Below are 144,179 nucleotides of genomic sequence, written 5' to 3'. Positions count from 1 at the left end.
CCACCAACATGTAGGGAGGAGACACCAAGTCATCGCCTTGTTTTGTTACAGTTCTGCTGACTCCACGTTATCATCCAGTTACACAGCAGAAGCTTGAAGTTCACACTGAAGGACCGTTAGACACCTGCTCATGCTCACAACACAAAGTGGATTTATTTATTTTTATTTACTAAACAACCTATAAATACCAAACAAAGCCAGAGGCAGCAGCTGGGTCCATGCAGGTCTTGACCTCAATGAGCTCCTGAAGTCAACACCTACATAAATGACTTCATGGTGTATTTCTAACATGACTAAGCATGAAAACAACGAGCTGCTGCCTTGTTACACCTCCGCAGCAACATGACATGATGCAGCCAACCTACAACAGGCTTCACATGAAACAGTCGTGGAGAAACTGGACATGTAAATCCACACAGATGAAAGTTCAGAGTTGTGTGAGTCTGAGAACCAGCGGAGACCAGAACCGGAGGACCGTCAGGAGAAACATCGTCTGGCTAGTGATTAACATCATCGTATCACAGAACCAGAGACTAGAAGGCTGCTATCAGCTGTCTCCTGACCATGACTCAGCATTCTGCTGAATTCAGCTTAAATTTGGATTAAAATCTCTCTCTGGAATAAATTCATTTTAATTTATTGACTTTAACCTGATCTGGAGCCAAATCTCCAGATAAACGCGTCAGCAGATGTTACAGGTGAAGTCTCGTCCCTTCTGCATGATGGAGACTGAAACTTTGCAGCGCTGGTGAAAACATTGATGAGCTTCAGCTTATGTGACTGTCGGTATGGAGTACTGGTTTCACTGGTTCCGCTGGGTTCTCCTCACCCCAAAGATTAATCTCTGTTGGATGTTTCTGTTGATCCCAGTTCTTCCCTGCTCCATTAAAAGATACACCACCTCCATGGCTGCGGTAATTCAGCGTTTGTGTATTTCGACCAGATAATAAATGATGTATTGTTACATGAATACTTGTATGTGTGTACCTGTAAGTGTAAAAGTAAAACAAGAAGTTGTCTTTGTACAGCTGAGGACAGAAACGAGATGAAACGTCTACAACTGCAGCTCTGGAAGTGTTGTGATATTCGTTGGTTCAGAGCTGAGGCTGTGTTCTCAGACCTTTCTGATCACTTATATCTGATGAAGATTTTCATCCTTATTTTACATGTATGTGTTATACTTGTTATGAATGATCTCAACATTTTATTGCTCTGTTGTACATTAAATGAGCTTCAAAAGTTTATTCAGTTAAAAACTCATCAGTCTGCTATTTATGGTTTGTTTCCTGTTCGTAAAAACAACATGAACATTAAAGATCTTGGAAACTGGCAAGACACACACCCAATAAAGGAGTGGTTCTGCAGGTGGAGACCACAGACCACTTCTCAGTTCCGATGCTTTCTGCCTGATGTTTTGGTCTGAACGCTGGCGGTGCTTTCACTCTAGTGGTAGCATGAGACGGAGTCTACAACCCACACAAGTGGCTCAGGTAGTGCAGCTCATCCAGGATGGCACATCAATGCCAGCTGTGGCAAGAAGGTCTGCTGTGTCTGTCAGCGTAGTGTCCAGAGCATGGAGGCGCTACCAGGAGACAGGCCAGTACATCAGGAGACATGGAGGAGGCCGTGGGAGGGCAACAACCCAGCAGCAGGACCGCTACCTCCTTCTTTGTGCAAGGAGGAACAGGAGGAGCACTGCCAGAGCCCTGCAGAATGAGCTCCAGCAGGACACAAATGTGCATGTGTCTGCTCCAACAGTCAGAAACAGACTCCATGAGGGTGGTATGAGGGCCCGACGTCCACAGGTGGGGGTTGTGCTTCCAGCCCAACACCGTGCAGGACGTTTGGCGTTTGCCAGAGAACACCAAGATTGGTAAATTCTCCACTGGCGCCCTGAGCTCTTCACAGATGGAAGCAGGTTCACACTGAGCACATGTGGCAGACGTGACAGAGTCTGGAGACGCCGTGGAGAACGTTCTGCTGCCTGCAACATCCTCCAGCAGGACCGGTTTGGCAGTGGGTCAGTAATGGTGTGGGGGGGCATTTCTTTGGAGGGCCGCACAGCCCTCCATGTGCTCGCCAGAGGTAGCCTGACTGCCATTAGGTACCGAGATGAGATCCTCAGACCCCTTGTGGGACCATATGCTGGTGCGGTTGGCCCTGGGTTCCTCCTAATGCAAGACAATGCTAGACCTCATGTGGCTGGAGTGTGTCAGCAGTTCCTGCAACACGATGACATTGATGTTATGGACCGGCCCGCCCGTTCCCCAGACCTGGATCCAGCTGAGAACATCTGGGACATCATGTCTCGCTCCATCCACCAGCGCCAAGTTGCACCACAGACTGTCCAGGAGTTGGCGGATGCTTTAGTCCAGGTCTGGGAGGAGATCCCTCAGGAGAACATCCACCGCCTCATCAGGAGCATGCCCAGGTGTTGTAGGGAGGTCATACAGGCACGCGGAGGCCACACACACTACTGAGCCTCATTCTGACTTGTTTAAAGGACATTACATCAGAGTTGGATCAGCCTGTAGTGTGTTTTTCCACTTTCATTTGGAGTAGAACTCCAAATCCAGACCTCCATGGGTTGATATGTTTGATTTCATTGATCATTTTTGTGGCGCAGTGGTTAGCACTGTGGCCTAACAGCAAAAAGGTCACTGGTTCAATCCTTGGCAGGGGTGAGGTTCAGTCAGTGGCCTTTCTGTGTGGAGTTTGTATGTTCTCCCCGTGTATGCATGGTTTCTCTCCAGGTACTCCGGCTTCCTCCCACCATCCAAAGACATCCATGTTAGGTTCAATCTATCTATCTGAGCCTCTTGCTCCATTTCCTTCAAAATTTAAATCATGGATCTGGTCAGCTGGTCTCTCAATGCAACTCATTAAATCTCTTTTCCCCAATTAATGGTCGAAGGGGAGCCTGCAGGTCCCGACGGATTGCATGCTGCTGGATACATGATGGAGGTCATGTGCCTGTTGCTTCTTTCTGTGGAGGATTTCTGTACAACTGGATTTATGATAACTAGGTTTCTGCTGTTTGGTGTGTGTGGTTTCCTGTGAGTGTGAGTGGCTGTTTGTCTCTGTGTGGCCCTGCGATGGACTGGCGAGCTGTCCAGGGTGTACCCTGCCTGTCGCCCAAAGCCTGCTGGGATAGGCTCCAGCTTCCCCGCGACCCTTCATTGGACTAAGCAGTTGGGAAAATGAACGAATGATCATTTTTGTTATTTTGTTTTCAGTACATTCAACTATGGAAAGAACAAAGAAAAGAAGAAAAAAGTATTGAATCAAAATATTTCATTCATTCAGATCTACAATTTATTTTATTGTTCCCTTTATTTTATTTTTTAAGCAGTGTGCATATATACATATTATATATGTATATTTTATATATATATCTATATATATATATATATATATATATATATATATATATATATATATATATATATATATATATATATATATATATATACATATATGAACTCCTCCCTCACCCACCCCTCCCACTTCCCCAGGGTAGGGTGCGTGGCTGTTCATCTCTCAAGATTCTCGACCAGAGTCCTGGGAGCTTGAGCTTACTCACCCTCCCATCCTATATATACATAGATCTTTATTTGTGGTTGTCCTGCTGATTTCCTCTCATCTCCTCCTGTTGTTTGTTCCATTTGTAAAACAGCAGATAAAGGTGATTTCCAGTCGTCTCTTCCTACCTGGATAGACTGATGAACAAGAAGTGAGACTCTGATTTACATACAAAGGATTTATTATTTATGTTATCGAGCAGCAAAGACTGAGTTGTGGTTGATAATTCTGTCAGTAACAGCTTTCAGACACAAGATGGAACCATTTGGTCAGGTTAGACAGTGAAGATGAGGATGATGATGATCCTCATGTTTACTTTTCTAAACTTTACTCTTTAAATATGGTTTTGTCCAATTTTCATAAAAAGTCATTCAGATCCTGTAAGTCAGCTTTTCTGATCAACACCTCTGCACTCGTTCTGATATCATCTTTCCTTTATCATGTTGCGATGACGAGTTTAATCTTCATCTTCTTACCGCTGTGACATCACCAGTCACTGTGTTTTAGTTTCCACCTTCATTCCTGATTCTCTGACATCAGGAGGACAAAACAGATGAAAAGCAGCTCTATGGAGACAATCTGTCCCAGATTCCTGCTGCAGGTTCAGTCTGGAGGTGAACAAGTTTCACTTCCGTCCTCTGAGACTGAAGAAACGTTTGTGGTTTGTTATCAGATGTCACCACTCAGCATCATCATCCTGTCAACCAGGAAGTGAAGACACTTCCTCCATGGTCTCTCAGCAGAGCTGAACTGCTTCCAGACGACTCCTTCAGTCTTTCATGCTGAACCTGATCATGGATCTCATGATGATGATGATGATGATGATGATGGTGGTTCTGGTCTGTGCAGAGACTGAAGACGTGACGGAGGTCAGAGGAGAGCTGGGAACAGATGTGACTTTAACCTGCAGCTTCAGAGAGTCCGACGTCTACTGGTTCATGTTGATCCACAGTCAGCTTAAAGTCCAGATTGGAGAGAGTTTATCTCCAACATCATCCAGTTACAGCTCTCCTGACTTTAAAACCAAATATTTAATCCAGGATAATGGACTCATGATTAGAAACATCACAGCAGAGGACTGCAGGCTTTACTTCTGCAGCAGGAGGATAAAAGACATTATTGTCTCTGTGGACACTTTCCGTCTCATCTCAGGTAAGAAGCACAACATGCAGAAAGTGTAAAAGCTGTTGACAGCTGACGTCTCTTCACAGAAGCTCTGAATCATTTAGTCTTGTTCTCACAACATTTACTCCGGTTCTACATGTAGTTTGTGACGATCAGACTCTTTAAAGGTCTGACGGAGCAACATGAAGGAGTCAGGGTCCTGATCCAGACATGATGCAGGATGGATCTGAAATCCTTTTCTCTGCTCTGAGGAGCAAAACGGGTCAAAGTCTAAATGTGACACAATTTGTCATAAAATACAGTTTTATGTTTTTAAACCGTCTCTGTGGCGACACACATAAAGCTGCCGTCACTAGTTTATCATTAAAAGATGGAAACCGTGGAGCCTCAGAAACACAAGCTGCTGTTACAACATGATGAAGATGCTTTTCATCTTCACAGGAAAAGGAAAGATGTTTGTTTCTGCTGCAGACAGTCAGTCAGGTTTTATAAGTTCAGGACGTTTGATGCTTTTAATCTTCAGACTGATTTAATGTTAATGGAGAGAAAATAAACTCAACAATAGTTTAAATGTTTAAATCATTTTAAACAGAACTGGGTTCTTCCAGAAATATAGAAGATCAATAAAAAGTCATTTGAAAGCATGAAACAAGTTTGGATTTTACACTGATTTACCTTCAACCTCGACGTTCTGATCATGTTTTAACTAAAACTGTTCCTTGTGCAGAGAAATGCTGAAATCTGAACCTGCAGATACAGATAGAAAGTAGCTTCCTCTGAATTAAACTCTGCGATGATAAAAACATCTGAACATATCTGACAGGATCTTTCAGTAAAAACATGAGTAAAGAGAAGATGCAGATAAAACACACATGGCAACAACAGAGAACGTTGTTCTGAGTTCTGCTTTGGGAGTTCTAGCAGCTTGTTCTTCACTTCATCCCAGCAGAACCTTTTCCTCGTGTAGCGTCTCTGAACCAGTTTGTAACTGGTCAGAATCACCAGTTGGTGAGTTTAATGTGGAAAAGCGTGAAGTGGAAACTTATTTCCAAAGATTCAGGCTGGATGACGGTTTTATGAACAGCTGACTGAAGTGTTGAGAAAGGATGAAAACATCCAACGTGTGTTAAATCATGTAAAAGCCTTCCTGCTACATGTTTGTTGTAATGTAGAAAAACCAAGTTAACTGTGTGACACATGAAGACAAGTTTGTCTTCGTTCCTCTGATGCTGAACTCCTCGACAACAAGTACAAAGTTTTCTGTTCATGTAGAGAATCTGACAAATTTTAGGCGGAAGTTTTGTTTCTGGATCTTTCTGCTTCTTCAGTGTTTTCTAGTTAAATACAATCGCTTGTCTCCATCGTCTTCGTCCTGCATATGTGTCTCCATCGTCTTCGTCCTGCATATGTGTCTCCATCGTCTTCGTCCTGCATATGTGTCTCCATCGTCTTCGTCCTGCATATGTGTCTCCATCGTCTTCGTCCTGCATATGTGTCTCCATCGTCTTCGTCCTGCATATGTGTCTCCATCGTCTTCGTCCTGCATATGTGTCTCCATCGTCTTTCTCCTGCATATGTGTCTCCATCGTCTTCGTCCTGCATATGTGTGTCCATCGTCTTCGTCCTGCACATGTGTCTCCATCGTCTTCGTCCTGCATATGTGTCTCCATCGTCTTCGTCCTGCATATGTGTCTCCATCGTCTTCGTCCTGCATATGTGTGTCCATCGTCTTCGTCCTGCATATGTGTCTCCATCGTTTTCGTCCTGCATATGTGTCTCCATCGTTTTCGTCCTGCATATGTGTCTCCATCGTCTTCGTCCTGCATATGTGTCTCCATCGTCTTCGTCCTGCATATGTGTCTCCATCATCTTCGTCCTGCATATGTGTCTCCATCGTCTTCGTCCTGCATATGTGTCTCCATCGTCTTTCTCCTGCATATGTGTCTCCATCGTCTTCGTCCTGCATATGTGTCTCCATCGTCTTCGTCCTGCATATGTGTGTCCATCGTCTTCGTCCTGCACATGTGTGTCCATCGTCTTCGTCCTGCACATGTGTGTCCATCGTTTTCGTCCTGCATATGTGTCTCCATCATCTTCGTCCTGCATATGTGTCTCCATCGTCTTCGTCCTGCATATGTGTCTCCATCGTCTTCGTCCTGCATATGTGTCTCCATCGTCTTCGTCCTGCATATGTGTCTCCATTGTCTTCGTCCTGCATATGTGTCTCCATCGTCTTTCTCCTGCATATGTGTCTCCATCGTCTTCGTCCTGCATATGTGTCTCCATCGTCTTCGTCCTGCATATGTGTCTCCATTGTCTTCGTCCTGCATATGTGTCTCCATCGTCTTTCTCCTGCATATGTGTGTCCATCGTCTTCGTCCTGCATATGTGTCTCCATCGTCTTCGTCCTGCATATGTGTCTCCATCGTCTTCGTCCTGCATATGTGTCTCCATTGTCTTCGTCCTGCATATGTGTCTCCATCGTCTTTCTCCTGCATATGTGTCCATCGTCTTCGTCCTGCTTATGTGTCTCCATCGTCTTCGTCCTGCATATTGTGTCTCCATCGTCTTCATCCTGCATACGTGTCTCCATCGTCTTCGTCCTGCACATGTGTCTCCATCGTCTTCATCCTGCATACGTGTCTCCATCGTCTTCGTCCTGCACATGTGTCTCCATCGTCTTCATCCTGCATACGTGTCTCCATCGTCTTCGTCCTGCATATGTGTCTCCATCGTCTTCGTCCTGCATATGTGTCTCCATCGTCTTCGTCCTGCATATGTGTCTCCATCGTCTTCGTCCTGCATATGTGTCTCCATCGTCTTCGTCCTGCATATGTGTCTCCATCGTCTTCGTCCTGCATATGTGTCTCCATCGTCTTCGTACTGCATATGTGTCTCCATCGTCTTCGTCCTGCATATGTGTCTCCATCGTCTTCGTCCTGCATATGTGTCTCCATCGTCTTCGTCCTGCATATGTGTCTCCATCGTCTTCGTCCTGCATATGTGTCTCCATCGTCTTCGTCCTGCATATGTGTCTCCATCGTCTTTGTCCTGCATATGTGTCTCCATCGTCTTCGTCCTGCATATGTGTGTCCATCGTCTTCGTCCTGCATATGTGTCTCCATCGTCTTCGTCCTGCATATGTGTGTCCATCGTCTTCGTCCTGCATATGTGTCTCCATCGTCTTCGTCCTGCATATGTGTCTCCATCGTCTTCGTCCTGCATATGTGTCTCCATCGTCTTCGTCCTGCATATGTGTCTCCATCGTCTTTGTCCTGCATATGTGTCTCCATCGTCTTCGTCCTGCATATGTGTCTCCATCGTCTTCGTCCTGCATATGTGTCTCCATCGTCTTCGTCCTGCACGTGTGTCCATCGTCTTCGTCCTGCATATGTGTCTCCATCGTCTTCGTCCTGCATATGTGTCTCCATCGTCTTCGTCCTGCATATGTGTCTCCATCGTCTTTGTCCTGCATATGTGTCTCCATCGTCTTCGTCCTGCATATGTGTCTCCATCGTCTTTGTCCTGCATATGTGTCTCCATCGTCTTCGTCCTGCATATGTGTCTCCATCGTCTTCGTCCTGCATATGTGTCTCCATCGTCTTCGTCCTGCACGTGTGTCCATCGTCTTCGTCCTGCATATGTGTCTCCATCGTCTTCGTCCTGCATATGTGTCTCCATCGTCTTTCTCCTGCATATGTGTCTCCATCGTCTTCGTCCTGCATATGTGTGTCCATCGTCTTCGTCCTGCACATGTGTGTCCATCGTTTTCGTCCTGCATATGTGTCTCCATCGTCTTCGTCCTGCATATGTGTCTCCATCGTCTTCGTCCTGCATATGTGTCTCCATCGTCTTCGTCCTGCATATGTGTCTCCATTGTCTTCGTCCTGCATATGTGTCTCCATCGTCTTTCTCCTGCATATGTGTCTCCATCGTCTTCGTCCTGCATATGTGTCTCCATCGTCTTCGTCCTGCTTATGTGTCTCCATCGTCTTCGTCCTGCATATTGTGTCTCCATCGTCTTCATCCTGCATACGTGTCTCCATCGTCTTCGTCCTGCACATGTGTCTCCATCGTCTTCATCCTGCATACGTGTCTCCATCGTCTTCGTCCTGCACATGTGTCTCCATCGTCTTCATCCTGCATACGTGTCTCCATCGTCTTCGTCCTGCACATGTGTCTCCATCGTCTTCATCCTGCATACATGTCTCCATCGTCTTCGTCCTGCATATGTGTCTCCATCGTCTTCGTCCTGCATATGTGTCTCCATCGTCTTCGTCCTGCATATGTGTCTCCATCGTCTTCGTCCTGCATATGTGTCTCCATCGTCTTCGTCCTGCATATGTGTCTCCATCGTCTTCGTCCTGCATATGTGTCTCCATCGTCTTCGTCCTGCATATGTGTCTCCATCGTCTTCGTACTGCATATGTGTCTCCATCGTCTTCGTCCTGCATATGTGTCTCCATCGTCTTCGTCCTGCATATGTGTCTCCATCGTCTTCGTCCTGCATATGTGTCTCCATCGTCTTCGTCCTGCATATGTGTCTCCATCGTCTTCGTCCTGCATATGTGTCTCCATCGTCTTTGTCCTGCATATGTGTCTCCATCGTCTTCGTCCTGCATATGTGTGTCCATCGTCTTCGTCCTGCATATGTGTCTCCATCGTCTTCGTCCTGCATATGTGTGTCCATCGTCTTCGTCCTGCATATGTGTCTCCATCGTCTTCGTCCTGCATATGTGTCTCCATCGTCTTCGTCCTGCATATGTGTCTCCATCGTCTTCGTCCTGCATATGTGTCTCCATCGTCTTTGTCCTGCATATGTGTCTCCATCGTCTTCGTCCTGCATATGTGTCTCCATCGTCTTCGTCCTGCATATGTGTCTCCATCGTCTTCGTCCTGCACGTGTGTCCATCGTCTTCGTCCTGCATATGTGTGTCCATCGTCTTTGTCCTGCATATGTGTCTCCATCGTCTTCGTCCTGCATATGTGTCTCCATCGTCTTCATCCTGCATATGTGTCTCCATCGTCTTCGTCCTGCATATGTGTCTCCATCGTCTTCGTCCTGCATATGTGTGTCCATCGTCTTCGTCCTGCATATGTGTCTCCATCGTCTTCGTCCTGCATATGTGTCTCCATCGTCTTTCTCCTGCATATGTGTCTCCATCGTCTTCGTCCTGCATATGTGTGTCCATCGTCTTCGTCCTGCACATGTGTGTCCGTCGTTTTCGTCCTGCATATGTGTCTCCATCGTCTTCATCCTGCATATGTGTCTCCATCGTCTTCGTCCTGCATATGTGTCTCCATTGTCTTCGTCCTGCATATGTGTCTCCATCGTCTTTGTCCTGCATATGTGTCTCCATCGTCTTCGTCCTGCATATGTGTCTCCATCGTCTTCGTCCTGCTTATGTGTCTCCATCGTCTTCGTCCTGCATATGTGTCTCCATCGTCTTCGTCCTGCATATGTGTCTCCATCGTCTTCGTCCTGCACATGTGTCTCCATCGTCTTCGTCCTGCATATGTGTCTCCATCGTCTTCGTCCTGCATATGTGTCTCCATCGTCTTCGTCCTGCATATGTGTGTCCATCGTCTTCATCCTGCATATGTGTCTCCATCGTCTTCGTCCTGCATATGTGTCCATCGTCTTCATCCTGCATACGTGTCTCCATCGTCTTCGTCCTGCATATGTGTCTCCATCGTCTTCGTCCTGCATATGTGTCTCCATCGTCTTCGTCCTGCATATGTGTCTCCATCGTCTTCGTCCTGCATATGTGCGTCCATCGTCTTCGTCCTGCATATGTGTGTCCATCGTCTTTGTGGATTGCGACAGAATGAACAGATTCATCTTGGACTGGTGAGAAGAACAAACCGTTTTACGTTTGTTTCATCTCTTATTGGTGCTCCTGATGGTTATCAGCTTTGTTTCCCAGTAAAGGATGTTCTCTTTAAGATGCGCCGCCATCTTGTTTCTAACAAGTTTTAATGTAAACTGTGCGTGATGCGTTTACCTCTTTATGCAGGAGATAACCTGTGTGAACCAGTTCACCTGGTGCACAACGAGGTAAACTGGTTTCTAGTTTACCTCCTGCTGGTTACCGTGGAAACCAGTTCATCAAAGCTTTTTCTGTGTGTGTGTGTGTGTGTGTGTGTGTGTGTGTGTGTGTGTGGTGGGGCTTTTAAAAACAACCTGATGACATCGGTGTTCATGTGGTTCGTATGGTGAATGATGTTGATAGATAACGGTGACATGTTGCAGAAATGTTCAGCTGGTCGTCCGTCTGGCCAGGATGGTTCCTTACGGAAGTGCTGAGGTCATGGCGTCGGCTTCCTGACGTGTGAGAGGAGGAACAACTGCAGAAGTTCCTGAATATGTTGCATTTTGTGCATTTTGAGGAACATTTCTACAGATCTGAAGACTGATAGAAGGTTAATCTCTGCAACATGTTGATGTTGCTGCTTCCATCATGTTGAAGCTCAGCTCTGATCTCCTTTCATAAAAGACTCACACCGTACACATCATCCTAATATGAGCAGAAAACACTTCAGACTACAATGCAGTCAGATAAATTGCAGAATTTCTTTAAATATGAATAAATATTCAGTCTTTAGAAACATCTTAAAAAAACTCCTTTTATTTCCTTATTTTTAAAAAAGTATAGTGACTCTTTTTCACTTTGAGAAAAAAAACTTAAAACTAGATGATTCTTATTAATTTTAGAATTTATTTTAAAGCTCTGAACATGTTTACATGTTACAATAATAATTCACATGTTTTCAACTATTATGTTTTTTCTATTCATATTCAGCCTGAACAACATTAAGACCTAAAGTTAGTAAGTTAGCTAGTTAATTTGTTTATTTCAAACAAAAGTAAATATGTGTACACACAAAAAGGAAAAAAAAACATAACACAATAATAATAATAATAATAATAATAATAATAATAATAATAATAATAATAATAATAATAATAATAATAATAATAAGGCATCATGACATCATTACTGAAAGAAGTTGGAAACTGGGAAGAAGTTTAAACTTCTTTCTTTCCTTTCCTGGTACATCTATCTGTGTACCACATGTACCTTATACTACATACTTATCCAAATCAATCTTTTATGTACTTTATGTACTTTGTCAGAAACATTTTTACTTTTTTTTATACTGTTTTTTTTTTTATACTTTTTGGTCATTTTGAATATATTTATGTATGTGTGCTTTGCTAGAACTCTTCGTCCAGACGTCACCCTACATGGCTCAGGTTTTCGGCAGATGTTCTGGTCCAGAATCATACCCAGATATTGTATTTCATTTACTATTTCTAATAATGTTTCATCAGTTCTATGTGTGTTTCTGGTTTTTCCTTCCAAACAACAAAATATCAAATTTAATGATAATTAAAACCACAGTTTTAGTTTTATTTCTGCTTTAATCGTCTCCAAAATCTGCAAATTCTCCCCTGAGCAGAAAATGTTTGTCTTCTGCAATAAAACTAATTCCAGTAATACTGGTACTCTGCATATGTCATTGATACATATTATAAATCACCATGGACCCAACTCTGACCCCGGTGGCACTCCACAGGAGATTTCCACTCATTCATCTGTTTGTCTGCCAGTTTAACATCACTCCCCCATCCCATTCCTTCCAGTTTAGTTAATCAAAGCCATTTTTCTGCTGTTTATACAGTCTGTTATTTCTTCCATTAGTTTGATAAGTGCCAGAGATATTGATCCATCTGATCTGAATCCATACTGACTTTCTGTAAGTAAGTTGTGTTTTTCACTAAACTCTTTATTTTACGACAATACATATATAAAAACAAAGATTCAATTTAAACAGAGTCATTGAAATTCAGACAATTCAAACAGACATGTTAAAGTCGATGTTAAAATCTCCACAGATGTCCAAAACCTTATGAACATATTTTCCATCCGGTCTGTAAAAACGTCAATGTTTGACCCTGTAGATCTTTGAATACAACTAAATATAATGATCGGCATCATTTCTAAACAAATCTCTGATGTAATGCTAGTAAGTCATCCAAGGTGTCATTTTTTCAATGGTTTTATATTTTAAACCATTTTTATCCTCTGGTTTGTTTTCCTGTTTATTTAGTTAAATTAAAAACCAAATTTACTTCCTTCTGATTGTTGATCCAAGTTTCTGACACGGTTCTTATGTGGACGACTGAACTGTTCAGCGTGTCTCCGACGGTGAAGCAAACCTCCATTAAACCTGCTGAACTTATAATTTACTGTCTGCAGCAGAAACAAGCATCATGAAGCCTCGAAGGAAACATTTTCAGCTAGTTTTTCTGATGAAGGAAGATTTTCTGACACAAACATCAGAAACGTTTAAATAATTATAATCGTTGTTCGTCTTTTGTCACGTTTCTGTCTCCAGATGTTCCAGTGACTCCGACTACAGAGTCAATCCATCCCGGTCCGTGCAACCAAACAGAAACATGGCTGACTGAAACGGTTGCATTGAGCTCGCTCTGTGTGAACGCCGTCCTGGTTTGTGTCATCATCATCATCATCCTCGGTGAGTTTTCAGCTCATCTTCAGCGCTGCAGCCTTTGTGGTCAGCAGCTTTATAAAAAGCAGCAACCGAGTGAGTCTGACGTGTTAAACTACACAACATGTTGCTAAAAACATGAAAAACAGGAGATAAAATCATCGACTGGATGGAGTGTATCGGCATCAGTCCAGCTCACAACTTCTTCATCATGATGCTTTTATCTGTTTCATCTAAAAACATCCAAACTTTTACACAAAGCCTCATATTCCCAGTCTGCAGTTGCATTAGTCACCACACAGGATCAGCATGATGAAGAGGCTGATGAAGAGTTTATGCTCTGATCTGAGAGAATAAAACCTGCTTGTACTGTTTCATGTTAAAACTGACTTCATGCTGGAAAAGCTGAAGAAATGTGATGCATGAATGTGGTCAGCAACGACAAACCAGCGTCGAGATGAGGACCGATGGCCGCGTTAGTTTCAGAAACACACACACACACACACACACACACACCTCCAGCCCAACAGACCACACACCCTCCACCACCTGTCACACCTCCACATATGGTACGGTGAGTTATGCACGACATGTCTGGTGTTGGATGGAAACATGAGGCAAATGCACCAACTGTTGTGCATAACTCACCGTGCGACATGTAGGAACACGTAAAGCGAAGTCGGGTCAGATGTTTGGCCCGACGGCGTTCAGGAGCAGCGCTGTGAACACTTTGCTGTGTGTTTGGGTGTGTGTTGTTTGCAGAGTATCAGAGTCTAAAGGTATAAATTAGCTGTAAATGTCCAGTTGTGTTAGTTTTCAGTAACATGGATGTCTGTCGGCAGGTGTGTGTTGGCGGAGGAAAGGCGCCAGCTGCAGGAAGGACAGTCCTCCAGGTTTCACCCCTGAAGCTCCACAGATGCTGGAGAATCCACAGGTAAAGCAACGCGTCCTTCATCCTGCCCTGTTATGTCACTGAATGCACTGAAAGCAAAGCTGGAAGTTCCTCGTGTTATTTTCACAACGGAATCACACCTTGTTGAGTTAAAAACACTTCCTGTTGCGCCGTTTCACTGAACAGCCAATCAGAGAGCTGCATTTCAGCAGCATCATGTCACCCTTCCTGAGACAAACACAGTGAAAGAAACAACCAGTTCTTTACCTGATCTGCTCTCTGACTGATGAGACGAAGAAGTTTCTTCATTAAAACAGGACGTTTTCACAGCCGCATGTTTGATTCCAGTCTCAGGCCACATCCACACGTAGCCGTTATATAAAACTGAACATCTTCCCCCTCCGGCCGTAAAAATGAGTCCACACAACCTAGTTTTCCAAATCCATCCACACCTATCTACATAACAGCGTTGTTAAACACATTTATCAGCATATCAACCCTTCAGGCGGCGGTAGCGCCTGTAATCCTGTCCAATCAGAATAACCTTCCATCTCACCACGTCCCTTCCACAACACACCAAACACGCCTCCAACGTGATCCGGTTAGATGGTAGAAAATAACTGTCCTTAATGTCGTCCTTCGCCTTCGGTCGTCTACGTGGAGCGGTACTGACAGCAGTGTGAAAACCAAGCAGCAACCTCTGGCGGTTAAAAAAAAAAACAGCAATAAACAAGTTTACAGCAGGAATAAACATTTAGGGCTGTGTCCTTTTGATTGACAGGTACCCAATCTCCCGCTTCAAGGAAGACAATGTAAAACAACCGTGGTTTTTATCCGCTTTACAACGTGACCTAGGGTTAGCCCGCTTACCTACTTTAGCTGGTGAGCTCCTGTAAGCTCCTGTTAGCTCAGTTAGCTCTTATATACAGGTGTAGATTAACCTGTTTTCTTCTTCGCTTGTCCTTTCGTCCTGCTTAAGTAGTCCATGATGCTGTGCTTACTCTGGTGAAGACAGGAAGCCGTTATACCAGATCTGATTTGTCTGAGGAGCGTAGTGGGAATGCTAGCTCCACAGAGCTGAGCAGACTATTCTCAGTCCTACAAGGACCGAAGTCCTGCAGGTTTTCATCACCTCATTTCCACCAACAGAAGCAGGGCGAGTGGGACACGTTACTTTGTATTTCTACACATAAAAACTGAGAAGGATACCACAATATCCTACATTTGTTGGATTATTCTGTTGGCGTACCAGTCTAACCAGTTTCACCCAATGGAGCTTGACACACTGCAATCCTCTGATTGGTTGAAGTAAAGTCACTTCCTGTGTGACCCGACATAAAAACAAAGCAGGAACGGTTCCTTGTTTGGAACAACAGATGGTGTTACAAAGCACCGTTTTGTGGGCGTCCGAAGAGGTCCATACTTTCCTCTGGATCACCGAGGAGGAAGAGGTCCAGAGAAAACTTGATGAAGGAAGGCGTTGCGCTGTGAAGGCGTCATGTTTTTATGTTGCTGGGCCGTTTATTACGATCCAGCTGCTACTCGGCCTTGTGGCTGTTACGGTTGGCTGTAGGAACCATTAACCTGACGTGCACCAGTCAGTGGAAACGAGGCCAATGTGTCCCTGCTACCTGACTATAATTAAATGAATCCATCAGCTAAAGAAGTTCTGCACATGACTCATTCATGTTAGTCAAGTATGTTGGAGCAGGGGAACACTGAAAATCTGCAGGACTTTGGTCTTCATAGACCCGAGCTGAACAGCCTTGTTTCAGACGGTGTTTGTCTGTAAAAGTTGTCAGAATTCAATCAGAAGCATCAAACCTGATTACAGACACGTCTGAAGGATGTCAGCGTTGCTTGAACAGAAGTGAACTGAAAGGGATCTAATCCGAGCTCCTGATGAGCACTAATGGTCCTGTCAGCGTTATTCTACTAACCTCTGTATGGGCAGATAAACCAGTTAAACCAGATAAAGTAACAGGTTGATGTATAGACATGTAAATTATTCAGCTTCCAGCCGACAGGCCGTGACGTTGGGTTAGTGAGAGCAGAGCAGCAGCTAAAGCAGATGTAAGTCTGAGATAAAAGAGGATCATAGACCTGTAAGTACTTCTGCTAGTACCAGCTGGTGGTTTTACTGCTGGTTTTTCCTCCGCCACGTGTTGCTGCTGCTGCTACCATGCTATGCAACTCCAACCACCAGTTTGCAAACACCGGCAGCAGAAAAACTCCCTGAGTCACTTCTAGCCAGACTCCTGACCGTCTGTCAGCGCTGAGCGAGTAAAACTTTAGGTCTATGCAGCTGCACATTTCCAGACATAAAACCACAAAGTCCTTCAGACAACAGCGCATGCTAGCACGTTAGCGCATTAGCATGCTAGCACAAGAACTGAATAAAAAGCAGGTATTCAACTGGCTGAGACTTGCCAGGTAGATCTGGGTGACAAAGCCCTCTGATAAAACCTGTGTCTGTGAGTATCTGTCAGTAGTGTCTGTGGGTGTCTGTCAGTAAAGTCTGTGAAATGATCTTTAACTGGACTCTGAAGTGCAACCAGTGCTGTTGCATGAGGACTGGAGTCTCATGTGATAACCTGGAGGATTTAGTCAGAACGTTGGACAACCAGCAGCTGTTCAGACATTCTGAGTGTTGCAATAATCCCATCATGATGACAGGCAGACATGAATAAATATAGTCAGTTCAGACGTGACGTAGTGGAACTGAGTTGGGAAATGTTTAGGTAATAAAAGAGGAACGAAGCAGATAAATGCTGACATCACAGCAGGTCGTACTTCTACTGTCTTCTTACTAGCTGTACAACCAGTAGTACTACACCTAAACTGAATTTTCCTGCTGTCTTTCAGTATGAGGAGATCCACCTTCCTGCACCTTTCCCAGTGGACTGTATTTACTCCAAAGTCCAGCACCCTTTGCCTCGGCGCTGACGCACACCTGGACAGGTACCAAGACAGGAACCCGGACAGGAACCCAGTCAGGTACCTGGAAAGGAACCCGGTCAGGTACCTGGAAAGGAACCCAGTCAGGTACCCGGACAGGAACCCGGACAGGAACCCAGTCAGGTACCTGGAAAGGAACCCGGTCAGGTACCTGGAAAGGAACCCAGTCAGGTACCCGGACAGGAACCCAGTCAGGAACCCGGACAGGAACCCAGTCAGGAACCCGGACAGGTACCCAGTCAGGAACCCGGAAAGGAACCCAGTCAGGTACCTGGACAGGAACCCGGTCAGGTACCTGGACAGTTACCTGAGGAACGTTCTGGAAAGAAGACACCTTGGTGAAGGATCCGGTTCCACCATCTGTCAGAACTTCTGCTCTAGCTCTTAAAGACTGATGAAAGCCTGAAAAGCCAGAAACTTCATGGGAATGTCTTGTTTTCTATTGAAACTTTTAGCCTAACCTCCTGGGAGACCAGTTTGAACTGGTTTGTCTGTAAGAAGCTGAGAACTGGTTTTACTGCAGTAAAGAGTGTTTATTGTGTTTTACTTGAATTATTTTTTGTTTTTGTGTTTCCAACATCAGCTATTGTTGTTTACTGTTTGTATTAAAATATATAAAACATGTCAGAGCAGCTCCTTACATAACCAAATATCATCAGAAACTAAAGAGTGTCAGTCGTTTCACTTTCTGCACCGTTTACTTCCTGTTCTTCTTCTTCTCTGGTTTGTTCCTTTCTCTGACTGCATGTCAGCTGTAAACTCAACACTCCGCATCACTCCGTTCTCTAGATCAATTGATGGATAGTTAGACCCCTTGAAAACAGACCAAAATACGCAGATGACCAACTCTGGAGATGGATGAAACGGGCTGCGTGTGTCCGTCTTCTGCGTCCTGCGTAAACGAGCCTTAAAACAGAAAACAGAAGCATCAGATGTTCACCGACCTGCCTGGCAGCATACGAGCCCTCGGTGTGAACACTCGCTCAGCCAGGGACCCCCAACCTGTCAGAGCCACAAGATAACACGTTGATGTTCACACCCACACTAGTTTCTGGCCCGCTATAAGCAGGTCTGAAACCTAAAATTGAACCCTTAAGAAACGTGTGCTTGATGTTGGATAAAGGTGCTTGTGTTCAACTGAACCTGCTCTGCTTGTAAATGGCAGCGTTCCCGTTGATTGTTCCATCTTTTGTCCAACATCATTCCGGTTTTCAGCAGGTCCACCTGGGTGCCAGAAGTCCAACAGCAATGTTTCAGCCAGAGTTCAGCCCATCCCTTCATTTTAGTCCTTCTAGAAGTGTCTCTAGAGACTCTACAGGCCATTGCTGTGTCTGAACCTTTACATCAGGGTTAGACAACTCCGGTCCTCGAGGGCCACAGTCCTGCAAATGTTAGGAGTTTCCCTGCTGCAACACACCTGATTCAAATCAATGGCAAATTAGCAAACTTGCGCAGAGTTTGATGTCAAGCCCTGCACAAGTCTGCTAATTAGGTCTGATGTGTGCCAGGTGTGTTGCAGCAGAGCTTTCAGTTCTTCAGGTCATAAAAAGAAAAATCTCAGTGGAGCAAGTAGGCGAGGTGATGGGATTTTCTCATGTTTGGACTTCGTACACAGGATGACACACATGCTGGAAAACCTACAGATATTTTGCATCAGACACGACTTTTTCAGGGATTTTCAGATTCTTCTCTTCTGCTCTGGTCACAATCAGCCTTTTCATGGATGAAACAAGTCTCTCTTCTTCATGTTTTTGTAGCGGAAGGTACAGAAAGATTTTGTACATTACCTCCACTAACTGGTAAAGAGTGTGGACCAGACGAGATGCAAGGACTGAAGGGTTGCTTCATCCTGCAGCATCCTCTAAATCAGGGGTGTCCAAAGTCGGTCCTCGAGGGCCGCTGTCCTGCAGGTTTCCCATGTATTCCTGTTCGAACACATCTAGCTTCCACTAAATGGATCAAACAGCCAATGACGTGCACAACTGATTAAGCTCTACTACTATCAGGTGTGTCTGAGCAGGGATACATAGAAAACCTGCAGGATTCTGGCCCTCGAGGACCGGAGCTGGACACCTCTGCTCTAAATATCCGGCTGGAAACCTGAGAATAAAGTGGGTTTTAGTGGCTTCGGTTCTGTGACAGGTGCCTACATGTCCATAATCCACTTTTCTCACTGCGTTAACGCAACATTCATGTTATTAACATGACACGAGCTCCAGGCTTGCTTTAAAAACACGTCTTTGTAATGATTTCTACCAAATCACTGAACAAACATGAAAATTATCTCTGCGAAGGCTGAAACTGAGAGAGGCAGAACATTAGAGAGGTTTTATCACAGAAAATCCAGACAAAACTGGTTTTAAACTGGTTTAAAGACATCTGTTTCAGTAGAAGTTCCATAAAAACACATCAGAATATGTTTTTATTTTATCCTTAAAAGTCCATTAAAACAGCTACAGTGAAAACCTTATTAAAACAGATATGTTTCTGTCCAGTTAAGACAAATAAGAACCCTTAAATCTTATTTTTACTGTGATCTGTTGAAGTTGTAAAAGTTAATTTAAGTGCAGAGGTGTTCTGTGATTATTTCTCTGGAAAAGAACTCCTACATCTCACCATCCTACCACAGTGTGTTGACACTCCCCTCACAGTGCAGGTGAAAGCCAAACTGTGAAACCTTCTGCTGTGACAAACATGTCCCGCTCCATCTCTGCAACTCTGAGGTTTTGAACCGTGTTCTGTAATGCAGAACCACACGCAGAGCTTTTATTCACAAGTTTCTCAGAAAAAGTGAGATTAAATGGAGGCTGCTGTTTGTATTTAACGTTAAGACAAGGATGCTTGTTTTTCTTCCATCAGAGGATTGTTTCATTCTAAGTGAACTTGCTTGCGTTCTTCTTCATGTCTTGTTGGATTCTTGAGGTTTTAGCTTTATGTGTGATGCAGCTCAGTGTTGGTTTGCAGAAGTGTTTCCACAGCTAGCATGAACTCAAACCAGCGGAAAGTTTTCAGACAGCTGAAAGTGACATGATTAATAAATCACTCTGCTGTCAGTAAACAAAGTTCCGTCGTATTTCTGGTGCAAACAGCTGACTTTAATTTGTTTTGTCTGAAAGCAGCCACAGACATTTCAACCGCAGTGAATTCATGCTAATCACAGGTTTTCTGAGCATTCACAAACCACTTCCCCTTTTCACAGAGCACTGTGAGAGAAGCGATGAGTGATGACCACAAACACAGCTCTGTTAAACTGCTTAATTATCACCTAATTCACTTCACGTACATTCATACTGCAGCTAGTCTAAATCCTCGTTATCTGTCGTTTCACTGGCATGAAGCTGAAGGAAAAGTGTTCGTTAAAGTGCTGAGTTGGCAGATCGGTCATCATGCGTCAGCAGGTCTGGCCTCTGCCTCAAAGGTCAGAAGTCAGACGTGTCCCGCTGGGCTAAAATTAAACTAATTCCTGTAAAGTCTGGAGTCACTGAATGAAGTCTGTGCCTGCGCCACATGTAAGCTGAGGGGTGAAATTATCGATGTCTCGTTAGCTTCTGCAGAGCTGAATGACATGCAGGTGAGGGACTTCATGTCATTCTGGTGTGTTACAGAAGGGACAACTACCTCTCCAATCACCAAACACACAATTCACTGAATAAAATGTTTTCTTTTCACCAAAAGCTAGAATGATGAGGGAGTAGAACCACCAACCTTCCCGCCACCTGAGCCACTGCCACCATTTTTCCTTCAGTCCAGTTAAATAAACGTATTTACAGCAGAAATGGCCTTTAAAAAGACAACTTTAGAGAATTATCTCATGTAGTTCTATAACTTATCAAGAGCCACCATTTTGTTTCTGTTTTAGGTTATAAAACAAATAGAAACAAAACTTTAACAACAAAAGTAAAGATGCAGTTTCTTTTATCAGATACAAATACTTTAGCTGAATTATATACAAACATATATATATGATATAACACCTCTTGGTGGAGGTTATAGACCCCTGAAGTGGACCATGTGAACTGTTTGGTACCAGCTGCTGGTGTCAGCATCAACAGTCCATGTCAACGTTGTTTTTATGTAAGAAAATACCTAAAATTAATATTTCACAACATGTTTTTTAATATTTCTCAATTGTAAGACGTCCAGATATATTTTTTCTCTTCTTTCAGGAGAAGATTTTACTTCATCGTTAGTTCAACTCTCATCAGGTAAGAATGACATCATAAGACAGTTGACTGACACCCACAGAGGCATTACAGAGACATGGCCGCCTCATGACTATATTTACATACATCAGCTCATAACCACCAGAGTGAGGGCTGAGCTGAAGGAGCGCTGGGCCTCTGGGGAGGAGGCTCACCGTGACATTTAGCTGAAACTGATTTACACTCAAGGCAACAAGCGGCAACTCCTACAAACTCAACACAAAGGTGAATCAAAGGCTGAAGTTCAAAGAAGCTTCGCTTTGTGTGGAAACTCAGCTTTCAACTTAGTTTTACCTCAACAAGGCTGTTTGATCTTCTTCCAGAAATGGTACAAAACAAAAACAACTGATTAGTTTGATGAAGCTTGGTGCCAAACTGCCACGTTAGAAGCATTTTGCTCACAGCGTGCGATTTTACAAGTCACCTGCCCAGCAGGTGAAATCCAACTTCAGCTGAACGGCACATGACGAATCACACTGTTTCGTTGTTTATGGAACAGAAACTAAAGGTCAGAATCCAGTAGAGGCTCCTTCAGCAGCAGAAGTTGAGCTAAAGGTTTACTTCCAACCACATGAGAAACACGTCAGTCTCCCTCATGATGGAGGCGGTTTTACTCCTCTCCTCTTTAAGGCAAAGCACATTTACACTAAATAATGTTTCAGGCCTTTCAACACGCTTTATAAAAGGAAAAAACATACAAAAAAATGCATTTATGTGAAAATAAATGTCAGAAAATGAACAAAAGGATTCTGCAAAAGTCTGTTTTATAATCATTTATGAAATGTTCAATAACCGTTTTGTTGAAATAAGTCCTGCTCAGACATGGCAGCCCAACCCCAAAACCCTAACTACATTTTTATAACTTCTCTTCCCTTGCAGTGACCTGCGGTATCGAACGTTTTGCTGCAGCATGTTCGTGTTGTTTGCAGCAAGTATCTAAGCAGACGTAGCTGAACGTTGCCGTGTACTTGAGGAAACACAGCAAGTAAATCCCAGTTGTAACAGAAGCTGTAAAAACAGATAAAACTTTCAGGTTTATTTCATTAAATTTTCCATCAGGTTTGTTAACTAGAAGACCTGCATTAAGTTGCCAGCGTTGTGCTCTGTTGGTTTCACACCACAGAGGCAGCACTGCTGGTTGTTTGTTAGCATGACCGCAAAAGCGGCACCTCTCTGTTTGCTGCTTTCTGTGGTTAACTGGGATGGAACTTTCCATCCCAGTTTGAGACGTGTCTAAATGAATCAGTTGCACATAATAGCACAATGCGTTCCCCAGTAACCACATTTGCCACCATATTGCACCGTAATTATTTATAAATGTGCACGAGACTGATGTTGTCAGGTTTGCATCGTGATAATCCACCTGAAAACAAGAAATGCAGACATCGGTCATGGTGATAGGAAGTCCTCCGCCACAAAACACCAGCAGAACCGAAACAGAGACGTTGAGTTAAAGGCAAATATAACCATCATCTCTTAAATACACTACAAAGACCATTTAATGTTCAAACTGATAAACCTTTATTGTTTTTTTTGCAGATTTTTACTCATTTCTGCAACATAAAAATCAAATAGAATCAACACATTCAGCTCTGGAGCCAGAATTTCCATTTATAAGTAAGGATTAAACAAGAAGGAGCCGTGCATTACTTGGTTATAATGGATGACGCAGAGTCTTGAACCCCACGCCGCTGCACGTAAACATCACCTTCGAGCTTTACTGGAAAATTGTAAAACTGGTCAAACAAACAGCTGCGGGTAGTGTTTTATGTGTCGTCAGCCTACATAGCTCTGACGTTTACGTGTTGTACAGGTGTGCAGAAGGCATCAGTAGCACATCTGAGATGAAACATTGGAGCAGCTGTTCAGACCTTGCTGTAAACAATACGTGCAGGTGCAGATGCAGACGCGGCACATTAGTCCGTTCAGGATCATGTTGTTGCTCTCGCTCTGAAAAGGAAATCTAACTTCTCATGGCAGATTGTGTTCACCCACAAGTCAGCACATCAGCTTCATCAGTTTCCAGCTGGAAAAGTCCTGTTGAGTAAAACATCTGTCAGGGGTGGGCAACTCCAGTCCTGCAAGTGTTTCCCTGCTGCAACAGAGCTGACCCAGGCTTGTACAAAGTTAGTTGTGAGGCTCTGCTAATTAAGTCTGATGTGAGTCAGGTGTGTTGCAGCAGGGAAACATTTGCATGACTGCGGGCCTGGAGGACCGGAGTTGAACACCCTGGGTCCACAATGAGCCGATGCAAGTTGTCATTTTTATGCTGATGACATGATTGTCTATCCTTTTGCAACTACGCTCACTGAAGCGGTAAACAAATTACAAAGTGAATTTACGACTGTTTGTCATCGTTTTTCTGAGTCTTTCACTAAATGCAAGAAAACTGAAGTTATTTTCCAACAGTAAGAACAAATGGAACAATATTACACCTATTGTTGCAGCTGGTGGTTCAGCTGCTGAAGTCAAGATGTTTTTAAATATTTAGGCATATTAATTGATGGCTCGTCTTTTAAGTCTCATGTATAGTTTCTTGTAAAAAGCTGTGCCTAATGTTGGGTTTCTACTTCAGAAACAAGCTGTGTTTTCCTTTCCATGCAAGGAAGAGACTCTTTGCTGCAACATTTCTTCCTGTAATGGATCATGGGGATATTTTATGTTCACATCCCACACTTCATGCTCTGAACATGTTGGACTCAGTGTTTCATGCCTCCCTGCGCTTCTGTTGCAGTGCATGGAGGTGTGGACCCAAAATGCAGAGATGCCAAGGATGCAGAAAAAAGACATTTTAATCCTAAAGAAAAAACTAAACTGAAGGCAAATTAACACGGAGACCCAAGAGCATGAAGCTAAAAAAAAAATTAACCAGTAACTGGGAACAGAAACCAAGGGCTATAGATACTGTGAAACAGACCAAGACTTAGGTGAAATGGATTAACTAATCAAGTCCAGGTGTACTGAATGAACAGAAAAGCAAAACAGGAAACAAGACAGGAGGGAACTAAAGGAAAACTACAAAATAAAACAGGAAACCAAAACTAAGAAAACACATAAAATGTCACATCATGACAGCTTCATAACAAACCGTGATCCACAGACACATCGCCATGACCAGCAGGTTGGTTGGTTTGTCGGCTCACACACAGGTATACATTTATATACAAACGACTCATGGGACTGCTCCCAGTGTACTTGAGTGTTTATCTTTGAGCAAGTCGAATGGACCTCATGCTTCCCATGACGTCTACTTGCCGTCAGGACAGAGAAAGGAAAGGTGGCTTTCAGTATCGAGCACCTACAGACTGGAACTCTCTGCAAAGGACAATTGAAGTTCAACATCTCATAACGTTATCCTAGTTTGATGCTATTCTGAAGGACCTGGAAATGAAGTCTTTAACCTGTTGTTTATAACCTTTTAAACTGCGTTTTACTGTTCACTGCCTCTTGGTCAGGACTCCCTTGGAAAAGAGATCTTCGGATTTCAATGGGATTTCCTGATTAAAAATTGGTTAAATAAAATACACAAATACATAAAATATCTGCTCTAATATTTCTACATTTGCACCATTTTTTATCTCAGCCAAGGCAGAGGTGATGTGTTAACCACATAATGACTGTTTCCATCAGAGAAAATGTGAATTTCTCCAGAACTTTCAGGTTATTCAACCAATAAGTTTCATCATGGTGTCCAAGTTTCCAGAGATGAAGATAAAAACAATCTGACCTGCTGATGGAAATAGATGGTGATATTAGCTTGTAATGAGCAGCTAATGCTAAATAAACGGTTGATAAGTGGGTGGGCTGTTGGGGTTTGGGGGGGTTTTCTCAGGTTGATGACTTGTGAGTCAGTGTAGACCTGCGCTCTGACTGCTTTTAGTTTTTCTTGCTTCAAATTTAGGGAAGTCAACAAAAACTGATCTTCTGTTGCAGTGAAACATATTTTTGTCCTTTGACCGCACTTCTGTTCCTCTTGCTTTCATGGAATTTCTGGTCAAGTTTAACCACTTCTATTGCACAACAAGACATTATTTACAAATCCAGTCTTTCATTCTCACTTCCAGAAATTTACATCAGCTGAACATTTGTCATATTGTTCTAAATTAAGATATTTAACTCAGAACATGAACTATGAACTATAGCTCATGGAAAACAAGAAGGATCATCCTCAAAATTTCTGACCCGACTCATCGTTAGCGTGTCTGTTATCATCCTGCTATCTGAATAACAGTCATAATTCAGCTGCCACAAAGTTTTTATCCAGTTTTCCTCAGTGGTGTAGTGGTCCCTTGAGAAGTGGGTATACTCTCAATTTTTAACCCTTTTTTTTTTTTTTTTACAAATAAAACCAAAACAAAACAGAAAAGTAGCCCAAAAAAACACTACTGCAGAAAAAAAAAAAAAGGACACGTAAGACTACTCCATTTAGTTCACCCCAAAATTGATCTGTATATTTGTCACATTATTTCTGCTCTTTGGTTTTAGGGAGGAAGAGTTATGAAAGGATTGGCATAAGACTGGTACATAGACTAGTGAGAGACAGGCTCATAGACATGTATACATATATATTTATAATGTCTATGTTCAGGCTAAAGTTAAAGCAGCTGATGGTAATCTGCACCAGTGTAGCATAGGTAACCTTCGCTGAACAGCTGAGCAATGTAGGTAAATGTATAGAAACCTTTTAAATAATAAAAGCAGCATCTCAGGGGGTTAAGAAGTTAAGAAGTTTACTCAATCCCGACTGAAAAAGAAGTGGGTATACTCCGTATACCTGTGTATACCCTGGACTACACCACTGGTTTTCCTGCAGCTGTTCATTACTTCATGAAGACCTGGATCATTTTCTGAAGATGATCATTCAAACTTAGGAAAACATCAGTTTGACTGATAAGTTTGACTTAAATAAAAACCCCAGAAGAAAATCTGCCTCTTCAATTACAGCTCAGCCTTTACTTTCATTAAATTAGCAGGAAGCTAACAGAAACAGCTGGGACACAGTGAGTGTCTAAGACATCGTTGGAACGTCTACGACACGGTGAGACCTGTCGTTCGTTGGAACGTCTACGACACGGTGAGACCTGTCGTTCGTTGGAACGTCTACGACACGGTGAGACCTGTCGTTCGTTGGAATGTCTACGACACGGTGAGACCTGTCGTTCGTTGGAACGTCTACGACACGGTGAGACCTGTCGTTCGTTGTAACGTCTACGACACGGTGAGACCGGTCGTTTGTTGTAATTTCTACGACACGGTGAGACCTGTCGTTCGTTGGAACGTCTACGACACGGTGAGACCGGTCGTTTGTTGTAATTTCTACGACACGGTGAGACCTGTCGTTCGTTGGAACGTCTACGACACGGTGAGACCTGTCGTTCGTTGGAACGTCTACGACACGGTGAGACCTGTCGTTTGTTGTAATTTCTACGACACGGTGAGACCTGTCGTTCGTTGGAACGTCTGCGACACGGTGAGACCTGTCGTTTGTTGGAACGTCTGCGACACGGTGAGACCTGTCGTTCGTTGGAACGTCTACGACACGGTGAGACCTGTCGTTCGTTGGAACGTCTACGACACGGTGAGACCTGTCGTTTGTTGTAATTTCTACGACACGGTGAGACCTGTCGTTCGTTGGAACGTCTGCGACACGGTGAGACCTGTCGTTTGTTGGAACGTCTGCGACACGGTGAGACCTGTCGTTTGTTGGAACGTCTACGACACGGTGAGACCTGTCGTTCGTTGGAACGTCTACGACACGGTGAGACCTGTCGTTCCTTGGAACGTCTACGACACGGTGAGACCTGTCGTTCGTTGGAACGTCTACGACACGGTGAGACCTGTCGTTCGTTGGAACGTCTACGACACGGTGAGACCTGTCGTTCGTTGGAACGTCTACGACACGGTGAGACCTGTCGTTCGTTGGAACGTCTACGACACGGTGAGACCTGTCGTTCGTTGGAACGTCTGCGACAAAGTGAGACCTGTCGTTCGTTGGAACGTCTACGACACGGTGAGACCTGTCGTTCGTTGTAACGTCTACGACACGGTGAGACCTGTCGTTCATTGGAACGTCTACAACACGGTGAGACCTGTCGTTCGTTGGAACGTCTACGACACGGTGAGACCTGTCGTTCGTTGGAACGTCTACGACACGGTGAGACCTGTCGTTCGTTGGAACGTCTACGACACGGTGAGACCGGTCGTTTGTTGTAATTTCTACGACACGGTGAGACCTGTCGTTCGTTGGAACGTCTGCGACACGGTGAGACCTGTCGTTTGTTGGAACGTCTGCGACACGGTGAGACCTGTCGTTTGTTGGAACGTCTACGACACGGTGAGACCTGTCGTTCGTTGGAACGTCTACGACACGGTGAGACCTGTCGTTCGTTGGAACGTCTACGACACGGTAGGACCTGTCGTCCGTTGGAACGTCTACGACACGGTGAGACCTGTCGTTCGTTGGAACGTCTACGACACGGTGAGACCTGTCGTTCGTTGGAACGTCTACGACACGGTGAGACCTGTCGTTCGTTGGAACGTCTACGACACGGTGAGACCTGTCGTTTGTTGGAACGTCTGCGACAAAGTGAGGCATGTCGTTCGTTGGAACATCTACGACACGGTGAGATCTGTCGTTCGTTGTAACGTCTACGACACAGTGAGACCTGTCGTTCGTTGGAACGTCTACGACACGGTGAGACCTGTCGTTCGTTGTAACATCTACGACATGGTGAGACCTGTCGTTTGTTGGAACGTCTACGACACGGTGAGACCTGTCTTTCGTTGGAATGTCTGCGACAAAGTGAGGCATGTCGTTTGTTGGAACGTCTACGACACGGTGAGACCTGTCGTTCGTTGGAACGTCTACGACACGGTGAGACCTGTCGTTCGTTTGAACGTCTACGACACGGTCAGACCTGTCGTTCGTTGGAACGTCTACGACACGGTGAGACCTGTCATTTGTTGGAACGTCTACGACACGGTGAGACCTGTCGTTCGTTGTAACGTCCACGACACAGTGAGACCTGTCGTTCGTTGGAACGTCTACGACACGGTGAGACCTGTCGTTCGTTGGAACGTCTACGACACGGTGAGACCTGTCGTTCGTTTGAACGTCTACGACACGGTGAGACCTGTCGTTCGTTTGAACGTCTACGACACGGTGAGACCGGTCGTTTGTTGGAACGTCTACGACACGGTGAGACCTGTCGTTCGTTGGAATGTCTGCGACAAAGTGAGGCATGTCGTTTGTTGGAACGTGTACGACATGGTGAGGCCTGTCATTCGTATAAAACATGTAGCTGGCTATAGTGTTTCTGTGTTGCCATAATAATGCCGTTAGGGTCGTTACTATGGCTTTTACAGCCATGTATAAGTTCTATTGATTTTGTACATAATAATGGAGCCATTTTTGTCTTTATAAGTAATGTATTATTTATCCTGCTATGAAGAATTTTGATGTTACAGTTTTAAAATATTTGTGTCCTTATGTTTTGTAGTTAAATTTGCTCCTTGTAGTGTCCTGCATTCAGGACTGTGAAGACACAGTACACTTAGGACCGCAGTTTGGTGTTTTTGTAAATGGAGCAGGACGAGGAGCTACATTTTTCCTTACCGTAAATAGGACATATTTTGTTTATATTTTGTTTGTTAAAGTAGTCGCTGTATTTTTGTGGATGCAACATGTTAGTTTTGTTTATTGAACTTGTTTAACAAATGGAGATCATTTTTTGTATCCGTTTGTTTTTCGTCATGAGTCAGAAACTTCGCGTCCTGCACAAGGACAGGTTCCATTACGTTTAAGCTACGTTGCCACAACAATGGCAACACAACCCTGTTGCCATGACCTAAAACACAACCCTCATGTGCTGCAGGGTTGTGTTTTAAGTTGCCTTTCAATCATTATTTATACAAACAGTGTAATAGTCTTAATATATTAGATGCTGATTTGCACCTTTATGCTGATGACGCACTTATTTACTGTTTTGGATTATTGCTCGTACAGGCTACTGAAGTCCTACAGAAAGGACTCCTTACTTCACCGCAGACTTGTTCTAAATGCAGATAAAACAAAGGAAGGAAGATGCCACAAACAATCCCCTCAGTTTCCTCCATGAGAAAATGAATAAGAGCTGGTGCATATGTACAAGTACGCGGTTTTTAGCGTGATGACTCCTTAAATTCATGCCATATGTGGAACATCTTGTCAAGCAGCTTTGCTTAAAAATGGGTTTTATTTTATAAATAAGTTGTGTTTTTCTTCCCAGCTTGTTGCTGCAACTATCTTGTCTGTGTCAGATTACAGAGATTTGCTGTGTATGAATGAACCTGCTCAGTTTCTTCAAATGTTTGACAACGTTGAAGCTTTTACGTCAAAACCGAGACTCTTTGAGACCAACCCCACGACTTGCACGTTGCATGTAAAGGTCATTTTTTTGGCTTTTTTTTTCGTTTAAATGGTAAACTTGTGTTACTGTGTGTTGTGTTCTTGTATTTGCTGCTGCCTTTTTGGAGCAGGACTTTGTTGTAAAAGTGGTTTTTAATTTCAATGAGATATTTTTCCTGGTTAAATAAAGGTGAGATATTTTTTTCTTTATTTTAATCTTGTTTTTCATGATTTGTTATTTTATTATTGATTGCCATGTATTTTATTGGTGTAGTTTTAAAAGTTGTTAAAAATATAATCTTCACCTACAGTGTGTAAGAGTTACTGACATCTAGTGGTGAAGATGGGGATAGTGAACCAAAACCATTTCAGCTGTAAAGCTGTCAGGAGGATCCAGAATGGCCTTTTATATGATCATTTAATTTGTGATCAAAGTCATAATTTGTCAGAGTGAAATATTAATTTGAGCGTCTCGAAATGTTGTACAGAAACATATCCAGAAATGTTGTACAGTAAAAATGGAGCATCACAGCTTTTACATGAAAGAAGAATAAAGACGTAAACATGAACATTTCCTTTAACATCAGATGAGTCAAAATGATCACTTATAGATCCTCGTTTCTGATTGATTACAGCTTTAATGACAAAGTTTATCACTGCGTTTGTATTTCTGTTCACCCTCATATTTTCCTTCAGTGTTTCATTAAGTTTGCCATGATGATGATGATGATGATGATGATGATGATCACCTGAGTTTGAACTGCTTCTTGTCTCTGCCATACTGATGTGAAACAGATATTTTTAACTAATAAATGACAGAAATCATTGAGTGAAACAGTAAAACTGTACTCACTTCAACCAAAAACCAAACATTTTTGTCCCTTAAGTGGAAGATTTCACATCATCATCATCATCAGTTCATTTATAAAATGCTTTAACAGGTGAACAAAGTGATGAAGATCTAATGCAGGTTAAAGAGAAAAAAAAGCAGAATTATAAAAGTTTTTCTCCAGAAGTTTCTCCACTCAGTTACAAGATAAAACAAATAATCCAACCTGATGTCGAGAGAAAAGACAAACAGCTCCCCCTACTGGAGGCTCGAGCTAGGACCAGTGAAACCAGTGAAGGCAGGGGTGTACAAAATCAGTCCTGCAGGTTTTCCATGTATCCCTGCTCCAACACACCTGGCCGACGGTTAAGGGGTTAAACTACGCACATTTATTACAATGTCATTCAAAAGGGGGGGGCGAGAGGTAGTCCCCCAAATACAGTTATTAACTTTTCTTGGGAGCGATCTGCCATTCAACACACAGGGCACTTGCAGGTAAAATATATAAAGTTTATTTATAAAAGGATAAAAGAGAGGTTGTAGCTGTAATTTTTTTTTTATTTATTACGGTTTTTCATAAAAGTCGTATTTCTCATCAAAACCTTTACATGAATAACTGAACCAAACAAATAAAGTCCACATTTCTCCTCTTTTCCTGGTGCATTTGTGCTGAAATGTGTTCCGACTGCGCTCATATTGTGTATCTGTTTTCTTCTTGTTTGTTTTTTCTGGTGTGCGCCGGTAAGGACCGATGCGCCGCCCGACACCAGCGTTGGACCGCCTGAGGAGGTCGGGTCGGGTCGGGACGGGACGGGTCGGGTCGGGACGGGTCGGGTGGGGACGGGTCGGGACTGGACGGGTCGGAGGGACAACAGTCTGGTTGGAGGGTTCAGAGGGACGAAGCGGGCTACCATCCTTCACGTCGCGTTGTGTCAGGCTGGCAGAGAGAGATAAAGTCTGAAGTTTGTGAACTGTTTTCAGGGACATTAGTTAAAAGCTGCGAGCAGCCCATTGGGTTTGAGTTTTCTCCTGTTTTTGTTAGACAGGGAGGTAGGAACCTGTTGTGTTTTTTGTTGTCACCTTTATTTTGGATAGGTAAGTTCAAACCCAGAGCATAGATTCTGATTTGTTTGTTATTTTGGCATTTGCTCACTTTGAGATAGTTTTTCTCCATCATTAACTCTGACTTGTTTTTCAGATCAGACGTCTTCTGTTAGTTTATTGGTGATTATTTTTGTTGTAAAAATAAAAGCATCTTTTCTTTGGAACCTCCCCGTGTCTGACATAACTGAAGGATGGTATTTTCCTGTTGCCTTCTGAAACCCCTAGACTGGGCGTAACAAATGACTGCGGTATATTTCTCTCTGGAAGTTCTGGCAGAGTTCTGACCCGGTGGCCTTCCTGGACCAGCTGGAGCTTTCAGATGGAAAAGTGTCCAGAAACCATGTAGCCAGCTGTCAACAGGCACTGGAAGCAGCGGTTCTCTGACATCATCTGGATAAAGGTCTGCTGAAGATCACACCGACGTGCTTTTATTTTAATGAAGTAAAAAAGAAATAAAAGCAGAAATCACGTCCGCGTGAGTTCGGTAAATATAGAAAAATATTCACAGATTCGGCTTTTCCGATTTAATAACTCATCAACAGAACATTACTTCTAGAAAACAAACACAACACCGTAATCAGAGCAACATAGAGTGTGAGCTACAACCGCATTTTCCTCTAAAAGAGCCGTCCTACGACCCACGAGACCTAAATGGGACTCAATGCGTTGGGACTGCTTAGGGACCGTTTGCAAAGTGCAGAACCGAAAAAATATGAAAAGGAAATATTCCATAACTACAATATGACTCGTTGTAGTGTCACCAAACTTACAATACTAATAAAGCATCTCATCTGGATCACATTACAACTCTTACTTTGGGAAAATATTCTTAAATGTATTTACTTTTTTTTATTTTATTTATGTTAATTATTAATAACTACAATATGATTTCTTGTAGTATCATAATGTATTTAAAAAATATATTTAAATTTGTAATTATTTCCCTATCTGATTACAGTATTTCATAATGTAAATATATGTACATTCAAAATTATTGTTTCATAAAAGTTGTTTTCCATTTCAGTAAAGATGTGTGTTTTCTTTACCATATATGTCAAAAACAGTTATCCAAAAGCATGCAGTATGGCCTACATTTTCTATATGATTTTTCAGTAACTCTAGAGTCCACAATTGTGCCTTTTTCTATTATATCCATGTTCAAGAACTAAATTCCTAAAAATAAGTAAAATTATTTCCAATATAAGTGTCTTGGTTTGCCTGCATAAGACTCCTAAGCTGAAACTGTGAAATGAGCCAGACCTCAAAGGCCAAGTGATGTAATGTACAAGACACAATGTGGAGTAAATGTGATGTTTACGTCATGATGATAATTACAAAACAAAACGAAACAAACAAAAAAAAAAGCTTGAAGTTTTATGGAAGCAAAGTAAAATATTTAGTCATATTTTCCCAAAGTAAGAGTTTTAGTATAATCCAGATGAGATGTTTTATTAGTATTGTGAGTTTGGTGACACTACAACGAGTCATATTGTAGTTATGGAATATTTCCTTTTCATATTTTTTCGGTTCTGCACTTTGCAAACGGTCCCTAAGCAGTCCCAGCGCATTGACTCCCATTTAAGTCTCGTGGGTCGTAGGACGGCTCTTTTAGAGGAAAATGCAACGGTAGCGCGCAGTCTACCGTGCTCTGATTACGGTGTTGTGTAGGTTCTGTAGAAGTAATGCTCCGTTGATGAGTTATTAATTCGGAAAAGCTGAATCTGGGAATATTTTCGATCTTTACGTGTTTTAGTGCTGTGTTGCATGTTAAGGCAGATGTGTGGTGGGGAACATCCAGAGGGGAGGAAGAGGAAGAAGAGAGGAGAGCTGGATGTGCTGACTCAGGGCGGCGGTGGTGAGAATGGAGTTAGTCTTGGTGGTTTAACTGGTTATCCGCGTGGTTACAGTAACTATAACTAGTTAACAAAGCCGTTGTCTCAGAAACGAGCCTCCATCGCCTCCTGCTGGACGCTGCGATGAGTATTAAAAAGAAGAAAGAAAGAAATTAATTCCCAGTTTTTATCTGCGACAGCCTTCTGACCTGCTTCCTTCTCACACCTTATCGTGCTTTTAGAAACATCCTGGTCCTGGTTCTGGTCCTAATACTGGTCCAACATGATCAACAGGACCAGGACTCCAGGTCCTGTTGGTCCTGGTTCAGGTTCCAGTTCCTTAAACATCAACAGTTTGGAGATTTGTTTTCCTTGAAGTCTCAGCGTCTAGTTAGTCCACCTCTGCTGGTCTGTGGTCATCCTGCCGTCTTCCTCTGAGGAAGATCAGCCTCGTTTATCAAGCTGTTTTATCTGAAACCCGGTGTTTCACACCGAGGTAAAGTTAGTTTGATATTCAACAGATATTCGGACAGCGAGTCTCTCCCGACCAGAAGCTGCTTCGTCGTGGGGTTCAGGATGCATGATGTCTTCCCAACTTTATACCTTACATCTATAAACTTTAAAATATATTTTAAAACATATATAAAATACCACAAGATGAAAATAGAGAAAATAAAGGCTGTGCAATGTGTGGCAGGACTGGATGAGTAATCAAGTGATTTGAGGCGTGTATGTCATGTGACTAAAAAGCTATTGAACTTTGGATTATTTAAAATTGAATATAAAATAGCACGCAATGAAAATAAAGAAAATAAAAGGCAGTGTTGCACGTGCATACAAATGTTGAATAGTTTAAATTTGTTTTTACATTCATAGTCCATGTGGTTGTGGAGATAGTTATTTTAAAATTCTGCTAGCTTTAATTTGCTGACGGTCCCTAACTATCCGTGAAGACTACTGCGGGGAAACTGGGTGTCAGTACCTCACAAAGCAGCGTGGTGTCGGCAATTTATAACGAGGAGACTGGGTTTTCGATTATCTGTTGAATATCAAACCTCAAACTAACTTTACCTCAGTGGCGTACACCAGTTGGGATTATTAAAAACACGACTTGTCACTTCACGGCCACTCTGACACGCAGAACATCTGGAGAAAGTCAAACTGCAGCAAAAGACAAATGTGTGAAATTTTAACCCTTTGGACAAAATCTAATATAAACTTTCACGTTGTAAATTAAAACTCTGTGCTAAAATGAAGAAATGCTTTTCTGATACTAATCCTCCACCGCGAGAAATAATCTGGATTCACAACAGAAATGTTCTTTAGAAAAAAAATCAACCACTAAATGTTCTGTCGCTGTGAAACAATCCAGATCATCAATCACTCGTTTGCTGCAGATAAAAGTTCTCAATTAATTACAATTCAAATCTACAGAAACGTAGAGCTGTCATCCTAATAAAGAAAAAGGTTGGGGCTTTATAACATGATAAGTTTTATTGTAAAAACGTATAACCACTAAAGCTGGAGGGATTATATCTCTCGGCTGGCCTGGGAACGCCTCGGGATCCCCCCGCAGAGTTGGCAAATGTGTCTGGGGAGAGGGAAGTCTGGGCTTCCCTGCTTAGGCTGCTGCCCCCGCGACCCGACCCCGGATAAGCAGCAGAAGATGGATGGATGGATGACACTTGAATGCAGCTAAGATGATGTAGTTTGTATTCATAGTGATTCTCGTGCCGCTCAAGTTTCAATCAGAAATGATGCCACGCCATGGGGACCGAACTCATTCTTCCTTCTATACAGACCCATGCCTTTTACAACGGTCCTTAAACTACGCACATTTATTACAATGTCATTCAAAGAGTTCCAAAGCACCAACATTTCACAATGTCTCAAGCCGAGTATGAAGAAAAACTATCAAGTCCTGTAAATGAGCCATTTGTGATCTCCTATCCACCCCGCACACAATTTCCTCATCTAAAGTCGAAAATGACCAAGTTTACGTTTTCAGCGTGATACGTTTCACGTTTTTACAATCAAACAATCACGTTCATGATAAGGCCCAAACTCTTTTCTATCAGGATGACAGCTCTACGCTTCCGTAAAAATCACATGTTGCTGTGGAAAATGATGTAACGGGGGGCGAGAGGTAGTCCCCCAAATACAGTTATTAACTTTTCTTAGGAGCGATCTGCCATTCAACACACAGGGCACTTGCAGGTAAAATGTATACAGTTTATTTATAAAAGGATAAAAGAGAGTCCCAGTTCTTTGGGCCACACGAGCGGAAGGATTCCCCACTGGGAAAAAGGTCCCGACACTTCTAGGGCCGTTGCGACCTCCGCTCCACCCGCCCGGCGTCGGATCCACTGCAATCCAAAACAAACAAGTCTGACTGCACACTAAAACCATGCGTGGGGATGGGGTGTTGCGACATGGTCTCACCCTCCGAGTGGCTCGAATGAGAGAGAGAGGGGGTACTTAGCTCGACGGAGGGGTGTAGCGTACGTCACCCCTCCCGTGCTTCTCGGGGCGTCCTCTCTCGTCTTTTCCCGTCCTGGGAAGCCGACTGCTCCGTTGCCCTCCAGCTGTCGTTGCTCCAATCACAACCTGCCGTCTCTGTTTCACCGCGTCCTTTTTCTCTCTTCGGCTTTCTCGTTATTGCCGACCGAGTCGGCCTTCCGGCCTCCGCTTTTGGCCTCAGCCTCTCCCAGTCACTCTGTCGGGCTCCAGCCTTGTCTGTCTGTTCACCTGGCAAACACAAGAAAAAGGCCTCAGCCAATCCCCGCTTGGCTGGCCCAGTCTCCAGGTGGCAGCAATCAGGTGCCAATAAACTCCTGTTCGGGTGTAAAGCACGCGCACACACACACCTGTGACAATCACCCATTATAGGCAGATCACGCCGAGCCAGGAGGAACCGGGCCGAGCCAGTCCCTTAGCGAGTGTTCAATACCGACACTTTCCAAATGGAAGTGACTGACATGAAACCGCGTTATGGATTCCATTTGGGGCTGGAGGTCGGATCTCCCACTGGGATGGTGTATGTGAACGTGCTTTGTTTTGCTACTAATTTAGGTTTGTGTCATTTAATTTAATGTCTTTTGGGTCGCAGTTAACTTGATTTAGGTCTGTCTGCTTTATGCTTTTAATAACTGAGTACTAATTTTTAAAAGAACTGTTTATATTAAAGTCATTTTAAATGTGGTTTGTTGAATAAAATATTTTTTCTACATTTTTTCCCGCCATTTTAATGTGACCACTTTATTTTTCCTTTCTGGATAAGTCCGGTGGTCTGAGACCCCTGCTGGCGCTGCTCTGCCTTCCTGGTGGTGCCAAAGACTTTGTTCACTTTATTAAACCACCAACCAGCCTTTGCTCGTCATTAATGTCACCGTTCATGAAGAAGAACCAGTCCTTTTAGGTTCCTGGTCAGAACCGACTGCTGGTCTGAAGTTGCTGGCTGGTTTAACTGGTTTTGGAACCAGAAAGTAGCTCTTAGTGGTGCAATCCTGGCATGTGATTGGCTGCATGGCGTGCCCATCAAAACGTCGTCCCACCCCCTTGATCCAGTTCTCCACCAATCAGCTCATCTTGTTCTCCAGAAAGAATCGGTTCTCCGCTCTGGCTCGCTGGTGAACAGCACACCCCCTTCACACATCAGCCTCTGGAAGCTGGTGAAGGCGGATGGTGGGTAGAAGTCTGGAAAACTCATCAAAGTACCGAACATGTCATGTTGGAGGTGTGTCTGCAGCTGTCAGAGAGACGGACTCGTGACGTGAAAAGGTTTGGTTTTACATTTCGTCTTGTTTCCTTCATCCACCCACGTGGGCTTGTTGGACCTCCTCACAGCTGCACCGCCAGACACGCGGGTCTGTGGACCAGTCACGGGACCCCCAGCTGTTACCAGCTGCAGCTGAACCGAACCCCGTCCGCGTGCTGCAGTTCTCAGCAGCTCCACGTGGGGGCGCTGTGGTTCTGCCAACTGAAGCTTGGTGTCCGTGAGGAGAAAAAGGTTTTCCATTCAGCACAAGTAAAGCAGAAAAGTTCCACCTGCCAGTTCAGCACCTGGACCAGCGGAACTGGAAGTATCGGGTTACGACTGGCCGCAGAGACTCCGGCTGATGGAGACCAGTTCGGGCTGATGGAGACCAGTTCCGGCTGATGGAGACCAGTTTGGCTCAGAGCGGAACAATCCCAGGTCCACCACGTGGGGTCTGCGTGACGTGGAAATGAAAACAGAATGTCGTCATGTATGAATCCCAGCAGAAGATAAACAACATCTGAAACTTTTCCAGCCTTTTCTTGCTCATGTTTCCAGATGTTTCTGCAGCAGCTTCACATTTTCCATCACATGATAAAAATGATGTTTGTCTTCTGCTGGGAAGAAAATAAAACCTGATTGCTTTTATAAATCCTTACATCCGGGTTAGTTACCTTTAATAAAGCCAACAACCAGGAACCAACAGAAAGGAACTTTTTAGGAAGATTTTTATCAACATTTCTCCAAAAAAAATGAAATAAATGTGTTAAAGTAAAGATTTCCGAGCGTCTCTTTTCTTTTGTCAACCAACATAATTTCACGACAGTTTGCTGGTAGTACTTCCTGTAGACTTTCACAATAAAACAAGTTTTTAAAACGCGATATAGTCTTATTCAAGCGGAAAGTGTGTGGGGAAAAAAAAACACAATTACACACAAAAAGCGCAAAGCAGCATCAGAGTTTAATGAGTTTGTGCATCACATGAGTTTTTTTTTTAACCCAGAAAACAGCAGCAGGTGTTTCGTACAGTTTACGATCAAAATACGTCTAGATGAGCTGCTGAACTTATTTAATTTACAAGTTCATAAAACTTAATAAATCTCTCAAGAACAATTACATATTTACAGAATAAATGAACATAAGTGAATCGATTTGATGATAAAACAGCAGCAGAGAGAAGGCATCCTCGGAGATCAGCATGAATAGTTGGAGTGTTGTTTCAGCCAATGATGTCACAGTGTGACATGAACGCCAGCTGCAGAATGACCTTAAACACAGACAGATTGTCTCTGTGGACAACAAGGAAGGAAACCCATAGAAACAACCATGATCACACCATCTGGTGTTAACGGGCACTGCAAGGTCTCCAGCAATACCGCACGATGTGCTATCCATCCGATACCAAGTCAGTAAAGAGCCGGTATTGTTGATACCGATGTTATGCATGGATGCTAGTTACAACCATGCAGTTATTAATCTTTAAAAATGAGAACATTATTTTTATCTAAATGATAAAACAAAGTTATTTAGCATAAAACCCTGGACGTGGCTGATTTTTTTGGCTGATTTTGGGCCAGTAAGAGTCGTGTTATCGAGGTGAGTCCACCATGAAGAACACATCATCTTCATTTATAAACTTTATGAAAGTTTTTATAACATTACATTGAGAACTTTATAATCTGATGTCCAGAAACAAAATTATTTATCTGAATTTTCTCGTGAAGAGAGCTCCATGTTGGCGTCTAGTCACAGCAATGAACTGAATTCACCAAAAACAATCCTTCATTCTCCATTTTTATCAAGATTCTCACAGTTTTCAAATCTTGCCTTAAAGTATGGATGTCATCACACTATTCATAGTTATCCATATTGTTATTGGTATTAATATTGTAATAAAGCTTTAGCAGGTTCGCCACAGGCAATGTTGGAGCCTTTTAATATTCACACCAAACAATACCCAGAAAGGCAGAAAGCTTCTCCAAGGTCAGAAGGTCATTAAACTGGTAACCATGAAGCCGTCCACAGCTCAGGCCAGTTCATGCTTCCAGTATGGTCTCTGACACCCAGTAACACCAGTAAACCAGGGTTTCTCCTGGTTCCTCCTGAGTCAGATTGTAGAACATCCTCACCAACTCCTTTGCAGCCTGTCAACGAGTCCTCCGTGTCATTCAGGTGTTTTCAGGCAGGTTACCTATAAAACATGTGGGGCAGGAAGTCCTGAGGACCAGAAAGAAGAAACCCTGACTGAAACCACATAAAACTGCTCCAACCCTCCCATCCACACCTCCCTCCACACGCGAGTTCAAATCCAACAAATCAAGAGTTCCCTTAACTCGACAGAACTGCAGGCTTCACTGTTTCCCTGCTACAACACACTTGATTCAGATGGAAAAGTTCTACAGTATCTTATTGCCATCTTCTGCAGCTGCCTGTTAATGAGCCACTGATTTGGGTCAGGTGTGTTGCAGCAGGGAAACACTAAAACCTGCAGGATGGTAGCTCACAACTCATCTTGACACACAGCTTAAGCTTGGAGCCAACTTTGAGCTCTCCAGAAGCCTTTACTAGTGGACCACCGTCAGTCCACATGTCAGCAGATTGGAGGTAATCACGACTCGGTAATGGCGGCTTTGCAAGTTGCGACAGTGCTGGATTCGTTCTGGGAGTGTTTCTCCTGGCGCTTCCTCGTGTCTTCCAGTTTCTGGATTTATGGTGTCATTTCCCTTGTGACCAAAAAAGTTCCAAAAAGCCAACACGCCGTTCTTCTGCAGCCACGTTTCAATCACTTCTCTTGTACCAATCTACCACCATGCTGCTCACCACTGCTGCCACCGTTAGCATCCACACAGAGCATCCAGGACAGCAAGAGTCTGTTTGATTTGTCATTTCCACACCGCCCAGCAGCCTTCGGAAACGCATCACATCTCTTCCTAAAATTTCTCAACAGAGGCCATGATTTATGGCAGTTCAGCTTCAGTCAATGGTAGAGCTAGCCTGACTGTGAAACGCAGCTTTAGCCGCTTTAGCCACTTTAGTAGCTTTAGCTGCTGGAGCTAACTGGACTCTTCTTTGTTCCTTGAATGGCCAAACCCTGGCATGTCGGATACTCAATGGACAATAAATAAAAAGCTGCTCTGCTTCTGGAAACCAGCAGAAAAGCTTCCTGCAACATTTACACTGCATCCGCTCGAAAAGCCAAATGGTTCTGCATCACTTGTTGCAGCACCAAGCAGGATGTTAGCGGACGTGCAAACCTGGTTTCTGTTGACAATCTTTGCTGCAGTTGCCTCCAGTATTGCTGCGACTTGACTGGACTCAGCTGGTTGCGCTTGTAGGAATACTGGGCTTACTGGTTGTCATCTTGAGCCATCATGCTGAGATTTTGGAGGTAAATTTGTACGTATTTAAAATGTTTCTCGTCAAAGTAAACATCCAGGACAAACCTGACTCTACGTCTCTGAGCATGTGCAGTACGTTTGGTCAGACTTTGCCATTAATCCCACCAGAGTTCTGGTAGTTTCTATCCCCGAAGCATTGGGATTCAAGAATATGTGCACGTGCAGCAACAGCTGATCTGGTGAGATCATGTTTGCAAAGAATATCTGAATAAATACAATTTCCTCCCATAAAAAGTCCAATTATTGTGTAATTAATGAAAAATAACTGTAGAAATGCTTAACTTGTACACTGACATTTATTAAATGTGATGTTTTAAAGACGGAAGGAATCCTGCTTTTGTCAGAGAGGGTCGCACCGGAAACGCGATCAGTAAATATGTCTGATGTGACGGCGGAGCGCGAGCGGCTGCGAGCGGAGAGAGGCAGACCGTGTCGGCGTGGAGGAGAAGAGGAAGAGGAGGAGGAGGAGGATAAGCCCAGCAGACAGACAGACAGACAGACGACGGGAGAAGAAAGGAAGGAACGTGGAATAATCCGCGAGCTGCGCCCGCGCGCGACACCCTGAGGAATGTTCCCGCGCGCGGAGGAAATGTTGTGTTTTGTGTTTTTCTGCTGAATTTGTTTGGATGTGATTCGCTGCTGCAGACCGGACTCCACGGAGGAAACCAGCGCGCGCGCACCCACACACAGGAGAGTTCAGCCCGGGGCTGGACGGCACGTGCACGCGCGCGAGCGTGTCCAGGTGTGAGCTTTCCTTCCGGGCTGTTTATTTCTCAAATCAGCTGTTTTTTTTATTTTGTTTTTCTGTTTTTCATTTTTTTCCGCGCGCAGCGCACGTGCTCGGTGCGGCGCGGCGGTTGCGTTCAGGAGTTTCTGCATCATTTTGGGGGAAAGCAGCTCGGTGTGCGTGGAGTGTGTGCGCACGTGCGCGTCCGCGCCTTCCCCCGTCCTGCGCTGCACGCGGCGGATCGATGAGGATGGATTTATGGATTTCTTTCCGCTGATGCGTTCTGCCGGATGGACGGTGGACCCGCGGAGCGCTAGAAGCTGGATCTGAGTCCGCAGAGAAGACGGAGGAGGTCAGTGCGACACTTTCACGTCCAGATGAAGTTTCTCACTTTGTTGACACCAGTTTTTATTCCTGAATTTACTGATCACGTGATTAAAATGAAGGCGGAAAGTTGTCCAAGTGTTGGTCGTTTTCTGTCCGGAGCAAAAACCTGGAAATGTCTTCATGCTTTCAGCTGCGGTGACTTAATGAAACATGGTGGAGCAGAAATAAACATGTTAAAGCTGAAATATTTCAGTTTAAGCTTCAACATGCCAGTTGAAGCGGCATGCTGTGGTTCGTCTGGACACTGGTCGAGTCAGAAACAACGTTTTTATGCTTCATCAGACTGAAACCTCTCCGAGAAGCTGCAGGACTTCCAGTCGTCTTCAGGAACAGTTCTCCAGGAGGCTTGAAGGACTTTCCAAGGTTCTTCTTTGGATCTTTTTGCCTTTTGTCCCGTTCTCTGTCCAGATGTTCCCACGCTGCTTCTGTAATGTTGAGGTCCTGGTTCTGGAGAGGATCCGTCCCTCCATCAAACCCGTTGAGGTCCTGGTTCTTGGGATGATCCGTCCCTCCACCAGACCCGTTGAGGTCCTGGTTCTGGAGAGGATCCGTCCCTCCATCAAACCCGTTGAGGTCCTGGTTCTGGAGAGGATCCGTCCCTCCACCAGACCCGTTGAGGTCCTGGTTCTTGGGATGATCCGTCCCTCCACCAGACCCGTTGAGGTCCTGGTTCTGGAGAGGATCCGTCCCTCCACCAGACCTGTTGAGGTCCTGGTTCTGGAGAGGATCCGTCCCTCCACCAGACCCGTTGAGGTCCTGGTTCTTGGGATGATCCGTCCCTCCACCAGACCTGTTGAGGTCCTGGTTCTGGAGAGGATCCTTCCCTCCACCAAACCCGTTGAGGTCCTGATTCTTGGGATGATCCGTCCCTCCACCAGACCTGTTGAGGTCCTGGTTCTGGAGAGGATCCGTCCCACCACCAGACCTGTTGAGGTCCTGGTTCTGGAGAAGATCCGTCCCTCCACCAGACCTGTTGAGGTCCTGGTTCTGGAGAGGATCCGTCCCACCACCAGACCTGTTGAGGTCCTGGTTCTGGAGAAGATCCGTCCCACCACCGGACCCGTTGAGGTCCTGGTTCTGGAGAGGATCCGTCCCACCACCAGACCTGTTGATGTTGATACCTCAACCTTTTCTCCATGTTTCCATGGAGACTGTTTCTAATGAGGTTTCAGCCAGCGGTAGATGGATCAGTCGAAGGTCCAGATGCATCTCTCAGGTCCTGGTTCAGGTCTTTGCTGGATTTCTGATCCCGTAGATGGTTTTTAGTCCCGACTCGTCTTCTTCTGTCCAGTTTCTGCCGCCGTGCTGTGCTCAGCAGCGTGTCCCGCTCCCGGCTGCCGACATCCTGCTTTCTGTCAGACCGTCGGATCTTTGCAGCTTTACGGATGAAACTAAAGAAACGGGAACAAACGATCCGTTTGTAACAAAGAGCCTGAAGATCCGGTTTAAACTGCTTCTGTTATGTGTCGACACGACTCCGCTTCATCCTCCCGTTAGGAGCCTTTCTTCTGCCTGAAGGACCCACAGAGTCCAGACCAGTTCCTCTGAAACTGGCCCGGGACCTGGACTGGATGGAAATGAGGCGAAAACAGAAAACTTGGAAAGACCTTCAGAAAGTTGGAGAACTATTCAGACCATTTCACAACTTTGCAAGTCAGAGAGGAATTCTTGTTCAAACAGTAATTTAATGTTTCAGAGTTTACAGATTATTAATTACCAGTTTAAGTAAAAATAATCCAACATTATTTTGTTTCTTTGGCGTCTGGAACATGAAGATGGACGTTTTCTGCTGAGTAAGACGATATGACCACATTTAGGACGTTCACACATTGTGACGGCGCTGAGCCACCTCTGGTTCCTGTTGTCTGCAGGGACATTCGAGTTTAGCTTCGGTTACATTATTCAGAATGAAATAATAACGAATTACAGTATTCTCCTTTGGGTTTACACTGAAATAGTTATTCCGAATTGAGATTTACATGGAAAACACATTAATTTGCCTTAAACGCGTTAGAACTGGGGGTTGGGCAGGGTTCTGATTGGACGTGACGTACTTTGGCTGCAACATGGAAAACCACATGATAAGAACCATCTTGCTGGTTCTTATCATGTGTCTCTGGTTCTGATGGGGGCAGTTCTAGGAACCTTTACTCGTGCAGACATGCTTTTTACCAGACCTGGTTAAGCAGTAGGGGTGGGAAAATCACATTGAAAAATTGAAAATTGGGATTTTTTGCTTCACAATTTTAAAATAATTTTTTTTTGGTTGAAAATTGAATTTTTTTTTCAATTAAATAAAAATAATCCATTATTCACATTTTTTTTGTCATCTTTAATTATTGATCTTTTCACTTGTCTTCTTGGGCATTATTGCAGCAGAATGATTGTTTAACTACTGTGTTGTTTTTCCTTTTTGAAATCGAGAAAAATGACGAGCTAAAAAAAGTTTTATACATGTTTTTGTTTTTAATCTACAAAAATCACCAATATCAAGGAATTGTAAGGAATCGCAATTTAAATTGAATCAGCGCCTAAAAAAATAGTAATTGAATCGAATTCGGACAAAAGTATTTTGTCACAACCCTATTAAGCTGCCAGATTCTTGTGAAATTACCAATATAGTAAAATAATCCCTGATCAAAGTCTATCAATAGTGTTTTGTTTTTTTTTATCAATCGGCTTCATGTGCTGGGAGCGGTGGGTGTCTTCTGTGGGGTAAACATGGATGCTGGAGCATCATCGAGGTCTGTCTCCACCCTCACCAAATGGTTTCCACCAATTATTTCCATGTTCAGGTTAATATGTCCACCCACAGAAAGTTGCTCTGACCTCATGGCTTGGTTGTGTCTCTGATGTACCGACATCATACAAATTGAATTTGTCCAAACTGGACTTTAGTGAGGTAGTAGGGTCACGTCAGATGTAGGCCATAGAAGTGGATTCTTTCAGGACTCTGCCCATTTTCTGTTGATGGGACAGTTGGGTTTGGTAAAAGCTGGTTTCTGTTGCGTTTCCACAACAACCATACCCTCACCCAGTAGGCGTGGTGTCTGCCTGAATGCCTTAACTACGTAACAATGTGATGTCATAATGGTGCAACGCCTTCCCTAAACCCTAATGAAGAAAAATTTTAACATAAAACCTACAGAGAAGAATGGTGGACATCCAGCGGTTTGGCTTCTTTCTTCTTGTTTTCTGGCTTGAAACAGCAATAAATCCACCGTATATTTAAACATGGAGCTATTTCTACATTGTTCTTATTACCGAATCGCACAGGAAGTGATGAGTCATTCAACCAATCAGTGGATTGCAGTGTCAAGCTCCAGCCTCTGACGTTGAATCAGCGAGATTGGGATCCCAAGAGGAGGGTCCTAAAGTAGGATAGATCTGATTAGATGTTGTGGGTCCCTTGCCAGTTTTTTTTCCTGTGGAAATGCAAAATGTGCGTACTTACCTGCCATGTACTAACCTGGACCTGTTGGTGGAAACGACGCAAAATGTGTTGCCTCTGATGTTGGGATGGTGAGCATTCTGCTGGGATAGGCTCCAGCTTCCCTACGACCCTTAATCGGAATAAGCGGTTCAGATAATGAATGAATGAATGAATGAATGAATGAACACTATTGGGGAGTGTTAACCAAATCATTTCTGACATACGGCTGGGTTTGGAGGACCTGGGTTCAAGTCCGGCAACTAAGATAAACTACTCTGGACCCCTTAGGAAGACTTTTAACCCCAAACTGCTGCCCAGGACACGTTCACATTAGTCTTTAGATCCAAATCCCAGTCCGTTTGCTTGGAAAGTCCGATTCGTTTGGGCAAATGCACCAAACAAATTCTGGTTTGGACCGAAGAAGTGAACTCGATCCGCCTACAAAACGCAAGTCTCAGCATGTTTCAAACAGACCAAATACAGGAAGCGGACTATAAGTCACTTCCTGTATTTGGCATAGCGTTGCATTGTGGGTAAATCCATAGTGATGGCGTTAAGGGTCCTCTGCCTCGTCTGGTGTTCATACGAACACAGTGGATGTTGCAGTGGATTTCTGCAGTATACTTGCATAAGACACAATAAAAACTCAGAACAGCCATAGTTTTGTCTCCATGTTTAACTCGAGTTTTCTTTTTCACACCAGTCTTGTCCTCTCTTCTGTTAAATACTAGTGCAGCGCCACCTCTGGTGGAAATGGGGATATATTATTCTAATGGTTTGGCTGATTTGACCAAAGTGCAACGTGAACACGATGTCGCTCCGCATGGATACATTCCCCTACAGCTGAGCCGAGTCCCCAATCCGACCTAGTCTAGTGGACTATCCTGATGTGAATGGACCCTGAGTTTAATAGGATGGTTATACTTTGAAATTTCTTCTAATGCAGAGAAGAAATTTAAAAATACAAAAGAAATATCAAAGTCCAAAACATTATATATAAAATTCCTCAACCACCAGGTCATTACTGTCTCAACTGGGGCCATAAGTAAAGAAAGGCGAAGTGAGAAAACTTGTCTCTGTCCTTTAGAGCTTTCCAGAAGGCTAAATAAAAACTTGAGTCAAAGCCGTGACTCATTGATGTCATACAATGTGCTAAAAAAACCTGCCTCAATTATTTTTTTTATACGCTACGACATGTTTCTGTGCGACACTTGTCAACGATGTCCTGTTTTAAACTTCATGCTCCTCGGGGGGAAAGGAAAAAATATTTTCCTTCCCGTCAGCGCTTCTTCCTCTTGGTTCTTTAAGATCCAACGATGCGGTAAAAGATGAAAAGCTGCAGCAGTTTTAATCATTTCCTGCTTTGTTTCGTTCCAGCACAAAGCAGATATTTGTCAACTTTCAATTATGTTTTTAATAACAGTAAAGAAGAACAACTACAGACCAACGCAACCAAAAATGCTTCCACAAATCTGACACTGCCCCCAAATGGCAGCAAAATGCTACTGCATGTAGACGAGCGAGAGGCTGCCAACTTGTTTTACGTTTTTATAGCATCGCTGTCTTTGATTTCACACATTTGTTAAAAGGATTAGTAAAGATTAACTTGAAAATTATCCAGTTTTACGACCCACAATCCTCTTTATTACCTGATGATGCTTTGTTCAAGAGATTGATCCTTCAGGGAGATTCATTTCCTCCTGCTTAAGCAGATTGATATTTATGTTCTTTCACTGCTAGTCAGCTATATATTTATTGCTTTTGCACTTAATTTCTATTTAATCAACCACAGCTGTATGTTATGGTCTTAACAAATCTGTAGGTTTGATTATTAAGACCAGTTTAAGATGACAACGGATGTTTTTGATATGTAGAAGTTCAGATGTGTTAAAGGCCAGAAATTAAATATGCAGAACTTTTGAGTTAAAAAAAAGAAAAGAAAACTTGTCAACTGAAAGATTAAAAAAAAAATCAAATTAAACATAAACTTAACAGTGCAGCAGAGACTAAACAAGAAGAAAAATTTCTGGAAATTTGAGTAAATTCTGCAGATTAATTTTCCTGTAACGTGATCGATCAGCATGGAAGATGTGCATGACTCTCTGCGGTTACGAGGACAGTCGGCACTCTCAGGTCTCCTGAACTCTAGAACCAAGCATCGCTGTCCTCACTCCGGTGGCTGTTTATCTGAAACATGTCCACACAAGCATACAAAGACATGAACACACACACACACACACACACACACACACACACACACACACACACACACACACACACACGGCTGTCCTTCAGCAGTCTGGAGATAAGAGACGTTATTGAAATCCTAGCTCCCTAACAGCCATCAATTACTCTGTGTGTGTGTGTGTGTGTGTGTGTTGGGGGGGTGGGGTGTGTGTGCGTGTGTGTGTGTGTGTGTAGCGGTGCTGATGCGTTTTCTCTCCGCTGGATTATGAGTTCCTCGGGAAAAGAGGCGACGTGCCTTATCAGTCCTCCGGTTGGGCGATAAAACACACACATGTCAAACGTAGAAACAGAGAGCCCCCTGTGTTTGTGTGTGTGTGTTTGTGTGTGTGTGTGTGTGTGTGTGTGTGTGTGTGTGTGTGTGTGTGTGTGTGTGTGTGTGTGTGTGTGTAGCAGGAATGTGTTGTGAACCACACACCGAGCTCCAGATTCTGTCCTGAAAAGACACAACATAAAGTCCTGCCCACACACTCACACAGGTCCTAAATTCACACTGTGTAAATTCAGTGTGTTTCGTGTGTGTCAGAAGTGTTTCGGTTCTTTAACAAGATACTTCAGCCTTCAGTCTGAGACCAGAAGTAAAAAATGAGTTGTGATCCAGGTCTTTGTCTTCAAGGCATGATTACAGTCTGATCAACAGACTCGTTTGATCAGACAGAATAAAAAGATATAGCTGAGTGTCATCTGCATAGAAATGGATTCAAGCCATTCCAGTTTATATTGTGTGAAAAGACTTGAGTGACTCCACAGTCCTCCATCTTTTCCAGTTTTACATGAAGATGTGGATTGTGCTGATCTTAGACATTCTTGGGACTCCAAAGCATGTTTGTTGCTAAAGGTTAATTTATGCTAATTTTACGTATGTAAATAGGTACATTTGATTCAAATATCACTGCCCATTCACTCCCATCCATTTTATATTGGTACAGTTGCTAGGTAACACATCCACTACATAAAGTAGACCAGTGGTTCCTAAACCTTCTCTGCAGGGCCCCCTTTTCATCGACAACAATAATGTCAAGCCCCCCATCGTCACAAGAACCAAAGAAACCCAATGAGAAATACGTCATAAGTTTAGTGGCTGTATTGTCTGTAGCTATAGCTAAAAGCATGTTCATGTCAGTATTATTATCCATTCTTCTGCTGCTGAGAACGTTTTAAACCAGGAATCTCTGCAGCCTTCATCAGGTGAGCCGAGTTTCCTATAAGACAGATGCTGCTTTAGTAAAACATCTCTGCTATAAATGATAGCTGAGGGTTTATTTCTAAAGTAACCAACAGGCTTTTCTATGTATTCAGGAAGAAAAGTCTCCAAGTTGTGTTGTAACCTGTTCGGCTTTATACTTAATTTTAGATGATAATATTTTGACACATACAACACACTGTGGTCTCTTCATAACCCACCCCTGATTGATTATTATTACCTGACCGTTACCTGGTCAATCAGGGATAGATATGCTCCATCGTATTTTCTTCTCTTTTTTAGTCTCTCTTGTTGGTTTATCTTCAGTTCACATTTGTATTTTTACAGATTTGTCCAGTGCCAAAACTCTTAACTTTTATTTAGCCTTGCTGCCCCCCCCCCCCCCCCGGTATGATGGAGGCAAACCTCCATCAGAACCAGAACCAGGACAGGACAGGGTCAACCAGCAGTCAGTACAACTGCTGAGAAAGAAAAAAAGCTGCAGCTGTGCTTCCTGTTGAACTTGGATCTAAACATTTGTAAATGATTTGAAAAAGAAGACGAACATCACGGACAGACGGTTACTAACAGTCCTGTGTGAAATGCAGAATTATTTCCTGTGTTGGGATCTGCACATAAAAATGTCAACAAAGAGGCTGTAGGCATCTGATTCAAAGAGTATAAACCGTTTGGTAGCTGTTCTCAGAAACCCGCCTGCTCTGATTGAACAACAGATTAAATTTGTGTTCAGAAACCTCAGCGTGGTTTCAGTCTGACCTGCTCTCGTGTGGTTTCTTCTGCAGACATGGTGGGCTGAGCGGCGTCTTCGAGTCAGACGCTGGTGTCTGAGGCAGAAACGAGAGGAGGGCTTGCCCGCTGCATGGTGAGGTTAAAGATCAGCCACAGTTGTTTGCCTCTCATGATGCTTCCACCACACACAGACCTGAAATGAAACCACTGCAGGAGACATGACCGTCTGCTCGAACTTCACCTAGCCGGGCATGTTGGACTGGGATTATCTGACATGTTAAAGGTTTGATGGAGATTTAATTGTGTTCCTTTAGAAGTCCAAAATTTTGCGTAGTAATTTATTTAATCATAAAAAACCATTTGCCTCACTGCATTTAAGAAGTGAAGCACCATGGCTAAACTGAGTCCACGCCCACCTGTACGTTGTAGCTCCAATGGAGTTTAATCAGCTTCTTTAGGAGATAGTCAGCATAAATGTAGCGTTTTGTTTGTAAAATCAGTCAGTCCCATCCAACATTAAGTCCGAACAAGCTTTATTTCATAACAAGACTATATAGTATCACACTGGGCAGCCTGGTTATTTTCTCATGTCCACATCTGATATGTGCACTGGGCTAGACATGTGATTATTAAATCACACCTCATGTTCAGGACGGGGGATTGAATCAAAAAGAAAATTCTTTGGAATCCACTGGTTTCCAGAAGCAAGGATTTTATCAGCTGATGTTAATTTATATTATTGATAAAGGATCATGTACAATTTCAGACAAATGTTTCCAATTGATGCATCTACCAGAGTTAAGCTTAGGTTAATTTACACCTGCAGTCACCTGGGAGAATACATTAATAAGCATACAAATATCACACATGGTTAGTCATTTCCCCCCTCACGTTGCAGCTGTCCATAATAATCATGTACCCGAAGCATCTCATGTGGAAGATGATGCTCCAAAACTTTACCTAACAGAAGTCGGGAAGGCAGAATCTGGATATTTATCCAGTATCATGTTTCTGGAGGCAGCAGGGTTGGAAAACATAGCTCTGAAACAAGCGCTGGAAGGAACAGAATTTACCTAAATAGTGCTGTAAATATCAATGATGATGGTTGGTTATATTCGAAACATGATGAAGAGCATCACAGGTTGATAAGGCAACTGGGTATTTTGGAAAACCCATCGACTCCTTTAACTGTTCCATAGTCTCTCCTTTAACTGTTGGAAAGGCTGGTCCACTTCAAAGGACACGTAAACACAGTCTTGACTGAGGTTAATCCTGTGAGATTTGCTGCCAGCATGCTGTAATTTAGCATAGAGCAATTATAGAATTCAGCCAAACCAAGGAAACGTTGCTGTTGTTTCCAACAGGTGGGTGTACGCTAGTTAACAACTGCTGTGATCTGTACTGGATTGGACGTCACTTTCCTTCTCTGGAAGATGTAGCTGAGAAAGGAGGTTTACAGGACATGAAATTCACGTTTTTTAGCGTTGGCATAAAGGCAATTTGTGTTGCTGATGCTCTGTGAGAGACTTGGAAAACATGAGTATGTCATGTAGATGTAGGTAGAGAAAGACAATGAGTTGAGGTAGTCATGAAGATTAATATTGAGAAGATTGGCGAGCCCAACCTGGTATTTGAATTCGCTAACAGGGGTTTTGTAGACTGTCTTCTATTTTTCCCCCTCTCAAATTCTGACCAGATTATATGCATTATGAAGATCCAGTCTAGCGAAAATGTTGGTCCCTGGATAGGCTCGAAAGCAAAGTGGTCAAATGTAAAGGTAATTGTTCTTGATGGTGATTTGGTTGAGTCCATGATTATCAGTGCAGGAATGGAGGGTCTTGTCTTTTCAACAGAAAAGAAACTTGCATCGACTGGAGAGGAGATGGTCCGATAAGGTGGGCGTCCAGAGATTCCCAAATGTAATTGTCCATGGACTCCCATTTGGGTCTGGACAGGTTATAAAGCCAACTTCTGTGGAGAAAGGCTCCAGGAAGGAGATCAACAGCACAATCACATGGCAGGTGATGAGGAAACCAGAAGGACCTCTCTTCACTAAAGACCATGGTATTCGTATAGGCTGGTAGAAAGGTCAGTGAGGGGTTCAGGTGGCCTAGGTGATCTGTTGGAAGAATGAAGGGTGGATTTCAGGCAGTTAGATCTGCTATTAAAGTTCCAGCTCTCTAAACAGTTGTTGTTAATCGAGTTGGATTATATAGGGCAAACCATGGATACCCCAAAATTTGCTACAGGAAACAGAAAACTTGATTCTTTCACTAATAGGTGACTAGTCTGGTCTTGTTAGTAATAGTGGTCAAAACTCTCCCATCCAAGGCAGTTACAGAAATGGGAGTTGACATTGGGACTGATGGGATGTAGGACTGGGCGATTAATCGGATTTTAATCTCAGTACGATCTGGGTTTTCAACGATGATAAAAATAAAAGGGTGTGATTATTTGTCTCTCTGCAGTTTCCTCTCCTGCTGTCTTCAGCTGCTAATCGAGCGTCTCTGGCGTTGCAGCGCTGTGCTGTAAACTCCTCCCACAGCCGCTTTGCTTTCATTCAGACACTGTTGCCAACTTGGCGACTTTCTCGCTAAATCTGGAGACTTTTTTTGTTAAAAGCGACAAATCTAGCAGCTTTTACTGGAGTTATTAGAGACTTTTCTGGTGTTTTGGCGACTGACTTGAAGGCACATATTGTTCTGCAGTTACTGTAAGGAAGGAGCAGCGGGAGCCTCTCCCGTCCTAAAGCACTCCCAGGCGGCCAGTCTCAGTCGGCTCCGGCTGCAGGTCCATGTAGAATAACTGCAGTAGGTTGTGGAAGTTCACCTAAACATAGTTTATACCATTGTCAGAGACAACTGGCGGCATTATTTTCCTATACATAGTTCGGCCAGTTAAACACCGTAATATCCCTCCGTTACGGGGCGTTACCATAGCAACGTATTAACCAGCTGGTTCAGATCAGTCGTCTTTTAACAGGTGAATGAGAGAAACGCGCTGCAGCCTGACAGCGGTTGTTTGGCATAAAACGTACATCCAGGCCAACGTAAAATAGTTCCTATAGAAGCGGTAAAAGCAGTTTAAACAACTCGGAACCGTCCATTAGACGGTTATAATGCACGACATGGAGTCTAGAACACCACGACGCGCAGCGTTGTTTATAAATACTGGATAATACTGTTAAATAATCAAGATCTCAAATTCAGTCAAAATAATCGCAATTTTAATTTTTGTCATAATCGAGCAGCCCTAATTGGATGTTGAGTTGGTGGTCTACAACGGGATCTGTTAAATTTTCTCTGCACTGAAGAGCCTGAAGTTGACGGGTTCAGAGAAAAGCGCTACAGGAAGAATGAAACAAGAAGGACTTTGTTAAATGCTCCCCACAAGTACTGCTGCCTCCATGGTGAGCATTTTCTTTTGGTTAAAAGTTCTACGGAACTCGTCTAAGTAAGTGGAAAAAGGTGTTGCATCGATGGAAAAAGGCTAAAGCCCAATCTATTACTCTTCCACATCGAAGAATGATAGCAACAGAAGTCCTGGAAGCCAAGAGACCACTGAAGAAGAGAGCAGCTACACTTGCTTACTTCACCAGAAAACTGTTCGGGAGTAGAAAAAGCAGGATAGGGACGGGACAGGACAGGCAGAGCTTTGGGTCCTTAGCTTGGTGGGAGATAACAGATGAAGATCTTGTAGCTGTGGAGAAAACAGACAATAAGTAATGATAGCTCTGAATCTGGTTAAAGTCTGTCCAAGCAGGGATCACAATGACCCTGTTGTTGCCCCAGGAAGCGCAGTGCTTATTCGTGTTCTGAGAATTCCTCCCTGTTCAGAAATGGTAGAAAATAAGTGTCTGCAGGGTCCATTCTCGGGGCAAGATTGCACTGTCACCACAGAGAGATCTATGACAGAGGTAGACCATTGTTAGGCTCCTAGATGTTCAGGCCCAGAAGTCAAAGGACATAGTTTCGTTCTCAGTGAAATATAGTTTGTTATCCCTCTAAAGATTTTTTTATGGGCCAACGTGTAACATAAAACAAAAACGTCAATCACCTGTTGTGCAACTAAATGCCAAAAGCTAACAAAAATAACCAATGTTTAGTCTGAAAATGTGCCATAAAAATGTTCTCTGGGGCATAAAAAGGAAAAAATCCAGAATTAAACATCTTCAGAAAATTCCATATTACAGCACATTGAGTTGTGAAATTTCACAATATTATATTTATGTGACGATTACGTGACGAAATGGAGCATTAGATGTTACATGATGAGTGAGATTATATCTTTAAATTTTCTATCATTTGCAGTTAATTTAAAATGTTTTGTCGTGCAGTCCCGATACGACTAAACTAAGAATCAGGTTTAAATGGTTATTCGTTACCAGCAGCCTGTTTCCGTTTCTCCAGTTTCATCTGTAAACCAGTAAAGCTCTGACAGTCAGAAATCAGGATTGTAGCTGGAACAAGGTGATTTGCTGTTAGCTGGAAACTGCAAATGTCAGCGTGGTGGCAGAAACTGGACACGTAGAAGACAACAGAAGAGTCAGGACTAAAACTGGTCTACAGCAGATGAACAGGACCTGATAGATGCATCTGGACCTTCAGTTGGTCCTTCTGTCGTGTTATTGGCTATGTAAAGTAATGTGAAAAGCAAAGTTCTCTCTAGAACTTTCTTCTCATGGAGCTCCAGGAAGCACTGTGTGATGGGTTGGACCTGATGATTGCAGTTGAAAGTGGAAAGTTTTTTCTTCTGTGTTTTTGCCAGTTTTGCTTGTAAAGTAGGAATTGACCAGATTCAGACAACTTTTTTCTTGTTCTCATGGCCTCGAGCAAGTACAGTGTTCTCTCTTCTCACAGGCTTTACTCCACTCTGTCACTGCTTTACAACTAAACCTGAAGTTTAGACTCCAGTGTTTGTTTTTCAGAATTAAAATATTTGCAGAGCAGTGTCACAAATGCTCAGTACAGTGTCACACTTTTATTATGGTCTGCAAATGTTCACAAACATTGACTTTATGTTGAAGTAAATCCATTCATACAATATAGTTTTTATTTTACTATCTGAAAAAAATATTACTTAGAAAGCATTTTATTTTACTGTGGTGATGCACCGAGTAGACTGTGTAAAAAAGATGGGTGGAGCCTCCGTGACGTCACAGGTAGGTTTCTGAAGAGCTGAATTGAAGCTCGGTGGGCGGTTCCTACCATCACCATCTTGGCAGCGTCACTTGTGTCGTCTCTCCCGGAAAATTAAAAAAAAGTGCAAAAAGGGGAAACTGAGAGGGGGGCTGTGAGCGTGAGGGTGGATGATTGACATCTAGCGAATACTGACCTGCCTGTAGCTAAGAGCTAACCGAGCTAACCAAGGAGCTAACAGAAGCTAACCAGCTAATGGAGGTAGGCGGGCTAAAGCTAAGTCACGTTGTTAACCGACTAAAAACGGCGGTAGTTCTACGTTCGTCTCACTTGAAGCGTGATGTCGGGTAACTGTCAATCAAAAGGACACGCCCCTAAATATGCAGAATTTTGAGATGAAATTGGTTATAAATTGATAAGTTCTAAAAAAAATCTCTCCCTCCACAGTTACCACAAAGGTAAAACCGACCTATTAAACCTAAAATGTTTTTGTACCAGGCTGTAAACATGTTTATTCCTGCTGTAAACATGTTTATTTCTGCTGTAAACATGTTTATTTCTGCTGTAAACGTGTTTATTTCTGCTGTAAACATGTTTATTCCTGCTGTAAACATGTTTATTTCTGCTGTAAACATGTTTATTTCTGCTGTAAACATGTTTATTTCTGCTGTAAACATGTTTATTCTTGCTGTAAACATGTTTATTTCTGCTGTAAACATGTTTATTCCTGCTGTAAACATGTTTATTTCTGCTGTAAACGTGTTTATTTCTGCTGTAAACATGTTTATTTCTGCTGTAAACGTGTTTATTTTTGCTGTAAACGTGTTTATTCCTGCTGTGAAGTTGGTCTTTTTAACAAGGGAGTCCATCAAGATTTGTTCAGTCTTGGAGCCCCTAGTGGACGAGGGGGGAACTGCAGTTTTATGCACAGGCTTTAAACTGCCTGAGGTTGCTGCTTCACTTCGACCATTTATATACACTGAAAAGGAGAAAAAGCTGAGTTATGCCACATGGCACAAGTAGATCAGTGGCAAAAGGTCTGATGGAGGAAGATCCTCCCAAGAACTTGGACTTCATCAGGTGTGCTGGAGGGAGGGATGGACCTCAGCAGATCAAAAATAACGTTTTTACCAAGAGAAATGAGAGAAAACTGTCCTAAAAGGGTTCAGACTATGTTGAAAACTAACAGCTCAGACCAAATTTTCACTTTCAAGCTCCTTAGAATCAGACGAACTCTGTTTCCGCCTGATAGACCAGATAATATGTTTGAACATGTTCCAGTAAACCGCTGCAGCTGCTTCCTGTTTTCCTGGAAAAATAGAAAGAAACCAAACTGGATCAGGACTGCTGGACAGAACTGTAAATAATATACAATGTCACATCTCAATATTTTACATTTCCTGACAGTTATTTCAGATAACTGAGCTTTTGTTTGTTTCCAGTCGGGTGGCTGGATTAGATGCGTTTTGGTGTCACATGAGCAGAAAAAGAGGAATATATGATCACAGCAGCTCTTTATTCCAGCTGCACTCGTGTCACATGCAAAGTTAATCCGTGGAGTTTGACATCTGCCTTTTGCTGGTTGTTTTATGCAATCAATCTGTTCGTTTGCTGTGAAAATAAAAAAACAAAAACCAATAGCTGATAAACAATTTCCCAGTTTCCTTTACGGGGAGATTCATTCACGGCTCTCGGTTTATTTTTCATTTCAGTCTCTTTAATTTCCTCTTCATGCTACCTTAAAAACAGTGATGAAGGATCTCCTCCTCTTCCTCCTCCTCATCTCAGGCGGCCTCCCAGCTGTCTGGATAATTTCCTAATAGCCCTGCGGCTGATAACCAATCAGAGACGCTTCACAACGCCGTGTGACAGGAAATTCAATTAGGCGTCTCCTTTACTTCAGTGCCATTCTCCTCATGCTCTCTCTCTTTTTACCTTGCTCTCCCTTCGTATCTTGCTCTCCCTTTGTTTATTCCTTACCTCCTCTCTTTTCTCTCTCTCTCTGTGGTTTCTCACTCCTGCCTCTTCTCCGTCCTCCTCCTCTGTTTCCTGGATTTGTCGATGGAGACTGAAGCATCTCCGGGCATCGAGTGCCAGCCAGGAAAACCAAGAAAAGAAGGGATCATTAAAAAAATCTTATTATTGAAAATGACATCGTCGGCTTCCTGAACTGCAGAGGTTCTCTAAAAATACTAAATACTTTTATTCGTGTCAATCCTGAAAAATGAATTTAACCCTCAGAATATGTAAAAATCATTTCACAATGAGCTGTTTAATTTCACTTGGACTTATTTTTGGATTGATTTAATCTTTTTTAACCAGTAAAGTCTTTAGTAACAGATTACTTATGATTTAAAAGGATATGAAACAAATATTTAAAAATGAGTTTCAGCCTGAAAAAAAACCAAAAACTCATAATATGCACAGAAGTCAAATGAAATCAAGGACAGCAGAAAAACTTACCCAGACAGTTAAAATCCATACAAATCAATTAAATTCAGTTTAATTCACTTTAGTTCTGTTTAGTTGTTTTTACACCACGCTGGGTGAGAATTCTAACGACAACTGACTGCGTTATTTTTGTATATGTTCACACGTAGTTTGGCGAGTTAAATCACTGTTATATCCCTCCGTTGCAGCCGTTACAGTGGTCACCATGGCAACATGTTAATCCAAGGTTTTTAACAGGACGCTGCGCATCGTGGTGTTCGAGACTCCGCATTATGCATTATAACCATTTAATACACAGCTCCTCATTGTGTAATCCTTACTTGTACAACACAAATACACAGCAGCCATCTCAACACGTACTTTTATCAATAGTCCAGTTCAGTCCAATTCATTGTGTCCATCTTATCCAATTTTAATAAATCCCTTATATTGTCAATATTACAGCAATTTTTGATATAAACTGTGTTTATATCAGTGAAACTGAAACTGATAACCAATAGATTGCATCAAATCTGTAACATATTCTTGGAAACGTTTGTCACTGTCATGCCAGAGTCTGCATTGCACTAATTTCTCAAAAATTACACCCTTTTTCTACCGAAGCAGTTCCCCTTCTGGTTCAGAACCAGTGCCAAATTAGGGTGCATTCACACCAGGATAGTCCACTCGACTCTGGTACTGGTTCTACTGGGGAGTATGATGGGTGCAACATTCTTTGGAACTAATTTGCATTCATGCTACACCACTCAAAGAAATGAGTTCTTTAATTAAAATTTTCCACTTCCTGCAAGAAGCCGCACTGCATTAAGAATCTGTTAATGAGAATCTGTTGGTTCATGCAGGGACACCTTTGTTTCCATCTGAGTAAAACATGGATCTGGATCAGATCCTAGCGGTCTTTGGTTAATTATATTTCTTTCATGACTTTTATTGACATTCCTCTTGTCTAGAGCGGCCTATCATCTCACACATGCTTATGCTTTGGATATGCTTACTAACAATGCTGTGTGCTAGGCCTGAGTCAGCTTTTTTGATCCAAATTAGAGTTTTCCTCCAAAGCCACTTACATCTGAGAGTGAGATCAACACATGCAAGAAATCAAACAATAGGGGACATCATAGGTCAGGGCTGGTCAGACTGCTGCATGTCTATTTGGGCACTGGTGTTGCCATGTAGTGCTAGAGGCACTACTTTTTGTTCCCGTTCCCTACTTTTTGACCCTGCAATAGTCCCTTTGTCAAAATCCGAGAAACAAGTGATTCCGAAATATCATCTTGGGTGCTGCTTATTCAGTGCTGAATTGTGGGAAAGAGCTGGATAAATCTCTCCAGTTCAATCTGATCAATAAAAGTTACACAAAGTGCGGATATCCTCCTTGAAGAGCAGAGTCTTTAGCTTGCTCCTAAAAGTTGATAGTGACTCTGTGGATCGGACAGAGTTCGGTAGATCGTTCTCCCACTGTGGAACAACAGATGAAAAGAGTCTAGCTGTGAAGCAATTTTGGTGACTGTTTTGTAAGCCAGAAGCAGAGCTTTTACTTTGTTTCATCTTACAACTGGAAAAAGGAAAAGATTGGTTGGACACATAATGAGCTCAGTCCTAGCTGAAGGTAGGGCTGCTCGATTAGGACAAAAAATGTAATCATGATTATTTTGACTGAAATTGAGATCTGGATTATTTAACACAATTATCCAGTATTTTTAAACAAAATACTGGATAATTGCGCGTCGTGGTGTTCTAGACTCTAATGCACAGTTCCGAGTTGTTTAATCCACTTTTACCGCTTATATAGGAACTATTTTACGTTGGCCTGGATGTACGTTTTATGCCAAACAACCGCTGTCAGGCTGCAGCGCGTTTCTCTCATTCACCTGTTAAAAGACGGCTGATCTGAACCAGCTGGTTAACGCGTTGCTATGGTAACGCCCCGTAACGGAGGGATATCACGGTGTTTAACTGGCCGAACTATGTATAGGAAAATAATGCAGCCAGTTGTCACTGACAATGGTATAAACTATGTTTAGGTGAACTTCCACAACCTACTGCAGTTATTCTACATTGACCTGCAGCCGGAGCCGACTGAGACTGGCCGCCTGGGAGTGCTTTAGGACGGGAGAGGCTCCCGCTGCTCCTTCCTTACAGTAACTGCAGGACAATATGTGCCTTCAAGTCAGTCGCCAAAACACCAGAAAAGTCTCTAATAACTCCAGTAAAAGCTGCTAGATTTGTCAGAGGTCGCTTTTAACAAAAAAAGTCACCAGATTTCGCGAGAAAGTCTCCAAGTTGGCAACAGTGTCTGAATGAAAGCAAAGCGGCTGTGGGAGGAGTTTACAGCACAGCGCTGCAATGCCAGAGACGCTCGATTAGCAGCTGAAGACAGCAGGAGAGGAAACTGCAGAGAGAAAAATAATCACACCCTTTTATTTTTATGATCGTTGAAAACCCAGATCATAATTGAGATTAAAATCCGATTAATCGTCCAGACCTAGCTGAAGGTGGCGATTCTTCATCCATGCAGAGATATCTGATATTTGCATTGAGACAGTTGTGTTGTCTGGTGGGAAGGAAATGAAAAAGCTGAATGTCATCAGCGTAACAGTGGTAGGAGAAGCCATGAGAGCTTCTAACTGCGCCAAGTGCAGTAGTAAAAGGAGAAGAATAAAAGGAGAAGAGGGCCAAACACCGATCCCTGAGGCACCCTCTTTTCAACCTACGTGATCTAGACACTTCCTCTTTCCAGGATACTCTAAAAGATCTTCATGTGAAGTAAGACGTGAACCCTGAGAGGACATATAGTAGTAAAAGTATTGTTTGTGGAAACTAGTGGGTGCTGTATGAATCTGACCCGCTGCAGGGTGTACCAAAGGAAGGGCTGAACCAGATGTCTACTCTTCTAGGATTTATTCAAGGTGCTCATCTTCCAGGTTTCGGTTATATGTGCACGGTTCTAGGAATATACAGAAAAATAAAGAAAAACCTAAATATACAGGTATACAACCAATAAGGCAAATATCTATAACAGAGGTAATGAGCCACAACTTCCATATACTGAAATAAACTAAAAATACAAATGGAAAACCCGGCACTACATACATACACACCAACAAATGCTCCCGGATGGATCAGGGATAACTGGAGGCTAACTGCATCACATATTTACTACTAACCACACAGACATTGATGACACAATTAGCTGGTGAAGATACTAAGTAGAAACTGACGAACTGAACAAGCAACTTATGTTGTTTTGTACACGCCCACCACACCAAAACACCTTGAGAGTCCGAGATAGGAAAAAAAGACAACTGAAACGTAGTATAACTTATTGCGGTCTCTCCGCTTGTTCTGTACTTCTCCTCTCACATAAACACAGGCACAATCAGGCCGCATGGGGCTGAAGCTGAATTCTGATTGGCTGCTGCCTAACTGTCATCAGTCTCTGGGCAGAAGTAGTTGAGTGGCAGGGTCTTTTCTACATTGTTTATAAATATTAGGCACTAATTTGGACTCTTTATGTTACAGGTGGATACCAGTGCTGCTCACAGGATGAACCCGCTAGCTGCCCTCAACATTGACCGCACCCCTTTGTTGGGGGAACACCCCCGCCCCCACGGAGGCCTATTCTACCCTGGCATTTATTCTCTTTCTGGACATAAGCCCCAAGAGCTGGGTACCTCCTTCCCACTTGGGTATGAGATCCTGTACAAGCCTGATGCAACTTTACTGGATGTTCAGAAATCTGTGAACGGATATGCTGGACTATATAAAAGCCCACTTCCAGGACTGCAGAAGCCTCTGTTTGTCCCAACTGCAGAAAGGGATGGCTTGGGACTGGACCGTCAAGTTGCACCCATTGACAAGCAGTCAGAACTGGGCCTGAATGGTGCTGGTGGCTTTTTGAGATTGCCCTGGATCAGCCCTTACATGGATGCTTCCATGTACCCCTTCCTGGACATGGCATACAGGGCCTCTTTCCTCTCTCAACCATCGCCCTTCATCCAGCAACAGCTGGCATATCAGTCTCTGTTTACAACTGGAGGGAGCATTGCTGGAGAGGAAAGACTGTTCTACATGCCTCCTTATGCCCCACCCCATTTGACCCCATCACTGGGCCCTCATTTAAGGATGTCTACAGCTACTCCGGCTTCTGCTGTTCTTTCTCCCATACCCCACTGCCAGGACAAGGGCTTGCAGGGACTTGCTCCACAGTTGCATCAAGAACCCTCTGCTTTCACCAGTAGTCCTCAGATCCACCAGGAGTCAAATGTGCAAATTGCCCACCATAATGAGCGACAGCATAGTAAAAGCAATGGAGTAAAGTCCAGCCAGACCAGTTCTACAAAGCATACTCTTAGCAAAAGCAGTAGTGTCCACATCAACACTTCAGCTAGCTCTGCTACATTAGATTCTACCCCAGTTTCCCAACTTGCTTGTCCCCTTCCCCAAACCCTCAAAAACTCTACTGCAGACCTCCAGAAGTCCCTTTATAGGAGCAACTCCTTAACCTCATTTTCAGTGTCTCATCCCTTCTGCTTGAGCCCCCAGCACAGTCCTTCCACAAATTTGGTTGGCAACAAAACCAAAGATGCCAGTTCAGACAGCAGTAAATCAAACAAGTTTACTACACTTGCAAAGACATCAATTGACAAAGCTGTACCTCAAAAGGCTGCCAAAAGCCAAGGAGAAAACCCTTTGGATTTGTCTGCCAAAGAGTTTAATGAACTTTCGAATGGATTTCCCTCCAAAGTAGAAGCATTAACCAAGATGGCGTATTTGCCACCATCTTCTTATAGGCTGGTACCCAATCAGGATCAGCAGCTCAAAGAAGGTCAGCCCCTACCTGTTAGTACATTACTTAATTCTCCAGATAAAGAAATGAGCTACAATGCATCCTCTAAAGGGGTTCATCCTGGTCACAGTGGTGCTCAGACTTTAAGCAAAAACAGTGTAGACAGTGTTCATAATCCACAGCAGCCCTCAGAGTCACCTGGATTCTCAGCAGCTGAGTTAAAAAATATCCCCAGTCCCGCCTCAGGAGTACGACCTTCTGCAACATCTCTTACCCCAAATCTTAAAGCCAGATGGTCAAGAGTTCATCCAGCTGATACAGAGAAAAGTTCTTCAAGCAGCAAAGAAGATCCTCGCTCTGTAAAACAGTGTACACAACCTACTCAGGCACAAGGACATCGGTCTAGTCCTCCAGAGCAGCAGCAGTCTCTCAAAGAAAACAAAAACGCCTTCAGACAAATTTATGGGGACTCTTACCTCCCTCCTGGCTTAGGCTACACCAGCCGCTACATTCCATACTCAGTTGCAGAGAATATGTCGGCCCAGGGAATGTCGATACCAGGTAATGCACCTGTATATCCCCATCCACTATTACTTGGCAGTAGCAGGTTTTACCCCTCTCATATTGCACCAAAACATATCCTCCCATATGGAGTGCAGCCACATCAAAGTACACAGGAATTGGCCTCAACTTCCATGTTGACTTATTCAGGTCTTAACAGCAAGGAGCTAGATCAAAACAGGACTATGACCCTTGACAAAATCTGGAACGCAGACCTATCTAGGAACCAGGAAAAGTCAGATGCAGACAGCTCCCACAAGAGTGACAACCATAAAGACAAATCCATGAAAAAAACCTTAAAGACTTCAGATAAAAGTCGCTCTTCTGTCAGAGATGATATAGTTTGCATTGACCTGGTGCGTGATGAGACAGATGATGATGATTTTTCCTCTAATAACACCACATGTATCAGGAAAGTAAACTCCCCCAAGCATAGCAGCAGTGGCAGTTACTTCATCCAGGACAAAGGACCATGGCCTCCAGAAACCCCCCATCTGAGTCACATGCCACACACTCCCCTTTGTGAGAACCCTTCATCACCTGTTTCTGCTTGCCAGGAGGCTTCTGAAGAGGATGAGCTGCTAAGTCCTTTTCCAAACATCCCAGAAGAGCAGTCAATGCGCTGTGCCAGAACGTCTCCATGGCAGTTTTCTAGAAATTGTAAATCAAGGACAGCTGGTTATTCTGTCGATTTGATAATGGGTGTTACTTGTGGTCAAAATAGCACTACAACTGAAATGAAAGGGCAGGTTACTGGAAATACAAATACTCAACCCCAGCAAACCCTTTACAATAGTGGTAACTCAGTGGTTGCTATTGGCAGTGAAAGTAGTTCTAGTGACTTCTCTGTCAACAGCACAGGAGTCCACTGTGTGGCCACAAACCCCAAAACTCCAGCCAATGGGGATGGCTGTCTTTCAGAAATCCCAACAAGCAGCAGTAAGGGACAAGAAATTTGTAAAGATTTTAATCCTCAGGTCCAGGCATACCAGCATTTAGATCCCAGAGTTCCAATTGAGGGATTCACAAACTCAAAGCCATCACTTTTTGCCAGCATTAATCCCAATGTATCCAGATGTAATGTCGATGTAAACAGTCCAAAATTAAACAGAAACGTTGGATCTCATTGCAGAGATTACAGATCACCAAGTTGTGAAGACAGAATATTCAATTATCCAATACAGGGAATTGAAAACCCTGTGTCTCCAAGCTGCAGAAACATCAGCCCCCAATTTACTAACAGTGAAAACCACAATGCCGGTCAGCTGAATACCAACCTCAGAGATTCTGAATATGGACAGAGCAACTTTAGTAGTTTCAATTGCAGAAGTACCCTCTCAGAGAGTCAGACATCATGTGCAAGTAGCAATCTCAGGATCTCTTCACATGAAATTGGCTTTATTCAGGCCCCAACATCTCAGAACCCTTCACCTACCAACAAAGACTTGAACAAGGTCTCCTCAAACCTGACTTTGGGTATGAAAAAAGACCTTCCTTCAAGTGACACAGGGCCCATCCTCACCACTACCAACTGTGAAGAGAGCAGGGAGGACTCTGGTATCCAGAATGGCACGGATCCACAGGTAGATGATGATGACGGCCCCGGCGACAGTAAGAACCGAAACTCCAGCCTCACCAAGCGCATTGCCAACTCATCTGGCTACGTGGGCGACCGGTTTAAATGTATGACCACAGAGCTATACGCAGATGCCAGCAAGCTGAGCAGAGAGCAGAAAGCCCTCCAGGTAAGACATTTTAATGCTTCCTTCCTTCATCATTCAGTAAGACAGAATGCAAATCTAATTTTATCTGGTGGTCTGGTGTGTCATCATTATACCCCTGCAGCTTATTTGGGTTTGTTTTCTGACATGTTGCTGTTGAGGCAGTTAAATTTGGTCACTGCAAAAGACTAAAAAAGAAAAAAAGACCACAATGTCTGAGCCTTAACAAGCATAATGTTTTTTAAACCAGGTTTACCTCCAGTATTAAAATCTAATTTTGTTTAGGACAGTTCATCAAGGGACCAGCAAGTTCTTGTCTTCCATGTTATGAAATAACATCATATTTGAATGAAAACTGAAAATATTTTAAGATTCATTAGAGAAGGTGTCTTTTTGTTCTGTTATGATTCTTAACTCATGGATGAAAATGAAAAGTGACTTTGTGCTGGAGATTTGAAGCCGAGGTTTGTTTTGTTTCTGGGTTTTATTTGGAAAAAACACTATATGTCAGGATAAACTGCTGTTTTCCAATCAAGAAGTCAAACACCCTTTTAGCTCTTTAGTAAAAATTTCTGTCATTCTTCCTGAACGACTTTGGTTTGGCTTTGATTTTGGGTAGATTCAAGCTTGTGAATATTCTTTTGAATGAAAGAATAAGTCTTGTTTTCATCGTTACTGCCCAGTATAACCTTCCTGAACGACTTCTTACTCTTTCTAACGTTGCTAAAAAGAGATTTTGAGATGGTCTTTTTTGCATGTGTTTTTTGGTGTTTGCTTTTTTAGGACCATGACAATAAGGCCCATAGTAAAACCATCAGCTTGCAACTCTTCAGGTTATCCCTTATGGATTTTGAGTTGTTTTTAGACATGTTGTCATGTTTTGGCTCTTTTAAATCTGACCCATGAATCAATGTTTTTTTTTTTTTTTAACTCCAACTTTTTCATATGAGGTCTTTATTTGGCCTTTTACCAAAATGTAAATATTTTAATTGCTGCTTTATGGTTTGGATTATAGAGCAGAAGACAAAGGTCAGATTGTGTTTGACAAGATTTTAAGCAAAGTTTTCAACATAGACCGATTCAAAATGTTTCTACAAACTTCAAAATATGTCATTTGGGGTTTTAAGGTTAATCGCATGTTTCTGTTCAGCTTGTTTGCAGACGATGTGATGTTTTCTTTCTTCTCTTTTATTGAGGTTTCTCAATCTTCTCTGGTAATTCGTTCATGGTATAGCCGTATGAGTCATTTAGGCGTCTTCACAGAGAGGACAGAACCCTCCTTCCTCTCTGTTGATCTTTTGAATATTTCAATGTTTTTAGACCTTGTAGATACCCAAAAACAGCAAATGAACCAACCAGTACCAACAGAAATAATTGGCAGTGTTGCACATTATAGCTCAGGTGTGACCAGTGAAAGGAACAAAGAAGCTGATCTCCATTTCATGGCGGAACAGACCAGAGCTGTCAACTGCACTGCCTCTTGTTATGCCTCTTTCAGAGAATGTTATATCGCCATCCATTATATCTTCCATTACCTTCCATTATATCATTATCATTAACTCTTCTTCCACCATTACCATGTTTGCTGTTGAATCTGATCTCAAAAGGGAACTTTTATCTCTGCACTGCCTCCTAATGGACGTGTCATCAAACAACCATGTCAATGTAAAGCATGCATGGGAGCATGGGCAGTGACATTTGACAACCCTTGAAATGGATGTACCAATTTACATACATGACAGAATCTGAAATTAGGTCATAGCCCAAATGATCCATCCACCCCTGAACTGAAACATCTGCACTTTGTCTCTGCAATCCAAACAACAAGGAAATTTTAGCAGCTAAACCATTTTATTTTATTGCCATCAGTCCTGAGAACTTAACAAGGTCTGTTTTTGCAAACATCTGATTGTACTATTTATTTCAAATCATATCACGGCAGATGTGGCTTTAACCTTCCAAAAGGTCTTTTACAGACAAAGATTTGACAAACAATTAAAGTTTCAACCATCTTGGGGGTTTTGAGGTCTGTGCACAGTTTTAATGATAGTTATATTGTGCTGTAAGGGTAATCATTCTTATAGCAGTGGGCCATTGAGGAAGTCATTTGTTCATTTTTAGTATGCAGTAATTTTCATCTTGTAGAAACTCTGTTTTGTAGTTTTCAAGTCTTAAAACCACTAAATAGACTGTGGGCCTTGAGCACTATCTCTTCTATCATCATCAGTTTCTCAGGAACAGTAGTGTATAACTCTTTGGGGTAAATTGTGATAGATGTCTTACCCTTTAGGTGATCTATGGAAGTTTTTTCAGCATTTATATCTTGTTCAGGAGGTTTACAATTCAGCCACAATATGTAGTGTTTATTCAGAGACTCTATGGTAAATCCGCAATGATCCATGATAACATCATAATTGATCACATTTTTATAATAAAAAAGATCACTATCAGTAACATGTTGCTCATCGACCTCTATGCTGACCTGGAAATAATGATAAAACCACTTTTTGTCTATGTGTGCATTTGGGAGTTTCGGAGGTTAAATCTCTGAATGGAAACTGTTGCTTGACTTCTGCTTTGTGGAGTTGTTGTTTAAGTTGTTGATGGTCTGAAAGTTGTTTCCCGAACATTTGTAAAGGCTGAACAAGCCATGATGCAATAAGCTGTAAAGGTTCGACAGTTTCGTAAACGGTAATCAGAATTTCAGATTTGGTGTGCTTTGGTGTGTTTTCAGTACTTTTCTCAGTAAAATGTGTTCAGGTAGAAGGACAGCCTCTACCTTCCTCTTCATCTTCTGTTCTGCAGATGTGTTCAGATGGAACTGAGGTCAAGTTTGGAAAACTCTGCAAGGCTCCAGGTGGCCGTTAACGTGATGGTTTTGCCCAAAAACAAGAGATGTGTTTTGCTCTTCATCTCTCACTCCAAACAACAACTTTTTTTCACTGCTTCCTGTGGTTCCTTTACCTCCTTTTCATCGTCCATGCCCCAGCAGGTGGAGGAGGAATTTGAAAGAAGTCCTCCTCTGCCTCTGCTTCAACGTTTTTCCACCACCAGTGACTTGTTTTATTTTGCCATCAGCTGCTGTTTCATGTTGAAGAAAAGAATAAATAAATGATGAAGAACATTTTTCTCACAATGTTTGCCTCCGACACCCAACACATCAACTCCACCACTGATCTGTGAACACGTCGACTCTTCCCTGAGCAGCAGCTGTTCTTGAGTTTCAACCTTATTGTGAAGTTAAAGTATGAATCATAAAATGGTTCTTTTTTTTTTAACAGCTACTGCTTATCACACCATCTTCACTCATGTGTTTTTCCTTTGGTTGCTCGTTGTGTCTCGGGTGGCTCAACCCTCAGGGAATGGGGCTGAAATCCAGGCTCAGCGACCAATGTTCACCCTGCATGTACCATTCCTCTGCTGTTCCTGCAAGCCTCCCAAAATGACAAGTCAGGCAGCAGGTACAGCCCGTCTGAATGATATATAAGCTCGCAACATCCTGACTCATAAGGAGTTTATCAGTGTTGTGTTGCTTTGAGAAAAACTCATTCCTGTTCTGGGAATTGCAGTCTTAACTCGTAGCACTCGTTCTATCAGCACTGTGACAGCAAACAAGCATTCTGCTTCTCTTTAACCAGATCTCAGGATTTGAGCTGGTGCCTCTCTTTTCGCTCATTAATCCCGGCCGAGCCCTTTGAATCTGTCTTCTGACGTTGCTTCCTCTTGATGCCGACCCTCATGGGACTCTGGAAGTATGGGTTAAATGCGCTTACCTCCTCCTGCTCAAAGCTCTGCTTTCCTTGGGAATTCATGGCATCATAGCCAAAGGTTTGGCTTTGATTTTCGGCAGATTCAAGCTTGTGAATATTCTTTTGAATGATAGAATAAGTCTTGTTTTCATCGTTACTGCCCAGTATAACCTCTGTTACAGTTTGTGTTTTAGTTAGATGTATCTAAGGTTTTTAAAGATTAAATTCAAGTTCAAAATTGAGATTTTGCACTTAAGATGGCACAAATATTTTGGGTTTTTTTTGTGCCATGTGCACCTTTATTGCATGGGTGTTCAAAATCCTCAATGGCTGCTGTGTTGCAGGTAACACCTAATGAAGTTCTGCACGATGACTCTTTGGTTTGAGTCAAGTATGTTGAAGCAGGGCAACATAGAAAACCTGCAGCATTGTGACCCTTGGAGGTCTGAGCTGGATACTCCTGCACTAAAATGTATTTCGAGCTCTGGTAAGGATTCTGAGATGAGCGGTTAACCCTATTCCAAACACCTTCCCATTCAGAGTTATGGGTAAAACCAGGAATACCAGGAAAGGCTCACCAAAGGAAATGTTATGTCAGTAGAGGAAGTCTTTTTTAGAAAATTATGGAACAGCTTTTAATATGGTTGGTTCCACATGTATCACATAGCATCTCGCACAATGAATGTTTAGTAAGAGTGGATTTCCACGAGTGACCACGTTTTCTTTGCAGATAGAAATAGAAAATGGTATGTTAGAGATTAAACTGCGTGTAAAGCTCCTCAACACCAGGCTAAAGTTCCCATACAATTGGATCCCTCTGCCAAAGCACTCTCTACTGTGCATAAAATTGATGGAATATTTACCAATTCAGTTTAATTTGATTCAATTCAGCTCTGTTTGTGTAGTGCCACTTCACAATAATGTCATCTTCACAACGTCATCTCCGCTTTATCAATTCCAGCCAATTCATTTTGAATGGCCAAGTTAAGGAAAATCAACAGACTGCATTGATTAAGAGTTCATGATAATTAGTGTGTGTGAATAAGGCTTCCAGTTTAAGTTTTAAAAAATGTTTAATAAACTGCAATTAGCTGGATCATAAATGGACCAAATTTGACATGGTTTTTTAAGGTGCGTTGGCAAATATCATTTCATGCAGTTTGAATGGGAAAAACAAGATTGTTGTCTAATTCATGCCCTGTGCCATCTACTCTATCATCATTACAGTAGGTCAAAATATGTTGCGTAAAAGCCCAATCAGAGTTTAAAGTTAGGTAGCCGAAGTCTTCCATCAGCCCTGTCTGAAGGCATATCGTGTATTTTTATCTGAAATACTACTAGCAGTGTTATTTTCCATATTGGTAATCTTCTGCAGGTCTGTTTAAGGCCTTTTAAAAATCCAAAGTATGAAATATCTTAACAAAATATTTCCTCATTTTCAGTTTGTTGGTCCTTCAGTAAGTAACCTGGTTTCAAGTTCAGGATTTGGTACGTAATCTGGTTTCAAGTTCAGGATTTGGTACGTAACCTGGTTTCAAGTTCAGGATTTGGTACGTAACCTGGTTTCAAGTTCAGGATTTGGTACGTAACCTGGTTTCAAGTTCAGGATTTGGTACGTAACCTGGCTTTAAGGTCAGGATTCAATACCTAACCTGGTTTTATGGTCATCGCTTGGTTCGTGACCTGGTTTCAAGGTCATGGTTCTGTTCGTAACATGGTTTTTAGGTCACATTTTTGGTCTAGTAATGAACATATGCAAAACACAAAGCTGCTTAACTTTGGTGTGAACAGGAACATATGTAATCACATTTCTAATTAACCTAAAATAAAACAGTTTTAAGTAAATTCTGTAGTAAAAAGTAAAATAATAGCATAAGCAGTAGGGATGTAAATCACAAGATATTAAATCGATTTAATGAATGGCAATTCAAAGTTTCCCTGTTGCTCAAATTCAGTCACAATCCTATTTTATTCAACTTAATTTAGAATCCACTAATGTGAAATTATATCACAGGTAATTGTCATTTATGGAGAGTCGTCAAGCTGCGGTGTCTTCTTGAAGCTGACACTAGCCATAGCGTCCGCTAACCAAAGCCTGAGCTGCACTCTGCGTTGTTCAAGCAGGAAGCATGTGAAAGGCAGGAAAGCCATTCTGTATGGATACATGGACCATTTCACCTGTAGTTTGTAGGGTATGTTTTGTGTTTATCCTCTGTTTTCAACAGTTGTGTTTTTCAGGCCATTCTATTATAATTCCACTGATAAAGTTCTTCATTTGTTCAGCCACATTTCCTTTGTGTTTGACCAAACCTGAGGCTCCTCTCAGAGATAACAGGTGCTTGTCTGGTTTTGCATTATTTGAGACTTCTTCGCTGAACCAGTGCAGCATTCTCTTTTATTTTGTCAGGGAAATGTCAACTTCTGATCAGTAAATGAATGATGGTTAAAGACGTTTACTTACTTTCTGTGTTATTTGACCATCTATGGTTTATTCAACGCTTGATAAAACAGAAACGCCCCCACAGCCCTCTGCATGACCATGAAAATGTTTTACATGCTGCATGGTATCTCAGATCTCTGATTTATTTAGTAGAAATGTCAGAAACTCAGCAGTTATATCCTGCAACGAGCTTTCGGGGCTCCAGTGTTCGGGAGGGAAACGACTTCAGATAAGCGGATGAGAGGATAATAAAGATGCAGGTTTTTCCAATGTCAGCTTTCATCTTCTCTGTTTTCTGGCTGAAATCTGATGTTGGGATGTTTTCTAGCTGCTTGGGGCTGTTTGTTCATGACGGTAGCGGCGCTGACATTAACTCGCTCCTCCGTCGCCTGCGGGTGCGTCGTCTCCATGCAGCGGCGGATGGATTTGTAGATCGTTTCACAGGTCATTAATTTTTAAAATGGGTTTGTGGTCAGGGCAGAGAGGAGTGTGTGACGATCACCAGCCGGTCAGGCTGGAGATGGGGGAGGAGTTACATACGCTTTCCATCAGTTACCACGGTTACCAGGGTCATATCCAGACCAAGAAAAGAGATCAGTTGATTGCTTTTGGGGGTGAAACGCAGGAACATGCAGCATTTCATTCTCAGAGATATGAATAGAGATGTGTTCAGAGACGTGGATGGAGGGAAGTTCTTCTGTTCCTGGAAAGTTTGAGCTTCCTGCTGAAAACATGACAGCTTTTAAAGCAGAAATGTGCCTTTAGCGAAGTAATGCATGAAGCTGAAATGACAGGAAGAAGAGCTGGAAGGTATTAAATAATGAAAGATATTCATTTACTCAGAACCGAATCTCAAACTGGCTAAAAACACAAAAAAAATGTTTGAGAAGGGTCAGATTATCAGCATCAAGCAGAGAATACCTCTAAGTAGATGCAGAAGCAAATAAAACTGGGCTCAGAACTGTCCAACACATTGATTAAAAACTGGAAGGATGGAAGGAACCACCGTCTTCCACGAGGAAACGTAGAAAAACATCCTGAACGATGGTGATGTTGATCACTGTAACGTTTGGTGAAACCACATGGAAGAAAAACAGCAGTAGAAATCAGGACCATGTTCAATAGTGAAAGTAAGAAGATTTCCACACGAACAATGTTAAGGAAGTCAAGGGACTGAACCCTTATGGAGCCAGAAGATCACCACTGATAAGTGAGGAGAACCGGAGAACCAGCAGAAAGACTGCAATCTGCATCCGGAAGAAGGTCTCATGTGTCAAGATGGACCTGGTTCCAGACTCACCATGTGCTCTGATGAGTCAGTATTGACCTGGTTTCAGAGTGATGGTATGATGGAGCATCAGGGTAAGAAGAAAGGCAGATGCAGAGACAGACACTGTAAAAGCCTGCAGGGTCAGTCTATGATCTGAGGTTGCTACAGTTGGTCAGGTCTAAGTTCAGGTCTGTGGGGGTACCCTGGGAGTATGGGGTACCTGACCCCTTGTACAAGCTGTCCAATCCTTGTAAGTTGGATTCATTTCCAGTGAGGATTGGACTCCGCCAAGGCTGCCCTTTATCACCGATTCTGTTCATAACTTATATGGACAGAATTTCTAGGTGCAGCCGAGGGGTTGAGGGGATCAGACTTGGTGGCCTCAGGATTGGGTCCCTGCTTTTTGCAGATGACGTGGTCCTGTTGGCTTCATCTGGTTGTGATCTCCGGCTCTCACTTGAGCGATTCGTGGCTGACTGTGAAGCGGCTGGGATGAGAATCAGCACCTCCAAATCTGAGACCATGGTCCTCAGCCAGAATAGGGTGGATTGCCCTCTCCGGGTCAGGTCCTGCCTCAAGTGGAGGAGTTTAAATATCTCGGGGTCTTGTTCACGAGTGAGGGAAGGATGGAGTGCGAGATCGACAGACGGATCGGTGCGGTGTCTGCAGTAATGCGGACTTTGCGCCGGTCTGTCGTGGTGAAGAAGGAGCTGAGCCAGAAGGTGAAGCTCTCAATTTACCAGTCGATCTACGTTCCTACCCTCACCTATGGTCATGAGCTGTGGGTCGTGACCGAAAGAACCAGATCTCGTATACAGGCGACTGAAATGAGTTTCCTCCACAGGGTGGCCGGGCTCTCCCTTATGTTGTGTTCAGAGCAAACGCGTTTTGAGTGACAAGAGCGTCAGGTTTACATGTAAAGTCTATGTGAAGACGCATCAAGGAGGCGTCAAACTTTCTCGCGGCACGTTTTCAGCGTTTGGAGCATCTGCATCACGCGCCAAAAATGTAAAAATTTTCAACTTTTGCCGCTTGATGCTGGGCGTCAACCAATCAGAGCCATCTGCTCACAGCTGCTGGAGGATTTCTGTGGTGAACCCAGACATGGGGCTGAGACGCCCTACGACAGCGTTCCTCGTCGCATGCGGCTCGCTGACTCTTACCTTGCGGCTCGTGAAGCAACTAACAAGAGCTGCAGGCTGCTTGCAGAAACTCTGCTGTCCTAACGGCCCTAACTGACCCTGTCAGTGTTGCCAGTTCTGGCAGATTTCAGCTGCACCGAACTCCACCAAAGAGCTGCTCCGTCGGTAGCTCCGTATAATGAAAAAGAAACGCCCACATTCTGGAGGCATTGTTGTATTTTCACCATATACTGTTGCATAAGTATGCCATTACTCCGTGCAATATTTAGGATAACCATTCCTTGCTAAAAAGCTGAATGTAACTGATTTGGCAATGTAGCAGGATACGTAGCATGGCTACGCTTTTTTTTGGGGGGGGGTGGCGGCTGGTGGCTCACTGCCCTACAACAACGTTCTCTAGCTTTATTTGTTAAATAAAGCCATGCCGCTCTCTCTACAGCATCCCCCATCATTCAAACTGACCGTAAGAAAAGCTCAGACTTTCCTCCCTCTCTTTTCCACCGCATTTGACGATCGCTCCCAACAAGCAATTAATGTGGCAGGAGCATTGGACACAAAAGTGACAGTTTGGTGACCAACATCGAGCGTTCAGTGTTTTGAGGATCAAAAACGCTCAAAATGCGTTTGGTCTGAGCACACCGTTAGAGATAGGGTGAGGAGCTCGGTCATCCAGGAGGAGCTCAGAGTAGAGCCGTTTCTCCTCCTCATCAAGAGGAGCCAGTTGAGGTGGCTCGGGCATCTGGTCAGGATGCCTCCTGGACCTCCCTGGTGAGGTGTTCCAGGCACGTCCCTCTGGGAGGAGACCCCGGGGAAGACCCAGGACACGCTGGAGGGATTATATCTCTCTGCTGGCCTGGGAACGCCTTGTGATCCCTCCGCAGAGTTGGTAAATGTGGCTGGAGGGAGGAAAGTCTGGGCTTCCCTGCTCAGGCTGCTGCCCCCGCAGATGATGGATGGATGGATAGATTGATGGTTACTGCTGCAGTGGTTGTCCAGTGGTTCGAAAGATGGACATGTAACAACATGTAGCCCAAGTCTTTCTGTCATGGCATTCCTTTCTTACTGTCTGAAGCTGATTAATTATTAGGTATGATTACTGATCAAACGAGCCCAGCTTTTGTCCTGTAATGACGTAGAAGAACCACGAGTTGTTTCCAGTTTCCAGGTCGTGAACCATCAGTCAGCCGGAGCCTTGCTGGCGTAAAAGGTCTACTGCTGGTCATGATCTGGATGTTAAGCTTCTGATCCATGTTAAAAGGCTGTTTGTAGTTCCTGAATCACTATGTCTCAGTCAGATCAGATCAGTCAGAAACCGTTTAACTCAGCTAGCGGTGCTGGACGTAGACCATCTGACTGCAGCCGAGGAGACGCCTGTGATCATTTTGTTACCGTTTCACTTTGAATATCTTCATTGGTTTTCTTCTTTCATTCATTTTAATACCTGTGATTCTGAGGGAAGATTTGAGGTATTCCATGTCCTTCAGGCAGGAAATGTAGGAGAAGCTCGAAACTTTTAAAACCTTTAACAGGACTTAGTGTTCGACTAGATCGTGGCAGAGTCTTCTGCTTCTGTTTCTGTCCGTAGATCAGCAGCTTGATGTGTGATTCAGGATTTTTTGGCAGAGTGGGACGTTTTATAACGTGATTTTCATGTCTGCGATTGGTGGTTCAGAACGTATCGGCCATGTTTGATTGGTTTTACGTTTCCTGCCATCTGTTTTTACTGGGAACATGTAACGAAGGGGATCAGAACTTCCTGATGACTCGAAGTGAATCCATCACAGAAGAATCAACTAGTTTGGTGTCAATAAGCCGACAACACTGTGAGATCACTTAATGAGCCAATCAATTGATAAGAGATCGGCGCTGAAAGTGCTGATCGGTTTCTGCCTCCTGATAACAACAGTTTGTGTTTCACACTCGACAAACACCAACAGCTTCTTCTCTCTGCTGTCGTGTTTCCTCTCAGCGGGCGATGCTGCGCTTCTCCGAGCTGGAGCTCAGGGAGGAAGAGGGAGGAGGAGATGAAGACGAGCTGGCAGACGGCCAGCAGGGAGACGGAAGGAGGGATGAAGAAGGAGGAGAGGAAAAGGAGGAGGAGAGGAATAAAGAGGAGGGAGGATGGGAGAGCTGCCAGCCGAGTGAGGGGGAGCGAGAAGGAGGAGGAGGAGGAGGAGGAGGAGGAAGAACTCCCACTGCAGCCACCGCCGAGGCTCCGAGAGGTAAGAGGATTTCCGGAGAGTTCTGCAGGATGACGTGCACGCTCTTTGCACACACACACACAGACACACATGCATGAGGATCGAAACACACACTCATTTTTTCTGGTTGATCTCACTCCCTCTTTCTCTCCCTCTCTCTTTTCAACTTTCCGTCTCTCTCTCGCTTTTTCCTCTCTTTTTCTTTCTCTCTCTCTTTTCAACTCTTCCCATGTCTGCCGCTTTTCCTTCTCTCTTTCGCTCTCTTTCCATCTCTCCCTCTCTCTTCACCCCCCCCACCCTCTCTCTCTCTCTCTCCTGAACTCTGGGTGCACCCTCTCTCTGGAAGCCAGCGCACTGCTGGTTTTCTCCAGGAAGTGGAGTCTGCACATTCAGACTCGAACACACGGACCGGGTGTTTCACATTCTCACATCCACATCAAACAAAGTCAAACTTCCAAACACAAAGAGAAAAAAACTTCTTTCAGGACAAGTTTCTGTTTGTTCGCTACACCGGCATCCAGTCCCAGTTCCCCCCACTGGTCCTACACCTGTTTCACTGACTGCTGGAGGCTTCAGTGACTATGCTGGTTTTTGTGGGGGTGGGTGGGCTGTGGCCCTTCAAACAGACCTCTGTGGGCTGTTTGGGGAACCACACGACCAAAGCCAAGATGACTTGTAAAGAAATGGAAACTCTGCCTACTGGAATATGAACCAGACGGGTGGGAGAGAAAAGACGACCAAGAAATGAGTCAAGTTTTGTTTGTCATTTTGGTTATGGCGGAGTTATATGAAGATACAGGACCTGATGGAGGTGGTGGTGCAGGTGGTGTAGAACATCTTGCGCCGTCTTTAGGAAGACAGAGCAGACAATCATCTCGAGAAACACGTAGATGAAAAAATGGAAACATGACTGCAGGACAACATGTGTGTTGGTAAAGGAAAGTGAATTCTCACATGATAAACTGGACCTGGATGACCATTCAGGGGCTCTGTTGGAGGGGCTTTGGGAGTGTGACGTGGTAACATCATCATCATCATTGTCAACAATATGGAGATGGATTGGGTATCTTTGGATAATTCATCCATCGATACGGACATATATACATTCTCTGGTGCTTATTGAGGTTGGGTTGTAAAGTTACCAGTTCAAGCAGAAAAGCTCTGACTTCCCTACCGATGGAGACTTCATCTTAAGCCTGCTACATCCTCCATGAGAAGAGAGAACTTTTTGATGCCATATTGTTCTCACATGTTTGGTTAAAGACAGTTTTAGACACATGAGGCTGGCTCCGAGAAGTACCGTGTGATTGGTTAGACATTTATGGTTGCTGTGGTTACCATGAAAAAGAATGAAGTTGACAGTTGATGATGCAGATAAATCGGATTGTTTTGATTAAACGGTTCATGAAGTGTCTGTAGCTGAAAAGGAAAAGCAGTTGTCTTACAACAGGAAAGGTGGGAGATCGATTCCAGGCTTCCCCTGACTATGTGCCAAAGTGTCCTTGGACGAGACACTGAACCCCTGGTTGCTTCTCCCCCCCAATGTGCCCATTGGGGGAGGAATGGGTGAATGTGACATGCGGTGTAAAGCAGGGATCCCCAATCCTGGTCCTCAAGCAGGTCCTGCAGGTTTTCTAAGTGTCCCCACTGCAACACACCTGATTCAAATCAGTGTGTATTTAGCAGTCTTTTCTGAGTCTGAGTCAGGTGTGTTCCAGCAGGAACAGTTGGAAAACCTGCAGGATACCGGTCCTCGAGGACCAGGGTTGGGGATCCCCGGTGTAAAGCGCTTTGAGTGGTCTGCATGACTGGAAAAGTGCTATTTAAGTGCTAGTCCATTTACCATTTCCATTTCCAAGACAGCTGATTGAGGTGGTGAGAATGTCTGAAAATTTTTACATCATGTGGCATTAAAACACACAGACCCCGTCATGTGCACCATCCGCCCTGCCGTGGAGGAAGTTTCTCATTAAATATGAAACAACACGACTACATATAAAAGCAGACATCTCTGACTAGTGATCCCGTCTCCATTGCAGATGAAGCTTCTCACGGAGGATGTAAGAAGCTGAACTCATCTGAGGGGACCCTGAGGCGTTCCCAGGCCAGCTGGCAGACGTGGTCCCTTCAGGGTGTCCTGGGTCTTCCTCAGGGCCCCCTGGAGGGATACTGCCAGAAAAGGCATCCTAACTAGATTCCCAAGCCACGTCATCTGGCTCCTCTGGGTGTGGAGGAGCAGTAGCTTTACTCTGAAACCCTCCCTGATGACCGAGTTTCTCAACTTATCTCTGAGAGTCCAGACATCCTGCAGAGGAAACTCATTTCAGCTGCTTGTATCTCGTTCTTTCGAACACAATGCACAGCTGGTGACCAGAGGCATTTTCTAGCCAAAATTAAACATAAATTAAGCCCCACAAACAAAGTTACTAATAAAATTATATATATTATTCAAGGAAAATTGTGATCTGTATCACTGAATAAAATTAATATTGAGTGATTTTAACCCTTTGATGCATCTTGTCCGTGACAGTGAACATCTGTTTAAAAGGTATTTTCTAGTATATTCATAAGTGAGGATGCCATATTTGGAGAGACACCCAACACACTGCCACTAACTGAATAATAAACAATATAATATAAAATGTCATATATACCATCCATCCATTCATTTTCTGCCCCTTATCCGGGGTCAGGTCGCGGGGCAGCAGCCTAAGCAGGGAAGCCCAGACTTCCCTCTCCCCAGCCACATTTGCCAACTCTGCGGGGGATCCTGAGGCGTTCCCAGGTCAGCCGAGAGATATAATCCCTCCAGCGTGTCCTGGGTCTTCCCCGGGATCTCCTCCCAGAGGGACGTGCCTGGAACACCTCACCAGGAGGCGTCCTGACCAGATGCCCGAGCCACCTCAACTGGTTCCTCTCGATGTGGAGGAGCAGCGGCTCTACTCTGATCTCCTCCCGGATGACCGAGCTCCTCACCCTATCTCTAAGGGAGAGCCCGGCCACCCTGCGGAGGAAACTCACTTCAGCCGCCTGTATACGAGATCTCCTTCTTTCGGTCACGACCCACAGCTCATGACCATAGGTGAGGGTAGGAACGTAGATCGACTGGTAAATCGAGAGCTTCGCCTTCTGGCTCAGCTCCTTCTTCACCACGACAGACCAGTGCAGAGTCCACATTACTGCAGACGCCGCACCGATCTGTCTGTCGATCTCACGCTCCATCCTTCCCTCACTCGTGAACAAGACCCCGAGATATTTAAACTCCTCCACTTGAGGCAGGACCTCACTCCCGACCCGGAGAGGGCAATCCACCCTATTCCGGCTGAGGACCATGGTCTCAGATTTGGAGGTGCTGATTCCCATCCCAGCCGCTTCACACTCAGCTGCAAATCGCTTAAGCGAGAGCTGGAGATCACGACCAGATGAAGCCAACAGGACCACGTCATCTGCAAAAAGCAGGGACCCAATCCTGAGGCCAACAAGTTGGATCACCTCAACACCTCGGCTGCGCCTAGAAATTCTGTCCATATAAGTTATGAACAGAATCTGCGATAAAGGGCAGTCTTGGCGGAGTCCAATCCTCACTGCAAATGAATCAGACTTACTGCTGTCGGAAATTAATGTACACACAAGCACACAATTACTAAGTTTACCTCAGTGATAAAAACGACAAGAATTTCTACTTTAAATTTTTATACAATATTTCTATTATATGAATATGACAATATATTAGTTTATAAATCTTTCAATTGAATAGATAAAATAAATTACCTAAAAAAAATCAAATAATATTAAAGATAACAAAATGTGTCTGTACATGCCTGTAGGAGTGAAATATTGTATGTTAAAAATGCTACATTTATTTTTTTAACTAGTTCATGCATCAGAGGGCTAGGACTGGAATTCCCAGGAATTTTTGCCTTTCCCCCTCCCTCTACCACATTTAATCATTCAATCACCTTACTAAATTACCTATTGTTTTTCAACTAAGATGGCGAGAGGGGGACTCCAGCCTGACAAAAATTTTCCTAGCTCCCGGAACTCCAGTGTTAATAACACTGTGCAAAACAAAAAGAACAAAGAGTTGTTAGATTACCACTAAAATACGATCAGAGAGAACCAATGACTTATCAGCTGTTTATTTAAGGCTGTGATGAAGACGTCATTGCTGCTAGCTGGTCTGGAGCTAAACAGTCTGTACCTGTCCTTTATAAAGTCATAACATACTTAGTAATTGACCTATAAGTCACACAGTAAACTTTACAGATAAATCATGTAAGTAACCTTAAGTAATGATAAAAGACACTCAGTCCTTTCCAAAGGGAAATGTTTGTTTTATATCAGCAAACTTTAATAAAAGAAAAATCAAATCATAGCAAGCTAATTAACATTTATCTGAGGCTAACTGAACAAGCTAGCAGGACAAGTCTTTTTAACTCATTTGGTCGAGTAGAAGAGTTAAGGTAGGTGCAGAAAAGCTACTTGAAAAGCTGAGTTTTCGCTTGCTCTTAAAAGTAGATAAGAACTCTGGAGACCTTACAGTTCGGTAGATTGTTCTACCACCAGGGAACAACAGAGGAAAAGAGTCTAGCTGTGAATGGAGACAGGAGCCATTTGGCTTATTGTTTTGTAAGCCAGAAACAACTGGAAGCCAGTGAAGCATGATTAGCAGCAGAGTGACATGAGCTCTTTTGGGCTGGTTGAAGACCAGACGTGCTGCTGCATTCTGAATCATCTGCAGAGGTTTAACCAAGCATGCAGGCAGACCTGCCAGTAGGGAATTGCAGTGCATGAGATGCCTAAACCAAAAGCTTTGTTGTGTGTTCTGTCAGGTACGTCTGATTCTCTTGATGTTGTAGAGAACTAACCGGCAAGTACAGGCAACCAGTTCAACATGGACTTTAAATGTGAGCTGGTTGTTCACATGACACCAAGATTCCGGGCAGAAGATGTGATAGAATCTGCATACTTATCTGTGGAGGGAAGGAAGGAGTAGCTGGACAGATAATGAACGCAGTCTTGGACAGATTTAACTGGTGGTGGCAATCCTTTATTTATGTGGACCATTGTATCATCAAGTAGGAAGGAAAGATAAAGCTGAGTGTCATCTGTATAGCAGTGGTAGGAGAAGCCATTAGAGCCAGTAACTTCATCAAGTGAGGAGGTGTATAGTAAAAAGGGAACATTGCAAAGCACCGAGCCCTGGGGCACCCCTGTTTCCAACCTGTATTATCTCTGTTATACCCACAGCCTTATAACTAAGATAACTTCATCTTGATGCCATGACATTCCCATCCAGTTTTTCACTCATGATGAGTAGATGTCAATCATTTCAGTTGGTTTTGATGTAATTATGCCACAAAAGCAACAGCCACATCATATCTTTTCTGCTTATCCTGTTCTTAAACCACACAAGTGATTTTAAGCATATAAGGAATGAAGAAAAGGTGTTTTCCCCATAGATGAAGCTGGACATTCAGCTCTGCTGCCCCCTAGTGTCCAGTGGGCCTCTCTTTGTTTGGATAGTTTGCTTTTAGCAATAAACTGCTCAGTCGTGACCGTAGGTGAAAGCAGGAGAATAGATCAACCAACACCTTTCTGTTTCCTGATAAAGGGTAATCTTTGTCACAAATTCTGTGACAAATGAATCCAACTTATTAACGTCAACATTGACCAAGTTCCGATACTGATCGTACAAGGAATAAACAGCTTGCACAAGGAGGTCTGGTACTCCATACTCCTGAAACAGTTCCCATAGAACTCCCCGAGGGACATGGTCAAGCGCCTTCTCTACAAAGCACATATAGACTGGTTAGGTTAACTCCCATGATCCACCGCCAAGACCTTGCAGAGGGTGTAGAGCTGGTTCACAAACAGGATGAAAACTACACTGCTCCTCCTCAGTCACAGATTTAACTATCCAATGTCCCCTCTGCAGAACCCCCGAAGCAACCTCATATCAAACATACCTATCTAATGTGGTTGGTTTGTTAAATCCACACAGTTCCTGTCTCGCTCTTGTCATACTTGCATACCTCAACATGGTAAGCCTCATGATCTACCAGAAGGACTTTAGTTTTCTCGTCACTCTGACATCAAATTTAGCAACATACTCAAGGAGTGACATGATCAGAGGCTTGATGCCAAACTTTAATCATATTCATTTGTAAATGGTGCAATTACTGACTCAACTGGAGGAAGAAAAATAGGTCCACCATCATGGACCAGAACACTTCAAACAATCCATCTTCCAGGTCTGCCTCTATGGCCAGTTTCATGCTGGACTTTGCTCACCTTCTGTTTGAAGTTCATTGAAGTTAAAGTATTCCAGCATGGTGGTGGTGATAGGGAAGATCATGATGATCCTCCTTAGATTTGGGACTGGAAGAATGATGTATAATTAAGATGTATTGGCTGAAAAAGAAATAGTCTAATTCATGTCATAAAAAAATGTAAAATGGCACAGTACTGATCTTGTGGTTCTCCCCAAGTGAACGTAAAGCAACTCTGTAAACAAACATTTAGAATTATCTCAAACTAATCTAATTGGGTAGTGCTCTTCCATTTACAGATTTCATTGACCTTGAAAGGAAGACTGGTGGTGTGGTGTGTTTCGTTTTAATGTTAGGAGTCTGAATATGAAATGGAAGATAACGGAGGTTCTGTTGAACCCAACAGATAATTTGTTCACCTGTAAATGAGGACGGTAATGAACGAAGTATCTGAAGCTGGATTTATCAACAGGTTACCTTGCACAGAAACACATCGGCAGTCACTGCTCTGGGTATTTTTTATTTTATCTGTAAGCAGCAGTCAGCGGCACACACACGTGGACAACGTTTCCAAAGATGATTGCTTTTAATGGCCCGTTGCCATGGCGCCTAATGTGGCCTGAAACAGCGGGACGCTCTGAGTCAGGTGATCAGCAGAGAAAGAAAGACATGGTGAGAGAGAGTGAGAGACAGAGAGAGAGAGAGAGAGAGAGAGAGAGAAATGGTCTGGAAAAGGAAAAATAATGGAAAAAAGGTTTATCAGAGACAAAGGTTTAGATCAGAGGAAAGTTCAAATTAGATAAAGGTTAGATTACAGTTTTATTTTGGTTAGATTAAGATTAGATTATAAAACAAAGTAGGGTAGATTAAATTCAGATAATGATTAGATTTAGGTAAGATTTCTGTTAAATTTAGATTAGATTATGTTTCTTTTTTGGCAGTGGTCACAAGTTGCATTTCTCAAGATCTACCATGCGGCAGTTTTTTGTGTTTCTGAGGCACAAAATATCTGATTTAAATCAAAAGGCTCTCCAACAACTCGCCAACTTCTGCAACACTCTGTTCATGAGCCTGTTGCAGCAGGGAAACAATTAAACCTGCAGGATGGTAGATCTCAAGCACCAAAGTCGGTGACCACTGATTCAGGGTATATTAAGGTTACATTCAGTTTAAACTTGTTATATTAAGGAGAGTTTACAGTTAGACTAGGGTTAGAATAAAGTTAGACTGTGGTTAGATTGAGGTAAAAATAGTTATAGAATAGTTTTACATTAGGTTCCAGTTAAACTGAGGTTTAGGTTAGATTAAGGTTGAATTTAGGTTTGATAAAGGCTAGATTACAGTTAAATGTTGGAGCGGGGGGGGGGCAGATTAAGGCCAGTTTATTACTCGGACCTGCCCATTCACTTAGATGTAAATATGGAATTGGAATCCAGATTTATATCTATATGTACAGAAATCTGAATATGGTATTTAGAATTATTGTGTACCAGTAGATGTCCATACTGGACATGTTTTGAGATCCTCACAATAGGTTTTTACAGGAATTTAGAAGAGGTTGCCTATTTCTGCCTGTTAAACCAAAAGCTGTTGATTTTTTGGGCATTTATTTTGTGACCTAGTACCTACAACCTATTTTGGTCACCTGACATGGCATCTTTCTTTAACTTGGTTTTATCTTTTCTCACTGATCCCCAAAATACCACCATCCTGTTTAGCCTGGCCGGTGAGCCAGCTGGGTCAATGGGCTATTCAGCTGGAGAGTGCCAAACCCAAGGATACCCCAACTCTGGATGGCTGTATTTCAGGAATGTAGGAAATTATCATGACAGAATCAATCATTACATAATTGTCTGGAAGCTCTTCAGCATTGGTCAGAATGTGATTTGTAGCTGAAAAGTTTGAGTTAATGTCTCCACATTAGCCAGGTCCTGCAGGTTGACTGGCCTCATTCAGGAGTAGGGTCAGCAATGCCCATAGAAAAAATTGGGGTCTATTGGAGGAATTCAAATTTACCAAGATGACTGTCTTGGTGAATTGTCTGTCTGCTCTGACTTTGAATGTCAATAATTTGGACTTGTCTTGTGAAGCTTTTTGCATATGTGAGAACTGAGTCTCCAGGTTCCCATTTGGGGTCTAAAGGTCCAGATTGGCCTTCAAGTTCTCAGGCCTAGTCCGATTCAGAGTTCCTGCAGTCTTGCACAAAATGGAGCAAGTACACTATAATGAAGAACAGGTGGACTAAACAGGCATCTCCAGTGAGGACCTGCAAGGATCTGTCAAAACCGGGATCGTAGGCTTTTCTCCTTCTGGGCCAGAGGGAGCCCCAGTCTGGGGACCCTGTACTTTTGAAGGGTTGTATTTTGGGAATGCAAGGTGGCAGGGATGCAATTGGGGTGTCCATGCAATGGCCAGTGGCCACTCTAGAAAATACTGAAATTGCCACTTTTGGAACTAAACTGGATCTTGGTCTAATTCCAGTTATATGACCTCTGACCCTGTGGGGGTGAAATTGGATGGGAGCCAAACTGGGGTTTCTCAGGGTACTCCAAGGGACCCCCACAATATCCATTCACCATTGGGTGACTTCAGTCAGACAACCTTTAAATAGTGGTCAAGAGCTGGTAGAGTTCTGAAAATCATATTTTAGGCTTGAGGTGGAGTTTTTGAAGACTAATGGGGGATGAGCAGAAAGGTCATGACTTGAGCAAGGGCTCTACGTCTCACCCTCACTGAGGTATATGGCAGCTGAACCCAAACTAGTTACAGGCTGTACTGGGAAAGTAAAATGGCAGAGACATGAAACTGACATCTGTGGGCCATTAAGGGGCCAGTCTTCTGCCTCTGGGATCAGGTGTACTGAATTATGTGGACCTGGACCCACTTCCAAGTGGAAAGAATCATAACAGATTGAAATGTGGAAAAATTAAAATTCTCATGAATGGAATAATTTGTACAATAAAGCATGGAAACCATTGTAGAAGTAGGAGTAACACCATAATTTAGCTTGTAGATAATAACTTTCACTTGGAGTTTTAGAGTTGTACTAGAAGTATATTTAAAGCCCCAGAGAAATCACCCAGAATGTCCAATTTATGCACCATATTTTTCAGGGCACAAGGCGGACTACATTATAAGACACAACCTCAGTTACAGAGTCTATTTTTGTCTTCAAATCATACATAAGGTGCACCGGGTGCTTGCTAAACCAAAAGTAAAACAAAGTAACATAAGCAAAATAGTGAGTTTGGTTAAACTTTGTTCAACAACAGTACCAGTACTTATTTTAAAATACACACATTTTTTCAGTCTGTTGTAACAAATCCGTCAACGTCATCTTCTGTTTTTGCCGTCAGAGTCAGAGGCGCACTGCCAAATTTTGTGAAAATTAGCAGCTTTTAAGTGTGCATTATGGACAGAAAAATATGGTATTTTGGATGGTTTAGATAAATCCTCAGTGGTTTACCAGAGTATTTATATAAAGCCAGATTCCAAACGACAACGTTTATAGAGATGAATTAAACAGAATTTAGAACCATAGGGTTTTGAATTCATGGTCCAGAATGGGCTGAAACTGTCCCCATTAGTTCCAGGGGGCTCAACTGATGCACCGGAGGGGATTTCAGGCTTGTCTGCTCTGTGGCTGCTTTGGGCTTTTGGATTTTTGGGATGTCCTGGTGCCATTAGAGGGTTTGGGGCTAAAAAGCCAACTTCCAAAATAGGGACTTGAATGGAATTTGAAATGTGGAATGGGGGGTATCGTCCCAAGGGAAGGTCATGAAAAGTTAAGATCAACATCTACTCCCTCATTGTAGGGAGTTCCAGTTGCTGCGGTGTGGGCCCAAGATCTGTAGATATATTCTATTCTGCATGCATTCTCCATCCTGAGATTGCAAAATTGTGATATTGTAATTTGAAACTCCAATTTTACCTGATAGAACCTTTAGCAGGTGAATAAGGTGGATAGAAACATGTTTTGAACAGAAGTTCTGTTTTTTTCAGACAAGAAAGAGAAAAGTTTTACATGGATCTAAGCAAGATTAGATGTTTGATGCATTCTCTTTTCTCATTGACGACTGATCATCTATTTTATTGCACCATTGGACTGCATCCAATTTCTCACACCACGTTCCTCCTCCCCATGTCCAGATGGTTGAATCAATGCTTAGTCATCCCAAAATGGTTAAAACTGTTCTTCTAATTAGAATTTAATTATTACAATAATCTTGTTTTAGTTCTGTAAAGATGTGTTTGTTCTCCTAAAATGCTGTCTTAAAGATCCATTTGGTGGCTAAAACAAGAATGTTATAGTGGCTCTAAGAAACTTGCTTAGTGTTAACTAACTGCTTAAACTTGAATAAAAAAAGATTTTGTTTTCCCTGATAGGTTCCCCTCCTCCTTTACCACTTTCCCACCACTCTGACAGCCATCCTATCCTCAAAGATAAAAATGATGCCCCAATGGAAAAGAAGAAGGAAGATGAGGAAGCAGGAGGAAATGTTCAGCCAAAGGAAAACCAGAACACAAACTGTGTCTCACAGCCGGAACAACAACAACAACAACAACAGGAGAGGCTTCCACCAACAGCCGGCAGCCTTTTACAGGGAAACTCCTCCGCCCTCGTGTCAAATCCCAACGTGGGAATAAACCGACGGCGAATCTTCAGCCTGGAGCCTTTCCATCAGAGCAGCATCAGCAGCAGCCGACAGAAGAGGGCGAGGGAGGAGGACAAGGAGGACAAGGGGGATGAGAAGGAAGATGAAGATGGGACCAAAAACCCCAACAAGAAAGCCAAACTCAGCAGTGGTAAGAAAATCTTCATCAGTGGGTTAATCCAGTTTATTCATTTCAGTTCAGTATTGTTCTATTGTACTGTAGTTTTGTTTTGTATAAACTCATAAACTAATTCACTTGTAAGTTGTCCCACAAGGCTCTGCACTGGGTCCCTTTCTCTTTTGTTATTGCGGTATATTTATACTTGTCTGTCGGTTGCTGCCTGTATGCAGATGACACGCAACTGTATGTGTGATAACATTATATGTGCCTTAACTTGCTGTTGTTCAGAAACCATATAATGGTTAAACAGCAATGTTTAGGGCATTGTTGACATCCAGGTTTTGTAAACTTGTAGCCGAACTCAATGACCTGCAGAGTAAACAAATTTTAAAAAAAAGTTTAAGTCACCAAACTCACAAAGAATACGACAGAAAATAGGAGCAATGAATGCTACTGCGTACATTGCTGGTGGCTGATGTAGAAATACTTGAATAAATTATGTTTAGTAGTGTTTCACCAACATTAAGACACTGCTACACTATAACTTGATGTTCCCCATGGCTCCATGCTGGGCCTCCTGTTCAGTCATTGCAGTCCATATTCCCTAGACTATTTTATTACTGCTGTATGCAAATGACAAACAACTTTTATATAAAAGTCCCTGAAGCAACTAAAAAACATGTTCTTGTCTTTTTCTGTTCTGTCACTTTTTCAGTACCGTAATTCAGTCAATGAGACCAGGTAAAATCAATGTGCTTTTAAGACAAAGCACATTGTTTTTCATTAAATAATGTGAATAAGACTAAAGATAGTTTCAATCCATGTTTATTAAGTTCTTCCAAACCTGGAAAAATGAAGGTTTTTCATATTTCTTTTAAGGATTCTTTGGAATTTTATGAGTTTGAAAGAACATTTAATTAAGATAATTCCTTGACTTTTATTGTTTTAATCATCTGCTGTAAACAGACTCAACTTTGGAAGACGTAAAGAAGCTGAAGGTCTGCATCGAGTTAAACGGTCTGCGACTCAACAAGCCCCGCCTCCCTGGAGAGCTAAGCCAATGGCTGCCATCTGGCCAGTGGTCAGCAGAAATGGACAGGAAGCTTAGAGTGGACGTACCACCTGTCAAGGAGAGGTCAGAGATTAATGGAGGGCGCCGTGAGCCTGCATTGCTGAAGAAGGACAACCTGCAAGGTAAGACCAGCAGATTTATTTATAACTCTATTTACAAAGAAATGGGACGCTGTGTAAAAGTGATTTAATGCCCAATAGAGAATAAACAACAATCAGGTGGTGAAAGTGTTTCATGGAAAATATTATGTGACATTAAATTTGATGGCAGAAGCACTTCTCTAACGTGTTAAAACAACGTGCCGCTTAGCATCGTTAGCATCCCCTCTTCTGCTAACATCTGTCTGTAAAAATCTGGAAGTGAGAGCAGCTGCTGGAATGTCGTCCCGCTCTGGTCTGATGCAGGATTCCAGCTGCTCCCATGATGCTGCAGATGTGTTGTACTGGTGAAAGGTCTGGACTGCAGCAGACCAGTTCTGCTGCTCCACCATGCTGCTGTGGTGGATGACGGATGCGTGTGCACGTTGTTGAACTGTCTGAGACGAAGCTGCATGCTGCCTCTCCTCTTTACCTTGCAGGACACGCCCTTCATGCTTTCTAGAAAGAATTTCACATCTTCATCCATCTGGCCACGGAACACTTTGCCTCGGACCATTTCAATGAGCTGGGGTCCAGAGAAGGCGGGACTATTTCTGGATCCTCTTCACATATGGCTTCTTCTTTGCATGAAGGCGCTTGAAGCTGCATGTGAGGGTTTGAAGGGCAAATGTGTTGACAGAGATTTCTGTCTTCCTGAATCTAAGCAGTGATTTCCAGTAGAGAATCATGTCTGCTCTGCAGCTCTGCCTGAAGGGTCCGAGACCACCAGCATCCTGGTCCCATGCGCACAGAGATTCCTCCTGGTTTCCTGAATCTTTTAGATGTTTCTGTACTCTGTAGATGGTGGGTTCCTCAAAGTCTTCATAATTTACCTGTAGCCGTGTTTTTCTGAAGTCGTTCCACATTTTTGACCCAGTTTTTCTGGGACTGGTGGAGCTCTGTCCATCTGAGAGACTCTGCCTGTCTGAGATGCTGCGTTTCTACCCTCCATGTTACTGACCTGTTAACCTGATTACTCAACGCTCCTCTAGTTGTCGAGCCTTTTGCCGCTCCTGTTCCTACCTCTTACAGACGTGTTGCATCTTTAGAAGTCGGCTGTGAAACGATGAAAGGTCCCAGTTTCCCCATCTGACACGTTGCTGATCTTCTACTGGGAGTGAAATCTGTTGGATTTTACGGTCACGCCGTATTGTAATCAGAGTTTCGGCTCAGTCTGGGAACATGTTTCTGACACCGTTTCATACCCCAAACGCTTCCCATAAATCAGACTTAAGTGGATCTCCTGCAGCTCACGTTGACTTGAACGCCACATCTCCGCTGCGTGACGCGTTCAGGAACAAACCCGAGAGCGACTGGTGTTGTGAAGCAGACTTTTTAAAGCTCTGTTCTCTGAAGGCTGAGCCGTGCGCTGCTGTAGATCAGCTCTGCCTCTGCTGCCATCAGCCCTCTCCCCCTCCTCCCCCTCTCATCTCTCTTCCTCTCTCTGTGATTGCCGGAGCACACGCCTGGAATAACACCGCCGCTGTGTGTGTGTTCCTGTGTGTGTGTGGACCCATTGCGGCCTCGTGGCGTGCTAATAGCCGTCTAACATCTCCCAGATGGAGCTGTCACACTCGCGGTAATGCACAGGGAATGTGTTAGCAGCCTCCTCCTCCTCCTCCTCTTCCTCTGTTTGTTGAAGGCTGCTCAGAGCGGCGTTCACAGTTTCCACATGTTCCCTTCAGGATGTCTCAACAGTCAAATTCACTTTAACTCAAACCAAATAAATCCAATTAAATCCAGACGTGCTGTTATGCAGGAGGTGCCGCTTCGCTCTTCGTTTCAGAGGAAGTTAAATTATTCCTGATGATACCGGCGTTCACTGCTTCTTCCTCTGAGAATCAGCTGAAGGATTCATTTTAATCTGCTTTACCAGATGCAATCATGCAGGAAGGAGAAGGATTCCATGTCTCTGAAGATAAGAGATGTTGGGACCTGCGTCCAGTCCCTGATCCGTGACGTTTAGAAGCAGAAGGTCTCAGCTGTGGCGACGTCATCAGTCTCTCCCAGGGTTCGGGATGAACTTTGGTCCACTTCTCTTTCCAGAGTTGCTTCTGCAGCTCTCTGAAGGTCATCTCGGCCAGGTGGAGGTCATGGTCCTCTCAGCAACTGCAAGGCGTCCAGATCATCATCCCTCCACCACCGTGCTGACAGCCGCTCCATGCTGCTGAGTTTTATGACCAAACATCTCCAAACCAGCCTTACTGGTTCAGTCTGGTCTGGTTTTTGAACTTTTCCCGCTAACTGAGGTCGGAGACGTTGCCGCGCGGCCTGACGACCTGCTGGGAAGATCAGGAGCTTCCTCTCAGCAGAACAACGGATTACAGAGAATTTAGAAATGACCTTTAGCAGATTTATTGGCAACGGTTGCTTCTTTGGGATCATGCTGGTGTCTTTCCTCTGTGTTACCCTGAACCTGCTGCCTCCTTCTGACTTTTAGTTTCTGTCCAGTAAATAACCACGTCGTGTATCTGTCATGTGTTGACGTCCCTTTAAGACCCCGTGGAGTTGGACTTATTGTGCGTAAATCTCAGCTGTTCAACGGTGTGTTCAGACCAAACGAAACCTTGACGCTGGTCACTAAACTGTCACTTTTGCTCCTGCCGCGTTTGCCGCTCTTTCCAGACAAGCGGCAGGAGCGTTTCCAGGAGGAAAGGCGGAGCTTTCCTTCCGGTCAGTCTGAATGATGGCGGTGCAGTAGCACATGGTTTTATTTAATAAATAAAGCTAGAGAACGCCGTCGTAGGGCAGTGATTCCCACGCTAAGTATCCTGCTTTGTTGCCAAATCAGTTACATTCAGCTTCTTAGCAAGGAATGGTTATCCTACATATTACACGTAGTAATGGCTTCTTATGCAACAGTATATGGTGAAAATACAATAATGCCTCCAGAATGTGGGCGTTTCTTTTTCATTTTATATATGGAGCTACCGTTCGGTGCAGCTGAAATCTGCCAGAACTGGCAACCCTGACAGGGTCAGTTAGGGCCGTTAGGACAGCAGAGTTTCTGCAAGCAGCCTGCAGCTCTTGTTAGTGGAGAGAACTGCAGCGTTGAGGATCAGTATGACTTGTTTAGATGCATTTTCAGAAAGCCAGAGGCTGCTTCACGAGCCGCAAGACAAGAGTCAGCGAGCCGCATGCGATGAGGAACGCTGTCGTAGGGCGTCTCAGCCCCATGTCTGGGTTCACCAGATAAATCGTAGGCGTACTCTATGAGCTGCGTGCTGATTGCTTTGATTGGTTGACGCCCCGCGTCAAGCGGTAAAAGTTCAGATTTTCCATCTCTGAACGCACGTCAACCTTAAAAAACATATTAAATTTTCGCCGTGTGATGCTCAAAACGCGTCCGCCTCCTTGCCGCGCCTCCACATAGACTTTCCATGTAAACCTGACGCTCTTGACGCTCAAAACTCTCAAAACGCGTTTGGTCTGAACACACCGTTACTAGAGATGCTGAGCTGCAAAAACAGACGGGAACGTTCAGCACATGAAGCTGCAGCAGATGTTGAGGTTGAACCTGTTGACATGTCTGTTGCCATGGAAATAATTAGATTTACTATTAAATTAAGCAGAAAGCGGCAGCAGTTAAAAAAACAACTCCAACAAGAAGCTTCGGCCAAGTTTGAATACATTTTCCTAAACTTTGAGGGGACACCAGCAGATTACCTGGAATTTTTTTTACCCTGTCTTAAAAATTCCTGGTTATGTTGGTGGATTTTTCAAATCCGACCCAGACCGCTGTCATATGTGGTCATATAGGGGTGATATATACCCCTATATGACCCCAGACTGATTGGTAATTTGATCCGACTTTTATGCCATTGAAGGGAGAGACATCAGGATTCTGCCGACGGCTCACGTTCAGATCAGATGTCAACAATGTTTTATCTCCATTTCTTTCAGCTCTGACTGAACAACAACTTCAGAACTGATGTGGACGCTAACATGTGTTAGCATCCGTGTTTACCTCTGTAAACAGCATGCCACTTGTTACATCTTCCTCCGTGCGTGCAGGTGACTTCAAGGTCGTGTTCACACGGAAGTCCGACGGAGGCCACATTTAAATGACGATGTGAACAACCACACAAAAACACAGATGTGTTGAGGAATCTGAGCATTGAGACCTGCAGCGTAAACGTAGTCTGGCATCAGCAGCCTCCAGGTAAAACCGGAGGACACTTGAGTCAGATGTGACTTGTAGCAGAGTTTGCTAGAGGCAGTGACAACAAGCGAGAATGGGATCGAGATAACCAACGCCATCCCAATCCAAACCAGTAAGGACCATCTGCTGGAAAGTTTGGTGAGCGGACGGATTCAGGATATTGATCAGGATATAAAAATCTTTATCATACATTTATATCCCAAATATTCCACCATAAAGGAATTTTCGTCTGGTGGATGTCCACCACAGTTGTTTTTGTTTTTTGTTTTTTTTAGCTCCTAAACATTAATTTCCTGTTGGAACTTCTTCTTCTACTGATTTACAAGCAGCCGCCGTGTAGCCATCCCGCCCCCCGCTGGTGGCGCTCCACAGCTCGGTTTTTCTGCTTTCGTTTTCCAGCCAACACGGTGACATCACAGCTGCTGCTTCGTCGCACCTGAAGGCACCAGCTGATTGTCAGGGGGCGTGGCCAGTAATTCGCTGTGATGATGATGTCACGCCTGAGAAAACAATAACTGCGGCAATTTGACAATTAGACATGAAATGAGGAGCTTTTTTAACAGCAACACACCCTCAGGGACACACACTTAACACAAGTGTGTGTGTGTGTGTGTGTGTGTGTGTGTGTGTGTGTGTGTGTGTGTGTGTGTGTGTGTGTGCTGAAGAGTGCTTCCAGTAAATGATAGATTCCTGCTCAGTCCACACACACACACACACACACACACACACACACACACACACACACACACACACACACACAGCTCCATTATGGTGTTAATCCTGTTTGCAGAGAATGAGTGTGTAGGTGTTCTACATCGCTGAGTGTGTGTGTGCGTGTGTGTTGAGGCTGATAAATAATTCAGCAGATGGAAGAGGCGTGACTCCCCGCCGGCTCGCAGAAACAACCTCTGGCTCGGTGTGTTTTCTGTGTGAGTGTTTCCGTCCTCCCCTCCCCCACCATCCTTTCCGATCGGCTCCAGGTTCTTTGTCTCTCTCTCTCTCTCTCTCTCTCGCTCTGTCTGTTATCATCTGGCTCGTCCATGACTGAAGGACGTCGGCTCGTTTGTTGCGTGACAAGGTGTTGATCTTGTCGTTCGCAGGTTAACATGACGTCATGATTAAATGTGCAGCTGACATTCAGCAGTGAAGCGATAAGACTCGGAGTCGGAGCTTCTGAAGCGATTCAACACATCAGTTTCTAAACGATGAAAATAAAACTCATTAAGTTTTTCCTGCACGAAACCAATAACTGACAGAACTTCTTTTCATCAGCGGTTCCCGGCCTGTTTTCCTTGAAGACCCCCTCATGCAACTTTTGGAAATTTGGACCCCCTGTCGGGTCGTCCGGCTTGGCGAGCCATGTACATTTTGACTTTGGCTCCGAACAATAAAAAAACTGGTTTTATAAAAACACATAGCCTCACACACACTTCACAGACAAAGCTTCTTGTGGCGTCTGAATCGAGCTTTAGTCTTGTTTTGCGGCTTCGACAGCAAGAATATGAAACAAGCTCTACTCTGTCGATGAGCAGCGGAGCTGCGATGGACGCCCCTCAAGTTGGACCTGAGCAGGACTGTCTGGTCTCACGGTTCCTAATTTCCTGCAGAACATACGTTACCTGAACACATGTTGTTGGTTTTGTTTGTCCTCTGACTCCAACAATGATCTGCATCACTTCCTTCATGTTTTATTTCGGTTGGCAGACGTCACTTTCCGCTGAGCCGAGATCTCCGGCTTTCAAGCGGACCACAGTCTGATGGTTTGGTCTGCATCAGAGCAGGTCTGAACGATTAATCAGGTTTTAATCTCAGTACGATCTGGGTTTCCAACGGTGATAAAACTAAAAGGGTGTGATTATTTTTCTCTCTGCAGTTTCCTCTCCTGCTGTCTTCAGCTGCTAATCGAGCGTCTCTGGCGTTGCAGCGCTGTGCTGTAAACTCCTCCCACAGCCGCTTTGCTGTCATTCAGACACTGTTGCCAACTTGGAGACTTTCTCGCTAAATCTGGAGACTTTTTTTGTTAAAAGCTAGTTAAAATCTAGCAGCTTTTACTGGAGTTATTAGAGACTTTTCTGGTGTTTTGGCGACTGACTTGAAGGCACATATTGTTCTGCAGTTACTGTAAGGAAGGAGCAGCGGGAGCCTCTCCCGTCCTAAAGCACTCCCAGGCGGCCAGTCTCAGTCGGCTCCGGCTGCAGGTCAATGTAGAATAACTGCAGTAGGTTGTGGAAGTTCACCTAAACATACTTTATACCATTGTCAGTGACAACTGGCTGCATTATTTTCCTATACATAGTTCGGCCAGTTAAACACTGTAATATCCCTCCGTTACGGGGCGTTACCATAGCAACGCGTTGACCAGCTGGTTCAGATCAGCCGTCTTTTAACAGGTGAATGAGAGAAACGCGCTGCAGCCTGACAGCGGCTGGTTGGTATAAAACGTACATCCAGGCCAACGTAAAATAGTTCCTATATAAGCGGTAAAAGCAGTTTAAACAACTCCGTGCATTAGACGGTTATAATGCACGGCACAGAGTCTAGAACACCACGACGCGCAGCGTTGTTTATAAATACTGGATAATACTGTTAAATAATCAAGATCTCAAATTCAGTCAAAATAATCAAGATTTTAATTTTTGTCATAACCACGCAGCCCTACATCAGGGTGGGGATTGGTGTTCTTACTGTGCCAAACAAACCGTACAATCGTCCCTGGAAACGGACCGAACAGAAGCAGTGTGAACGTGGCCTTAAAGAGAACTCCCGGCGACATTCTCTCCAGCATCATCATGCTTCCTGTCTGTCCTGTGACCTCTCCACACAGTAAAAGACAGTCTTGTCCTGACCCGTCTTCTGTCTCTGTCATCTTATATCAGCCGTGGTGCACGTTCAGAACAGCCAGTGTGTTTCTATCGGTTTGCTAGCTTGTGATGTGGTGTGTATCATGGAACGGCAGATAAAATTCTCGCTGTGTCCAGAAATGTTGTGATAGTTGTCACTTCACCAACTCTACCCGGAGTTTTAAGGTTGCAAAGTCACATTATGTGATGCATCTTGTTATAAAAACAGCATAAAACCTGAATTTTATGAAAATGCTGAATAACACACCTGATTGCTACTGGTAAATCAGGGTGAAGCTCACTGGGTGGCGTTCAGCTCGGCTTGTTGGGTGGCTGGCTTGTGTACAAAGCCAGTTAGTCTGGGTTTGAGTCCCGGCTTTGCTGCATGTCTCTGAACCCGCGTGTTGACATGATGCTAAGAGGGACAGACGCATGCCGTTTATTGCCATGTAATCAGCGTCGGTCCGCATTTCAAAGAAACGCAGAAGAAAAACATGTCCTGTTTGTGTCCTCTGCGGGGCTCCGTAGAAATCTGCTGTTTTTAAGCAGATTTTTTCCTGAAAATTAGAAAAATTAATCTTGATGTGGTGTTTTCACCTCTGTGCTTTGTATTTGCACTTGTCAGGTTGACGTTTGGAAGTTATTTTCTTTTTGCTGGAAGAATCTTTGAGGCTGGAGTCTGTAAGAGTTCGTTGTTGGGTAATTAACTTGATAACTAAAGTGTGCTCTATTAGGATTACCGTGACTCACTCAGTCCTCTTGCTGTAAGTCACGGATTCAACTTTGACGCTTTGTGAAAGCAGTTTTTATATTGTATCTGACTTTGTGGAAGCTTCGTGTCCCATGTTTCTAACGCTGGGGACATTAAACTTAAACTAAAATCTCTTCTTTGACTGGAAGTTTCCATCCACATTGGTAGTTTTCAACGCCTCTAACTTGTGTTTCTGTTCTTCCTCCAGTTTTCCACGTGACTCCGCTGTCCTCTGGCAACCGTCTGCCCCAGCAACCGAACGGCTCCACCCCCCAGCCAGCAGGCTCCGCCCTCCCGTGTTCCCGCCTGCAGGACAAACATCAGAAACTGAGGGAAAGCCGCAGGGTTTCTTCTTTACTTAAATCCTTGCCTCCTCGCCTTTCCTCCTTGTCCTCTTCGGCGTCACCTGACTCCCGTCCGTTACGCTGCCTTGACGATGACCTTAACAAGCCGAAGGGCAAGCGACCTTGCAAGATGAAGCACACAGGAGGAGAGACGAAGAAGGGGGAGGAGAGAGATAAGAAGGGATGCAACGATGACGAGAGGAATGGGAAGGTCAGTTTGTTTTCATTGTTTGTTAAACTTGTGAGATTCTGAGTGGAGTTGTGCAGGGTGTGAGAGAGAAGAGGAGGTCGTCTGCATATCATGCTTGTCCAGCATCATTCGTCACTGTGTGAGAAGAGCTGAATGTGCAGGACTCCTGACTCATCCCTCTTGGTTGGATCTGTTCAGTGTTCAGGCTGTTAATGTGAGTCAGATGAGGAAAGCAGTCTGAAGCAGCCACATGTGCAGAAACAGAGTTTTAGAGTGCTGCTTTTCCTGTTTCGTTCAAGGCATGCACGTAAACACATGCAAACTAATGTGACTCACAATGACTCAAACGCCCACGCAGACACCCAGGGGGATGAGGGTGGGATGGACTGATGGTTTCTTCCTTCATATCCATTTACATTTGCTCTAATGCAGGAAAATGTAGGGTAAAAAGCACCTGACACAAACTGGAGGAAGCGCTGAAATGAGGCGAGAGGAGCGCTTGCTTTAGTCCAGGAAACCCGTATGAATCAAAAGATCTTAGGAAATCTGAATTAAAATGATATAGATATATTAGGGCTTCCAGCTTCCTCCCACCATCCAAAGACATTCATGTTAGGTTAATTGGTTACTCTGAATTGCCCCTAGGAGTGAGTGCGAGTGGTTGTTCATCTCTGTGTGGTCCTGTGATGGACTGGCGAGCTGTCCAGGGTGTACCCTGCCTCTCACCCAAAGCCAGCTGGGATAGGCTCCAGCTTCCCTGTGACCCTGAATTGGATTAAGTGGTTCAGAGAAATGAATATTATATATTAAATCAAAAGTTAAAGCACAGAAAAGCTTGAAACATGAAGTTTAACAGATAAAACATGGCAGAATCCTGCCAACCTTCCATCTGTGCTGTGGCTGCCTAAAGGTCAAGGTTACATTTATTTATATAGCATATCCAAAAACAACCAGGTGACCACAGTGCTTCACATAAATCAAAGGAGTAATGGCATTATAAAACAACATTAAGAAAAATAATTACTCATTTGAAAAGAGCCAGTCATTATCATTTTCTGAACCGCCTAGTTCAGTTAAGGGTCGAGGGGAAGCTGGAGCCTATCCCAGCAATCACTGGGCAAGAGGCAGGATACACCCTGGACAGCTTGCCAGTCCATTGCAGGGCCACACAGACAGACAAAAAAACACTCACACCTAGGGATAATTTAGAGTCACCAAGTAACCATCTGTGGATGGTGGGAGGAAGCCAGAGTACCCAGAGAAACCCACACATACCTGGTTAGAAGATGCAGACTCCACACAGAAAAGGCCACCATTTGAGGCTTGAACCAGTAACCTTCTTGCTGTGAGGCCACAGTGCGAACCACTATACCACCGTGCGGCCATAAAAAGTGCCAAACTTTGTATTTATGTTGTTTATTTTCAAGATAAATACAAAGTTAGGCATGAAAGCTCATTCATTCATTATCCCAACTGCTTAGTCCAATGAAGGGTCGCGGGGAAGCTGGAGCCTATCCCAGCAGTCTTTGGGCAAAAGGCAGGGTACACCCTGGACAGCTCGCCAGTCCATCGCAGGGCCACACAGAGACAAACAACCACTCACACCGGAGTAGCTGGAGAGAATCCACGCATACACGTGGAGAACATGTGAACTCAACATAGAAAGGCCACTGTCCAAACCTTGCCCCCATCAAACCAGTGACCTTCTTGCTGTGACCACTAGTGACTAGACCACTAGAGATAAATAGAAAGTTAGGCATGAAAGCTACCGAATAAAAATGTGTCTTAAATAAGGTCTTAAAGCAGTCGAGATTCTTTTCTGATTGAACGCTGATGGGAAGTTGGAATCATTGTTAATTCTAAAAAAATCTTTTTAAAAAAAATCTGTAAAACCTTAATAAGGCCAAGTCAGCAAGTCTGAGTTCAAACACCCACCAGAATGAACCTGGAAGACCTGGAAAACCAAAACAAGCCTGGATCACGAAACCTACAAAAACAGGGTGAGAAACAGTCACAGTTGAGACAAAACAAGATGGCTCTACTGAGTCTAAAAACCTACAACAACCACTATGACTTGGGACTAAACCTGTAGCAAACTACATGGACAGCATGGTGATAGAAGGAACACTAGTGATATGAGACACTCCGACAAGTCCCTGTGAGTTTCTTTGAGATGTAGCAGCCTACACTGAGATTCTTTTGATGCCACCAAGAGCAGGAATCCATCGTGCATATAATGAAAATGTACATCCACCAGGAAAGTCAGTTCTTTGTGCATAGATCACTTGGTTTCAGGGATCTTTTGTACCTTGAATCCATAGTTCCTTTTGTCCGATTCAAGAAAACTTGGCCGAATCAGAAAGTCCTTGTCAAGAACAAGCAGCAATAACTCCCAGACCAGGACTGCAAATAAGTAACAGAATTTTGTTCTTGTTAAACAACAAGAATAAAGTTCCCTGTTCTTGGGGAGTGTATAACAGTCGAAACTCAAAACCAGGAATACATACTCAGGAAGAAGCAGACACAGAGTAATGACAACAATGTCAGAAATTTGGACATGGAGAGTAAAGCAATCACAGTGCACTATGGATGTCCCCCCGCAGCCTCAGCCTATTGCAGCAGGACTAAAGGATTGGATTAGGGTCACCAAGCCAAGCCAGACCTGACTAGAAGATTTATTGGGAAGGAAAGTTTGAAGATGATCTGAAGTTATTGAGGAGGTCTGCTTTCTGAAGCTGGTCTGGGATCTGGTTCCACAGAGAGGGTCTGACTTTAGGTTTTCCTACCATTCTACTTTTAGAAGAAGCACCAGTAAATTTGCAGTCTGAAAAACAGTCCACTGACCGAACAAACAAGAATGCAAGTAGTTTAAAACGTTCACAGAACTGATATAAATCCAAGTCAAATTGTCCAAAAGGCTTAAATAAGTCTGAACAACCTCAAAACAAATGTAAGATCATAGGATACATAATGTATGTATATGTCTTCCATGTTCTACATCCAGCCAAATGGAACCTGGTAGATCTTAACAAACCACCCGCTCAGCAAAAATCCCAGTTGTTTTATTAAGCATTTGGCCCCTGAAGAAGGCTTTTCATTTTGTAAGTCTTGGAGGGACCTTTGCAACCACGCTGTCTTAATTACTGCCTACTCCGAGTAAGGTACACCTGAAGCGGTCATTGCACAGGCCTAGAACCTGAAAAAGCTGCTGAAAACATGTCTCACTGGATGATTGGAGGAACATGTTCCCCATGAGCTGCAGCTAATCATCATCGGTAGAAGTAATGTCAGGGCTCAGGGCAGACACGTTTTGTATACTTACATCATGAATCCCAGTCTGCAACTTGAAAAAATACTTCTTGAATTATGTTTTGGGAAAGAAAAGTACCTAATTTTTGTTTGGAGCTTTTTGGCCTTGGTTGAGTAGCATGCCCTTCTTTCCAAGTGCATGCTGCATACCACATTCCATGTGAAAACAGTTGAAACTCCACAGACATCTTAGATTACCAACTCCACATCTATTGGGCCAATGGACTCCAGGTTTTACATGTTTCCTTTCTGGAACAAACCTAATTGAAATGGGACTTCAAATACTGCTTGTTCGGAGTAGTGCAAATGCTGATTTGCACTCCGGTGCGGACCAAAGAAGGGAACTCTGGAGCTCTGCAAACTGGGGGTCTTTGTTCACTTGAAAGTGAATCCAGAAATGGTTTGCTCATAAAGTAAAAGCAAAGGGACCATCCAGTGAGCTAGTCAAAGGGGATCTAGGATGTCTTGTAGCGCAAAAGGCTGCCTCTTGTGTTGCTCATACTGAAGAAATTTTGGTGAAAATCAGGCTTCAACACTGAAGTAAAAACAGGCCAGTGCCCACATAAACTTGGTGTTGCTCCATCATTTACTGGTAGAGAACGTAATCCCTGAAAGAAAACAACTTCAGTTTTTGGACCTGGCTGACTGACGAGCCTGGTTTTCTGCTTCCTCCAACTTTTCTCATTCATTCATTCATTCATTGTCTTACCTGAGTAATCCAATTCATCATCACAGGGAAGCCGGAGCCTATCCCAGCAGTCTTTGGGTGAAAGGCATGGACAGCTCGCCAGTCCATCACAGGGCCACACAGAGACAAACAACCACTCACACTCACTCCTAGGGGCAATTTAGAGTACCCAATTAACCTAACATGCAAGTCTATGGACAATGGGAGGAAGCTGGAGTACCTGGAGAGAACCCATGCATACATGGGGAGAACATGCAAACTCCACACAGAAAGGCCACTTTTTAAACCTCACCCCAGCCAAGGATTGAACCAGTGACCTTCTTGGTGTGAAGCCACAGTGCTAACCACCCTGCCACTGTGCACCAGCTTTTCTCTTGGTCAGTAAATTTTTAGTGGAATATTGCCCCTAGTGAGACGTTGTTGTAACTGCATAATAATGTTCAGGCGGTTGTACTGTCCAATCAAACCAAAGCAAAGAAATTTTCATGGTTCCCCTTCCAGCCAACCAACGACAACAAAAATACCCTGGTGGGAATGTACCTTGCATCAAAAAGGCAGAAAGTCCCAATCAGGTTTAGTCCATTAGACCAGTACAAGTCCTGTTCCCTGAAAAACGATGGTCCACACACTCACAACAACACTTAATATCACCAAGATCCAGAGTTCAAGTTCAAAGTCCATGAGACGACATGTCAACAAGTCCGGCTAAAACCCCCGGGACGAGTTCAAACTGTTGAAAATCCCTGGAAAACCAGAACAGTCCAGGCGAAAAATACTGACAAAAAAGGTACGTCCCATCGTCATGACAACAGGACAGGTTTATCTTTGTTTGTCCTCTGTCTTCTACATCTGATAATCGCTGCAATTATTGTCGTGATTGGAGCTCGCAGTGGAAACTCAGCGGGGAAATGTGTGTGTGTTTTACCATCCGTTCGCGTGTGTAATTCAATTCAGTTCAGATTAAAATGAAGGAGAGAGCGAGGAAAAGAGGAAGGGATGGAGTGATTGAAGGTTATGGAGGAAGAGTAATATTCTCCGGGTGTACTGGATGTGTGTGTGTGTGGTGTAGGATTGTGTCGTTTTGACAGCTGCTGCACCGGAGATTTCCTCAGGGCAGCGAGGACGCACACACACCAAACACGCTGAAACACACTCCTCCCTCGACCCTCCCCCCCCCTCTTCCTCCTCCTCGTTTGAGTGTGCTGCGCTAGCAAACACACACACACACACACACACACACACCTCCCGGGCAAAGCTCACATCCTGTTTGCTGATGCGTGGCAGCGAGCGGCTTCGTTTGACAGACGCCTGCACACACACTTTACACACACACAAACACATTAGCCCGCACACGCTGTCTGGCTGCTGAGTGGTGGAGACTGTTGCCGTAGCGTCAGTAGCTTGGCGACACAGCTTTATCCGTCTCCACCTGCTTCTGAAGAGCCACACAAAGAAATACTCTGTTCGTGCAGAAATTTTAAAATATGAAGTAGAATATTATGAATTCTTCATGAATCTGACAGGTGTCTGGTTCCTCTCTACCTTATAGCCGTTGAGCAAGGCACGGCTACAGCCCAGAGCTTTGATTATAAGCGTCTCATGAGGCTGCAGAGCACGGCAATCATTTACTTCCACCAGTGTCTGTCAAATAGTAATTAACCCTGATGTCAAAATAATTAACTCTTAAACTCTGTCTCACAGCTGGAGTTGCTGTGTACCGGTCCAGTTGGAGGTATTTTGGTGGTGGTGGTGCCGGTTTTCTAACTTTGGTTTCTCAGTTTTCCTCAACAAACTAAACAAGTTTCAGCCAGGTGTTCGAGCCAGATCTCAGTGATCTTCCAGTTCTCTTGTCTTTGGACCCAACCAGATACCATTTGAGACTTGCAAAGGCCACAAATTGAAATGCGTCGGGGCGTAGCGATGACCTAATACATAACAAAACCACGTTTCAACAGATGTAACTACATCAGTTCAGATAAGACGTCATAACCTGGCCGATGGCCTGATTCTGATTAAATTTGTTCAGATGGTGCAAATGTGAATCATGTTTGCAATTATTTAACTACAAAATTCGTAATAAAGTTTTTGTAACACAGTACTAGGCCCGGTTGTTAACATTGCTACGACAACAGTGAATTGTCTCTCTCTACAGAGACTCGAGCTGCGTTTTTCACCAAACAAAAGCAATATTTCTGCCTTATTTGCAATTTGCCGGTGTTTCCATTGAACGGTGTTCAGTGCAAAAACTGGAATTCTTGTAAAACCTCGTAAGCCAGACGAGAATTTATGAGAGCCACGTAGCGTTATTTCAGGATTTTGGCTCAGTGTTTCAAAGCCCATTTCCCACATTTCCCATTTTAAATAATTATAAAACTCAGTACTTCATATTGTTCACCCCATCCTTACCGGAAGTGAACATGACCCCACACTTATATCTGGGGATGCGTAAATGCAACAAAAGCATCTCACTTTTATGATAGTCTTCCATATCAAAACATCTGAAAAACCACCTCAGGAGAGCGTAAAAACTTTTTACTGATATTTGAGAGTTTTTTCTAAATGTAGGCGTTTCCATTACAGTATTTTTATTGCAATAGTTTGTTTTTGCGAAATTCTAAGGGTAATGGAAACGACTAAGAAGCAGACACAAATGCTAAGAATTCAGTTGATTCCCTGCTCAGTGAACTCATATGACAAACAATCTCCATTCAAAAACAATAAGTAGTACTTCTTGAACCACGAGTGAGCGAGTTGTCTGCTGAACACAAACATGTCATTCATTTTAATTTGTTCTTTTTATAAAGAGTTTTAATGGTAGATTAAAAAGACCCCTCATATCCTAACTTAAGAGTCAAATATGAATGGAAATGAAAGAAGTTGGGGTGGGTACCCTGCGCTCGGAGGTAATTTGAGAGAAAAGGCCTGTTGCAATGATGGTCACATTAGGTGACAAAAGAGAAAAATGTCTGTTTCTTATGTGCAATTTATACATGTAGAGGTCAAACTGTATGTAAAAAACAATTGCAAAATATTCAGAATAATTTTTAGAAAACCATAATAGAAACAGCATTTTAAACTAAAAGTTGTCTTTTCTGACCAGTTTGAACTTTAAACAAAGTTTCAAGATACAAGAGCCCTGATTTCTATACCTAAAAAGTTCACCCATCTTGTAATCACCATTTATTTCTTCAGGAGAAATGTCACAGTTTCTGTGATTTTTATTGACACTGCGTGTTGCTTGCACAAACCATAGGGCACTTCTCCTGATCGAGCTGCACATTCTGATGTATGTTTTGTACAAGTTTTCTCTAAACTACTTAACGAGTTAGGCCAAAAAATGTGAATAGCAAAAGGACTACAAGCAATGGCATTACGTCTACCTTAATGCCTTCAGCATTTGCGGCCATAATTCATTTGTTTATTTTCTTAACCGCTTAGTCCAATTAAGGGCAATCACAGACACCCATAATTATTTTTTATAAGTGTAGAAAACAGATTGTCTTCATTTAGGAGAAAAATTTAAAACAAGAAGCAACTTTAAATTGCATAGTATCACATCACTATGTTTAAATAAATCTTCCTGAATCATGTTGGAGCCAATGTTTCCAGATAAATTGTCCTTTAAGAGAGCAATAAGCACTCCTACAAGCAAGTAGTAATAAAACTCCAGTGCCGGTCTTATTACATTTTAGATTACTTTAAGAAGTAGTAATGCTATTATCTGAATTGTGGTGCTCATCAATCTGGATCAAGAACACATACAGACGTGGACAAGATTGTTGGTACCCTTTGGTCAATGACAGAAAAACTCACGATGGTCACAGAAATAACTTAAATGTGACAAAAGTAATAATAACTAAAAATTCTATGAAAAAATAACCAATAAAAGTCAGAAAGTCTTTTGAGCCAAGCTTCAACAGAATTATATTAAAAAATATATAAACTCATGAAACAGGCTTGTACAAAGATGATGGTATCCCCAGAAAAGACTGAAAATAATGTTACCAAAAGGACATGCTAGTCTCAGGAAGTTAGAAAGAAAATTGTAGACAAGCATGTAGAAGGTAAAGACTATAATAGCATCTCCAAGCAGCTTGATGGTCCCGTGACTACAGCTGAACATTCATTCATTCATTTTCCTAACCACTCAATCCAATGAAGGGTCGCGGGCAAGCTGGAGCCTATCCCAGCAGTCTTTGGGCACAAGGCAGGATACACCCTGGACAGCTTGCCAGTCCATTGCAGGGCCACACAACCACTCACACCTAGGGGCAATTCAGAGTACCCAATTAACCTAACATGCATGTCTTTGGATGGTGGGAGAAAGCCAGAATACTTGGAGAGAACTTGCAAACTCCACACAGAAAGGCGACTGACCGAACCTTGCCCCAGCGACCAGCGACCTTCTTGCTGTGAGACCACAGTGCTAACCACCATGCCACTGACAGCTGTTACTCATAAATCTAAGGTCAATGGGACTGTAGCCAAACTCCCTGGATGTGGCCACAGGAGGAAAATTGATGACAAATCAAAGAGATGGATAATAGGAATGGTGACGAAAGAGCCCCGAAAGACATCTAAAGAGAATAAAGGTGAACTTCAAGCTGAAGGAATATCAGTGTCAGATCGCACCATCCATTGTTGTTTGAGCCAAAGTGGACTTACTGGGAGATGACTGAGGAGGACACCATTATTATTACTACATTATTATTATTACTATTAACAGCCACAACAGCTCTATGTTCACAGAGGGAAAAATGAAGCATATGAAGAAAAGAAGACTGTCCCTACTGTGAAACATGGAGGACGCTGTTATGTTCTGGAGCTGCTGGTCTTGAATCTACAAGTACAAAGAAATTTCAAGACTGTCAAGGGATTCTGGGGAGAAATGTGCTGCCAGTGTCAGAAAACGTGGTCTCAGTCGCAGGTCATGGGTCTTGCAACATGACAATGACCCAAAACACAGCTAAAATCACCAAGAATGACCAAGAGGAAAACATTGGACTATTCTAGAGTGGCCTCTATGAGTTCTGACCTGAATCCTACTGAGCATCTTTGGAAGGAGCTAAAACATGGCGTCTGGAAACCTTCAAACCTGAGACAACTGGAGCAGTTTGCTCATGAAGAGTGTATCAAACTACTTGCAAAGAGCTGCAGAAGTCTCATTGTCAGTTACAGGAAACGGTGATTGCCTCATAAGGTTGTGTAACAAAAGTTAAGGGCGCCATGTGAGTTTTTCTTTCATTGTCTACAGGGTACCATCAATTTTGTCCACATTTGTACACAGATCTGTTTCCTGAATCTGTTTCCAAATACCTCTGTGCTGTTTGATGAAAACAGTAGTATGAAACAAGAACATAAAGACATAAAGAACATGATCCTTAAAACTAAACTTAACTTGTTCTTCTCAAGTTAAGTCTCAATATGAGAAGGAAGTACATTTACACTTTTTCTCAAAGACACCAGAGTCTGAAACACAAGCACAAAGTCATGGAGCAAATCAGAGTTGGCTTATGCAAAATACCTGAATCTGAAAACTCCAGAGCTTCATTAAATTCATCATTCCCAAATGGAAAAAAGATATCACACCTGCCTGAAGTGGACTGTCCACCAATGTTCACAGGAAGAGTGGCAAAAAGACACGGCATTCAGAAATGTCAAACAAACTACTTGTGGAAGACCTACTGAAGATCTGGAAAAAGGTCCTCTGGTTAGAGGATGTCAGGAAAACCCTGGATCAAACTCTGCACCTCTCAACAGCATCCCCACATTAAGTCATGGTAACGGCAGCATCACCCTGTGGGACTGTTTTTCATCAGCATGGACTGGAAAAAACTTGAACATTTCTGAATAAATGAGTAATTTCTGAGGGATGAGGGAATTTCTTGTGGAGAACCTGTTTAAGACTTCCACAAATTTCAGACTGGAGTGGAGGTTCACCTTGCAGTTGGCTAAATACCCTCAACATACTGCTAAATCAACACTCATCTGGTGTAGCAACAGCCTGCTAATGGCCTTGTCAAATTTCTATCTTAGAATCTGTGGTAGGACTTAAAGGAGAACACCAGGGAAACACATCCAACCTGATCAGTTTTTCAAGAATGGACAAAAATCCCAGAGGCTGGACGTGCCAAGTTCATAGACATTCCCTGAGAGACTGTAGTTGTTTTGGTGTTTTGTTGGTTCTGTAAATCACTGGATACATTTCCCCCAGAAATATCCATGTAATTCCAGAAATGGGAACTATGCCAAGGTTCATGGTAGATGAGCCAAGCCAGTAATCCACATGGAAAACTGGCTTTTATTTGTTCTTAAGGCAGGTACACACTACAAAATAATCTGGCCGATTTGTGTCCGCATCTCCTCCTTACGATCAAATCCAGCAAAGGTCCGATTGTCGGATGTTTACGAACAACATGGTGTCTGATCTTCCTGTGGTGGGGGGTGGGTTAGGAGTGATTTTTTCTAGTCCAATCTGATAGCAAGGTCTTGAAAGGAGAGAACGTAAATAATGAAGATGTTTAATGTTTGCAACCAGGAATGCTGTAGTGTGTGGTGTTTTGAGAGAAACCATAACGTGAAATTAAATAATCGCTGGTAGTTTGTAATGACTGCCAGAACTTTACTAAATGTTTTTGACTTGCTATCGCTAGTGCTAGGCAAATATTGTTGTGCAATTGAAATGCAATTAATCAAGATGAATTAATTACAAAGCCTGTAATTAACTCAGAGGTTGCCAGGCATTGTTGCAGCAGAGAGCCCGGTGTGTTTTGGAGCATTTTGGCTCATCTGTCGGGACTGGGGAATGTGATGCGCCGATTTTGCTCGATGTGTGCATGCGTTGGGGTGTCTTCAGGGTAACACTTGGAGTGCGTTCACAACATGTTTCAGGTTGCACACTCGGGGGGGCGCATGTCAGAGGTGATTTGACGTGCGCCCGACAAAATTGGCTTTCCATATAGATATCGAAAAACTGCATAAGACATCAAGACGTCTTCGGCAGCCAATGAGTGGATTACATTTTCTTAATCAAGTTTCACCCCTAATATATATATATATATATATATATATATATATATATATATATATATATATATATATATATATATATATATATATATATATATATATATGTGTGTACATAACAAGTGCTAAATGTCTGTTATTTATTATAATTTTCAGAGGGTACTTTGTTTTCCTATTTGTTGGAAAATGTAGGTAAAAAAAACTGTCGGACTTTCTTTGGCATGATGTCAGATTGCCAGTCTTTCATTATGTCACACTAAAGATGCTTGTTCTGCGATCCGACAACCTATCATCGGGCAGTGAAAAGTGAACGTTTGTCTGCAACGAATCTGTCATGTAAAAATCAGTCTCATATCTTGTAGTGTGATCCAGGCATTATCTGCTCCAATGCAGCTGATTTATTTGTTTTTCGGTAGCAGGTTGGCAGTAGCCTGGCACGCCAGACTGCTCTATATATTCTATACAGAGCGACTCAGTCTGGAGTCCCTCCTCTTCACAGATTGGCATCGATCTTAAACAAACCGGCCACTCAGATTGGTTGATCTGAGGAGACTCTTGCCTTGCGTCACCACGTATTCTTCAAAACATTCAAGATGGCGCATGGATGTAGCGGGAGTTTGTTTCTTCTACGATTTCTACGATTAGGTTCAAAAGCAACAGCCAGTTGCCAATAACGCCATGTAGCCTCAGGTTTTTACAGCAAAAACGACACAGGTCATTTATGTCTTCTGTACTCCATGCCATGTTTATTTTCTTCTGTTGCGTTCGCTCTGCTGAACACTTCTGGATATTGTAGGCTGCCGCTTTACTGACGTCACGTCCGCCATTTTTCTGATTGGTTTAGTCCACGCTTGTTTGTCCCGCCCTGAAAATCCTTTGATGCGAGTGAGTCCCTAGACTCTACGCTGGTACAGCGAGAGAGTCTGGCTTCCCAGGCTAGGTCAGCAGCCCTGACGATGGTCGATATCTGCAACTTCACCACCAGGTGTCAGTGATGTTTACGCAGCGTTTTGTTGGTTTTTTTTTAAATAAGTTTTTAAAAAATGTCAAAACTAATCTGCAGCCCAGATGACTAGGTCCAAATCCACGGGCAAAACCTGAGTTGAGCAGAGCTGAAACCAGTCAAAACGCTATATGGAACCAGTCCAGGAATCAGCGCTGAAGGAGAACCTAATAGCGCCGTCAATAAAACCGTGTGAATCTGTCGTCCTGAGAGGCAGCAAAACACATGAAAGGTAACGACGCGGAGAGGGAGCAGCCAGCAGGATGGATGAGAGATTCCCAATTTGTTCCTGCTTTCCTGTTTTACTTTTAGATGAAGCAGCATCACCCCTCCTCCTCCTCCACCTCCTGAGCTTTCTGTCATCAGCCTCGGGCTTCATGCACACACAGGAAACACACAAAAACAGAGTTGTGTTAGCAGAGGTGGTGACAGCGCTATTTTCGACTGAGCCAGGAGAAAAGTGTGTGTTTGTCAGCTGGTGTGTGTGTTTAAGACCAGAACCGTGACAGTGATAGATGCAGGAGCAGAGCCGCAGCCTGGTCTTCTGTTTAATTGTTCTGAGGGTAATAAAACAGATCCTCAAGCACACGCTAATGGTGTTAAACACATCTTTTTCTCTCCCCACTCACACACACACACAGGTCTTGCCATCGGCCCAGCCTGGCTCACCCGGCCGTCGGCCTCCATCTCCGCTCAGCACACACGCCACTCGGCCCGCGCCCCCGGAGATGCGTCGACTCATTGTGAACAAAAACGCCGGAGAGACGCTGCTGCAGCGCGCCGCCCGGCTGGGATACGAGGTAACGAGATGCATCCGCACATTTTCATCTCGTTAACATGTTGAATGTGGGAAAAATCATGTTTTAAAACAGAAATATGACATTGTGTTCTGAAATGTGGAACAACATTTCATTATGCGAAAGTCTTCATTTGCTCAAGTTTTGGACATGTGAAGGCTTTTTTCCTCTTAAATATAATATTTTCAAGAACCTAAATGGAGTTTTGTTATTTTGGAGCTCTAAATGTGTTTCTGAAGCTCAACTCTTACTTACTTCACAACCAATCCCAGCAGAGTGTTGCTCCATCAGAGGCAGTTAAGGACCAACCAGTGGTGTGCAGGTTCTGTTCATGGAGGACTATTACTGTTCTTTACATTGTTGGTCTTATAGGTCCAAAATATTCACTCCAGTTCAGATTTATTTGTACAGCGTTGATTCACAACAAAGTCAACTAAAACAGTCCAATGTGATCCATTTCAGTGTGGTCTGATTATAATCCATCCATCCATCCATCGGTCCGTCCATACATCTGTCCATCCATCCATCCATCCATCCATCCATCCATACATCCATCCATCCATCCATCCATACATCCGTCCATACATCCGTCCATCCATCCATCCATACATCCGTCCATACATCCATACATCCATTCATCCATACATCCATCCGTCCATGTCTCCATCCAACCATCCATCCATCACTTCATCCATCTAACCATCCATCTGTCCGTTCATCCATCCATCCATCTGTCCGTCCATCACTTCATCATCCATTCATTCGTCCTTCCATCCATCCATCAATCCATCCATCCATCCATCCATCCATCTATACATCAATCACTTCATCCATTTATCCATCCATCCATCCATCCATCATTCCATCCATCCATCCACCCATCCATCCATCCATCCATCCATCCATACATCCGTCCAAACATCCATCCATCCATACATCTGTCCGTCCATACATCCATTCATCCATCCGTCCATGTCTCCATCCAACCATCCATCCATCACTTCATCCATCTAACCATCCATCCATCCATCTGTCCGTTCATCCATCCATCCATCTGTCCGTCCATCACTTCATCATCCATTCATTCGTCCTTCCATCCATCCATCAATCCATCCATCCATCCATCCACCCATCCATCCATCCGCCTGTCCATCCATCCATCCATCATGCCATCCATCCATCCATCCATCCATCATTCCATCCATCCATCCATCTATCCATTTTTAACCACTAACTGAAGGACAGGTTTTCAGTAACGGCAAGTCAGGCACAAAGAACAGAGGCCCAGACTTTCCCTCCATTTCTGGCCACTCCTTCCAGCTCTTCTGGGGGAGTCCGGAGGCCTTCCTTCACCAGCCGAGAGACATAGTCTATCCAGTGTGTCCTGTCTTCCCCAGGGCCTCTTCCCAGTACAATGTGATCATCACCAGGGAGTCATCCTAATCAGATGACTGAGCCACTTTGTCTGGCTCCTCTACACATAGAGAAACAGTAGCTCTGCTCTGAGCCCATCCTGGATAGCCGAGCTTCTCACCCTGTTGCTGAACACTCAAGAGGGAACTAATTTCAGCCACTTTTATCTTCTAGCTTATTCCTTTGGTCACTACCCACAGCTGGTGAGCAGTAAACAGAGAGCTTTGTCTTTTGGTCCATGTCCTTCTTCACTTACAACATGCAAATGTGGAGTCTGCATCACTGTGGACACTGCACTGGTCTGTCTGTCCATTTCCTACTACATCCTTCCCCTACTCATGCACAAGACCCTGAGATATATGAACTTCTCCACTTGTGGAGAATTAATGACACAGAGAGGACACACTACCCATTTCTGACTTAGATCTATGGTGTTCGATTTGGAAATGCAGATTCTTAACCCACATAGTTCCCATGTGAGTTGAAGATCATGGCCTGATGAAACAAACCACATGTCTGCAAAAAGCAGAGACCCAATCCTGAGTCCACCGAATCGAACTCCTCGACGCCTCAGCTACACTCCTGTGCATTCGCTAAGTGAACAGCATCGTCTGCATAGAAACAAATCTCCGCTGAGTTAAAGTAAGCAGCTACTGACCTTTTTGGTCGACTACTAACCTTCTCAGATATGTTTTTGTGATCACAATGTTGCAGCGTGTCTCAGAATTTGTTAGGGTTTTGTTTTAATTAATTCACATATTTTATTTCAGTTTGTTTTTTAGCCGTAAAAAAAGTCTGCTGTGCTTGTTTCCGGAACATTGTGTCCTGTATTTCTGGATGTTATCGGTCATTTATGGTTTAGTTGCTTTCAAATTTGCTACAGGAAGAAGCATGTAATGAAAATGTATTTTTCTTCTCTACTTTATGTAATTCTGATGTGCTATAAAGCATTCATCGGAAGCAAAGCATTGCCTTGGTTACAGTTCAAGTGAAAGAAACTCCAGGTTTTTGAGCTTTGGCAATCATAATCATCACCGTCATCATCGGCTGAAATTGCTGCTGGAGACCTGAGAGACCTTTTGTTAGAATCCAACAAGCTTCTGAAAATGATGTGGAGACAGGAAATGTGCATGCACACCACACACACACACACACACACACACACACACACACACACACACACAATGTGAATATTTCATGTGTGCTGCGACAGCTCCTGTCAGGCCTCACGAGTGCCGGCCTCTCTCTCTCGTTGAGGTGCAACGGTGAAGCTAACGAGCTCAGTTTGCAAATGAAGCCGTCATCCATCACTGCACACATATACACACACATTTTCAAGCTGCAATCACTTTGCAGAGACCAGGAGAAAAAGAGCGGTGGGAGGTTTCATTATGTTGGTCTCCTGGTCGGAAGCCGGACCGGATCTTCATCATGTCAACCTTCACTGTCCCAGAACTCGGATTAAGATCAGCTTCTGTTTTTTAAGTCATACCAAGCAGTTGACCAAAATGTATCTGTCCTTTTTAAGCCTGATGCAACACGAGCATCTTTCTCTCAATGACATCATTTTCAGGTCACGTGATCATGTTTAAATACTGATAAACTTCAGGACAGATATAATTATCATAAGAACTGACAGTTTAATCGCTCAGATGGTTTATATTTTATGCTTCCTAGTTTTTAGTTATTGTTTACCCCCCTGTAGAGTTACTTTGTAAATTCTCAACTTTTTTGGTGTCATACATTTTTACAAATCTACACTGGTCAATGATGATCTGAATTAACGCAGTTAAAATAAGGAATTTATCAAGGTTTTTTCTTTGTTTTTTTTGTTTTTAAGTATCCCCATTTTCCTGCCTAAACATTTTTAAAACATTGGATGTAATCATTATGCCCTTTATCTGGGGGTATAAAATACATTTTACTGGTTAAAAAAACACATTCGTAAGCCTAAAAAGAAAGTCTTGTCTGCCTGTCTTCCAGTGCCAGCGCTGGGCAGATATTGCCTGAACTCTCATTTACTGGCAAGATGCGAATCCCAACAAAATTAAAAATACAACCCCCTCATGGGCGGCCATAGAACAGGATATTAGTAACACCTCCCTTCCAGGGCTACTCCCTGTGGAAAGAAAACTTGTTGCATTATTTAGGCATCAGTTTTATAGGTAAAAATTAATTGCAGGTGTGGTACCGAATTAAAAAGATGTCTAAAATACCAAACACTTCAATTTCAGCCCCCATTTGTTGTAATCATGCATTTCCTTCTTTGCAATTAGAAGTCATTTTTCCAACCTGGAGGAGGAAAGGTCTTGTCACTAATGATTTGTACGCTGATAATGTTTCTTTGATTGTTCAGCTTCAAGACAAATTTACACTGCCGTTCACTCTTTTCAAGGTATCTACAAATATGGAAATATGTCAGGAAAAAAATGTGATAAATCCCAATGCCATCTACATCTACACTAATTGTTTAACGTAGCTTATCACTGGGATGTTTTTAGCATGATCAAAACAAAACCAACATCTTACATTAATTTGGTTTTACTTCCAGCTTCTGTCTCTGGAATGGAAACGCAGTCCTTGATTGTAGGAATAGACCCTTCTTTCATCAAAAGCCTAGTAACCCATCCCCGTAAAAATGGTCCTTGTTTATCCAACATTCTTCAGTGAAGTGCCGGCGTAGATGATAGATGAGCTGCGCCTGCCTATTATGTCACACTATAATGTGCTCCATAAGAGTGCAATAATCTTAATCCTTGTTAGGGTTAGGATTGGAGCTTGTGGGCTCTAATTTGCTTTTATTACATTTTCTTTGGCAAACTAAACGTTTTCCTCGGACCACTAAAGCGCCTTTCAATCAGCATATTATTCGATTTTATAAATATGGCAACTTCTCAATACGTTGCAAATGTGCTTACTAAGCGCAAAGCGGAGCTTGCCCTGGTATTGTTACACCTGCCCATCTAATGCAGCCGGAAAACATTCATTTAGAATTTATTCATAACTGGTTAAATTGAGAATAAATATTGAAATAATGAGCTAAAAAATAGTTGCTAGCATTAACGTTAAGTCATACTGTTATTTTTAATTGTATGATTTCACAATGCCTTCCGAAATGGTGGCCTTTCTGCTCTCAGGAGTTTTAGAAGTGATGGTCAGGCTGTGGTAAGTCCTGTTCGATTGGGAATGATGGAGTTACTTATTAACATTGTCCATGTGTATCCTACAGAAAAGAACTACAATCCCACTTTACTGAAAAACTACTTCTGTAAGTTGTCTGGACCAACCATAATTGTGTACCCAACGTCCAGCCAATCAAATGTTGTGATGTCATCCATAGGTGCAGGGTCCTGAACAGATCTGGTACTTACACCGGTCACAAATAAAAGTGTTGTTGCAACATTGTGGTTGGCTCCCAAAAACAAACTCCATACATTGCTGTCTAGCCATTTTTTCAGTCGGAAACTTGAACAAATCTAGCTTTGCCTCACAGCCAAAGAAGCATTTCTTGTGTGACCTGCTCACACTGAAAATGTTCCAGGGTCCACCAAAGTTTCCGTCTTACACTGAGCAGTGATGGTGGGTACGGCTTTCTTCTCGCAAATAAGCAAAACCTAGAGAAGATGACCAATCATCGAATACCCCCATCACTCTTACTTCATCTTACCATCACTCATGAACAAGATCCAGACATACTCCCAACTGGGAGTATGGTAGCACCAACAACAGCCTCAGACTTGGGGCACAGTAACACTGTGTTTGGTTAGTTCCATATAGTATGGTTTGTGTAGAGCTGTGTAATGCTCGTTTGCACATGAAGAAGAAACTCTTGTCCACTTGAAAACTCTTGGTTCACTTGTACATGAACTCTCATGCAGTGCACTCACAATGTAAAAGCAAACAGAGCGTCTAGTGAGCCAAAGATGAAGTGACACAACTCGACATGTCGGACATCTGGCTGCTTCTCCTGTTGCTCAGAGTATGCTGAAGATCATAACCCGAGGCACCCAACAGAACCACATTAAATACAAAAAGCAGAGATGTAACTCTGAGGTTCTTAAAGCAGACACTCATCTTTCCCTGACTGCACCTTTAGATCTTGTCTATGAGGACCACAAACAGGATGAATCACCAGGGGAAGACTTGGTCTGAGACTTCACTGATCTTTTAATGTTTATCTCTCACAATCACAGTTCTTTAGACTTACTTTGTTTAAAGACAATTTTATCCTGCCCATATATGATGAGCCAGGATAGATTTAGCTTAGTTCTTATGATAGTCTTGAGATTCTGTTTAAACTTCCTGTTCGTTTTTTTAGGAGGTTGTTCTGTACTGCCTGGAGCAAAAACTCTGTGACGTGAACCACAGAGACAACGCCGGGTACTGCGCCCTTCATGAGGCTTGTGCCCGTGGCTGGCTTGGGATTGTACGCCATCTGGTCGTGCACGGAGCCGACATTAACTGCAGTGCTCAGGACGGAACCAGGTAGGACTGGACCTGTGGTATGTTTGCTGTACTGTAAGCTTAGAACCCAATTCAAGCTCTGGTGTTCTGGGAGTTGTGATCAAAGTTTTTACATCTGATGATGTAAAAATGATGATGACTGATGTAGAAAACTGCATCATCTGCATATGTGCAGATTTAATACGCTAATTTAATTTAATTTTTTTTAAAAAATGTGTACAAGTGTTTCGTAGATTTATATGTTCATGTACAGGGTACTCTTTGGATAGGGTACAGTAGCTTGCTTTTGCTATCTAATATAGTTCTTTAGTGTGTTATTTATGCATTACTTATATTTGAATGAATTTACACAAAACTGTTTATAAGCCGCTGTGATAGACTGTAGACCAGTCCAGGGTGTATCCTGCCTCTCGCCTGATGATTGTTGGGATAAGCCCCAGCTTCCTCGCAAGTCAAAAATAAATGAATGAATAGTTATAGAGATTGGGAAAATAATCCCCAGAGATTTAAGTTTTTAGTGAAAATATAGTATCAGAATATCAAGTTAACATTTTCAGCACTTCATGTATTCAACTTCTAATCTCTACGTAATCCAAGTTTAAGTTTTTCAGTGTGCTCAATAGATTGTGGAGAAGAAAAAACAGCAGTTGGTGGAAACATGTGCTCTAACAACAGATTAAGAGATCTGGTGATTCTGTGCTGGAGGATGATGACGAAAATTTCACTTCTGTCTGTTCTCTAGACCCCTTCACGATGCTGTGGAAAATGACCATGTGGAGGTGGTGCGCTTTCTGCTGGCCTGTGGTGCCGACCCCACACTCACCTCCTACTCCGGAAGAGGACCAATCAACATGACCCACAGCGCTACCATGGAAACCTTCCTGGAGGGTAAGATGAAGGCAGCGGCAGTTTAATCCAGATGTTGCGGAAATTGCAAGTGAAAGCAGCACCTGTACATAATTCCCAGAAAACTCTCCATTTCCTCCATTTTAACATCTTCTCAGGTTTCTATTGAGCCTCTAAACACCTGTAAATTCCTTCATCAGTCTGATCAATACTGAACCTAAAGCCTGATTGATTCTCCAGCCAGAACATGTTTTACATGGAAAACTTGCCACATTTTCCTCCCAGTTTCCTAATAAAGTTAATGCTGCCATCACTTTGAGCAGGTGTAAGAGATGAACAGGAAAGGTGCTGAAATGAGAATGAGTTTGGTAGCTGCAGACATGTTCAAATATCTGCTTGTTGGCTGCTTACTTCCTTAGAAGTTTTCCTCATGGGCAGCCTCCATGTTGGGGCCTTTGCCTGTTTGGTCTATGGGGTAGTGATGGGGGGGTCGTCCTGACCAGGGTTGTTGGTAGGGGTCCTGCCCTGCAGCCTTTTGGCTGTGGTGTGGGCCCTGCCCTGGGCGTTTTCTGTGACTGCGACTCCGGCAGTGATTCTTAGAGCAGAAACAGCTGTGGATGGATCCCCCAGATACCTTTTTCCTGCAGCAGTGTCAAGCCAGATACAGAGAAAGAAACCTGAATATAGTTTTTTATGTTGGTACAGTGGGGTTAGGGGAATGATGGGGTTGTCCTCTCCAGGACCCCTGAATAGACCAGGGAGGCTGAGGAGGGCCTTGCCACCAAGGAGCTTTTTGACCATCTCAGCGACTTCAGGGACTTCAGGGAGAGATAGGAGAGTCCACCCCTGAGTCCCCCAGCTCTGCTTTCTCATTGGAAGATGTGTTGGTAGAATTGAGGAGGTCTTCGAAGTATTCCTTCCACCGACCCACAACGTCCTGAGTTGAGGTCAGCAGCTCCCCATCTCCACTGTACACAGTATTGACAGAGCACTGGTTTTCCGAGCAGACGGTGGACCAGAATCGCCTCGAAGCCGTCCAAAAGTCTTTCTCCGTGGCCTCGCCGAACTCCTCCCACGCCCGAGTTTTTGCCTTGACGACAGCCAAAGCTGCATGCCGCTTAGCCTGTCAGTACCTATCAGCTGCCTCCAGAGTCCCACAGGCCAAGAAGGCCCAATAGGACTCCTTCTTCAGCCCGACGGCATCCCTCACTGCTGGTGTCCACCAACGAGTCCTGGGATTACCGCCACGACAGGCACAAACAACCTTACAGCCACAGCTCCGGCTGGCCGCCTCAACAGTAGAGTCACGGAACACAGCCCATTCGGACTCAATGTCCCCCGCCTCACTCGGGACATGGTTGAAGATCTGCTGAAGGTGGGAGTTGAAGCTCTGACGGGGGACTCAGCCAGACGTTCCCAGCAGACCCTCACAACACATTTGGGCCTGCCAGATCTGACCGGCCTCCTCCCCACCACCTGAGCCAACTCACCACCAGGTGGTGATCAGTTGACAGCTCCGCCCCCCTCTTCACCCGAGTGTCCAAGGCATGTGGCCGCAGGTCCGACGATACGACTACAAAATCGATCATCGAACTGCGGCCCAGGGAATCCTGATGCCAGGTGTACATATGGACACTCTTATGCTGGAACATGGTTTTCGTTATGGACAATCCATGACAAGCACCGAAGTCCAATAACAAAACATCATTTAGGTTTAGGGGGGGGGGGACCATGCCTCCCAATCACTCCCCTCCAGGTCTCACTGTCATTGCCTACGTGAGCATTGAAGTCCCCCAGCAGAACAATGGAGTCCCCAGAAGGAGCACCCTCCAGCACTCCCTCCAAGGACTCGAGAAAGGGTGGGTACTCTGAACTGCTGTTCGGCGCATAAGCACAGACAACAGTCAGGACCCGTCCCCCCACCCGGAGGCGGAGGGAAACTACCCTTTCATCCACCGGGGTAAACCCCAACGAGCAGGCACCAAGCTGGGGGCTGATGAGAATGCCCACACCTGCTTGGCGCCTCTCACCATGAGCAACTCCAGAGTGGAAGAAGGTCCAGCCCCTCTCGAGGGTTCTGGTTCCAGAGCCCAAGCCATGCATCGAGGTGAGTCAAACTATATCTAGCCGGAACCGCTCAACCTCGCGCACAAGCTCAGGCTCCTTCCCCACCAGAGAGGTGACGTTCCACGTCCCTAGAGCCAGCTTCTGCAGCCGGGGATCGGACCGCCAGGGTCTCCGCCTCTTGCTGCCGCCCAGCTCAGATTGCACCCGACCCCTACGGCTCCTCCCGCAGATGGTGAGCCCACGGGAGGCGGGGCCCATGTAACCCTTTCAGGCTGAGCCCAACCGGGCCCCACGGGCAAAGGCACGGCCACCAGACGCTCGCTCTTGTTCCCCACCCCCAGGCCTTGCTCCAGAGGGAGGTCCCGGTGACCTGCGTCCAGACAAGGGAACATTTATGCCCATGTCTGTAGTCATCATAGAGGTCAGTGAGCTGTACTTAGTCTGGTCCCTCGCCTAGACACCTGTTTTCCATGGGTGACCCTACCAGGGGCATAAAGCCCCCGACAACATAGCTGCTAGGATCTTCAGGACATACAAACCCCTCCACCACGATAAGGTGACGGCTCAGGGACAGGGTAAAAGAAAAAAAAACAAGAAAACGGAAAATTCTTGTTGTCAGTGTTTATGTTGTTCATCTTGTCCATAGACCGAAACTCACAAGTCAAAATGACATTAGTGTGAGAACAAAAAAGAGATGGAAAGATTAAGTAAACAAATATTGTTGTGGAAAAATGGAGGAATAAACGAGAGGAAGTGGAAGTTGTGTGTGCGTGCGCTCAGCAGCCTGATTACCATTCCCTGCCTGCATTTCTTCTCTCCTTCTCCATCGCTTTCTTCCTTCACTCTCTCCAGAGGGGTTTAATAAGGCTTGGCTGCTGAATCCCAGAGCAGCTTACTGCCACACACACACACAGACACACACTCCTGCCAGCATCCGTCTACTCAGCGCCAAGCGCCGCAGCGACGAGCCGGCACCGTCTGAACACAAACAGTCATCGCCGTCTCCTCTCAATCTTTGTGTGTGTGGCTCCATTGTTTTCATCTGGCTGCCTTCGTCCTCTCTGATTGGTTGACTCTTTGATCAGCTTTAACTCTGTGCCTCTTTTCCGCCTGCAGACTATCTGTCTGACATCCAGGGAAGGTCGGAGGGCGATCCCGGAATCTGCTGGGAGTTTTACGGCAGCTCTGTGTGCGGTTAGTGCACACACAAACACACAAACACAGCACTGATATCATCAGGAAAGAAATTGGAAACGACGGTAAAGACGCTTCAAAAAAGCTTTGCTTACGTCTTCCACAACTAAACAGAAATGTTGGATGAAAAGAAATCAGGGTGGATGTTGACGCTGAAAACTATTTATTAATGCACAGGAATATGAAGAATCAGGGTTAAAGTATGATGGTCAAAGCCCCTACAGGACAGGGTGGTACTTGTTTAGAATTTAATAAATTACATTTGAACAAAAAGAACCATAGGTGTTGGCGCTGAACCAAAAATGCTATAATCAGAAATAGATGGATATGTCCATAAAAAATATGGGAGATGACTCCAGTGGCAGGATGGCCACATATCTTGTTCAGCTGGGGACATCTGGTAGAAATCCCTTTCAAAAGGAATGGCAACTCCCACCTCACTTTGACCACATCTTGAGGAGGTTGGAGTAATTTTAGTCCAAATGGACCATGTTCTATGCCTTCATTGTGAAAGAACAAAGTTAATGCCTGACAATGGTAATCCTCATACCTTTACTCGACATTGGCAGTGAAGGATGCCTTCAAGCTGAGTCCTGTTGAGCCTGTTTGGTCTGTGGAACTTCAGAGGCAGCTGACATATTCCAGCAGATCAAGCGGATTTTGGCTTTGATTGTTGTTGAGGCAAAAACTCGGATGTGGGGAGGAGATAGGTGAAGCCATGAGAAAGGCTTCTGGGCCGCTTCGAGGGGATTCTGGTCCACCGTCCTGTGGCTCAGGAGGGAAAGGCAGTGCACCATCAACACTATCTAGAGTGGGGATGTTGTGTTCTCAATTTGGGACGGTGTGAGTAAATACTTGATGACATGCTCAATCCCATCAACACTTCTTCCAATGAAGAAGCAGAGTCTGAGGGCTTGGAGGTAATCTCTCCGAGGGTTAAGGTTACCGTGGTGGTTCCAAAGCTCCTCACTGACACATCTCTGCAACAGTTCTTGGACTTCAGGACCAGTACCTGTGGACTGGTCGACTATGACGGTAGTTGCCTTCTTAGAAAAATAGGACCAATAGGAGAACACTCGTGTCAGCCTCCCTGATAAGATCTGTTTAGGGTTCCTTGAGAGGAGGGTCTAGGGGATCATTCAAACCTCAAAGTTTAGAGTAGCAGCCTAGTCATAGAGCAGTCCATCAGCTCTACACTACAGAATCCATAATAACCTTTTAGGACCTAAATAAGTCATTTGAGGTAGACTCTGGATCAGCCTGTTGGGCTGAAGTTGGATTTGCCGGTCCCTAGTGTCATCTATGGTCCTTGGCTCTGGGAGAACAAAATTGCAGATAAAAGCAGCCAAATGAATTTCCTTCTCAGAGTGTCAAGGATCTTTCGTAGAGATAGGGTGAGAGGCTCTGTCATGTGGGAGGGGCTAATAACAGAACCGCTGCTCCTTCACATTTACCTGAGCCACCTCATCACCCAGGAGGCATCCTAATCATCTGGTTAGGATGACTCCTTGAAACCTCCCTGAAAAGGGTACCAGGCAGGGAATAAAATATTTTATTTTTCGTTATTTACAATACTGCATTTCTGTCCTCCATGAGTAAACTGTGGAACAGAGAAGAGAAAATAGTAAAACTGTAAACGCTGTAAATGAGAACCACAAAAACTTTATGACTGTCCCTGCAGAACCGTCCGATGAGGGGGGTGTCCATAACATTCTGGCTGACCCGCCGGGACCAGAGGAAGATGAGGAGGATAATGAAGAGGAGGATGTGGATGAAGAGGACCCTGCCAGGAGGGAGGTGTTTGAGTTTGAGCTGTCCGACCGACCTCTGCTCCCCTGCTACAACATCCAGTTGTCGCTGTCACAGGGGTGAGTCAAGATGTCACTGTAACATGTAATTAGCATGAAAGTACACAAAGCCATCTGTAGACATGTGGACAAAAAACAAAATTAACAGTAAGGGCATACAGTAGAAACCTGGCAGAACAAACTAAGTGCAAGAAACTTTATATCGGTGTTAAGAATTGAAAGCTAAGATTGTTTCATTGGGAACCTTGGAAAGAAACTGAGGTTAATCATACTGCGATCAAACAGTGTAATATTACTGGTTAATTAAACTGGATCTGACAGAAGAGCTAAAGAATCCATAATTACTGGACTTATGGAATATTTGGGAAAAAGCTAGAACTGGGGCATATTGGGGCATATTTTATATGAAGAAGTCAGCACCAATGGAAGACATAAAACTCATCATGCATTAACAACAGGGTAGTCCACTAGACTTGGTCCCATTGGGGACTCTGGTAATTTGAAAGGTACAATACTATTCTGGACTGAGATTGTGCTCACTCTCTACTACTCAAACAAATTGGACCTCTTAAATAACGTATTCCACTTTCCATTAGAGTTGGCACTGCATTGAGAATAACTGAAGGAGAAGACGAAACACAAAAAGGAATTCTTGTTCAGCTGTGGTTTTCATTACATAACAGCTAAATACGGATTTGTATCATATCCTAGTGGGTTTCGGTTGATCAAATTTCTATCAAAACCTTTCCTGAATTCTTACACATCTGACCACTAGATATTTCTCCCTTCCAGAGCCATCAATCATCACACATGCGCTTATGTTTTGGTTGTGTTTAGCTGCAATGTTATATGATGAACCCACAGACATGTGCTTATTTTGTCCGCTTGAAGGGGACTGAGACCAGTTTGTAGGTGGACTGACTCTACTTTTTGATTTGAATGAGAATTTGTTTGTAGATTCCCCAAATGAAGCAGACTCTGATTCTAATAAAAAAAAAAAAAAGGCTTGTGTGAATTAATCACCTTAATTATATTGAGTATGCTACTTGGAGCAAAATAATTGATATATGATATAAATTGTACATTATTAAAGAAATACTATAAGAACCTATACTATAACTTTTCCTCCACTGGGAACTTTCCTACCCAATAACTAATGCAACGGAAGGATGTCCTTCAAATATTAGAACCATTTCTGTACCTTAACACTCACTGTAGAAGGAATACTGCAAAAGTACAAAGAAATACTTGGCCAAAAGTAGAGCTGGAGGTAGTGTTGCATGACTGTATGACCATTGTTGGAGGTGCTGGACAGGGTGATGAGTCTTAACCCAGGAAACCAGGTGATGGGAGCAGAATTCAGCCACCACAACAGTAACAACTAAAGAAAAAGTGACTGAGATCCGCCTCACACTCATGGGTCTTCCTTTATTCAAGATGGAGTTACTTCCACTGAGTAAAATCTTCCCACTTTGGTTGTGGTTAAACTGGTGTGCATGCAAGCTGGTTTGCCAGAAGGCATTAAGGTTCTGAGACTCCAGAATGGCACAGGTGCCAGAGCCAGAACAGTTTCTGTCTGGAAGTACTGATAATGTTCTTGGTTTACAAGAAGTTCCATTTTAGTCTCCACTGATCAGCTGACTTTCCAGAGTTCCAGATTTTCTCATATGTCTTGATTAGTTTTTTTTGTAAGCTGTGTTTTTTGTCTGGCCACATTAACGTAACACCTGGTTTCATGGGATTTGGTTTAGATAATGGGTTCGTTTAACAGGTTCTTTGGTTGAGGTTCATTCACCTGTGCTTTGTCTCAGGTTGGCATTAAGGTCCCATTCTTCATCTTGTGTTTCCATGAAACATGACACCCAGCTCTGTGGAGTATTCAGCTTATACAGTTTCTTTGTTGCTTCTGATTAATGTCCTCCTGGCCTGGTCTGTGAGCCTTGCTTTGAGCATGGATTTGCATGGTTTGTTGTAGTGCAACTTCTTTTCCTTCTCTACAGCTTTTGCCCTGACTGTTTGGTCTTCATGGTGCCTCTTGATGAATTCTGTATCTGGACAAATAGAGCTTAAACTGTGGATTGGTAACATCTTCAGACTGAAAAACAAATGAAAAATGTCAATAAAAAATTACTAACCCTCACCCGTTGCAACATTAAAGATCCATAGGTGTTCTTACCACCCTGGGTGGATCAGGTGCAGTTTGAGCTGGGTGGCGACAAAAGGCGGGGACTCTGGTAATCAAATCCTTGGGCTCTTGTGGCCGTGGAACGTCACAGCAGAACTGTCAACTGATCACCATCTGGTGGTGAGTTTGCTCAGATGGTATGGAAGAGAGCTGGTCAGATCTGGAAGGCCCAAACATGTCGTGAGGGTCTGCTGAGAATGTCTGGCAGAGTCCCCTGTCAGAGCGAGCTTCAACTCCCACCTCCAGATGAGCTTCAACCATGTCCCAAGTGGGGTGGGGGACATTGAGTCTGAGTGGACTGTTTTCCGTGCCTTTATTGTTGAGGCAGCCAGCCGGAGCTGTGGCCATAAGGTTGTTGGTGCCTGTTGGCAGTAATTCCAGAACCTGTCGGTGAACACCTGCAGTAAGGGATGCTGTCAAGTTAAAGAATGTTCTATCAGGCCTTTTTTGGCTTGTGGGACTCTGGAGGCAGCTGATAGGTAAGGGTAGACTAAGTGGAATGCAACTTCGGCTGTCACCAGGCCAAACACTTGGGCATGAGAGTTTAGAGAGGCCACAGATCGCAACTTCTGGAAGGCTTTGAAGAACCATCCGAACCATCCGGCGACTCCGGAAGAGGTAGCAGTGCTCTGTCAATACTGTGTACAGTGGAGATGGGAGCTGCTGACCTCAACTCGGGATGTTGTTGGTCAGTGGAAGGAATACTTCAAAGACCTCCTTATTCCTACCCAACATGTCTTGTGATGAGGAAGCAGAGCTGGGGGACTCAGGGCTGAGATCTATCAGGTGGTTAAAAAGCTCCAAGGCCAGGGGGGTGAATGAGAACAGCCCTCTGTTTCTTAAGGCTCTAGATGTTTTGGGACTGTTGTGGTGACACACCTCTGCAGACTGGGGTGGTGGTACCCCTTATTCAAGAAGGGTGACCGGAGGGTATGCTCCAACTAGAGAATGGTGTCACTCATCAACCTCCTTGGTATGGTCTATTCAAGGGTCCTCAAGAGGAGGGTCCATTGGATAGTCAAATATCAGAGTGAGGAGGAGCAGTGTGGTTTTCTTTATGGTCGTGGAACAGTATATCAGCCCTATATACTCTTTGGGGTCCTGGAAGGGGCATGGGAGTTTGCCCAACCAGTCTATATGTCTTTTGTTAGACCTGAAGAAGGCATTTGACCATGTCCACTGGGGACTGCTGTATTGGGTACTGGACCCCCTTGACTGAGCGGTCCAGTCCCTTTACAACCATGTCAGAGCTTGGTTTGCATTACTGGCAGTTAGTCAGATTTGTTTTCAGTGAGGGTTGAACTCCACCAAGGCTGCACTTTCCCACCTCATTCTGTTCAGGACAGAAATTCTAGGCACAGCCGACGTGTTGAGGGGATCCAGTTTGGTGGCCTCAGGATTGGGTCTCTACTTCTGTTAGCTTCATCTGGTTGTGATCTTCAGCTCTCACTTGAATGATTCACAGCTGAGTCTGAAGTGGCGGCCATGAGGATTAGTATTTCCAAATCTGGGACCATGGTCCTCTGCCGGAAAAGGGTTGAGTGTCTTCTCCAGTTGGGAATGAGGTCCTACCTGAAGTCCAGGAAATGAATTATCTCAGGGTCTTGTTAAACAGTGAGGGAAGGATGGAGCATGGGATTGACAGACAGATGGGTGCAGTAATGCGGACTCTGCGGTCTGTCATGGTGAAGAAAGAGCTGGGCCAGAAGGCAAAGCTCTCAATTTACCAGTTGACCTGTGTTCCTACCCTCACCTATGATCACAAGCTGTGGGTAGTGACTGAAAGAACGACATTGCGCATACAGAGTTTCCTCCGCAGGGTGGCTCTCCCTTAGAGATAGCGTGAGAAGCTTAGTCTTCTGAGAGGAGCTCAGAGTAGAGCTGCTGCTCCTCCGCACCGAGAGGAACCAGTTAAGGTGGCTCAGGCATCGGGTCAGGATGCCTCCTGGATGTCTCCCTGGTGAGGTGATTTGGGTACGTCCCTGCAAGAGCAGACCCCAGGGAAGACCCAGGACATGCTGGACCAATTTTATCTCTCGGTTGGCCTGGGAACGCCTTAGGATCCTCCCTGAAGAGCTGACAAATATGGCTGGGGAGAAGGAAGTCTGGCCTTCTCTTCTTAGCCTGCAGGATCCCGCAGAAAATGGATGGATTGATAGATGAATGGATTTGAAACATGTCCCATTTATGTACATAGGGTAACAGAAATGGGGCTTTAGAGGCAGTGATTCATAAACACAGTTTATTTAGGAGCATCATTACTAAAGTAGCTATTTCGGTCCACATAAGTGGAGCCGAGGTTGGTGATGTTTGGTGTAACAATCCGCCATTAAAGAAATGGCTTCTTCCCCTCCCCCTACTTTCAGTTGTGCTCTTCCATCTATCCACTTGACCAACTAGGCCCTGGTTTAACAGGCTGAGAGGCTTTGACTTCCTGGTTCTTGAAGGAAGATGACAGCATTGGCATTGAGGTGAGGGTAGAAGTAGGAATTGGGTGTAAAAAAAAATAAAAGCTCTGATTTGACATCAGCTTGAAGGAAAACTAAAAGCTTTGAAGGTAAAAGAGCCAGAACAAGCCAACCATGATGAGGTTTGGTCCACCAACTCCAGAGAACTGTAGCTAAAGGAAGCGGTGCTGAACAAAGGCGGCTGGAGGAAGAGGCCCTAACAAGAACCACACCCGCACACGCTTTGTATTTTATTCACACTGGGTTTTTTTCTCTGCTTCGCTCGCACATTCTTCTTCGGTGGTGTTCAACACGTCTCCTCACACTCAGACACCAATTAGGCAGCAGAGAGCAGCTCAGGAAGGAAAGGAGGGAGAAAAAAGAGGAGAGGGAGGACAGACGGAGAGGTCGTTAACGAGGATTGCATCGCCCTGGCGACGCGGCTAATTGGCTTCCACTCCGTCTTCCTCCCCTGCCGCTCATCTCCGCCTCTCTCTTTCTCCTCTCCCTCCATCTCTTTCCTCTGCGGCGTCTGATGTCGTATTAATGGCTCTTCCTGGATACGAGGCCGCAGGCGGCGACGCACACATTTCACCAGCTGTTTAACATTCAGGCAGCGACCGGCTGCAAAGCAACATGTGGCCTTGTCAACCGCTGTGTGTGTGTGTTAATCTGCCCTTCACACACACACACATTGACAGACATTGTGAATCAATAACGCCTCCATTGATGTTTTCAGCTTCAGCAGCAGAATATATAAAAGAGAAGCTGTCTCTTCTTCTCCTCCCACCTTCCTCCTGCTCTGACATTTATGGAGGACACGTTTCTGGTTCGGTCTTCAGAAAATCTGCAGTTGCAAAGTTTTTCATATTCAATGGATAAAAGAGACAGCAAAGCTGCGGCGTACCACCATCTTCTTATAGCTCCAATGGTCAACTATTTTCTAAAATAGTCAGTAAATAGATAAATCATGTTTATGATAAAGCGAAATGTTCACGCTTTAGTTGACTGAAACTTTTTTAATTTCATCTAAATAAGACGCAGCTTGTGGGATCAGGGTGACCTCATGTCACCACTTATTATTGTGCTAACTGTTAATGGATAGGGATGTGCAAACATGTTGAGGATAGTATTTCCATCAACATTGAGCATCATCAGCACTTCCTGTTTTATTGCAAAGGAGTAACCTTTAACAGGAAGGAATTGGATCCAGAATAAATGATCCATTAAGATAGTTGCATTCTGATGGTAGTCTAAATTAATGTGTTGGTTTGACTTGAAATTTTTAATGCAGATGTAAAACAAGTGCCTTCCTGTATTGTTCCTTTAGTATTGATAAAATATTGACAAATACATATGCTCAGAAGAGGACTGCCACCAGTCATATCACATTTGGTGCAGATTGGTTGCTGCATAAGTAAACTGACTGAATTTCATGTTCCATTATGAAACATTGAAAATTGTGGGCATGCTGTCACCTAACGGAACATCCTGTCCGAAGGATTTCATAAATTTTAAACCATCATTGCATCCACAGTGTATTATGACACACACAACCATCCATCCATCCATCCATCCATCCATGGAGGTAATGTTGGAAACATTCGGGTCAGGTCATGGGGGCAGTAGCCTAAGCAGGGAAGCCTAGACTTTTTTCTCCCCAACCACATTTACCAGCTCATTAGAGGGACTCCTGAGGCATTCCCAGGCGTTTCCAGCATGTCCTGGGTCTTCCCTGGGGTCTCCTTCTGCAGGTAGGTCCCTGGAACACCTCACCCGGGAGGCATCCAGGAGGCATCCTAACCAGATACCGGAGCCATTTCAACTGGCTCCTCTCAATGTCCAGGAGCAGCAGCTCTACTTTGCGGAGGAAATTCATTTCAGCTGGCCATATTCGTGATGTCGTTCTTTCACACTGTCCAACAGCTCTAATGATCAACATTTAAAACTACATCCCGCTCCTCTGTTGCGGTATTCCTTCTTTACTTTCTGAAGCTAGCTGAGTATTGTTCTGACATTCAGGTGAACAAAACACTTGCCCACAAATGGTGTCATGGTTCACAAAGAAGGGCCACGATATTTTCATCTGTTTGCCCAAATCCAAAATGGTAGCGGTTCTTATTTGTTCTCAACACGTTGGCTGATTCAAGTTTATGATAGATGAGATGAAAAACATTAGGAATGAGTGTTTATGCTGTTCACCCCCTTTAAAAGTTGAAACAAAATGCTTATGCCAACATTTACAAGACTCTTCTTATTCCATAACTCCATATTTCCACCATTTGTCACAGCAATCTCTCTCTAAACAGTGGTTAGGAAAACAGACAAACGTAGCCTTTGGAAATGTGTGTATTAATGGGGGTATTAAACTGTTGCAATCCTTTTTGGCCTTTACTTCAGATGTGACTCCAACTTGATGAAAGTCCTTAATGGAAGTCCCAGCCTTTAAAATATGTTTTTTGTTGTATTCTAATGTCATTTCCATTTTTGTTTCAGGCCCAGGAACTGGTTTATCCTCTCTGATGTCCTAGGCCGCCTCCGGATGACGTCTCGCTCCTTCTGTCGCCTTTTCCCACAGCTTAATGTGCAGTCCTTCCCCGAGGATGAGTTCTACCAGCAGGCATGCATGTCCCAGCTCCTAACTGGTCCTGATAAACAGGAACTGGCCTCCTTCAGACCCAATGTCAAGGACCCTCTAGAGCTGGTGGAGGCCACCCCCGAGCTCGCTGGCATGCTGGGCTCTTCACTGGAGTTCATAGAAAGTCACAGGGACTCGCTTGACGCTTCACCACACCCTTCAACCCCATTGTCACCAAAACCATTTCAACGTGTTGCACCACAGTTACCTCCACAGAACCAGGGAACCAAATCTGGAGCTGAAGACAGGACTCAAGAGTGCAGCTCTGGAAGGAATCATGTGGAATGTTCTGTCCAGGCAGCTAAATTAGATCCCAGCATTTGGGAACCTCAGAAACAGGAAGGCAAAAGTTCCAGCACTCCCACTTCAGTAAAGCCAAGCAGGACTGTCAATGTTAGCAAGTGGGAAGTGTGCAGGCAGCGTAATCAAAAACCTGGGATCGGGGATTCAGCTTATCCAGACTCCAAGACGGACTCCAGCCTATTGGAACAACACAATCGAGGAAGTAAAACTTTGGGACTCTCTTTTGTCAAATCCAAAATGGCAGCTGGCTCTAAGATGTCGGAACAACATAAAGGAAGTAAAACTTCTGGATTTGCTTCTGTCAAATCTGACATGGCAACTGGTGCTATGTCGGAAAAACAAAATCAAGGAAGTAACACTTCAGGACTCACCTCTGTCAAATCCGACACAGCAGATGGTGCTAACATTTCAGAGAAACAACAAAGAGGAAGTAAACCTATGGGACTCACTCCCATCAAGTCTGACAAAATAGCTGACACTGACATGTTGGAACAACAACATCATAGAAGTAAAACCTCGGGACTCGCTTCTGTCACATCCGACAGGGTGGCTAGCGCTAGCATGCCAGAACAAGAGAGGCTACGAAGCAGGAACAATGGGAATTCAGAAAAAAAAGTGGACAGTGGCGTATCCGGACCAGCTCGGAGTAAGAGCACCCGGAACCATGTCCTACAGAAGAATCAAGAAAACAATACAGGTAGGGTTTTGGATTCTTCAAATCCGTCTTCTGTGACTGAAAAACAGCGACTGCGAAGTAAGAATACCAGGATCTCGAATGCCACCAAGACAGACTTGTGGGACCATGAGAAAATTAAAAAAGCTGGTGGCACCTGCACAGCACTCAAAAGAGACGCTGAGCCTGATGAGGGACACGGCCAAGCAGGTAAGACCATAAAGATGGACGCTGCCTGGCAAAGGAATCTGGCCAGTGTCAGAGTCCACATCAGGGACTTGGGGATGAAAATTAGTACTATTCAGGGGAACCTGAAGAAGGAATCGGCAAAAGTGGTGGTGAAAGGTGTCAGAACCAAAACCAGGTCATGAGATGACAGAATCCCTTCAGGAAATAAGAAATATTGAATCCTGTGGGGTTTGAGAACCAAATCAAGCTGCTCTGAGACTGAGAAAACTTGTATACATTGTAAATGCAGTAACCTCTGACAGAAACTGTAACCATATTGTTTGTTTTGTGGAAACTGTAAATATTGTTTTTTTTTTATTTATGAGCACAGATTTTATGGGTCTTTGTTCTTTGTATATGAAGTCTGGTGTAAATATGATGGCGTTTGTGTTGATGTGGTGAGAATTCTGGTTCTGTTAAGGCATCTGCTTACGAAACTGTTACTGTCCAATAAACATGAAAAGGAAGATATGAAGAAAATATCTGTCCTAATTATTTGTTGGTATGGAGTCAGCATTCTTTGCCCTGGCTTCAAGCCGGGGTGCATACTTTGATCTGGCTGTGGTTGCCAGGTCACCTCGAAAACCTTTCTAGACCTGCATGGCTCACCAGGAAGACTACACTGGTTTCACATACATTTTAAAATAGTTTCTTAATTAATCAATCTTTATACTGACCTCACTGTACATTTCTAGAAGACATTTAGTCCCAGTTCAAGAACACTACTAACATTTTGTGAGTCTATAAACCTGATATTAGCATGAAGCTATGTATCATTGAAGTTATATGCTAACACTAGCTAAGTTTGAACATGTCAGCAAACCATGTTTAGTTTTCAGCTAGAGTATTTAGAGACCACATATCATCTCAGTCAATCAAGCGTTTGACATTGGAGCTATAAATAAACTATAAAGATGTTCAAAGAACACCATAGTACCCACATTACTTTGTGCTGATTAGCTAGCGGAGGCTAGCAAGGCTGGTAGTTGACTTTAAAATCAACTATGGCACAGAAATTAAGTTTAGTCATACAATAATTTGCTTTTGGTAGGTTTTTTTTTTTTTTAAATTATTAACTATATTTATACAAATCAAAGTTCTAATGATAGTTCTCTCTAAATACGAAACAACCAAGAAAACAACATGATCTGATTATAAAGTCATCTTTGGAAAAACCAATTACTTTAAACTCTTCATTTAGGCATTATTTGCAAACAACTAATTCATTTCTCAAGAAACTTTGAGTGGTGCAGCCCAATTCAATCAAATTTATTGTAGTTGATTTATAATTTAACCAAAGCAGACCTACATTAGAACTGTCTATATAAAGGGTTATAAAGACAGTTTCCTTGACCAAGCTAAGGAAACCAATCAATCCATTCAAATCTGCTCTTTGGTCGAATCCTTAAATCTGAGTTGCAAATAGAGACACTGGAGCGGAAAACCTTAATCAGAGGAAGGGTAACCATTAGAACTGGGAGGAATGGCCATCTGTCTGGACTTGTTGGGGGTAGAGAGAAACATCGTTGGAAGCTGGAGTAGTCTATCGGGAACTTTGATAAGATTTTCAGCCCTAACTTCTGCATTTTGAACATTTCCTTCAGAAAGACTGTTTACATATAATTAACAATTCTGTCTATAATTTCATAATACATGAATAATAATAAACCATACACCTCACATAGCCATTCTTTTCAATCACATTATCCGGTGTTTTCTGATTTACTGACCCACCTGTCCAGCATAGCCAAAGCAACACATGCTGTGTTTCACGGATCCAGATAAGAGGTCCAGTCTACCTTCAGGGCTGGCTTCTTCTGCACAGCTGTGGTGGAGTTATGTGGCCCATAACAGTTCTGTTAGATTTAAATGATTAATGAATTCAAACCCATCCCTAACATCTTACAGAATGAGGTCTCTCTTTTGAAGACAGAAGTTGGGGGGCCCTGTGTTTCTCTGCTTCATGAAAGAAAAGGAGCACATTATATTAGTCAAACAGAGGAATATGATCTGGGAGCATAATGTTAAACCAAAAAATCTACAGGACCAGTTCTGTCTCTACATACATGTGCATGCAAATATATGCCTGTTATCTGATTTCTGAAGTTACCAGATTATTCAAATGATCATGTAAAAAACATAATGTGATATACAAATATAAACAAATTATATAAACATAGGGCAACAATGTGTTGCCTGTTTAGGTCTTTTAGCCTCCACATACAGATACAGCAACCATGAACTATGTTCAAATATGTTCAAGTTGTATATATATATATATATATATATATATATATATATATATACACATATATATATATATATATATATACATATATATATATATATATATATATATATATATATATATATATATACATATAGATATATATATATATATATATATATATATATATATATATATATATATATATATATATATATATATATATATATATATACACATATATATATATATATATATATACATATATATATATATATATATATATATATACACATATATATATATATATATATATACATATATATATATATATATATATATATATATATATATATACATATAGATATATATATATATATATATATATATATATATATATATATATATATATATATATATATATATATATATATATATATATAAAAGCTGTGAAAATAGGTTAAAGAAAAATTGGTTCATGGCAGTAAGCCTTTTACTGGTTGCCAACATTTCCAGACTATTACAGAATGGCCATCCATCCATATATCCATTTTCTTCCCCTGGGTCTCCTCCCACAGGGACATGTTCGCAACACCTCACCAGGGAGGCGTCCAGAAGGCATCCTAACCAGATGCCCGAGCCAACTGGCTTGTCTCGATGTGGAGGAGCAGGGGCTCTACTCTGAGCTCCTCTTAGAGGACTGAGTTTCTCGCCCTATCTCAGGAAGAGCCCGGCCAACCTGCGGAGGAAACTATTTCAGCCGCCTTTACAGGCAATCTTGTTCTTTCGGTCATGACCCACAGCTCATGACCATAGGTGAGGGTAGGAACATGGTTCAACTGGTAAATCGAGAGCTTTGCCTTCTGGCTTAACTCTTTCTTCACCATGAAAGATCAGCGCAGAGTCCACATTACAGCAGACGCCGCACCGATCCGCCTGTCAATCTCCTTCCCTCACTCATGAGCAAGACCCCAAGATATTTAAACTCCTCCACTTGGGGCAGGACCTGACCTGACTGGAGAGGACAATTCACCCTATTTCGGCTGAGATTCACTCCTGAGGTTGCCCAATCAGAACACCTCAGCTGTGCTAGAAATTCTGTCCATAAAAGTTATGAACAGAATTAGTGATAAAGGGCAGAGTTCATCCCTCAACGGAAACGAATCCAACTTACAGCAATGTGGATCAAGCTCTGACACCTGTCATACAGGGATCAGATGGCTCATTCAAGGACGTCTGGTACCCCATACTCCGAGAGTATGCCCCACATGATTCCCGGGCACACGATCAAATACCTTCTCCCAGTCCACAAAGCACATGTAGACTATTGGGGCAAACTCCCATACCCCGTCCAAGTCCCCAAAGAGTATATAGAGCAGGTCTACTGTTCCATTACAACGACAAAAGCTACACTGCTCCTCCTCAATCTGAGATTTGAATATCCAATGAACCCTCCTCTCCTGGACCCCTGAATAGTCCTTACTGGGGAGGCTTAGAAGTGTGATCCCCCTGTAGTTGGGACACTCCCTCCTGTCCCCCTTCTTGAAAAGGTGGACCACCATCCCAGTCTGTCCAGAGGCACTGTCCCTAATGTCCACATGATGCTGCAGATGCATGCCAGGCAGGACAGTCCCACAGCACCCAGAGCCTCAAAAACTCTAGGCAGATCTCATCCACCACCGGGGCCTTGCCATGCAGGAGCTTTTTAACCACCTCACCAACCTCAGGCCTGGAGATATGACAGTCGAACCCTGAGTCCCCAAGCTTTGTTTCCTCATCAGAAGATGTGTTGATAGTATTGAGGGGGTCTTCAAAGTATTCCCTCCACCGACCACAATGTCGCAAGTTGAAGTCAGCAGCTTCCCATCTCCACTGTACACAGTGTTGATGGAGACCCGCTTCTCACCCGAGTTGCCAGATGGTGGACCAGAACAGCTCCTGTTCTATTCTCATACCAAAACGTGTACTAGGTTCAGTGATCTTGTCTAACCTGTATGGCACTTTGGATCAAAGCATCTGCCAAATTGACTGTGGCATACTAATGAAATACACTCCAAAGCTACTGGTTTCCCTGTAGTGATAAATTTTACCCTAAAAGGAGCATTCAGGTGAACAAATTATGGCAAGCACATTTTTTTCTCACATTGAACAGATTAGGGATACTTTACTATGACAACACCTGTAACATACAATGAATTGAGTGCAAAGACAGGCTTAGTCAGTCTCGCAGCAGAAGGCGGTTGAGCCAAGAACTCTGCCCAGCGACAGCGTTTACTTCAAGGCAGATCATGTTGGTTTGCCTCTGTATATTGAAGGAAGTGCCTGGCCTCAGAGACGGACAGCAGACCTGGTGTTTTGCCAACTAGGAGATTAATCTGGAGCCTCGCAGGGAAGAGGAGAGAAGGGTGGAAGCCCTTGTAATGGGGTCACTCCCTCTGGCCATCGCCATTGTAGTCCTCGTAAAATTGAAGCTTTGCCCACAGTACTCTAAAGCCCCACAACGTCTCAACACTTCTCTCATCAGCAACTCCTTGATCTGAAATCGGTGAAAGCAAATAATGACAGAGCACAGCTTCTCACTTGGACCCAGTTTAGGCTGCAGAGGGCTCTATCCAGCTTCAGAGGAGATTATATAATCTGTGTGGTTAAAACTTCTACCAACAGCTGGGAGAAGAATTCAGCTGACCATGGACCCAGTTCCAACAGTTCTGAAGGATGCTCTGCCTTCTGGTTCTTCCTTCCAGGTCAGAGAGTTTTGTTTTCAAAAGTTTATTTTCCTCCTGTACTGTTTTGCACGTAGCTTTGAGTGCTGCTAAGCACTGACTGATATCCTCTGCAGTAGTTTTGTGGTAGTATTTGTGTAGCTCCTGGTTCACAACATCCGCTTGAATCTTGCCCAGCTTGCTGTTTATTCCATCGGACAATACCTCAAAATAGGCTGCTATAGTCTGTGGTGTTCAAGTAACTCAATGAATGCTGGGTTCAGGTTGCTAGTATTATCAGCAAAGCTTGCTCCTGAAGATGAACGTTCTGGTGCTTAGTATTTTTTTAGCCTGTTCTTGCTTTAGACATGGGGTTTTGAAAATAAAAGAAAAGATATAGCAGGAGTCCACAGCCTACGTACCTACCCGATTTCTCACAAACCGAAGTCTCCATTGTAGGATTTCTGTCTTTTTAAAGGACTATGTTGAAAAGACCTTAGCAAAAGTTTTTTGCACATGTGCAAATGTGAAAAAACAAATAAATCCGAGATACAGGTCTACATACACAAAGATAATGTAGTTTTCAGGACGATTCTAGGTGTGCCAGACTGAAATGTACTTCCTTTTTATTATGCAAGTACAGTGCATTCAAAATATTCAACCCCCACTCTAAATGTGGTTTTTCGGCAAAATGTACAAACTAGCAGCTGTTAGCAATAAACAAACAAGAACCATATAAATAGCAACACAACTAATGTCAAGTGTTTTCTCCAAATCTGTCATCGACTGGTGACGTTTCCAGAGTGTACCCTGCCTGTCACCCAATCATTGCTGGGATAGGCTCCAGCCTCCGGTTACACTAAATTGACTACGCGGTTAAGAGAACGGATGGATGCATGGCTTCTCCAAATTTTACAGAAAATACCCCTTTCAATGTTCCCCGCAGTCTCAAAATGATTAAACCCCTTCATGACAAGCATTTTCAGTACCTAATGGAGCACCTTTTACTTTTGCAACCTGGTACAAACATAATGCACAGATAGACAGCAGCTTCTGGCAACATTCCTGTGGAATCTCAGCCCATACCTCACGGCCAAAGGTCTCCTGTTCATTTATGTTCTTGGGTTTGAGTGCTGCAACTGCCTTTTTCAAATCCCACCAAAGATTTTTACTGGGTTTCAAGTCAGACAACTATGAAGCTCGCTGTAATATTTTCTTTTGAAATCAAGCTTTGGTAGACTTTGAGGTCTGCTTGGGATCATTGTTCTTTTGGAAAGTCCATTGATGTCCAAGCTTCACCTTCCTCACAGATGGTTTCACCATTTTCTCTCAAGAATTTCTGATATGTGACAAAATCCATTGTTCCGTCCACACACTGACAGAGAACATAAAGAAGCATCATTGCTCCACTGCTGTGATTCATTGTAGACAAGGTGTGCTTTTCCTACTCCGAACATAACACTGAACCACAAGCCTGAAAGGTCCAGTTTAGTTTAATTGCTACACAGAACAGCATCCCAAAACCTCTTTGGCCTATTTATTTAGTGTTGATTTTAGTGGACATTTCCTGTGTTTTTGAGTCAGTCGTGGTGTGTGTCTTGGAGTTTGGGCACATCACCTTTCAACATGTAGTGTGCACTTTACTGTGGGAACTAAAACCTCAGTGCCTGCTGCCACCAAGTCTTGCCGCAGTTGACCATCTGTCTCCTCAGGAGGCTAGTAGCAGCCATTGATGGATTCCTCCTTTCGCCACATCCAGGTAATGCAGCCGCTGTTCCTTTAACTGAAAACTGGTGAACTATACTTCCAGCTGTATCTCTAGGAACAGCCAATGCCTTGGCTCTCTTTTGTATACATTCCTTGTTAATGCAAAGCAATGTTTTCTCCTCTGAATGTTTTGGACAATTTTTTTGGCGAAACATGCAATGTCACAGCCAACAATCTTAGATGTTCCATCTCGAGCACACCAACTAATAAACGCCTGGATTGTTTGTACCAGGTGTGCTTGAGAACGCATCTGATTAGCTAATGGAGACTTATATTCAGGGAGCTGAATTATTTGGAGACTGCAGTGGTCATTGAAAGTTTTGAATTTGCTGTTGAATTTGGAGAAAATACTTATAATAACAAGCGTAGTAAATATGTAGAGAATTACGATCACAATGGAGTTGGCTAACTATGTGAACATGGAGTTAAACAGCAGGTATTTTCAACCTTAATTGGCTTTTTGGTCATCACACAACCAGTTATCTGATGAAATATAATGAGATTGTTTTGTTTACATGATCACTTGAATGATCTGACATTTGAAGGAATACGTTAATGATCAGATTTTTGGTGTGCAGGTAAAGTGGCTCAATTATGACACAATGTCGTTTGAAGGCTCAGGTACATGATTTGTTTGCTCAGAAATTATTTTCATCTTGTTTTAAATTGATATAAGTCTGATTCTGGACATGGGCTTTGTACAGGGTTCATGAAATGTTTTTTGTTTTTTTGTTTTTTTATCTTGCTGTTTGCTGGAGTCGTTCATGAAGACATTTAGGTAGGATTAATGCTGGCCCAGAATTTAACTTTGGATGATACTATTATTATAGGATTAAAATATGTTTTTAACAGACTTTCATTTTATTTCCTGACTTGTTTTCAGAATGCTCTGGGTTTGCTTCTGCACAGAGATCAGATTATTTTAATAGGTTATCTGATTCCGACATGTTAGCACATGGGCTTTGAATGGGGTTTGTCACTGTGGTCTGTGGTTGGTTGTGGACCAGTTTGGGCTGGTTTTTCAAGACTTGGTTTTAAGATGATAATTGGTTTCTGGTTTTGATGTTTTCCAGTTTGTTTCAGGCGTTTTAGGTGGATTTTTATGTTTTTTACACCCGATTTTCAGCTGTTTTTAGGCTAGCAATTCTGCATTTGGACCTACTTCTAACTTGGTTTCCGATTGTTCTTTGTTTTAGACTTGGTTCATAGCCTGGTCCTCTGCAGGAAACATGTTCCCAGAACAACTGTGGTCTCAGACCTGGTGTCTTTAATCTTGTTGGTAGAATCTGTCTGAATGTGTTTCATTCTGGTGTTTGAAAGCACACTGAAAACAGTTATCTGCAAGGTGACTCACTGGTTTCTGTAAAACTGGGACAAAATAGTTTCCTGTAATGAAAGAACGAGTCCATTCATGCATACAAGATGCTTTCTCTCTCTCTCTCTCTCTCTGTCTCTCTCTGTCTTTCTCTCTCTCTCCCTTTCTCTGCGCATGTCTGTGTGTCCTAACTCAACCCTTCGATCGCCCACATCATTTCATCCTGCAGAGAGAGGAATGAGTCATTTACACTTCTTTTCTCACGTTTGTGCTGCTGTGTGGGGACAGTCGGGACTTCAAATATCACTGACAAAACTTTTCCCATCTAATCTGACTGGGAAATTTATTGGTTGGTCAGTCAGCTGACAGAAGCACTTGGATACTTGGTTGATGGTTACTGGTTATATGCTGGTTCATAATACAGTAAATTGGTCTGTGTTGATAATTCATTGATTATTTACTTTGGTGTTGTTCTAATTAGTGGTCGGCAGTAATGAGGGGAGTTGGTGGGGTGTTTTGATGGTTTGGTGATTTACTGGGCTGAGTATGGTGAGTTAGTTGGTTCTCTTAGAATGAATGGTTTAAATAAACATACTGTTAGTTAAGCATTGGTCCACTGGTCCACTTTCACATATGGTATGATTTGTTTGGAGCAGTGTTAGCACTCTTTAGAAGAGAATTCTAGTTCACTTGAAAAATGGGGGTCTTAGTTCATTTGCAAGTGGTGCAGTTCAATAACCGTGTGAATGCAAATGGACAGTCCAGGAGGGAAAGATCAACATGGTGGCTATCTGGCTGCCTCATACTGGACACATTCTTGTGCAAACTAGGTCAGATTTGAACATCAAACTAAAAACAAAAACCCAGAGATTGCATAAATTTATTGCTCAACTGTTTGGTTGCCATGGATGAGTTGCCTGAAATGGAAAAAAAAAATCTATTTTCAGTCCTGATCAGTCTGTAAGTTGGGTGTTCTTCCTCCTGTTTTTTCTTCTTGATCAGTGGCAGCTTTAAGAAAATTTACTCCTAATTGGCTGTTGGTGTAACAGCATGACGTCCAGATGGTTTGGTCCATTTGAGTAAAGTGCAGTATAAACAAACCAAATCCTGGTGTGAATTTTTTTGGAATCCACTGACCTATCCCACCGAGTCCCCGGCCTATTCTACTGTAAGTATGCCCTAAATATTTTTTTCTTGTGTACTTAGGTTTCCCTCCAAATCTGTGTTCATCAAATCTTTTAAGTGTTTTCAAATGTTCTTTTAGCAGTCAGATATCTTGATAGATAACATGAAAAATTACCCTTAAAAGCCAATCACAACATGGATTGTCATTATTGGAGAGATACCGAGCCTGGGACCAAACTATCCTCCAAGACCACAATGCTGGCCCCCAAAAAGCAGGTTAATCAGAGCACTTGCCTGCAGTCATGACCTCAGCCCACAAATGCATTTTCCTTACAAATGTGGTGCCTTTTCCAAAAATATCGGGTTTACTACTAAGAAGTGCAACAAAAAAATAATTAACTAAACTTTTTGGTAATGATGTTTTGTGGTCACATTGTGTACACGTTCCAGTCCAGGTTGCTGATTTGTTGTTCAGGTAAATCATTGATGACCTCAGACTCTGTCTGATTGGGTGTTTTTTCTGTCAAAAAAATGTAATCTTCATTGAGCTGAAGAAACTTGATTTGGTGAGACATGAATTGAAGACTTGTCTGGGACCAGAATCTCCAGGTGAGACAGTAATAAAGAACTGAGTCAACAGCATAAAATATAATCAGATATTTGATATTTTGAGGAAGAGCAGTTGTCCTTCAACCGCAAGGATGCGAGATGGATTCCAGGCTTCCTCTGACTACATGTCAAAGTGTCCTTGGGCAAGACACTAAGCTCCAAGTTGTCCCCCAATGTGCCTATCAGGGTATTAGAGTGTGTGTGTGAATGTGCAAAGTGTAAAGTGCTTTGAGTGGTCAACATCATTGGAAAAACACTATATATATGCACAAGTCCATTGACCATTTGTTTCAATGATTTGAGCTAGTGCCATTGTTACGACCCTCAATGGAGTTTGTCCAGGGGTAAACGGCGGTGGCAACATTAACAAAAGAAAACCACGAAAATGTACAAATGAAGGCTTTATTTTTGGACACACTAGTCCCTAAACGCATCAAAGTCAGAAAACAACCAAACAAACCCAATAACAAAAGTATCAACCAAAGCTGGCACCAACCCAGTGGTAATCGCAAAAGCGTCAATGCAAACACCAAACAGTCAAACTCCTTCGCAGTCACTGAAGGAGTGGCCAGCTGTGGCACCAGGCTCAACCAAAACACAGCTGCCAGGAATGAAGGTTGGTGACAGCCTTTATTCCGGTGCTCTGTAGAAGGTCCGGCCAATCAAGGGTAGCACACATCAGCCTGAGGGCAGCTCCAGGAAGAAAGCCAGGTGTATCAGATCCCCCAGGTGATGCTGGTTGAAATGATGAGCTGGATGACAGGCCATGGGCCGTAACAGCCATCCATCCATTCACCCATTATCTGCTGCTTATTCAGGGTCAGTTTGCAGGGGCAGCAGCCTAAGCAGGGAAGCCCAGACTTCCCTCTCCTCAGCCATATTTGCCAACTCTGCAGGGGGAATCCTAAGGCGTTACCTGGCCAGCCGAGAGATATAATCCCTCCAGCGTGTCCTGGGTCTCCTCCCGGAGGGACATGCCCAGAACACCTCACCAGGGAGGCGTCCAGGAGGCATCTTAACCAGATGCCCGAGCCACCTCAACTGGTTCCTCTCGATGCGGAGGAGCAGCGGCTCTACTCTGATCTCCTCCCGGATGACCGAGCTCCTCACCCTATCTCTAAGGGAGAGCCCGGCCACCCTGCGGAGGAAACTCATTTCAGCCGCCTGTATCCGAGATCTCATTCTTTCGGTCACGACCCACAGCTCATGACCATAGGTGAGGATAGGAACGTAGATTGACTGGTAAATCGAGAGCTTTGCCTTCTGGCTCAGCTCCTTCTTAACCACGACAGACCGGCGCAGAGTCTGCATTACTGCAGACGCCACACTGATCCACCTGTCAATCTCACGCTCCATCCTTCCCTCACTCGTGAACAAGACCTGGAGATATTTAAACTCCTCCACTTGAGGCAGGACCTGACTCCCGACCCGGAGAGGGCAATCCACCCTGTTCTAGCTGAGGTCTCAGATTTGGAGGCGCTGATTCTCATCCCAGCTGCAAATCGCTCAAGCGAGAGGTGGAGATCACAACTAGATGAAGCCAACAGTACCACGTCATCTGCAAAAAGCAGATCAATCCTGAGGTCACCAAACTAGATTCCCTCAACATCTTGGCTTTGCCTAGAAATTTTGTCCATTTTAGTTAGGATCAGAATCGGTGATCAAGGGCAGCCTTGGACTAGTGTTAGCATGTAATTGTTAAACAATGGGGGGCCTGCACCAAGCCACAAGGAAAGCCCTGTGTCTCCTTTGTTTGAATAAATCTATAGATACCAGTAGTCTTTAATGTAAGATTCAAACCAATTCAGGACTGGACCACAGATTTCTGATTATGTCTGTCCAATAGAATGTTCTGGTCAACCATGTCAGAAGTGGTACTAAAAATTTAACAGAACCCAAACTAAACTTCTGCCGCTCTTTAGGTTTAGAACGATGTTCAAGACATTGACGAGTGTATTTTCAGTCCTGTGTTTCAAATCCTGAGTTAAACCAAAGCTTCGAATGTTAACATGCTGTCAGACTCCCCTCCACTCTTGTGGCGTCCCTCAGGGATCGATTCTGGGGATCCTGTTTTTTTATCACTTTTGGGGCAGATGTTGATATTGAATACAACATATCTGCAGATAACATTCAGCTTCATTCCCCTATAAACTGAATAACAGTTATGGGAAACTTAAGCTCCAGGTCTAAGACTGTCAGAGACTAGATCACTAAATATTGCTTGCAGCTCAGCACTGAGAAGTCCACCCTCGGGGGGTGTTCTCTTCTGCTGCTTGTGCAAACCTGCAAAATTCAGAAGACATGCCAAAACATGTTTGGATCTTATTTGATACAAAGTCCAGGAAGCTGACTTTCTCCTGGTGCAGGTTAGCCAATCAGATTTTGTTTGGATATAATTTGATATTTCATTTAGAAAGCACGATGGTCTGGATTCCAGTTGTTAGAACACTGAGCTAACGTTAGTTTGGTTGAGTGATTGGTCAGTGTTTTTGATCCGTTTATGTGAATGAATCTTCATATTCTCTATTTTTTCTTTGTTTGTTTTAACTTACACAGAAACACTAAACACACACACATATACCATTATGATTAAACTCCCTGGCAACAAGCAGACTTTAATTAGAGAAAAAATATCCTTCAAGGCTGCAAACTAATGAATAAGTAGGAGATGAGTGCAGGAGGAGAGAAGATGACGACGTGTGTGTTTGGTGGTTTTGCAGTATGTATCTGGAAGTGTGTTGATGGTTCACACCTGGAACACATCAGCGGCATCCACGTGTCAACATCACTGACGTCAGTTTCCTCTGATGCTCGCTTCCTGCTCACGCCACAGATTTTTATCAGAGCTGACAGCGAGCCACGAACACATCTTCCTCCTCTTCCTCCCTGTCTGCAGCTCATCAAACTGAAACCAGGTCCTGATTCGCGCTGCAGACGAACTGATTTATTGAACCACTGATTGTGAGGAAACTTTGGCGTGACGGGCTGTTCCTTTAAGCGGTGATAAACGAGGCGTCCGGCAGTGTCGGGTTTCATCGCCGTCACCTCCCCCCGTAACAAACACACTCTCATGCAGCGCTGCAGAAGCCGTGTGTGTGTTCAGCAGCAAGTGTGTAGCTGTGATTGTGTGTGTGTAGCTGCCTAACGCGATGCCGAAGACGAGGGATTGAATTGCTAATGCGCCTCAGGGAGTGCGTGCATGCATGTGTGTGTGCGTGCATGTGTGAATGTGTGTGTCTGTATGGGGTGTGTGTGTGTGTGTGTGTGTGTGTGTGTGTGTGTGTGTGTGTGGGATGTCTGGCTGGCAGCGTGCGAGGCTGTTTAGCGAGCGAGACGAGCAGCGCTGCCGATGAATATTTAAACAGAGGGAGGCAGAGCAGCCATCATTTATTGATGCTGCTGAAGGGAAAGATGAATAGCCTGTCTGTGTACACAGCGCTGGAGAGGAGTGTGTGCTGGAAACAGCCGGCGTCCGCGTGCGAGTCGACCCGAGTCTGAATGGGAAACTGCAGAAGGCTGAAGCTGAGGCTGTGAACAGGGATTCGGTCTGTGATGGTGTTTTGCTCCCAGCAAAAAAGCCTCTGGTATCTGCAAGCTTCAATAAAAGTTGTCAGATCATAAAACGGCAGATTTTATCGTATCTTGGCCGTTAAACGCTCCAGCTCATCAGTTCCTACCAGAACTGCACAACATTTTTATTAAGACCCTCTGAATGTGGATGTCTAAGGTTTAACAAGATCCAGACTTTTTCCTGCAGGTTTTCACCGTAGCTGCAGTTTTTAAATTATAAAAATAAACTTGTTTCAGCAAAGTTTTGACAACGGAGAAAACTTTAGAACCCTTTAGAAAGTCCAGATGGTATTTTGCCGTGAAACAAACCTGCTATCCTGTCAGGAAAAGGTTCCTCCAACATCACAGCAGCTTCTCCTGAACAGATTAGGCTTTGGTCTAATCCGAGACCTGTAACAGAGCAAGCTTTGTTTGTTTTTAGACTAGTTGTCAAGTTATTTTTTAACTACATATAAAATACTTCCTGTCGGCTCACCATCTGTGGGAGGAGCTCTGGGGGTCGGGTGCAATGAGAGCTGGGCAGCGGCAAGAGGTGGTAACCCTGGCAGTCCGATCCCCGGCTCCAGAACCCGGCTCTAGGGACATGAAGTCACCTCTCTGGTGGGGAAGGAGCCTGAGATTGTGCGCAAGGTTGAGCAGTTCTGGCTAGATATAGTCAGACTCATGGCTTGGGCTCTAGAACCAGAACCCTTGAGAGGGGCTGGACCTTCTTCCACTGTGGAGTTGCTCATGGTGAGAGGCACCGAGCAGGTGTGGGCATTCTCATCAGCCCCCAGCTTGGTGCCTGCATGTTGGGGTTTACCCCGATGGACAAGAGGGTAGCTTCCCTCCGCCTTCAGGTGGGGGGACGGGTTCTGACTGTGGTCTGTGTCTATGCACCAAACAGCAGTTCAGAGTACCCACCCTTTCTGGAGTCCTTGGAGGGAGTGTTGAAGGGAACTCCATCTGGGGACTCCCTTGGACAGTGAGACCTGGAGGGGAGTGATTGAGAGGAAACTGCCCCCCCCCTCCCTCAAACCCCAATGGTGTTTTGTTGCTGGACTGCTGTACTTGTCATGGATTGTCCATAACACACGCCATGTTCAAGTATAGGAGTGTTCATATGTACATCTGGCATCAGGACTCTTTGGGTCGCAGCTCGATGATTGACTCTGTAATCGCATCGTTGGAGCTACAGCCACATGCCTTGGACACTTGGGTGAAGAGGAGGGTTGGAGTTGTCAACTGATCACCACCTGGTGGTGAGTTGGCTCAGATGGTAGGGGAAGAAGCCAGTCAGGCCTGGCAGGCCCAAACGGGTCGTGAGACTCTGCTAGAAATGTCTGGCAGAGTCCCCTGTCAGAGCAAGCCTCAATTCCTACCTTCAGCAGAGCTCAACCATGTCCCGAGGGAGGCGGGGGACATTGAATCCAAATGGGCTGTGTTCCATGCCTCTATTGTAGAGGCGGTCAGCTGGACCTGTGGCCGTAAGGTTTTTGTTGGTGGTAATCCCAGAACTCGTTAGTGGCCACCTGCAGTAAAGGGTGCCGTCAAGTCCTATCGGGCCTTCTTGGCCAGTGGGACTCTGGAGGCAGCTGATAGGTATCGACAGACTAAACAGCATATGGCTTCAGCTGTTGCCAAGTTAAAAACTTGGGAGTGGGAGGAGTTCGGCGAGGCCATGGAGAACAACTTCCGGATAACTTTGAGGCGATTCTGGTCCACCATCCGGCAACTCAGGCTGTGAAAGCAATACTCTGTCAATGCTGTCTACAGTGGAGATGGGTGAGCTGCTGACCTCAACTCAGGACGTTGTAGGTCGGTGGAGGGAATACTTTGAAGACCTCCTCAATCCTACCAACACAACTTCCAATGAGGGAGCAGAGCTGTAGGGCTTGGGTTTGGACTCTCCCCTCTCTGGGGCTGGAGTTGCTAAGGTGGTTAAAAAGCTCCTTGGTGGCAAGGTCCCGGGGTTGGATGAGATCCGCCTGGAGTTCCTTCAGGCTCTGGATGCTGTGGAGCTGTACTGGCTGACACATCTCTGCAGCATAACGTGGACATTGAGGACAGTGCCTTTGGACTGGCAGACTGGGGTGGTGGTCCCCCTTTTCAAGGGGGTCCAGAGGGTGTGCTCCAACTACAGGGGGATCACACTCCTCAGCCTCCCTGGAAAGGTCTATTTAGGGGTCCTGGAGAGGAGGGTAGTCGAATCTTGGATTGAGGAGGAGCAGTGTGGTTTTCGTTCTGGTCGTGGAACAGTGGACCAACTCCTCTGGGGTCCTGAGAGAGGCATGGGAGTTGGCACAATCAGTCTACATGTGCTGTGGACTTGGAGAAGGCATTCAATCATTTCCCCCGGGGGCTCCTGAGGGGGGTACTCCGGGAGTATGGGGTACCGGAACCCCTTGTACAAGCTGTCCGGTCCCTGTACGACAGGTGTCAGAGCTTGGTCCTCATTGCCGGTAATAAGTCGGATTCGTTTCC

General features: G+C 43.6%; 2 protein-coding genes across 3 annotated transcripts in view; both read left to right on the top strand.

Moving 5' to 3' along the window:
* Positions 1–1,254, top strand: part of LOC306773962 (T-cell surface glycoprotein CD4-like) — a 10,887-nt gene extending 9,633 nt beyond the window's left edge. For both annotated transcript variants that reach the window (XM_079263913.1, XM_079263912.1), the window contains exon 4: positions 1–1,254. This exon is cut by the window's left edge. The gene's annotated coding sequence lies outside the window, so the exon portion shown is untranslated.
* A 40,315-nt stretch (positions 1,255–41,569) lies between these two features.
* On the top strand, positions 41,570–128,589 carry LOC306773914 (BCL-6 corepressor-like). Its single transcript, XM_079263857.1, has 18 exons — positions 41,570–41,661; positions 49,360–49,439; positions 60,418–62,601; positions 63,652–63,990; positions 72,302–72,598; positions 74,537–74,789; positions 76,808–76,949; positions 83,522–83,583; positions 85,427–85,846; positions 86,783–87,010; positions 89,651–89,698; positions 94,987–95,333; positions 107,980–108,138; positions 113,867–114,033; positions 114,755–114,900; positions 118,042–118,119; positions 119,801–119,987; positions 127,056–128,589. Exons 2-18 carry the CDS (start codon positions 49,437–49,439, stop codon positions 128,542–128,544), a joined length of 6,549 nt encoding a protein of 2,182 aa, XP_079119983.1. The 5' UTR covers positions 41,570–41,661; positions 49,360–49,436; the 3' UTR covers positions 128,545–128,589.
* The last annotated feature ends 15,590 nt before the right edge of the window (positions 128,590–144,179 follow it).

The sequence above is a fragment of the Telmatherina bonti genome (genome assembly GCF_933228915.1).
Source record: "Telmatherina bonti genome assembly, chromosome: 24".
Lineage (NCBI taxonomy): Eukaryota > Metazoa > Chordata > Actinopteri > Atheriniformes > Telmatherinidae > Telmatherina > Telmatherina bonti.
The sequence above is the reverse complement of the archived record's forward strand: the minus strand, read 5'-3'. Positions and strand labels throughout refer to the sequence as shown.

What these genes read in the sequence shown, in the direction of transcription:
- LOC306773914 (XM_079263857.1), top strand. An exon ending in CACCGCCGAGGCTCCGAGAG is followed by an intron (nt 74,790 to 76,807) that starts GTAAGAGGATTT and finishes TCTCCATTGCAG; the next exon opens with ATGAAGCTTCTCACGGAGGA. An exon ending in AGTGCTCAGGACGGAACCAG is followed by an intron (nt 114,034 to 114,754) that starts GTAGGACTGGAC and finishes TCTGTTCTCTAG; the next exon opens with ACCCCTTCACGATGCTGTGG.